The sequence below is a fragment of the Sturnus vulgaris genome, chromosome Z (genome assembly GCF_052056855.1).
Source record: "Sturnus vulgaris isolate bStuVul1 chromosome Z, bStuVul1.hap1, whole genome shotgun sequence".
Taxonomy (NCBI): domain Eukaryota; kingdom Metazoa; phylum Chordata; class Aves; order Passeriformes; family Sturnidae; genus Sturnus; species Sturnus vulgaris.
In genome coordinates, this window is record NC_142283.1 from 3,572,978 (window position 1) to 3,713,480 (window position 140,503).

The 140,503-nt window shown below is 49.5% G+C and overlaps 2 protein-coding genes and 1 long non-coding RNA gene across 3 annotated transcripts; 1 reads left to right on the forward strand and 2 right to left on the reverse strand.

The window, feature by feature from the left end:
• Window positions 1-4,302: 4,302 nt before the first annotated feature.
• LOC148219572 (serine/threonine-protein kinase PAK 3-like) lies at window positions 4,303-92,209 on the forward strand. Its single transcript, XM_088156338.1, has 15 exons — window positions 4,303-4,443; window positions 6,162-6,284; window positions 8,064-8,186; window positions 81,223-81,357; window positions 81,631-81,963; window positions 82,255-82,422; window positions 82,734-82,899; window positions 83,199-83,262; window positions 83,956-84,004; window positions 84,773-84,885; window positions 85,536-85,653; window positions 86,487-86,586; window positions 87,038-87,234; window positions 90,524-90,661; window positions 92,040-92,209. The coding sequence occupies exons 1-15, from the start codon at window positions 4,303-4,305 to the stop codon at window positions 92,130-92,132; spliced, it is 2,061 nt and encodes a 686-aa protein (XP_088012464.1). The 3' UTR covers window positions 92,133-92,209.
• Window positions 92,210-130,375: 38,166 nt separating this feature from the next.
• LOC148219573 (uncharacterized) lies at window positions 130,376-132,471 on the reverse strand. The gene is made up of 3 exons (XR_015799504.1): window positions 132,067-132,471; window positions 131,624-131,717; window positions 130,376-131,245 (listed from the first exon to the last, which is right to left on the reverse strand). It is a non-coding gene; the product is annotated as an uncharacterized LOC148219573 (long non-coding RNA).
• Window positions 132,472-132,476: 5 nt separating this feature from the next.
• LOC148219574 (uncharacterized) lies at window positions 132,477-136,024 on the reverse strand. The gene is made up of 4 exons (XM_088156339.1): window positions 135,187-136,024; window positions 134,747-134,934; window positions 133,115-133,235; window positions 132,477-132,487 (listed from the first exon to the last, which is right to left on the reverse strand). The coding sequence occupies exons 1-4, from the start codon at window positions 136,022-136,024 to the stop codon at window positions 132,477-132,479; spliced, it is 1,158 nt and encodes a 385-aa protein (XP_088012465.1).
• Window positions 136,025-140,503: the final 4,479 nt, after the last annotated feature.

Below are 140,503 nucleotides of genomic sequence, written 5' to 3' on the forward strand. Positions count from 1 at the left end.
CTTCCCACGCGGGCTGTTTTCATGAGAAGAATCCCCTCAGTGCATCCATCCGGATGCTTTAGACACTGGTGTAGATGACTCTTTGATTGTTTGGTTTGTTGAGTTGTTGTTTTGCCAGGAGGAGAAGCACTGCTCATTTTGGTTTCTCCAGCATTCAAAGGTGATTTTGCTCAAGATTTCCTGCCATTTTTCAGCACTGAGTGAGATGCTGATAGTACTTTAATTCTCTCTGCAGCAGCAACAATTCCCTATTTCCTGTTTTTCTATTTCAGACCTTTAAAGAAGGTAATACTAATTTTTCAGAGAGAATGTTGCTTGCTGATAGTATACATTGGGGAGTAATGGATTCAGAGCCATATGCAGTTGTGTTGGATCAGCCCACATTGTTTTAGTAGGACTAACTTGGAATGCCATTGCTCTGATAATTTATGATTACGTAGATTAGTGTAGAGCAGGTTGTAGAGCTGAATAGAAAGAAGATTAGAAAGGACTGGCAATGACCCTTCCCTCATGCTTCTCTCTCTGCACAGATCCCTGAGCCAAGAGAAGACGCTCCTCTGACTCTCTCAGCCACTGGAGACGAGGCCAAAGAGGAGCAAAATGGCCTCAAGCCTGCAAGTGTGGTCACAGCAGAAGCTGAATATTGCGAGCTGGTAAGTGCCAGTTGTGGCTGCTGCTGTCTTTAGTGCAAGACAGAGCTGCAAGTTTCTGTCCAGCCAGCACTTGCTGTTGGTAGCTGAGGATGCTGAGTGCTGGAAGTCTCCCAGGAACTAACAAATCCCTCGCCAGCCAGTGAGAGCTGGAGAATGGGCTTTGCTGTGTCATGCTTAGGCCCCAGCTTGCTGGGATTCTGCTAGGAGCCAGCGTGAAGCATGAAGGCTCCCCAGCCCCAGAGGAGGGAGCATGTCCAAGGTTCTGGGCTCAGCCACGTTGGATACATAGAGGATATTGTGATCTGGGGAGACCTGTGCCACTCCACAGGGTGGCCAAGGAGCTACAGACATAAAAATGGTTGATATGACCACACAGGCTCTTTGGGGTGCTTTCTCCCATGAGCTTCTTGGGTGCGCTTATGTGGCGGTATTTCAGAGACGCATTGTGGAGTGGCAGGTGGCAGTCAGAGATTTGGTGCCTTTATTGCCAGATTGTTCTTTTGCATCTTCAGGCAGACTGGCCAGTAGCAGATTCCAGTGTGAGTGCCCCTATTTTTGATAAGCTGAAAAAAAATAATGATTGTGTTGTCCATGAATACTTGTGGTTCTACGCATGATGCGTGTGGCAAAAGACAAAAAACTGCATAATTTTGGTCACATTTCTGAGGCCAAACCCAGAGGCTACATGTGTCTGTTGATACTTTCTCTTGTGTGGTCCGTCTTGATAATTCCGTTTGAAAATGCCTTTGAAGCCGGGAGAGGGGGCAAAGTTGAAAGACTTGGCCTTGTGTTGCTCAGAACAGGAATGACATCCTGAAATTCTTAATGTCGTATCTTAAGTCAAAATTGAAATTTTGGGCTTGGAGAGTTGCCTGAGACAAAAGGAGCCACGAATGCCTGTCAAGAGCAGCTGAAGATGCGGCAGCGTGTGCCCAGGTGGCCAGGAAGGCCAAGGCCGTGCTGGCCTGTGTCAGCAATCGTGGGGCAGCAGGAGCAGGGCAGTGAGCTGTGGCCTGTGCTGGGCAGGGCTGCAGCGGCAGCTGGAGTGCTGTGTCCACATGTGGGCAGCTGTGAAGCAGAAAGAGCTCGAGGGGCTGGAGCGTGTGCGCAGAAGGGCACGGGAGCTGGGGAGGGGTGGGAGCACAAGGCCAGTGAGGAGGTGCTGAGGGAGCTATAGCCTGGGGAAAGGGAGGCTCGTGAGAGACCTTCTAGGCACACTTCCATGACTGCCTAGGTGACAGCGCTTCCCACGTGGGCTGTTTTCATGAGAAGAATCCCCTCAGTGCATCCATCCGGATGCTTTAGACACTGGAGTAGGTGAGCCTTTGATTGTTTGGTTTGTTGAGTTGTTGTTTTGCCAGGAGGAGAAGGCATGCGGATTTTCTCTTTCTGCAGCAAGCAAAGGTGCTTCTGCTCGAGATTTCCTGCCCTATTGCAGCACTGGATAATATTCTGAGAGTATTCTACTTTTCCATGTATGCACCAGCAACAGGTGGCCTTTTCCTAATTTCCTATTTCAGAGCGTTAAGCACGTGCGAGGTCAGTTTTCAGAGAGAGCGTTGCTTGCTGATAGTAGGCCTTGTGGAATCTTGGATTCAGAGCCATATGCAGTTGTGTTGGATCTGCTCATTTTAATGTAGTCGGAGGGAGTTGGAATGCCATTGCTCTGACAGTTGATGATTTGGCCTTAGTAGAGCAGGTTGTAGAGCTGACTAGAAAGAAGGTTAGAAAGGACTGGCAATGACGCGTCCCTCATGCTTCTCTCTCTGCACAGAGCCCTGAGCCAAGAGAAGACGCTCCTCTGACTCTCTCAGCCACTGGAGACGAGGCCAAAGAGGAGCAAAATGGCCACAATCCTCCAACTGAGGTCACAGCAGAAGCTGAATATTGCGAGCCGGTAAGTGCCAGTTGTGGCTGCTGCTGTCTTTAGTGCAAGACAGAGCTGCAAGTTTCTGTCCAGCCAGCACTTGCTGTTGGTTGTTGAGGATGCTGAGTGCTGGAAGTCTCCCAGGAACTAACAATTTCCTCGCCAGCTAGTGAGAGCTGGAGAATGGGCTTTGCTGTGTCATGCTTAGGCCGCAGCTTGCTGGAATTCTGCTAGGAGCCAACATGAAGCATGAAGGCTCCCCAGCCCCAGAGGAGGGAGCATGTCCAAGGTTCTGGGCTCAGCCACGTTGGATACATAGAGGATATTGTGATCTGGGGTGACCTCTGCCACTCCACAGGGTGGCCAAGGAGCTACAGACATAAAAATGGTTGATATGACCACACAGGCTCTTTGGGGTGCTTTCTCCCATGAGCTTCTTGGGTGCGCTTATGTGGCGGTATTTCAGAGACACATTGTGGAGTGGCAGGTGGCAGTCAGAGATTTGGTGCCTTTATTGCCAGATTGTTCTTTTGCATCTTCAGGCAGACTGGCCAGTAGCAGACTCCAGTGTGAGTGCCCCTATTTTTGATAAGCTGAAAAAAAAAATGATTGTGTTGTCCATGAATACTTGTGGTTCTACGCATGATGCGTGTGGCAAAAGACAAAAAACTGCATAATTTTGGTCACATTTCTGAGGCCTTACCCAGAGGCTACATGTGTCTGTTGATACTTTCTACTGTGTGGTCTGCTCTGATAACTCTGTTTGAAAATGCCATTGACGATGGGAGATGGGGAAAAATGAAAGACTTGGCCTTGTGATGCTCAGAACAGGAATGACATCCTGAAATTCTTAATGTCGTATCTGAAGTCAAAATTGAAATTTTGGGCTTGGAGAGTTGCCTGAGACAAAAGGAGCCACGAATGCCTGTCAAGAGCAGCTGAAGATGCGGCAGCGTGTGCCCAGGTGGCCAGGAAGGCCAAGGCCGTGCTGGCCTGTGTCAGCAATCGTGGGGCAGCAGGAGCAGGGCAGTGAGCTGTGGCCTGTGCTGGGCAGGGCTGCAGCGGCAGCTGGAGTGCTGTGTCCACATGTGGGCAGCTGTGAAGCAGAAAGAGCTTGAGGGGCTGGAGCGTGTGCGCAGAAGGGCACGGGAGCTGGGGAGGGGTGGGAGCACAAGGCCAGTGAGGAGGTGCTGAGGGAGCTACAGCCTGGGGAAAGGGAGACTCATGAGGGACCTTCTAGGCACACTTCCATGACTGCCTAGGTGACAGCGCTTCCCACGCGGGCTGTTTTCATGAGAAGAATCCCCTCAGTGCATCCATCCGGATGCTTTAGACACTGGAGTAGGTGAGCCTTTGATTGTTTGGTTTGTTGAGTTGTTGTTTTGCCAGGAGGAGAAGGCCTGCGGATTTTCTCTTTCTGCAGCAAGCAAAGGTGCTTCTGCTCAAGATTTCCTGACCCTTTGCATCTCTGTGTGAGATTCTGATATTGTTTTAGATTCTTATGTCTGCAGCAGCACCACGTGTCCATTTCCAAATTTTCTATTTCAGAGCTTTAAAGAAGGCAAGGCTCATTTTTCAGAGAGAATGTTGCCTGCTAATAGGAGACATTGGGGAATATTTAATTCAGAGCCATATGCAGTTCTGTTAAATCTGCTCATTTTAATGTAGTCAGAGTGTGTTAGAAAGTAATTACTCTAACATTTTATGATTTTGCTTTGAGATATCAGGTTGCACACCTGAATAGCTGCAGTGTTACAAATAGTAGGTAATGGCCCATCACTCATGCACCTCTTTCTACAGAGCCTGAAAACAGAAGCAGCCTCTCCATTGCCTATATCAGATGCGGGAGACGAGGCTAAAAAGGAGCAAAATTACGTGAAGGCTCTAAAAGTTGTCACAGCACAACTTGAATATTTCCAGCAGGTAAGTGCCAATTCTGCTGCTGCTGTTTTAGTGCAAGACAGAGCTGCAAGTTTCTGTCCAGCCAGGACCTGCTGTTGGTGGCTCAGGTTGCTGAGTGCTGCAGTCCTGTGGGGAGTTAGGAATTGCCCTGCAAAGCCGTGAGAGCTGGAGAATGGGCTTTGCTGTGTCGTCTTTAGGCCCCAGCTTGCTGGGATTCTGCTAGGGGCCAGCGTGAAGCATGAAGGCTCCCCAGCCCCAGAGGAGGGAGCATGTCCAAGGCACTGAGCTCAGCCACGTTGGATACGCCACAGGGTGGCCGAGGAGCAAGAGGCACAGAAATGCTTGATCTGACCTCACAGGCTCTTTGGGGCGCTTTGTCGCCACGAGCTTCTTGGGTGCGCTTATGTGGCGGTATTTGAGAGACACATTGTGGAGTGGCAGGTGGCAGTCAGAGATTTGGTGCCTTTATTGCCAGGTTGCTCTTTTGCCTCTTCAGGCAGAGTGGTCAGTAGCAGAGTGCAGTGTGAGCTGGCTTATTTTAGAGAAGCTGCAAAGAGATGATTGTGTTGTCCATGGATCCTTATGGGCCTGCACATGTCCCGTGTGGCAAAAGACAAAAACTGCAGAGTTGTGGACCCATTGCTGGGGCAAAAACCAGAGGCTACATGCGTCTGTTGATACTTTCTATTTTGCGGTCTATTCTATTCTTGATAACTGCATATGAAAATGCCATTGGTGCCTGCAGAGGGGGAAGAGTTGAAAGACTTGGACTAGTGTCCTGTGTTGCTAAGAAGAGGAGAGGTATCTTGGAATTCCGGATGCTGCATCTGAAGTCAAATGTGGAAGGTGGACAAAAGGAGCCACGAGTGCCTGTCAAGAGCAGCTGAAGATGCGGCAGCGTGTGCCCAGGTGGCCAGGAAGGCCAAGGCCGTACTGGCCTGTGTCAGCAATCGTGGGGCAGCAGGAGCAGGGCAGTGAGCTGTGGCCTGTGCTGGGCAGGGCTGCAGCGGCAGCTGGAGTGCTGTGTCCACATGTGGGCAGCTGTGAAGCAGAAAGAGCTTGAGGGGCTGGAGCGTGTGCGCAGAAGGGCACGGGAGCTGGGGAGGGGTGGGAGCACAAGGCCAGTGAGGAGGTGCTGAGGGAGCTATAGCCTGGGGAAAGGGAGGCTCGTGAGAGACCTTCTAGGCACACTTCCATGACTGCCTAGGTGACAGCGCTTCCCACGCGGGCTGTTTTCATGAGAAGAATCCCCTCAGTGCATCCATCCGGATGCTTTAGACACTGGTGTAGATGACTCTTTGATTGTTTTGTTTGTTGGTGTTGTTATTTTGCCAGGAGGAGAAGCCCTGCTGGTTTTCTGTTTATGCAGCCAGCATGGTGCTTTTCCTCATGGTTTCCTGACCCTTTGCATCTCTGTGTGAGAATCTGATATTGTTTTAGTTTTCTATGTCTGCAGCAGCACCACGTGTCCATTTCCAAATTTTCTATTTCAGAGCTTTAAAGAAGGCAAGGCTCATTTTTCAGAGAGAATGTTGCCTGCTAATAGGAGACATTGGGGAATATTTAATTCAGAGCCATATGCAGTTCTGTTAAATCTGCTCATTTTAATATAGTCGGAGTGAGTTAGAAAGTAATTACTCTAACATTTTATGATTTCGCTTTGAGACATCAGGTTGCACACCTGAATAGCTGTACTAATGATAGGTAATGACCAATTCCTCATGCACCTCTTTCTACAGAGCCTGAAAACAGAAGCAGCCTCTCCATTGCCTATATCAGATGCGGGAGACGAGGCTAAAAAGGAGCAAAATTACGTGAAGGCTCTAAAAGTTGTCACAGCACAACTTGAATATTTCCAGCAGGTAAGTGCCAATTCTGCTGCTGCTGTTTTAGTGCAAGACAGAGCTGCATGTTTCTGTCCAGCCAGGATCTGCCTTTGGTGGCTCAGGTTGCTGAGTGCTGCAGTCCTGTCAGGAGTTTGGAATTGCCCTGCAAAGCCGTGAGAGCTGGAGAATGGGCTTTGCTGTGTCGTCTTTAGGCCCCATCTTGCTGGGATTCTGCTAGGGGCCAGCGTGAAGCACAAAGGCTCCCTAGCCCCAGAGGAGGGAGCATGTCCAAGGCACTGAGCTCAGCCACGTTGGATACGTAGGGGACACGGCGGTCTGGAGAGACCTGTGCCACTCCACAGGGTGGCCGAGGAGCAAGAGGCAAAGTAAAATTGATCTGATCACACAGGCACATTGGAGTGCATTGTCTCCTCGAACTTCTTGGGTGAGCTTATCGGGGAGTATTTCTGAGGCCCATTGTGGTGTTGCAGTCTGAAATCACAGATTTGGTGCCTTTATTGCCAGGTTGTTCTTTTGCATCTTCAGACAGAGTGGTCAGTAGCAGAGCCCACTGTGGATGCACCTGATTCTGATAAGTTGCAAAGAGATGACTGTGTTCTCCATGAATCCTTTTGGGCATATTTATGTCCCGTGTGGCAAAAGACAAAATCTGCAGAGTTGTGGACCCATTGCTGAGGCAAAACCAAGAGGATACATGTGTCTGTTGGCAATTTCCATTTTGTGGTCTGCCTTGATAACTCCTTTTAAAAATGACATTGGAGTCGGGAGAGGGGGAATAGTTTAAACACTTGGACGACTATCTTGTATTGCTCAGAACAGGAATGACATCCTGAAGTTCCAGACGACATATCTTAAGTCAGAATTGAAATTTTTGTGCTTGGAGAGCTGCCTGGCACCAAAGGAGACTGAAGTGCCTGTCAGGAGCAGCTGAAGATGAGGCAGGGTGTGCCCAGGTGGCCAGGAAGGCCAAGGCCGTGCTGGCCTGTGTCAGCAATCGTGGGGCAGCAGGAGCAGGGCAGTGAGGTGTGGCCTGTGCTGGGCAGGGCTGCAGCGGCAGCTGGAGTGCTGTGTCCACATGTGGGCAGCTGTGAAGTAGAAAGAGCTTGAGGGGCTGGAGCGTGTGTGCAGAAGGGCACGGGAGCTGGGGAGGGGTGGGAGCACAAGGCCAGTGAGGAGGTGCTGAGGGAGCTATAGCCTGGGGAAAGGGAGGCTCGTGAGAGACCTTCTAGGCACACTTCCATGACTGCCTAGGTGACAGCGCTTCCCACGCGGGCTGTTTTCATGAGAAGAATCCCCTCAGTGCATCCATCCGGATGCTTTAGACACTGGAGTAGGTGAGCCTTTGATGGTTTGGTTTGTTGGTGTTGTTGTTTTGCCAGGAGGAGAAGGCCTGCTGATTTTCTCTTTCTGCAGCAAGCAAAGGTGCTTCTGCTCAAGGTATCCTGCCATTTTGCACCGCTGGATGAGAGGCTGATCGTGCTTTAGCTTTTCATATCTTCAGCAGCAACAACTCTGTATTTCCTAATTTTCTATTTCTGAGCCTTTAAGAAGGCAAAGTTCGTTTTCTGCTGTGTTCTTTGCTAGCTGATAATAGCCCATGTGGAATATTGAATTCAGCACCACATGCAGTTCTGTTTAATCACGCCACATTAATTTAGTGAGAATGACTTAGAATCCCATTGCTCGGACAGTTTATGATTTCTCCTTTGTGTAGAGTACATTGTAGAGTGGAATAACCATGATGTTAAAAATGACAGGTAATGGTCCATCCCTCATGCGTTTGTCTCTCCACAGAGACAGAAATCAAAAGTCGGCTCTACACGGAGTGTCTCAGCTCAGAGAGAGATGGTCAAAAAGGAGCAAAATTACTTGAAGGCTCGAAAAGTTGTCACAGCAAAACTTGAACATTTCAAAAAGGTAAGTGCCTGTCGTGGCTGCTGCTGTCAAGGTGCAAGACAGAGAAGAAGATTTTAGACCAGACAGAATTTGCTCAAGGCACCTTAGAATGCTGAGGGCTGGAGTCCAGTAACACGTTAGCAATTCCCTCGCCAGAGAGTGAGACCTGTAAAATGTCCTTAGATCAGTCGTGTTTCAGGCCCAAATTATTAGGATTCTGCTAGGGGCCTGCGTGAAGCATGAAGGCTCCCTAGCCCCAGAGGAGGGAGCATGTCCAAGGCACTGAGCTCAGCCACGTTGGATACGTAGGGGACACAGCGGTCTGGAGAGACCTGTGCCACTCCACAGGGTGGCCGAGGAGCAAGAGGCACAGAAATGCTTGATCTGACCTCACAGGCTCTTTGGGGCGCTTTGTCGCCACGAGCTTCTTGGGTGCGCTTATGTGGCGGTATTTGAGAGACACATTGTGGAGTGGCAGGTGGCAGTCAGAGATTTGGTGCCTTTATTGCCAGGTTGCTCTTTTGCCTCTTCAGGCAGAGTGGTCAGTAGCAGAGTGCAGTGTGAGCTGGCTTATTTTAGAGAAGCTGCAAAGAGATGATTGTGTTGTCCATGGATCCTTCTGGGCCTGCACATTTCCCATGTGGCAAAAGACAAAAACTGCATAGTTGTGGACCCATTGCTGAGGCAAAAACCAGAGGCTACATGCGTCTGTTGATACTTTCTATTTTGTGGTCTATTCTATTCTTGATAACTGCATATGAAAATGCCATTGGTGCCTGCAGAGGGGGAAGAGTTGAAAGACTTGGACTAGTGTCCTGTGTTGCTAAGAAGAGGAGAGGTATCTTGGAATTCCGGATGCTGCATCTGAAGTCAAATGTGGAAGGTGGACAAAAGGAGCCACGAGTGCCTGTCAAGAGCAGCTGAAGATGCGGCAGCGTGTGCCCAGGTGGCCAGGAAGGCCAAGGCCGTGCTGGCCTGTGTCAGCAATCGTGGGGCAGCAGGAGCAGGGCAGTGAGCTGTGGCCTGTGCTGGGCAGGGCTGCAGCGGCAGCTGGAGTGCTGTGTCCACATGTGGGCAGCTGTGAAGCAGAAAGAGCTTGAGGGGCTGGAGCGTGTGCGCAGAAGGGCACGGGAGCTGGGGAGGGGTGGGAGCACAAGGCCAGTGAGGAGGTGCTGAGGGAGCTACAGCCTGGGGAAAGGGAGGCTCGTGAGAGACCTTCTAGGCACACTTCCATGACTGCCTAGGTGACAGCGCTTCCCACGCGGGCTGTTTTCATGAGAAGAATCCCCTCAGTGCATCCATCCGGATGCTTTAGACACTGGAGTAGGTGAGCCTTTGATTGTTTGGTTTGTTGAGTTGTTGTTTTGCCAGGAGGAGAAGGCCTGCTGATTTTCTCTTTCTGCAGCAAGCAGGGGTGCTTCTGCTCAAGATTTCCTGACCTTTTGCAGCCCTGGATGAGGCGCTGATAGTGCTTTAGCTTTTCATGTCTTCAGCAGCCACAGTGGGATATTTCCTAATTTAAATGTCAGAGTTTTAAAGAAGGCAAAACTCATTTTTCAGTCTACGTTGCTTGCTGGTAATAGCCATCGTGGAATATTGAACTGAGAGCCATATGCAGTTCCCTTGAATCAGGCAAATTTCACTTAGGCGTAATTCCTTAGAATCCCATTGCTCTAACGGTTGATATTTTCGCCTTAGCGTAGAGCAGATTGCAGACCCTAAGAGATATGATGTTGGAAATGACAGGTAATGGCCCATCCCTCATGCATCTCTCTCTCCACAGAGTCTGAAAACAAACGCAGACTCTCCACTGACTCTCTCAGCTCCCGGACACGAGGACAAAGAGGAGCTCAATGACTACACGACACCCAAAATGTTCCCGACAAAGCCTAAATATTCCGAGCCGGTAAGTGCCCGTTGTGGCTGCTGCTGTCTTTAGTGCAAGACAGAGCTGCAAGTTTCTGACCAGGCAGCACTTGCTGTTGGTGGCTGAGAATGCTGAGTGCTGGAGTCCTGAGTGTTTGAGTTGTGAAGGAATGCAGCAGCAACAGGTGGCTTCTTCCTAATTTCCTCTTTCACAGCTTTAAGCACGTGCAAGGTCAGTTTTCAGAGAGAGCGTTGCTTGCTGATAGTAGGCCTTGTGGAATCTTGGATTCAGAGCCATATGCAGTTGTGTTGGATCTGCTCATTTTAATGTAGTCGGAGGGAGTTGGAATGCCATTGCTCTGACAGTTGATGATTTGGCCTTAGTAGAGCAGGTTGTAGAGCTGACTAGAAAGAAGGTTAGAAAGGACTGGCTATGACGCGTCCCTCATGCTTCTCTCTCTGCACAGAGCCCTGAGCCAAGAGAAGACGCTCCTCTGACTCTCTCAGCCACTGGAGACGAGGCCAAAGAGGAGCAGAACGGCCACAAACCTGCAAGTGTGGTCACAGCGGAAGCTGAATATTGCGAGCCGGTAAGTGCCAGTTGTGGCTGCTGCTGTCTTTAGTGCAAGACAGAGCTGCAAGTTTCTGTCCAGCCAGGATCTGCTGTTGGTGGCTCAGGTTGCTGAGTGCTGCAGTCCTGTGGGGAGTTAGGAATTGCCCTGCAAAGCCGTGAGAGCTGGAGAATGGGCTTTGCTGTGTCGTCTTTAGGCCCCAGCTTGCTGGGATTCTGCTAGGGGCCAGCGTGAAGCATGAAGGCTCCCCAGCCCCAGAGGAGGGATCATGTCCAAGGCACTGAGCTCAGCCACGTTGGATACGCCACAGGGTGGCCGAGGAGCAAGAGGCACAGAAATGCTTGATCTGACCTCACAGGCTCTTTGGGGCGCTTTGTCGCCACGAGCTTCTTGGGTGCGCTTATGTGGCGGTATTTGAGAGACACATTGTGGAGTGGCAGGTGGCAGTCAGAGATTTGGTGCCTTTATTGCCAGGTTGCTCTTTTGCCTCTTCAGGCAGAGTGGTCAGTAGCAGAGTGCAGTGTGAGCTGGCTTATTTTAGAGAAGCTGCAAAGAGATGATTGTGTTGTCCGTGGATCCTTACGGGCCTGCACATGTCCCGTGTGACAAAAGACAAAAACTGCAGAGTTGTGGACCCATTGCTGAGGCAAAAACCAGAGGCTACATGTGTCTGTTGATACTTTCTACTGTGTGGTCTATTCTATTCTTGATAACTGCATATGAAAATGCCATTGGTGCCTGCAGAGGGGGAAGAGTTGAAAGACTTGGACTAGTGTCCTGTGTATTTAAGAAGAGGAGCGGTATCTTGGAATTCCGGATGCTGCATCTGAAGTCAAATGTGGAAGGTGGACAAAAGGAGCCACGAGTGCCTGTCAAGAGCAGCTGAAGATGCGGCAGCGTGTGCCCAGGTGGCCAGGAAGGCCAAGGCCGTGCTGGCCTGTGTCAGCACTAGAGGGGCAGCAGGAGCAGGGCAGTGAGCTGTGGCCTGTGCTGGGCAGGGCTGCAGCGGCAGCTGGAGTGCTGTGTCCACATGTGGGCAGCTGTGAAGCAGAAAGAGCTCGAGGGGCTGGAGCGTGTGCGCAGAAGGGCACGGGAGCTGGGGAGGGGTGGGAGCACAAGGCCAGTGAGGAGGTGCTGAGGGAGCTACAGCCTGGGGAAAGGGAGGCTCGTGAGAGACCTTCTAGGCACACTTCCATGACTGCCTAGGTGACAGCGCTTCCCACGCGGGCTGTTTTCATGAGAAGAATCCCCTCAGTGCATCCATCCGGATGCTTTAGACACTGGAGTAGGTGAGCCTTTGATTGTTTGGTTTGTTGAGTTGTTGTTTTGCCAGGAGGAGAAGGCCTGCTGATTTTCTCTTTCTGCAGCAAGCAGGGGTGCTTCTGCTCAAGATTTCCTGACCTTTTGCAGCCCTGGATGAGGCGCTGATAGTGCTTTAGCTTTTCATGTCTTCAGCAGCCACAGCGGGATATTTCCTAATTTAAATGTCAGAGTTTTAAAGAAGGCAAAACTCATTTTTCAGTCTACGTTGCTTGCTGGTAATAGCCATCGTGGAATATTGAACTGAGAGCCATATGCAGTTCCCTTGAATCAGGCAAATTTCACTTAGGCGTAATTCCTTAGAATCCCATTGCTCTAACGGTTGATATTTTCGCCTTAGCGTAGAGCAGATTGCAGACCCTAAGAGATATGATGTTGGAAATGACAGGTAATGGCCCATCCCTCATGCATCTCTCTCTCCACAGAGTCTGAAAACAAACGCAGACTCTCCACTGACTCTCTCAGCTCCCGGACACGAGGACAAAGAGGAGCTCAATGACTACACGACACCCAAAATGTTCCCGACAAAGCCTAAATATTCCGAGCCGGTAAGTGCCCGTTGTGGCTGCTGCTGTCTTTAGTGCAAGACAGAGCTGCAAGTTTCTGACCAGGCAGCACTTGCTGTTGGTGGCTGAGAATGCTGAGTGCTGGAGTCCTGAGTGTTTGAGTTGTGAAGGAATGCAGCAGCAACAGGTGGCTTCTTCCTAATTTCCTCTTTCACAGCTTTAAGCACGTGCAAGGTCAGTTTTCAGAAAGAGCGTTGCTTGCTGATAGTAGGCCTTGTGGAATCTTGGATTCAGAGCCATATGCAGTTGTGTTGGATCTGCTCATGTTAATGTAGTCGGAGGGAGTTGGAATGCCATTGCTCTGACAGTTGATGATTTGGCCTTAGTAGAGCAGGTTGTAGAGCTGACTAGAAAGAAGGTTAGAAAGGACTGGCTATGACGCGTCCCTCATGCTTCTCTCTCTGCACAGAGCCCTGAGCCAAGAGAAGACGCTCCTCTGACTCTCTCAGCCACTGGAGACGAGGCCAAAGAGGAGCAGAACGGCCACAAACCTGCAAGTGTGGTCACAGCGGAAGCTGAATATTGCGAGCCGGTAAGTGCCAGTTGTGGCTGCTGCTGTCCTTAGTGCAAGACAAAGCTGCAAGTTTCTGTCCAGCCAGGATCTGCTGTTGGTGGCTCAGGTTGCTGAGTGCTGCAGTCCTGTCAGGAGTTAGGAATTGCCCTGCAAAGCCGTGAGAGCTGGAGAATGGGCTTTGCTGTGTCGTCTTTAGGCCCCAGCTTGCTGGGATTCTGCTAGGGGCCAGCGTGAAGCATGAAGGCTCCCCAGCCCCAGAGGAGGGAGCATGTCCAAGGCACTGAGCTCAGCCACGTTGGATACGCCACAGGGTGGCCGAGGAGCAAGAGGCACAGAAATGCTTGATCTGACCTCACAGGCTCTTTGGGGCGCTTTGTCGCCACGAGCTTCTTGGGTGCGCTTATGTGGCGGTATTTGAGAGACACATTGTGGAGTGGCAGGTGGCAGTCAGAGATTTGGTGCCTTTATTGCCAGGTTGCTCTTTTGCCTCTTCAGGCAGAGTGGTCAGTAGCAGAGTGCAGTGTGAGCTGGCTTATTTTAGAGAAGCTGCAAAGAGATGATTGTGTTGTCCGTGGATCCTTATGGGCCTGCACATGTCCCGTGTGGCAAAAGACAAAAACTGCAGAGTTGTGAACCCATTGCTGAGGCAAAAACCAGAGGCTACATGCGTCTGTTGATACTTTCTATTTTGTGGTCTATTCTATTCTTGATAACTGCATATGAAAATGCCATTGGTGCCTGCAGAGGGGGAAGAGTTGAAAGACTTGGACTAGTGTCCTGTGTTGCTAAGAAGAGGAGAGGTATCTTGGAATTCCGGATGCTGCATCTGAAGTCAAATGTGGAAGGTGGACAAAAGGAGCCACGAGTGCCTGTCAAGAGCAGCTGAAGATGCGGCAGCGTGTGCCCAGGTGGCCAGGAAGGCCAAGGCCGTGCTGGCCTGTGTCAGCAATCGTGGGGCAGCAGGAGCAGGGCAGTGAGGTGTGGCCTGTGCTGGGCAGGGCTGCAGCGGCAGCTGGAGTGCTGTGTCCACATGTGGGCAGCTGTGAAGCAGAAAGAGCTTGAGGGGCTGGAGCGTGTGCGCAGAAGGGCACGGGAGCTGGGGAGGGGTGGGAGCACAAGGCCAGTGAGGAGGTGCTGAGGGAGCTACAGCCTGGGGAAAGGGAGGCTCGTGAGAGACCTTCTAGGCACACTTCCATGACTGCCTAGGTGACAGCGCTTCCCACGCGGGCTGTTTTCATGAGAAGAATCCCCTCAGTGCATCCATCCGGATGCTTTAGACACTGGAGTAGGTGAGCCTTTGATTGTTTGGTTTGTTGAGTTGTTGTTTTGCCAGGAGGAGAAGGCCTGCTGATTTTCTCTTTCTGCAGCAAGCAGGGGTGCTTCTGCTCAAGATTTCCTGACCTTTTGCAGCCCTGGATGAGGTGCTGATAGTGCTTTAGCTTTTCATGTCTTCAGCAGCCACAGCGGGATATTTCCTAATTTAAATGTCAGAGTTTTAAAGAAGGCAAAACTCATTTTTCAGTCTACGTTGCTTGCTGGTAATAGCCATCGTGGAATATTGAACTGAGAGCCATATGCAGTTCCCTTGAATCAGGCAAATTTCACTTAGGCGTAATTCCTTAGAATCCCATTGCTCTAACGGTTGATATTTTCGCCTTAGCGTAGAGCAGATTGCAGACCCTAAGAGATATGATGTTGGAAATGACAGGTAATGGCCCATCCCTCATGCATCTCTCTCTCCACAGAGTCTGAAAACAAACGCAGACTCTCCACTGACTCTCTCAGCTCCCGGACACGAGGACAAAGAGGAGCTCAATGACTACACGACACCCAAAATGTTCCCGACAAAGCCTAAATATTGCGAGCCGGTAAGTGCCCGTTGTGGCTGCTGCTGTCTTTAGTGCAAGACAGAGCTGCAAGTTTCTGACCAGGCAGCACTTGCTGTTGGTGGCTGAGAATGCTGAGTGCTGGAGTCCTGAGTGTTTGAGTTGTGAAGGAATGCAGCAGCAACAGGTGGCTTCTTCCTAATTTCCTCTTTCACAGCTTTAAGCACGTGCGAGGTCAGTTTTCAGAGAGAGCGTTGCTTGCTGATAGTAGGCCTTGTGGAATCTTGGATTCAGAGCCATATGCAGTTGTGTTGGATCTGCTCATGTTAATGTAGTCGGAGGGAGTTGGAATGCCATTGCTCTGACAGTTGATGATTTGGCCTTAGTAGAGCAGGTTGTAGAGCTGACTAGAAAGAAGGTTAGAAAGGACTGGCTATGACGCGTCCCTCATGCTTCTCTCTCTGCACAGAGCCCTGAGCCAAGAGAAGACGCTCCTCTGACTCTCTCAGCCACTGGAGACGAGGCCAAAGAGGAGCAGAACGGCCACAAACCTGCAAGTGTGGTCACAGCGGAAGCTGAATATTGCGAGCCGGTAAGTGCCAGTTGTGGCTGCTGCTGTCTTTAGTGCAAGACAGAGCTGCAAGTTTCTGTCCAGCCAGGATCTGCTGTTGGTGGCTCAGGTTGCTGAGTGCTGCAGTCCTGTCAGGAGTTAGGAATTGCCCTGCAAAGCCGTGAGAGCTGGAGAATGGGCTTTGCTGTGTCGTCTTTAGGCCCCAGCTTGCTGGGATTCTGCTAGGGGCCAGCGTGAAGCATGAAGGCTCCCCAGCCCCAGAGGAGGGAGCATGTCCAAGGCACTGAGCTCAGCCACGTTGGATACGTAGGGGACACGGCGGTCTGGAGAGACCTGTGCCACTCCACAGGGTGGCCGAGGAGCAAGAGGCACAGAAATGCTTGATCTGACCTCACAGGCTCTTTGGGGCGCTTTGTCGCCACGAGCTTCTTGGGTGCGCTTATGTGGCGGTATTTGAGAGACACATTGTGGAGTGGCAGGTGGCAGTCAGAGATTTGGTGCCTTTATTGCCAGGTTGCTCTTTTGCCTCTTCAGGCAGAGTGGTCAGTAGCAGAGTGCTGTGTGAGCTGGCTTATTTTAGAGAAGCTGCAAAGAGATGATTGTGTTGTCCATGGATCCTTATGGGCCTGCACATGTCCCGTGTGGCAAAAGACAAAAACTGCAGAGTTGTGAACCCATTGCTGAGGCAAAAACCAGAGGCTACATGCGTCTGTTGATACTTTCTATTTTGTGGTCTATTCTATTCTTGATAACTGCATATGAAAATGCCATTGGTGCCTGCAGAAGGGGAAGAGCTGAAAGACTTGGACTAGTGTCCTGTGTTGCTAAGAAGAGGAGAGGTATCTTGGAATTCCGGATGCTGCATCTGAAGTCAAATGTGGAAGGTGGACAAAAGGAGCCACGAGTGCCTGTCAAGAGCAGCTGAAGATGCGGCAGCGTGTGCCCAGGTGGCCAGGAAGGCCAAGGCCGTGCTGGCCTGTGTCAGCAATCGTGGGGCAGCAGGAGCAGGGCAGTGAGCTGTGGCCTGTGCTGGGCAGGGCTGCAGCGGCAGCTGGAGTGCTGTGTCCACATGTGGGCAGCTGTGAAGCAGAAAGAGCTTGAGGGGCTGGAGCGTGTGCGCAGAAGGGCACGGGAGCTGGGGAGGGGTGGGAGCACAAGGCCAGTGAGGAGGTGCTGAGGGAGCTATAGCCTGGGGAAAGGGAGGCTCGTGAGAGACCTTCTAGGCACACTTCCATGACTGCCTAGGTGACAGCGCTTCCCACGCGGGCTGTTTTCATGAGAAGAATCCCCTCAGTGCATCCATCCGGATGCTTTAGACACTGGAGTAGGTGAGCCTTTGATTGTTTGGTTTGTTGAGTTGTTGTTTTGCCAGGAGGAGAAGGCCTGCTGATTTTCTCTTTCTGCAGCAAGCAGGGATGCTTCTGCTCAAGATTTCCTGACCTTTTGCAGCCCTGGATGAGGTGCTGATAGTGCTTTAGCTTTTCATGTCTTCAGCAGCCACAGCGGGATATTTCCTAATTTAAATGTCAGAGTTTTAAAGAAGGCAAAACTCATTTTTCAGTCTACGTTGCTTGCTGGTAATAGCCATCGTGGAATATTGAACTGAGAGCCATATGCAGTTCCCTTGAATCAGGCAAATTTCACTTAGGCGTAATTCCTTAGAATCCCATTGCTCTAACGGTTGATATTTTCGCCTTAGCGTAGAGCAGATTGCAGACCCTAAGAGATATGATGTTGGAAATGACAGGTAATGGCCCATCCCTCATGCATCTCTCTCTCCACAGAGTCTGAAAACAAACGCAGACTCTCCACTGACTCTCTCAGCTCCCGGACACGAGGACAAAGAGGAGCTCAATGACTACACGACACCCAAAATGTTCCCGACAAAGCCTAAATATTGCGAGCCGGTAAGTGCCCGTTGTGGCTGCTGCTGTCTTTAGTGCAAGACAGAGCTGCAAGTTTCTGACCAGGCAGCACTTGCTGTTGGTGGCTGAGAATGCTGAGTGCTGGAGTCCTGAGTGTTTGAGTTGTGAAGGAATGCAGCAGCAACAGGTGGCTTCTTCCTAATTTCCTCTTTCACAGCTTTAAGCACGTGCGAGGTCAGTTTTCAGAGAGAGCGTTGCTTGCTGATAGTAGGCCTTGTGGAATCTTGGATTCAGAGCCATATGCAGTTGTGTTGGATCTGCTCATGTTAATGTAGTCGGAGGGAGTTGGAATGCCATTGCTCTGACAGTTGATGATTTGGCCTTAGTAGAGCAGGTTGTAGAGCTGACTAGAAAGAAGGTTAGAAAGGACTGGCTATGACGCGTCCCTCATGCTTCTCTCTCTGCACAGAGCCCTGAGCCAAGAGAAGACGCTCCTCTGACTCTCTCAGCCACTGGAGACGAGGCCAAAGAGGAGCAGAACGGCCACAAACCTGCAAGTGTGGTCACAGCGGAAGCTGAATATTGCGAGCCGGTAAGTGCCAGTTGTGGCTGCTGCTGTCTTTAGTGCAAGACAGAGCTGCAAGTTTCTGTCCAGCCAGAACCTGCTGTTGGTGGCTCAGGTTGCTGAGTGCTGCAGTCCTGTGGGGAGTTAGGAATTGCCCTGCAAAGCCGTGAGAGCTGGAGAATGGGCTTTGCTGTGTCGTCTTTAGGCCCCAGCTTGCTGGGATTCTGCTAGGGGCCAGCGTGAAGCATGAAGGCTCCCCAGCCCCAGAGGAGGGAGCATGTCCAAGGCACTGAGCTCAGCCACGTTGGATACGTAGGGGACACGGCGGTCTGGAGAGACCTGTGCCACTCCACAGGGTGGCCGAGGAGCAAGAGGCACAGAAATGCTTGATCTGACCTCACAGGCTCTTTGGGGCGCTTTGTCGCCACGAGCTTCTTGGGTGCGCTTATGTGGCGGTATTTGAGAGACACATTGTGGAGTGGCAGGTGGCAGTCAGAGATTTGGTGCCTTTATTGCCAGGTTGCTCTTTTGCCTCTTCAGGCAGAGTGGTCAGTAGCAGAGTGCAGTGTGAGCTGGCTTATTTTAGAGAAGCTGCAAAGAGATGATTGTGTTGTCCATGGATCCTTATGGGCCTGCACATGTCCCGTGTGGCAAAAGACAAAAACTGCAGAGTTGTGAACCCATTGCTGAGGCAAAAACCAGAGGCTACATGCGTCTGTTGATACTTTCTATTTTGTGGTCTATTCTATTCTTGATAACTGCATATGAAAATGCCATTGGTGCCTGCAGAGGGGGAAGAGTTGAAAGACTTGGACTAGTGTCCTGTGTTGCTAAGAAGAGGAGAGGTATCTTGGAATTCCGGATGCTGCATCTGAAGTCAAATGTGGAAGGTGGACAAAAGGAGCCACGAGTGCCTGTCAAGAGCAGCTGAAGATGCGGCAGCGTGTGCCCAGGTGGCCAGGAAGGCCAAGGCCGTGCTGGCCTGTGTCAGCAATCGTGGGGCAGCAGGAGCAGGGCAGTGAGCTGTGGCCTGTGCTGGGCAGGGCTGCAGCGGCAGCTGGAGTGCTGTGTCCACATGTGGGCAGCTGTGAAGCAGAAAGAGCTTGAGGGGCTGGAGCGTGTGCGCAGAAGGGCACGGGAGCTGGGGAGGGGTGGGAGCACAAGGCCAGTGAGGAGGTGCTGAGGGAGCTACAGCCTGGGGAAAGGGAGGCTCGTGAGAGACCTTCTAGGCACACTTCCATGACTGCCTAGGTGACAGCGCTTCCCACGCGGGCTGTTTTCATGAGAAGAATCCCCTCAGTGCATCCATCCGGATGCTTTAGACACTGGAGTAGGTGAGCCTTTGATTGTTTGGTTTGTTGAGTTGTTGTTTTGCCAGGAGGAGAAGGCCTGCTGATTTTCTCTTTCTGCAGCAAGCAGGGGTGCTTCTGCTCAAGATTTCCTGACCTTTTGCAGCCCTGGATGAGGTGCTGATAGTGCTTTAGCTTTTCATGTCTTCAGCAGCCACAGCGGGATATTTCCTAATTTAAATGTCAGAGTTTTAAAGAAGGCAAAACTCATTTTTCAGTCTACGTTGCTTGCTGGTAATAGCCATCGTGGAATATTGAACTGAGAGCCATATGCAGTTCCCTTGAATCAGGCAAATTTCACTTAGGCGTAATTCCTTAGAATCCCATTGCTCTAACGGTTGATATTTTCGCCTTAGCGTAGAGCAGATTGCAGACCCTAAGAGATATGATGTTGGAAATGACAGGTAATGGCCCATCCCTCATGCATCTCTCTCTCCACAGAGTCTGAAAACAAACGCAGACTCTCCACTGACTCTCTCAGCTCCCGGACACGAGGACAAAGAGGAGCTCAATGACTACACGACACCCAAAATGTTCCCGACAAAGCCTAAATATTGCGAGCCGGTAAGTGCCCGTTGTGGCTGCTGCTGTCTTTAGTGCAAGACAGAGCTGCAAGTTTCTGACCAGGCAGCACTTGCTGTTGGTGGCTGAGAATGCTGAGTGCTGGAGTCCTGAGTGTTTGAGTTGTGAAGGAATGCAGCAGCAACAGGTGGCTTCTTCCTAATTTCCTCTTTCACAGCTTTAAGCACGTGCGAGGTCAGTTTTCAGAGAGAGCGTTGCTTGCTGATAGTAGGCCTTGTGGAATCTTGGATTCAGAGCCATATGCAGTTGTGTTGGATCTGCTCATTTTAATGTAGTCGGAGGGAGCTGGAATGCCATTGCTCTGACAGTTGATGATTTGGCCTTAGTAGAGCAGGTTGTAGAGCTGACTAGAAAGAAGGTTAGAAAGGACTGGCAATGACGCGTCCCTCATGCTTCTCTCTCTGCACAGAGCCCTGAGCCAAGAGAAGACGCTCCTCTGACTCTCTCAGCCACTGGAGACGAGGCCAAAGAGGAGCAGAACGGCCACAAACCTGCAAGTGTGGTCACAGTGGAAGCTGAATATTGCGAGCCGGTAAGTGCCAGTTGTGGCTGCTGCTGTCTTTAGTGCAAGACAGAGCTGCAAGTTTCTGTCCAGCCAGGATCTGCTGTTGGTGGCTCAGGTTGCTGAGTGCTGCAGTCCTGTGGGGAGTTAGGAATTGCCCTGCAAAGCCGTGAGAGCTGGAGAATGGGCTTTGCTGTGTCGTCTTTAGGCCCCAGCTTGCTGGGATTCTGCTAGGGGCCAGCGTGAAGCATGAAGGCTCCCCAGCCCCAGAGGAGGGAGCATGTCCAAGGCACTGAGCTCAGCCACGTTGGATACGTAGGGGACACGGCGGTCTGGAGAGACCTGTGCCACTCCACAGGGTGGCCGAGGAGCAAGAGGCACAGAAATGCTTGATCTGACCTCACAGGCTCTTTGGGGCGCTTTGTCGCCACGAGCTTCTTGGGTGCGCTTATGTGGCGGTATTTGAGAGACACATTGTGGAGTGGCAGGTGGCAGTGAGAGATTTGGTGCCTTTATTGCCAGGTTGCTCTTTTGCCTCTTCAGGCAGAGTGGTCAGTAGCAGAGTGCAGTGTGAGCTGGCTTATTTTAGAGAAGCTGCAAAGAGATGATTGTGTTGTCCATGGATCCTTATGGGCCTGCACATGTCCCGTGTGGCAAAAGACAAAAACTGCAGAGTTGTGGACCCATTGCTGAGGCAAAAACCAGAGGCTACATGCGTCTGTTGATGCTTTCTACTGTGTGGTGTATTCTATTCTTGATAACTGCATATGAAAATGCCATTGGTGCCTGCAGAGGGGGAAGAGTTGAAAGACTTGGACTAGTGTCCTGTGTTGCTAAGAAGAGGAGAGGTATCTTGGAATTCCGGATGCTGCATCTGAAGTCAAATGTGGAAGGTGGACAAAAGGAGCCACGAGTGCCTGTCAAGAGCAGCTGAAGATGCGGCAGCGTGTGCCCAGGTGGCCAGGAAGGCCAAGGCCGTGCTGGCCTGTGTCAGCAATCGTGGGGCAGCAGGAGCAGGGCAGTGAGCTGTGGCCTGTGCTGGGCAGGGCTGCAGCGGCAGCTGGAGTGCTGTGTCCACATGTGGGCAGCTGTGAAGCAGAAAGAGCTTGAGGGGCTGGAGCGTGTGCGCAGAAGGGCACGGGAGCTGGGGAGGGGTGGGAGCACAAGGCCAGTGAGGAGGTGCTGAGGGAGCTACAGCCTGGGGAAAGGGAGGCTCGTGAGAGACCTTCTAGGCACACTTCCATGACTGCCTAGGTGACAGCGCTTCCCACGCGGGCTGTTTTCATGAGAAGAATCCCCTCAGTGCATCCATCCGGATGCTTTAGACACTGGAGTAGGTGAGCCTTTGATTGTTTGGTTTGTTGAGTTGTTGTTTTGCCAGGAGGAGAAGGCCTGCTGATTTTCTCTTTCTGCAGCAAGCAGGGGTGCTTCTGCTCAAGATTTCCTGACCTTTTGCAGCCCTGGATGAGGTGCTGATAGTGCTTTAGCTTTTCATGTCTTCAGCAGCCACAGCGGGATATTTCCTAATTTAAATGTCAGAGTTTTAAAGAAGGCAAAACTCATTTTTCAGTCTACGTTGCTTGCTGGTAATAGCCATCGTGGAATATTGAACTGAGAGCCATATGCAGTTCCCTTGAATCAGGCAAATTTCACTTAGGCGTAATTCCTTAGAATCCCATTGCTCTAACGGTTGATATTTTCGCCTTAGCGTAGAGCAGATTGCAGACCCTAAGAGATATGATGTTGGAAATGACAGGTAATGGCCCATCCCTCATGCATCTCTCTCTCCACAGAGTCTGAAAACAAACGCAGACTCTCCACTGACTCTCTCAGCTCCCGGACACGAGGACAAAGAGGAGCTCAATGACTACACGACACCCAAAATGTTCCCGACAAAGCCTAAATATTGCGAGCCGGTAAGTGCCCGTTGTGGCTGCTGCTGTCTTTAGTGCAAGACAGAGCTGCAAGTTTCTGACCAGGCAGCACTTGCTGTTGGTGGCTGAGAATGCTGAGTGCTGGAGTCCTGAGTGTTTGAGTTGTGAAGGAATGCAGCAGCAACAGGTGGCTTCTTCCTAATTTCCTCTTTCACAGCTTTAAGCACGTGCGAGGTCAGTTTTCAGAGAGAGCGTTGCTTGCTGATAGTAGGCCTTGTGGAATCTTGGATTCAGAGCCATATGCAGTTGTGTTGGATCTGCTCATTTTAATGTAGTCGGAGGGAGCTGGAATGCCATTGCTCTGACAGTTGATGATTTGGCCTTAGTAGAGCAGGTTGTAGAGCTGACTAGAAAGAAGGTTAGAAAGGACTGGCTATGACGCGTCCCTCATGCTTCTCTCTCTGCACAGAGCCCTGAGCCAAGAGAAGACGCTCCTCTGACTCTCTCAGCCACTGGAGACGAGGCCAAAGAGGAGCAGAACGGCCACAAACCTGCAAGTGTGGTCACAGCGGAAGCTGAATATTGCGAGCCGGTAAGTGCCAGTTGTGGCTGCTGCTGTCTTTAGTGCAAGACAGAGCTGCAAGTTTCTGTCCAGCCAGGATCTGCTGTTGGTGGCTCAGGTTGCTGAGTGCTGCAGTCCTGTGGGGAGTTAGGAATTGCCCTGCAAAGCCGTGAGAGCTGGAGAATGGGCTTTGCTGTGTCGTCTTTAGGCCCCAGCTTGCTGGGATTCTGCTAGGGGCCAGCGTGAAGCATGAAGGCTCCCCAGCCCCAGAGGAGGGAGCATGTCCAAGGCACTGAGCTCAGCCACGTTGGATACGTAGGGGACACGGCGGTCTGGAGAGACCTGTGCCACTCCACAGGGTGGCCGAGGAGCAAGAGGCACAGAAATGCTTGATCTGACCTCACAGGCTCTTTGGGGCGCTTTGTCGCCACGAGCTTCTTGGGTGCGCTTATGTGGCGGTATTTGAGAGACACATTGTGGAGTGGCAGGTGGCAGTGAGAGATTTGGTGCCTTTATTGCCAGGTTGCTCTTTTGCCTCTTCAGGCAGAGTGGTCAGTAGCAGAGTGCAGTGTGAGCTGGCTTATTTTAGAGAAGCTGCAAAGAGATGATTGTGTTGTCCATGGATCCTTATGGGCCTGCACATGTCCCGTGTGGCAAAAGACAAAAACTGCAGAGTTGTGGACCCATTGCTGAGGCAAAAACCAGAGGCTACATGCGTCTGTTGATGCTTTCTACTGTGTGGTGTATTCTATTCTTGATAACTGCATATGAAAATGCCATTGGTGCCTGCAGAGGGGGAAGAGTTGAAAGACTTGGACTAGTGTCCTGTGTTGCTAAGAAGAGGAGAGGTATCTTGGAATTCCGGATGCTGCATCTGAAGTCAAATGTGGAAGGTGGACAAAAGGAGCCACGAGTGCCTGTCAAGAGCAGCTGAAGATGCGGCAGCGTGTGCCCAGGTGGCCAGGAAGGCCAAGGCCGTGCTGGCCTGTGTCAGCAATCGTGGGGCAGCAGGAGCAGGGCAGTGAGCTGTGGCCTGTGCTGGGCAGGGCTGCAGCGGCAGCTGGAGTGCTGTGTCCACATGTGGGCAGCTGTGAAGCAGAAAGAGCTTGAGGGGCTGGAGCGTGTGCGCAGAAGGGCACGGGAGCTGGGGAGGGGTGGGAGCACAAGGCCAGTGAGGAGGTGCTGAGGGAGCTACAGCCTGGGGAAAGGGAGGCTCGTGAGAGACCTTCTAGGCACACTTCCATGACTGCCTAGGTGACAGCGCTTCCCACGCGGGCTGTTTTCATGAGAAGAATCCCCTCAGTGCATCCATCCGGATGCTTTAGACACTGGAGTAGGTGAGCCTTTGATTGTTTGGTTTGTTGAGTTGTTGTTTTGCCAGGAGGAGAAGGCCTGCTGATTTTCTCTTTCTGCAGCAAGCAGGGGTGCTTCTGCTCAAGATTTCCTGACCTTTTGCAGCCCTGGATGAGGTGCTGATAGTGCTTTAGCTTTTCATGTCTTCAGCAGCCACAGCGGGATATTTCCTAATTTAAATGTCAGAGTTTTAAAGAAGGCAAAACTCATTTTTCAGTCTACGTTGCTTGCTGGTAATAGCCATCGTGGAATATTGAACTGAGAGCCATATGCAGTTCCCTTGAATCAGGCAAATTTCACTTAGGCGTAATTCCTTAGAATCCCATTGCTCTAACGGTTGATATTTTCGCCTTAGCGTAGAGCAGATTGCAGACCCTAAGAGATATGATGTTGGAAATGACAGGTAATGGCCCATCCCTCATGCATCTCTCTCTCCACAGAGTCTGAAAACAAACGCAGACTCTCCACTGACTCTCTCAGCTCCCGGACACGAGGACAAAGAGGAGCTCAATGACTACACGACACCCAAAATGTTCCCGACAAAGCCTAAATATTGCGAGCCGGTAAGTGCCCGTTGTGGCTGCTGCTGTCTTTAGTGCAAGACAGAGCTGCAAGTTTCTGACCAGGCAGCACTTGCTGTTGGTGGCTGAGAATGCTGAGTGCTGGAGTCCTGAGTGTTTGAGTTGTGAAGGAATGCAGCAGCAACAGGTGGCTTCTTCCTAATTTCCTCTTTCACAGCTTTAAGCACGTGCGAGGTCAGTTTTCAGAGAGAGCGTTGCTTGCTGATAGTAGGCCTTGTGGAATCTTGGATTCAGAGCCATATGCAGTTGTGTTGGGTCTGCTCATGTTAATGTAGTCGGAGGGAGTTGGAATGCCATTGCTCTGACAGTTGATGATTTGGCCTTAGTAGAGCAGGTTGTAGAGCTGACTAGAAAGAAGGTTAGAAAGGACTGGCAATGACCCGTCCTCATGCTTCTCTCTCTGCACAGAGCCCTGAGCCAAGAGAAGACGCTCCTCTGACTCTCTCAGCCACTGGAGACGAGGCCAAAGAGGAGCAGAACGGCCACAAACCTGCAAGTGTGGTCACAGCGGAAGCTGAATATTGCGAGCCGGTAAGTGCCAGTTGTGGCTGCTGCTGTCTTTAGTGCAAGACAGAGCTGCAAGTTTCTGTCCAGCCAGGATCTGCTGTTGGTGGCTCAGGTTGCTGAGTGCTGCAGTCCTGTCAGGAGTTAGGAATGGCCCTGCAAAGCCGTGAGAGCTGGAGAATGGGCTTTGCTGTGTCGTCTTTAGGCCCCAGCTTGCTGGGATTCTGCTAGGGGCCAGCGTGAAGCATGAAGGCTCCCCAGCCCCAGAGGAGGGAGCATGTCCAAGGCACTGAGCTCAGCCACGTTGGATACGTAGGGGACACGGCGGTCTGGAGAGACCTGTGCCACTCCACAGGGTGGCCGAGGAGCAAGAGGCACAGAAATGCTTGATCTGACCTCACAGGCTCTTTGGGGCGCTTTGTCGCCACGAGCTTCTTGGGTGCGCTTATGTGGCGGTATTTGAGAGACACATTGTGGAGTGGCAGGTGGCAGTCAGAGATTTGGTGCCTTTATTGCCAGGTTGCTCTTTTGCCTCTTCAGGCAGAGTGGTCAGTAGCAGAGTGCAGTGTGAGCTGGCTTATTTTAGAGAAGCTGCAAAGAGATGATTGTGTTGTCCATGGATCCTTATGGGCCTGCACATGTCCCGTGTGGCAAAAGACAAAAACTGCAGAGTTGTGAACCCATTGCTGGGGCAAAAACCAGAGGCTACATGCGTCTGTTGATGCTTTCTATTTTGTGGTCTATTCTGTTCTTGATAACTGCATATGAAAATGCCATTGGTGCCTGCAGAGGGGGAAGAGTTGAAAGACTTGGACTAGTGTCCTGTGTTGCTAAGAAGAGGAGAGGTATCTTGGAATTCCGGATGCTGCATCTGAAGTCAAATGTGGAAGGTGGACAAAAGGAGCCACGAGTGCCTGTCAAGAGCATCTGAAGATGCGGCAGCGTGTGCCCAGGTGGCCAGGAAGGCCAAGGCCGTGCTGGCCTGTGTCAGCAATCGTGGGGCAGCAGGAGCAGGGCAGTGAGGTGTGGCCTGTGCTGGGCAGGGCTGCAGCGGCAGCTGGAGTGCTGTGTCCACATGTGGGCAGCTGTGAAGCAGAAAGAGCTTGAGGGGCTGGAGCGTGTGTGCAGAAGGCACGGGAGCTGGGGAGGGGTGGGAGCACAAGGCCAGTGAGGAGGTGCTGAGGGAGCTACAGCCTGGGGAAAGGGAGGCTCGTGAGAGACCTTCTAGGCACACTTCCATGACTGCCTAGGTGACAGCGCCTCCCACGCGGGCTGTTTTCATGAGAAGAATCCCCTCAGTGCATCCATCCGGATGCTTTAGACACTGGAGTAGGTGAGCCTTTGATTGTTTGGTTTGTTGAGTTGTTGTTTTGCCAGGAGGAGAAGGCCTGCTGATTTTCTCTTTCTGCAGCAAGCAGGGGTGCTTCTGCTCAAGATTTCCTGACCTTTTGCAGCCCTGGATGAGGTGCTGATAGTGCTTTAGCTTTTCATGTCTTCAGCAGCCACAGCGGGATATTTCCTAATTTAAATGTCAGAGTTTTAAAGAAGGCAAAACTCATTTTTCAGTCTACGTTGCTTGCTGGTAATAGCCATCGTGGAATATTGAACTGAGAGCCATATGCAGTTCCCTTGAATCAGGCAAATTTCACTTAGGCGTAATTCCTTAGAATCCCATTGCTCTAACGGTTGATATTTTCGCCTTAGCGTAGAGCAGATTGCAGACCCTAAGAGATATGATGTTGGAAATGACAGGTAATGGCCCATCCCTCATGCATCTCTCTCTCCACAGAGTCTGAAAACAAACGCAGACTCTCCACTGACTCTCTCAGCTCCCGGACACGAGGACAAAGAGGAGCTCAATGACTACACGACACCCAAAATGTTCCCGACAAAGCCTAAATATTCCGAGCCGGTAAGTGCCCGTTGTGGCTGCTGCTGTCTTTAGTGCAAGACAGAGCTGCAAGTTTCTGACCAGGCAGCACTTGCTGTTGGTGGCTGAGAATGCTGAGTGCTGGAGTCCTGAGTGTTTGAGTTGTGAAGGAATGCAGCAGCAACAGGTGGCTTCTTCCTAATTTCCTCTTTCACAGCTTTAAGCACGTGCGAGGTCAGTTTTCAGAGAGAGCGTTGCTTGCTGATAGTAGGCCTTGTGGAATCTTGGATTCAGAGCCATATGCAGTTGTGTTGGGTCTGCTCATGTTAATGTAGTCGGAGGGAGTTGGAATGCCATTGCTCTGACAGTTGATGATTTGGCCTTAGTAGAGCAGGTTGTAGAGCTGACTAGAAAGAAGGTTAGAAAGGACTGGCTATGACGCGTCCCTCATGCTTCTCTCTCTGCACAGAGCCCTGAGCCAAGAGAAGACGCTCCTCTGACTCTCTCAGCCACTGGAGACGAGGCCAAAGAGGAGCAGAACGGCCACAAACCTGCAAGTGTGGTCACAGCGGAAGCTGAATATTGCGAGCCGGTAAGTGCCAGTTGTGGCTGCTGCTGTCTTTAGTGCAAGACAGAGCTGCAAGTTTCTGTCCAGCCAGGATCTGCTGTTGGTGGCTCAGGTTGCTGAGTGCTGCAGTCCTGTCAGGAGTTAGGAATGGCCCTGCAAAGCCGTGAGAGCTGGAGAATGGGCTTTGCTGTGTCGTCTTTAGGCCCCAGCTTGCTGGGATTCTGCTAGGGGCCAGCGTGAAGCATGAAGGCTCCCCAGCCCCAGAGGAGGGAGCATGTCCAAGGCACTGAGCTCAGCCACGTTGGATACGTAGGGGACACGGCGGTCTGGAGAGACCTGTGCCACTCCACAGGGTGGCCGAGGAGCAAGAGGCACAGAAATGCTTGATCTGACCTCACAGGCTCTTTGGGGCGCTTTGTCGCCACGAGCTTCTTGGGTGCGCTTATGTGGCGGTATTTGAGAGACACATTGTGGAGTGGCAGGTGGCAGTCAGAGATTTGGTGCCTTTATTGCCAGGTTGCTCTTTTGCCTCTTCAGGCAGAGTGGTCAGTAGCAGAGTGCAGTGTGAGCTGGCTTATTTTAGAGAAGCTGCAAAGAGATGATTGTGTTGTCCATGGATCCTTATGGGCCTGCACATGTCCCGTGTGGCAAAAGACAAAAACTGCAGAGTTGTGGACCCATTGCTGAGGCAAAAACCAGAGGCTACATGCGTCTGTTGATACTTTCTATTTTGTGGTCTATTCTATTCTTGATAACTGCATATGAAAATGCCATTGGTGCCTGCAGAGGGGGAAGAGTTGAAAGACTTGGACTAGTGTCCTGTGTTGCTAAGAAGAGGAGAGGTATCTTGGAATTCCGGATGCTGCATCTGAAGTCAAATGTGGAAGGTGGACAAAAGGAGCCACGAGTGCCTGTCAAGAGCAGCTGAAGATGCGGCAGCGTGTGCCCAGGTGGCCAGGAAGGCCAAGGCCGTGCTGGCCTGTGTCAGCAATCGTGGGGCAGCAGGAGCAGGGCAGTGAGGTGTGGCCTGTGCTGGGCAGGGCTGCAGCGGCAGCTGGAGTGCTGTGTCCACATGTGGGCAGCTGTGAAGCAGAAAGAGCTTGAGGGGCTGGAGCGTGTGCGCAGAAGGGCATGGGAGCTGGGGAGGGGTGGGAGCACAAGGCCAGTGAGGAGGTGCTGAGGGAGCTACAGCCTGGGGAAAGGGAGGCTCGTGAGAGACCTTCTAGGCACACTTCCATGACTGCCTAGGTGACAGCGCTTCCCACGCGGGCTGTTTTCATGAGAAGAATCCCCTCAGTGCATCCATCCGGATGCTTTAGACACTGGAGTAGGTGAGCCTTTGATTGTTTGGTTTGTTGAGTTGTTGTTTTGCCAGGAGGAGAAGGCCTGCTGATTTTCTCTTTCTGCAGCAAGCAGGGGTGCTTCTGCTCAAGATTTCCTGACCTTTTGCAGCCCTGGATGAGGTGCTGATAGTGCTTTAGCTTTTCATGTCTTCAGCAGCCACAGCGGGATATTTCCTAATTTAAATGTCAGAGTTTTAAAGAAGGCAAAACTCATTTTTCAGTCTACGTTGCTTGCTGGTAATAGCCATCGTGGAATATTGAACTGAGAGCCATATGCAGTTCCCTTGAATCAGGCAAATTTCACTTAGGCGTAATTCCTTAGAATCCCATTGCTCTAACGGTTGATATTTTCGCCTTAGCGTAGAGCAGATTGCAGACCCTAAGAGATATGATGTTGGAAATGACAGGTAATGGCCCATCCCTCATGCATCTCTCTCTCCACAGAGTCTGAAAACAAACGCAGACTCTCCACTGACTCTCTCAGCTCCCGGACACGAGGACAAAGAGGAGCTCAATGACTACACGACACCCAAAATGTTCCCGACAAAGCCTAAATATTGCGAGCCGGTAAGTGCCCGTTGTGGCTGCTGCTGTCTTTAGTGCAAGACAGAGCTGCAAGTTTCTGACCAGGCAGCACTTGCTGTTGGTGGCTGAGAATGCTGAGTGCTGGAGTCCTGAGTGTTTGAGTTGTGAAGGAATGCAGCAGCAACAGGTGGCTTCTTCCTAATTTCCTCTTTCACAGCTTTAAGCACGTGCGAGGTCAGTTTTCAGAGAGAGCGTTGCTTGCTGATAGTAGGCCTTGTGGAATCTTGGATTCAGAGCCATATGCAGTTGTGTTGGATCTGCTCATGTTAATGTAGTCGGAGGGAGTTGGAATGCCATTGCTCTGACAGTTGATGATTTGGCCTTAGTAGAGCAGGTTGTAGAGCTGACTAGAAAGAAGGTTAGAAAGGACTGGCTATGACGCGTCCCTCATGCTTCTCTCTCTGCACAGAGCCCTGAGCCAAGAGAAGACGCTCCTCTGACTCTCTCAGCCACTGGAGACGAGGCCAAAGAGGAGCAGAACGGCCACAAACCTGCAAGTGTGGTCACAGCGGAAGCTGAATATTGCGAGCCGGTAAGTGCCAGTTGTGGCTGCTGCTGTCTTTAGTGCAAGACAGAGCTGCAAGTTTCTGTCCAGCCAGGATCTGCTGTTGGTGGCTCAGGTTGCTGAGTGCTGCAGTCCTGTCAGGAGTTAGGAATGGCCCTGCAAAGCCGTGAGAGCTGGAGAATGGGCTTTGCTGTGTCGTCTTTAGGCCCCAGCTTGCTGGGATTCTGCTAGGGGCCAGCGTGAAGCATGAAGGCTCCCCAGCCCCAGAGGAGGGAGCATGTCCAAGGCACTGAGCTCAGCCACGTTGGATACGTAGGGGACACGGCGGTCTGGAGAGACCTGTGCCACTCCACAGGGTGGCCGAGGAGCAAGAGGCACAGAAATGCTTGATCTGACCTCACAGGCTCTTTGGGGCGCTTTGTCGCCACGAGCTTCTTGGGTGCGCTTATGTGGCAGTATTTGAGAGACACATTGTGGAGTGGCAGGTGGCAGTCAGAGATTTGGTGCCTTTATTGCCAGGTTGCTCTTTTGCCTCTTCAGGCAGAGTGGTCAGTAGCAGAGTGCAGTGTGAGCTGGCTTATTTTAGAGAAGCTGCAAAGAGATGATTGTGTTGTCCATGGATCCTTATGGGCCTGCACATGTCCCGTGTGGCAAAAGACAAAAACTGCAGAGTTGTGGACCCATTGCTGAGGCAAAAACCAGAGGCTACATGCGTCTGTTGATGCTTTCTACTGTGTGGTGTATTCTATTCTTGATAACTGCATATGAAAATGCCATTGGTGCCTGCAGAGGGGGAAGAGTTGAAAGACTTGGACTAGTGTCCTGTGTTGCTAAGAAGAGGAGAGGTATCTTGGAATTCCGGATGCTGCATCTGAAGTCAAATGTGGAAGGTGGACAAAAGGAGCCACGAGTGCCTGTCAAGAGCAGCTGAAGATGCGGCAGCGTGTGCCCAGGTGGCCAGGAAGGCCAAGGCCGTGCTGGCCTGTGTCAGCAATCGTGGGGCAGCAGGAGCAGGGCAGTGAGCTGTGGCCTGTGCTGGGCAGGGCTGCAGCGGCAGCTGGAGTGCTGTGTCCACATGTGGGCAGCTGTGAAGCAGAAAGAGCTTGAGGGGCTGGAGCGTGTGCGCAGAAGGGCACGGGAGCTGGGGAGGGGTGGGAGCACAAGGCCAGTGAGGAGGTGCTGAGGGAGCTACAGCCTGGGGAAAGGGAGGCTCGTGAGAGACCTTCTAGGCACACTTCCATGACTGCCTAGGTGACAGCGCTTCCCACGCGGGCTGTTTTCATGAGAAGAATCCCCTCAGTGCATCCATCCGGATGCTTTAGACACTGGAGTAGGTGAGCCTTTGATTGTTTGGTTTGTTGAGTTGTTGTTTTGCCAGGAGGAGAAGGCCTGCTGATTTTCTCTTTCTGCAGCAAGCAGGGGTGCTTCTGCTCAAGATTTCCTGACCTTTTGCAGCCCTGGATGAGGTGCTGATAGTGCTTTAGCTTTTCATGTCTTCAGCAGCCACAGCGGGATATTTCCTAATTTAAATGTCAGAGTTTTAAAGAAGGCAAAACTCATTTTTCAGTCTACGTTGCTTGCTGGTAATAGCCATCGTGGAATATTGAACTGAGAGCCATATGCAGTTCCCTTGAATCAGGCAAATTTCACTTAGGCGTAATTCCTTAGAATCCCATTGCTCTAACGGTTGATATTTTCGCCTTAGCGTAGAGCAGATTGCAGACCCTAAGAGATATGATGTTGGAAATGACAGGTAATGGCCCATCCCTCATGCATCTCTCTCTCCACAGAGTCTGAAAACAAACGCAGACTCTCCACTGACTCTCTCAGCTCCCGGACACGAGGACAAAGAGGAGCTCAATGACTACACGACACCCAAAATGTTCCCGACAAAGCCTAAATATTGCGAGCCGGTAAGTGCCCGTTGTGGCTGCTGCTGTCTTTAGTGCAAGACAGAGCTGCAAGTTTCTGACCAGGCAGCACTTGCTGTTGGTGGCTGAGAATGCTGAGTGCTGGAGTCCTGAGTGTTTGAGTTGTGAAGGAATGCAGCAGCAACAGGTGGCTTCTTCCTAATTTCCTCTTTCACAGCTTTAAGCACGTGCGAGGTCAGTTTTCAGAGAGAGCGTTGCTTGCTGATAGTAGGCCTTGTGGAATCTTGGATTCAGAGCCATATGCAGTTGTGTTGGATCTGCTCATTTTAATGTAGTCGGAGGGAGCTGGAATGCCATTGCTCTGACAGTTGATGATTTGGCCTTAGTAGAGCAGGTTGTAGAGCTGACTAGAAAGAAGGTTAGAAAGGACTGGCTATGACGCGTCCCTCATGCTTCTCTCTCTGCACAGAGCCCTGAGCCAAGAGAAGACGCTCCTCTGACTCTCTCAGCCACTGGAGACGAGGCCAAAGAGGAGCAGAACGGCCACAAACCTGCAAGTGTGGTCACAGTGGAAGCTGAATATTGCGAGCCGGTAAGTGCCAGTTGTGGCTGCTGCTGTCTTTAGTGCAAGACAGAGCTGCAAGTTTCTGTCCAGCCAGGATCTGCTGTTGGTGGCTCAGGTTGCTGAGTGCTGCAGTCCTGTGGGGAGTTAGGAATTGCCCTGCAAAGCCGTGAGAGCTGGAGAATGGGCTTTGCTGTGTCGTCTTTAGGCCCCAGCTTGCTGGGATTCTGCTAGGGGCCAGCGTGAAGCATGAAGGCTCCCCAGCCCCAGAGGAGGGAGCATGTCCAAGGCACTGAGCTCAGCCACGTTGGATACGTAGGGGACACGGCGGTCTGGAGAGACCTGTGCCACTCCACAGGGTGGCCGAGGAGCAAGAGGCACAGAAATGCTTGATCTGACCTCACAGGCTCTTTGGGGCGCTTTGTCGCCACGAGCTTCTTGGGTGCGCTTATGTGGCGGTATTTGAGAGACACATTGTGGAGTGGCAGGTGGCAGTCAGAGATTTGGTGCCTTTATTGCCAGGTTGCTCTTTTGCCTCTTCAGGCAGAGTGGTCAGTAGCAGAGTGCAGTGTGAGCTGGCTTATTTTAGAGAAGCTGCAAAGAGATGATTGTGTTGTCCATGGATCCTTATGGGCCTGCACATGTCCCGTGTGGCAAAAGACAAAAACTGCAGAGTTGTGGACCCATTGCTGAGGCAAAAACCAGAGGCTACATGCGTCTGTTGATGCTTTCTACTGTGTGGTGTATTCTATTCTTGATAACTGCATATGAAAATGCCATTGGTGCCTGCAGAGGGGGAAGAGTTGAAAGACTTGGACTAGTGTCCTGTGTTGCTAAGAAGAGGAGAGGTATCTTGGAATTCCGGATGCTGCATCTGAAGTCAAATGTGGAAGGTGGACAAAAGGAGCCACGAGTGCCTGTCAAGAGCAGCTGAAGATGCGGCAGCGTGTGCCCAGGTGGCCAGGAAGGCCAAGGCCGTGCTGGCCTGTGTCAGCAATCGTGGGGCAGCAGGAGCAGGGCAGTGAGCTGTGGCCTGTGCTGGGCAGGGCTGCAGCGGCAGCTGGAGTGCTGTGTCCACATGTGGGCAGCTGTGAAGCAGAAAGAGCTTGAGGGGCTGGAGCGTGTGCGCAGAAGGGCACGGGAGCTGGGGAGGGGTGGGAGCACAAGGCCAGTGAGGAGGTGCTGAGGGAGCTACAGCCTGGGGAAAGGGAGGCTCGTGAGAGACCTTCTAGGCACACTTCCATGACTGCCTAGGTGACAGCGCCTCCCACGCGGGCTGTTTTCATGAGAAGAATCCCCTCAGTGCATCCATCCGGATGCTTTAGACACTGGAGTAGGTGAGCCTTTGATTGTTTGGTTTGTTGAGTTGTTGTTTTGCCAGGAGGAGAAGGCCTGCTGATTTTCTCTTTCTGCAGCAAGCAGGGATGCTTCTGCTCAAGATTTCCTGACCTTTTGCAGCCCTGGATGAGGTGCTGATAGTGCTTTAGCTTTTCATGTCTTCAGCAGCCACAGCGGGATATTTCCTAATTTAAATGTCAGAGTTTTAAAGAAGGCAAAACTCATTTTTCAGTCTACGTTGCTTGCTGGTAATAGCCATCGTGGAATATTGAACTGAGAGCCATATGCAGTTCCCTTGAATCAGGCAAATTTCACTTAGGCGTAATTCCTTAGAATCCCATTGCTCTAACGGTTGATATTTTCGCCTTAGCGTAGAGCAGATTGCAGACCCTAAGAGATATGATGTTGGAAATGACAGGTAATGGCCCATCCCTCATGCATCTCTCTCTCCACAGAGTCTGAAAACAAACGCAGACTCTCCACTGACTCTCTCAGCTCCCGGACACGAGGACAAAGAGGAGCTCAATGACTACACGACACCCAAAATGTTCCCGACAAAGCCTAAATATTGCGAGCCGGTAAGTGCCCGTTGTGGCTGCTGCTGTCTTTAGTGCAAGACAGAGCTGCAAGTTTCTGACCAGGCAGCACTTGCTGTTGGTGGCTGAGAATGCTGAGTGCTGGAGTCCTGAGTGTTTGAGTTGTGAAGGAATGCAGCAGCAACAGGTGGCTTCTTCCTAATTTCCTCTTTCACAGCTTTAAGCACGTGCGAGGTCAGTTTTCAGAGAGAGCGTTGCTTGCTGATAGTAGGCCTTGTGGAATCTTGGATTCAGAGCCATATGCAGTTGTGTTGGATCTGCTCATTTTAATGTAGTCGGAGGGAGCTGGAATGCCATTGCTCTGACAGTTGATGATTTGGCCTTAGTAGAGCAGGTTGTAGAGCTGACTAGAAAGAAGGTTAGAAAGGACTGGCTATGACGCGTCCCTCATGCTTCTCTCTCTGCACAGAGCCCTGAGCCAAGAGAAGACGCTCCTCTGACTCTCTCAGCCACTGGAGACGAGGCCAAAGAGGAGCAGAATGGCCACAAACCTGCAAGTGTGGTCACAGCGGAAGCTGAATATTGCGAGCCGGTAAGTGCCAGTTGTGGCTGCTGCTGTCTTTAGTGCAAGACAGAGCTGCAAGTTTCTGTCCAGCCAGGACCTGCTGTTGGTGGCTCAGGTTGCTGAGTGCTGCAGTCCTGTCAGGAGTTAGGAATTGCCCTGCAAAGCCGTGAGAGCTGGAGAATGGGCTTTGCTGTGTCGTCTTTAGGCCCCAGCTTGCTGGGATTCTGCTAGGGGCCAGTGTGAAGCATGAAGGCTCCCCAGCCCCAGAGGAGGGAGCATGTCCAAGGCACTGAGCTCAGCCACGTTGGATACGTAGGGGACACGGCGGTCTGGAGAGAGCTGTGCCACTCCACAGGGTGGCCGAGGAGCAAGAGGCACAGAAATGCTTGATCTGACCTCACAGGCTCTTTGGGGCGCTTTGTCGCCACGAGCTTCTTGGGTGCGCTTATGTGGCGGTATTTGAGAGACACATTGTGGAGTGGCAGGTGGCAGTCAGAGATTTGGTGCCTTTATTGCCAGGTTGCTCTTTTGCCTCTTCAGGCAGAGTGGTCAGTAGCAGAGTGCAGTGTGAGCTGGCTTATTTTAGAGAAGCTGCAAAGAGATGATTGTGTTGTCCATGGATCCTTATGGGCCTGCACATGTCCCGTGTGGCAAAAGACAAAAACTGCAGAGTTGTGGACCCATTGCTGAGGCAAAAACCAGAGGCTACATGCGTCTGTTGATGCTTTCTACTGTGTGGTGTATTCTATTCTTGATAACTGCATATGAAAATGCCATTGGTGCCTGCAGAGGGGGAAGAGTTGAAAGACTTGGACTAGTGTCCTGTGTTGCTAAGAAGAGGAGAGGTATCTTGGAATTCCGGATGCTGCATCTGAAGTCAAATGTGGAAGGTGGACAAAAGGAGCCACGAGTGCCTGTCAAGAGCAGCTGAAGATGCGGCAGCGTGTGCCCAGGTGGCCAGGAAGGCCAAGGCCGTGCTGGCCTGTGTCAGCAATCGTGGGGCAGCAGGAGCAGGGCAGTGAGCTGTGGCCTGTGCTGGGCAGGGCTGCAGCGGCAGCTGGAGTGCTGTGTCCACATGTGGGCAGCTGTGAAGCAGAAAGAGCTTGAGGGGCTGGAGCGTGTGCGCAGAAGGGCACGGGAGCTGGGGAGGGGTGGGAGCACAAGGCCAGTGAGGAGGTGCTGAGGGAGCTACAGCCTGGGGAAAGGGAGGCTCGTGAGAGACCTTCTAGGCACACTTCCATGACTGCCTAGGTGACAGCGCTTCCCACGCGGGCTGTTTTCATGAGAAGAATCCCCTCAGTGCATCCATCCGGATGCTTTAGACACTGGAGTAGGTGAGCCTTTGATTGTTTGGTTTGTTGAGTTGTTGTTTTGCCAGGAGGAGAAGGCCTGCTGATTTTCTCTTTCTGCAGCAAGCAGGGGTGCTTCTGCTCAAGATTTCCTGACCTTTTGCAGCCCTGGATGAGGTGCTGATAGTGCTTTAGCTTTTCATGTCTTCAGCAGCCACAGCGGGATATTTCCTAATTTAAATGTCAGAGTTTTAAAGAAGGCAAAACTCATTTTTCAGTCTACGTTGCTTGCTGGTAATAGCCATCGTGGAATATTGAACTGAGAGCCATATGCAGTTCCCTTGAATCAGGCAAATTTCACTTAGGCGTAATTCCTTAGAATCCCATTGCTCTAACGGTTGATATTTTCGCCTTAGCGTAGAGCAGATTGCAGACCCTAAGAGATATGATGTTGGAAATGACAGGTAATGGCCCATCCCTCATGCATCTCTCTCTCCACAGAGTCTGAAAACAAACGCAGACTCTCCACTGACTCTCTCAGCTCCCGGACACGAGGACAAAGAGGAGCTCAATGACTACACGACACCCAAAATGTTCCCGACAAAGCCTAAATATTGCGAGCCGGTAAGTGCCCGTTGTGGCTGCTGCTGTCTTTAGTGCAAGACAGAGCTGCAAGTTTCTGACCAGGCAGCACTTGCTGTTGGTGGCTGAGAATGCTGAGTGCTGGAGTCCTGAGTGTTTGAGTTGTGAAGGAATGCAGCAGCAACAGGTGGCTTCTTCCTAATTTCCTCTTTCACAGCTTTAAGCACGTGCGAGGTCAGTTTTCAGAGAGAGCGTTGCTTGCTGATAGTAGGCCTTGTGGAATCTTGGATTCAGAGCCATATGCAGTTGTGTTGGGTCTGCTCATGTTAATGTAGTCGGAGGGAGTTGGAATGCCATTGCTCTGACAGTTGATGATTTGGCCTTAGTAGAGCAGGTTGTAGAGCTGACTAGAAAGAAGGTTAGAAAGGACTGGCAATGACCCGTCCTCATGCTTCTCTCTCTGCACAGAGCCCTGAGCCAAGAGAAGACGCTCCTCTGACTCTCTCAGCCACTGGAGACGAGGCCAAAGAGGAGCAGAACGGCCACAAACCTGCAAGTGTGGTCACAGCGGAAGCTGAATATTGCGAGCCGGTAAGTGCCAGTTGTGGCTGCTGCTGTCTTTAGTGCAAGACAGAGCTGCAAGTTTCTGTCCAGCCAGGATCTGCTGTTGGTGGCTCAGGTTGCTGAGTGCTGCAGTCCTGTCAGGAGTTAGGAATGGCCCTGCAAAGCCGTGAGAGCTGGAGAATGGGCTTTGCTGTGTCGTCTTTAGGCCCCAGCTTGCTGGGATTCTGCTAGGGGCCAGCGTGAAGCATGAAGGCTCCCCAGCCCCAGAGGAGGGAGCATGTCCAAGGCACTGAGCTCAGCCACGTTGGATACGTAGGGGACACGGCGGTCTGGAGAGACCTGTGCCACTCCACAGGGTGGCCGAGGAGCAAGAGGCACAGAAATGCTTGATCTGACCTCACAGGCTCTTTGGGGCGCTTTGTCGCCACGAGCTTCTTGGGTGCGCTTATGTGGCGGTATTTGAGAGACACATTGTGGAGTGGCAGGTGGCAGTCAGAGATTTGGTGCCTTTATTGCCAGGTTGCTCTTTTGCCTCTTCAGGCAGAGTGGTCAGTAGCAGAGTGCAGTGTGAGCTGGCTTATTTTAGAGAAGCTGCAAAGAGATGATTGTGTTGTCCATGGATCCTTATGGGCCTGCACATGTCCCGTGTGGCAAAAGACAAAAACTGCAGAGTTGTGAACCCATTACTGGGGCAAAAGCCAGAGGCTACATGCGTCTGTTGATGCTTTCTATTTTGTGGTCTATTCTGTTCTTGATAACTGCATATGAAAATGCCATTGGTGCCTGCAGAGGGGGAAGAGTTGAAAGACTTGGACTAGTGTCCTGTGTTGCTAAGAAGAGGAGAGGTATCTTGGAATTCCGGATGCTGCATCTGAAGTCAAATGTGGAAGGTGGACAAAAGGAGCCACGAGTGCCTGTCAAGAGCAGCTGAAGATGCGGCAGCGTGTGCCCAGGTGGCCAGGAAGGCCAAGGCCGTGCTGGCCTGTGTCAGCAATCGTGGGGCAGCAGGAGCAGGGCAGTGAGGTGTGGCCTGTGCTGGGCAGGGCTGCAGCGGCAGCTGGAGTGCTGTGTCCACATGTGGGCAGCTGTGAAGCAGAAAGAGCTTGAGGGGCTGGAGCGTGTGTGCAGAAGGCACGGGAGCTGGGGAGGGGTGGGAGCACAAGGCCAGTGAGGAGGTGCTGAGGGAGCTACAGCCTGGGGAAAGGGAGGCTCGTGAGAGACCTTCTAGGCACACTTCCATGACTGCCTAGGTGACAGCGCCTCCCACGCGGGCTGTTTTCATGAGAAGAATCCCCTCAGTGCATCCATCCGGATGCTTTAGACACTGGAGTAGGTGAGCCTTTGATTGTTTGGTTTGTTGAGTTGTTGTTTTGCCAGGAGGAGAAGGCCTGCTGATTTTCTCTTTCTGCAGCAAGCAGGGGTGCTTCTGCTCAAGATTTCCTGACCTTTTGCAGCCCTGGATGAGGTGCTGATAGTGCTTTAGCTTTTCATGTCTTCAGCAGCCACAGCGGGATATTTCCTAATTTAAATGTCAGAGTTTTAAAGAAGGCAAAACTCATTTTTCAGTCTACGTTGCTTGCTGGTAATAGCCATCGTGGAATATTGAACTGAGAGCCATATGCAGTTCCCTTGAATCAGGCAAATTTCACTTAGGCGTAATTCCTTAGAATCCCATTGCTCTAACGGTTGATATTTTCGCCTTAGCGTAGAGCAGATTGCAGACCCTAAGAGATATGATGTTGGAAATGACAGGTAATGGCCCATCCCTCATGCATCTCTCTCTCCACAGAGTCTGAAAACAAACGCAGACTCTCCACTGACTCTCTCAGCTCCCGGACACGAGGACAAAGAGGAGCTCAATGACTACACGACACCCAAAATGTTCCCGACAAAGCCTAAATATTGCGAGCCGGTAAGTGCCCGTTGTGGCTGCTGCTGTCTTTAGTGCAAGACAGAGCTGCAAGTTTCTGACCAGGCAGCACTTGCTGTTGGTGGCTGAGAATGCTGAGTGCTGGAGTCCTGAGTGTTTGAGTTGTGAAGGAATGCAGCAGCAACAGGTGGCTTCTTCCTAATTTCCTCTTTCACAGCTTTAAGCACGTGCGAGGTCAGTTTTCAGAGAGAGCGTTGCTTGCTGATAGTAGGCCTTGTGGAATCTTGGATTCAGAGCCATATGCAGTTGTGTTGGGTCTGCTCATGTTAATGTAGTCGGAGGGAGTTGGAATGCCATTGCTCTGACAGTTGATGATTTGGCCTTAGTAGAGCAGGTTGTAGAGCTGACTAGAAAGAAGGTTAGAAAGGACTGGCTATGACGCGTCCCTCATGCTTCTCTCTCTGCACAGAGCCCTGAGCCAAGAGAAGACGCTCCTCTGACTCTCTCAGCCACTGGAGACGAGGCCAAAGAGGAGCAGAACGGCCACAAACCTGCAAGTGTGGTCACAGCGGAAGCTGAATATTGCGAGCCGGTAAGTGCCAGTTGTGGCTGCTGCTGTCTTTAGTGCAAGACAGAGCTGCAAGTTTCTGTCCAGCCAGGATCTGCTGTTGGTGGCTCAGGTTGCTGAGTGCTGCAGTCCTGTCAGGAGTTAGGAATGGCCCTGCAAAGCCGTGAGAGCTGGAGAATGGGCTTTGCTGTGTCGTCTTTAGGCCCCAGCTTGCTGGGATTCTGCTAGGGGCCAGCGTGAAGCATGAAGGCTCCCCAGCCCCAGAGGAGGGAGCATGTCCAAGGCACTGAGCTCAGCCACGTTGGATACGTAGGGGACACGGCGGTCTGGAGAGACCTGTGCCACTCCACAGGGTGGCCGAGGAGCAAGAGGCACAGAAATGCTTGATCTGACCTCACAGGCTCTTTGGGGCGCTTTGTCGCCACGAGCTTCTTGGGTGCGCTTATGTGGCGGTATTTGAGAGACACATTGTGGAGTGGCAGGTGGCAGTCAGAGATTTGGTGCCTTTATTGCCAGGTTGCTCTTTTGCCTCTTCAGGCAGAGTGGTCAGTAGCAGAGTGCAGTGTGAGCTGGCTTATTTTAGAGAAGCTGCAAAGAGATGATTGTGTTGTCCATGGATCCTTATGGGCCTGCACATGTCCCGTGTGGCAAAAGACAAAAACTGCAGAGTTGTGGACCCATTGCTGAGGCAAAAACCAGAGGCTACATGCGTCTGTTGATACTTTCTATTTTGTGGTGTATTCTATTCTTGATAACTGCATATGAAAATGCCATTGGTGCCTGCAGAGGGGGAAGAGTTGAAAGACTTGGACTAGTGTCCTGTGTTGCTAAGAAGAGGAGAGGTATCTTGGAATTCCGGATGCTGCATCTGAAGTCAAATGTGGAAGGTGGACAAAAGGAGCCACGAGTGCCTGTCAAGAGCAGCTGAAGATGCGGCAGCGTGTGCCCAGGTGGCCAGGAAGGCCAAGGCCGTGCTGGCCTGTGTCAGCAATCGTGGGGCAGCAGGAGCAGGGCAGTGAGCTGTGGCCTGTGCTGGGCAGGGCTGCAGCGGCAGCTGGAGTGCTGTGTCCACATGTGGGCAGCTGTGAAGCAGAAAGAGCTTGAGGGGCTGGAGCGTGTGCGCAGAAGGGCACGGGAGCTGGGGAGGGGTGGGAGCACAAGGCCAGTGAGGAGGTGCTGAGGGAGCTACAGCCTGGGGAAAGGGAGGCTCGTGAGAGACCTTCTAGGCACACTTCCATGACTGCCTAGGTGACAGCGCTTCCCACGCGGGCTGTTTTCATGAGAAGAATCCCCTCAGTGCATCCATCCGGATGCTTTAGACACTGGAGTAGGTGAGCCTTTGATTGTTTGGTTTGTTGAGTTGTTGTTTTGCCAGGAGGAGAAGGCCTGCTGATTTTCTCTTTCTGCAGCAAGCAGGGGTGCTTCTGCTCAAGATTTCCTGACCTTTTGCAGCCCTGGATGAGGTGCTGATAGTGCTTTAGCTTTTCATGTCTTCAGCAGCCACAGCGGGATATTTCCTAATTTAAATGTCAGAGTTTTAAAGAAGGCAAAACTCATTTTTCAGTCTACGTTGCTTGCTGGTAATAGCCATCGTGGAATATTGAACTGAGAGCCATATGCAGTTCCCTTGAATCAGGCAAATTTCACTTAGGCGTAATTCCTTAGAATCCCATTGCTCTAACGGTTGATATTTTCGCCTTAGCGTAGAGCAGATTGCAGACCCTAAGAGATATGATGTTGGAAATGACAGGTAATGGCCCATCCCTCATGCATCTCTCTCTCCACAGAGTCTGAAAACAAACGCAGACTCTCCACTGACTCTCTCAGCTCCCGGACACGAGGACAAAGAGGAGCTCAATGACTACACGACACCCAAAATGTTCCCGACAAAGCCTAAATATTGCGAGCCGGTAAGTGCCCGTTGTGGCTGCTGCTGTCTTTAGTGCAAGACAGAGCTGCAAGTTTCTGACCAGGCAGCACTTGCTGTTGGTGGCTGAGAATGCTGAGTGCTGGAGTCCTGAGTGTTTGAGTTGTGAAGGAATGCAGCAGCAACAGGTGGCTTCTTCCTAATTTCCTCTTTCACAGCTTTAAGCACGTGCGAGGTCAGTTTTCAGAGAGAGCGTTGCTTGCTGATAGTAGGCCTTGTGGAATCTTGGATTCAGAGCCATATGCAGTTGTGTTGGGTCTGCTCATGTTAATGTAGTCGGAGGGAGTTGGAATGCCATTGCTCTGACAGTTGATGATTTGGCCTTAGTAGAGCAGGTTGTAGAGCTGACTAGAAAGAAGGTTAGAAAGGACTGGCAATGACCCGTCCTCATGCTTCTCTCTCTGCACAGAGCCCTGAGCCAAGAGAAGACGCTCCTCTGACTCTCTCAGCCACTGGAGACGAGGCCAAAGAGGAGCAGAACGGCCACAAACCTGCAAGTGTGGTCACAGCGGAAGCTGAATATTGCGAGCCGGTAAGTGCCAGTTGTGGCTGCTGCTGTCTTTAGTGCAAGACAGAGCTGCAAGTTTCTGTCCAGCCAGGATCTGCTGTTGGTGGCTCAGGTTGCTGAGTGCTGCAGTCCTGTCAGGAGTTAGGAATGGCCCTGCAAAGCCGTGAGAGCTGGAGAATGGGCTTTGCTGTGTCGTCTTTAGGCCCCAGCTTGCTGGGATTCTGCTAGGGGCCAGCGTGAAGCATGAAGGCTCCCCAGCCCCAGAGGAGGGAGCATGTCCAAGGCACTGAGCTCAGCCACGTTGGATACGTAGGGGACACGGCGGTCTGGAGAGACCTGTGCCACTCCACAGGGTGGCCGAGGAGCAAGAGGCACAGAAATGCTTGATCTGACCTCACAGGCTCTTTGGGGCGCTTTGTCGCCACGAGCTTCTTGGGTGCGCTTATGTGGCGGTATTTGAGAGACACATTGTGGAGTGGCAGGTGGCAGTCAGAGATTTGGTGCCTTTATTGCCAGGTTGCTCTTTTGCCTCTTCAGGCAGAGTGGTCAGTAGCAGAGTGCAGTGTGAGCTGGCTTATTTTAGAGAAGCTGCAAAGAGATGATTGTGTTGTCCATGGATCCTTATGGGCCTGCACATGTCCCGTGTGGCAAAAGACAAAAACTGCAGAGTTGTGGACCCATTGCTGAGGCAAAAACCAGAGGCTACATGCGTCTGTTGATACTTTCTATTTTGTGGTCTATTCTATTCTTGATAACTGCATATGAAAATGCCATTGGTGCCTGCAGAGGGGGAAGAGTTGAAAGACTTGGACTAGTGTCCTGTGTTGCTAAGAAGAGGAGAGGTATCTTGGAATTCCGGATGCTGCATCTGAAGTCAAATGTGGAAGGTGGACAAAAGGAGCCACGAGTGCCTGTCAAGAGCAGCTGAAGATGCGGCAGCGTGTGCCCAGGTGGCCAGGAAGGCCAAGGCCGTGCTGGCCTGTGTCAGCACTAGAGGGGCAGCAGGAGCAGGGCAGTGAGCTGTGGCCTGTGCTGGGCAGGGCTGCAGCGGCAGCTGGAGTGCTGTGTCCACATGTGGGCAGCTGTGAAGCAGAAAGAGCTTGAGGGGCTGGAGCGTGTGCGCAGAAGGGCATGGGAGCTGGGGAGGGGTGGGAGCACAAGGCCAGTGAGGAGGTGCTGAGGGAGCTACAGCCTGGGGAAAGGGAGGCTCGTGAGAGACCTTCTAGGCACACTTCCATGACTGCCTAGGTGACAGCGCTTCCCACGCGGGCTGTTTTCATGAGAAGAATCCCCTCAGTGCATCCATCCGGATGCTTTAGACACTTGAGTAGGTGAGCCTTTGATTGTTTGGTTTGTTGAGTTGTTGTTTTGCCAGGAGGAGAAGGCCTGCTGATTTTCTCTTTCTGCAGCAAGCAGGGGTGCTTCTGCTCAAGATTTCCTGACCTTTTGCAGCCCTGGATGAGGTGCTGATAGTGCTTTAGCTTTTCATGTCTTCAGCAGCCACAGCGGGATATTTCCTAATTTAAATGTCAGAGTTTTAAAGAAGGCAAAACTCATTTTTCAGTCTACGTTGCTTGCTGGTAATAGCCATCGTGGAATATTGAACTGAGAGCCATATGCAGTTCCCTTGAATCAGGCAAATTTCACTTAGGCGTAATTCCTTAGAATCCCATTGCTCTAACGGTTGATATTTTCGCCTTAGCGTAGAGCAGATTGCAGACCCTAAGAGATATGATGTTGGAAATGACAGGTAATGGCCCATCCCTCATGCATCTCTCTCTCCACAGAGTCTGAAAACAAACGCAGACTCTCCACTGACTCTCTCAGCTCCCGGACACGAGGACAAAGAGGAGCTCAATGACTACACGACACCCAAAATGTTCCCGACAAAGCCTAAATATTGCGAGCCGGTAAGTGCCCGTTGTGGCTGCTGCTGTCTTTAGTGCAAGACAGAGCTGCAAGTTTCTGACCAGGCAGCACTTGCTGTTGGTGGCTGAGAATGCTGAGTGCTGGAGTCCTGAGTGTTTGAGTTGTGAAGGAATGCAGCAGCAACAGGTGGCTTCTTCCTAATTTCCTCTTTCACAGCTTTAAGCACGTGCGAGGTCAGTTTTCAGAGAGAGCGTTGCTTGCTGATAGTAGGCCTTGTGGAATCTTGGATTCAGAGCCATATGCAGTTGTGTTGGATCTGCTCATGTTAATGTAGTCGGAGGGAGTTGGAATGCCATTGCTCTGACAGTTGATGATTTGGCCTTAGTAGAGCAGGTTGTAGAGCTGACTAGAAAGAAGGTTAGAAAGGACTGGCTATGACGCGTCCCTCATGCTTCTCTCTCTGCACAGAGCCCTGAGCCAAGAGAAGACGCTCCTCTGACTCTCTCAGCCACTGGAGACGAGGCCAAAGAGGAGCAGAACGGCCACAAACCTGCAAGTGTGGTCACAGCGGAAGCTGAATATTGCGAGCCGGTAAGTGCCAGTTGTGGCTGCTGCTGTCTTTAGTGCAAGACAGAGCTGCAAGTTTCTGTCCAGCCAGGATCTGCTGTTGGTGGCTCAGGTTGCTGAGTGCTGCAGTCCTGTCAGGAGTTAGGAATGGCCCTGCAAAGCCGTGAGAGCTGGAGAATGGGCTTTGCTGTGTCGTCTTTAGGCCCCAGCTTGCTGGGATTCTGCTAGGGGCCAGCGTGAAGCATGAAGGCTCCCCAGCCCCAGAGGAGGGAGCATGTCCAAGGCACTGAGCTCAGCCACGTTGGATACGTAGGGGACACGGCGGTCTGGAGAGACCTGTGCCACTCCACAGGGTGGCCGAGGAGCAAGAGGCACAGAAATGCTTGATCTGACCTCACAGGCTCTTTGGGGCGCTTTGTCGCCACGAGCTTCTTGGGTGCGCTTATGTGGCGGTATTTGAGAGACACATTGTGGAGTGGCAGGTGGCAGTCAGAGATTTGGTGCCTTTATTGCCAGGTTGCTCTTTTGCCTCTTCAGGCAGAGTGGTCAGTAGCAGAGTGCAGTGTGAGCTGGCTTATTTTAGAGAAGCTGCAAAGAGATGATTGTGTTGTCCATGGATCCTTATGGGCCTGCACATGTCCCGTGTGGCAAAAGACAAAAACTGCAGAGTTGTGAACCCATTGCTGGGGCAAAAGCCAGAGGCTACATGCGTCTGTTGATGCTTTCTATTTTGTGGTCTATTCTGTTCTTGATAACTGCATATGAAAATGCCATTGGTGCCTGCAGAGGGGGAAGAGTTGAAAGACTTGGACTAGTGTCCTGTGTTGCTAAGAAGAGGAGAGGTATCTTGGAATTCCGGATGCTGCATCTGAAGTCAAATGTGGAAGGTGGACAAAAGGAGCCACGAGTGCCTGTCAAGAGCATCTGAAGATGCGGCAGCGTGTGCCCAGGTGGCCAGGAAGGCCAAGGCCGTGCTGGCCTGTGTCAGCAATCGTGGGGCAGCAGGAGCAGGGCAGTGAGGTGTGGCCTGTGCTGGGCAGGGCTGCAGCGGCAGCTGGAGTGCTGTGTCCACATGTGGGCAGCTGTGAAGCAGAAAGAGCTTGAGGGGCTGGAGCGTGTGTGCAGAAGGCACGGGAGCTGGGGAGGGGTGGGAGCACAAGGCCAGTGAGGAGGTGCTGAGGGAGCTACAGCCTGGGGAAAGGGAGGCTCGTGAGAGACCTTCTAGGCACACTTCCATGACTGCCTAGGTGACAGCGCCTCCCACGCGGGCTGTTTTCATGAGAAGAATCCCCTCAGTGCATCCATCCGGATGCTTTAGACACTGGAGTAGGTGAGCCTTTGATTGTTTGGTTTGTTGAGTTGTTGTTTTGCCAGGAGGAGAAGGCCTGCTGATTTTCTCTTTCTGCAGCAAGCAGGGGTGCTTCTGCTCAAGATTTCCTGACCTTTTGCAGCCCTGGATGAGGTGCTGATAGTGCTTTAGCTTTTCATGTCTTCAGCAGCCACAGCGGGATATTTCCTAATTTAAATGTCAGAGTTTTAAAGAAGGCAAAACTCATTTTTCAGTCTACGTTGCTTGCTGGTAATAGCCATCGTGGAATATTGAACTGAGAGCCATATGCAGTTCCCTTGAATCAGGCAAATTTCACTTAGGCGTAATTCCTTAGAATCCCATTGCTCTAACGGTTGATATTTTCGCCTTAGCGTAGAGCAGATTGCAGACCCTAAGAGATATGATGTTGGAAATGACAGGTAATGGCCCATCCCTCATGCATCTCTCTCTCCACAGAGTCTGAAAACAAACGCAGACTCTCCACTGACTCTCTCAGCTCCCGGACACGAGGACAAAGAGGAGCTCAATGACTACACGACACCCAAAATGTTCCCGACAAAGCCTAAATATTGCGAGCCGGTAAGTGCCCGTTGTGGCTGCTGCTGTCTTTAGTGCAAGACAGAGCTGCAAGTTTCTGACCAGGCAGCACTTGCTGTTGGTGGCTGAGAATGCTGAGTGCTGGAGTCCTGAGTGTTTGAGTTGTGAAGGAATGCAGCAGCAACAGGTGGCTTCTTCCTAATTTCCTCTTTCACAGCTTTAAGCACGTGCGAGGTCAGTTTTCAGAGAGAGCGTTGCTTGCTGATAGTAGGCCTTGTGGAATCTTGGATTCAGAGCCATATGCAGTTGTGTTGGGTCTGCTCATGTTAATGTAGTCGGAGGGAGTTGGAATGCCATTGCTCTGACAGTTGATGATTTGGCCTTAGTAGAGCAGGTTGTAGAGCTGACTAGAAAGAAGGTTAGAAAGGACTGGCTATGACGCGTCCCTCATGCTTCTCTCTCTGCACAGAGCCCTGAGCCAAGAGAAGACGCTCCTCTGACTCTCTCAGCCACTGGAGACGAGGCCAAAGAGGAGCAGAACGGCCACAAACCTGCAAGTGTGGTCACAGCGGAAGCTGAATATTGCGAGCCGGTAAGTGCCAGTTGTGGCTGCTGCTGTCTTTAGTGCAAGACAGAGCTGCAAGTTTCTGTCCAGCCAGGATCTGCTGTTGGTGGCTCAGGTTGCTGAGTGCTGCAGTCCTGTCAGGAGTTAGGAATGGCCCTGCAAAGCCGTGAGAGCTGGAGAATGGGCTTTGCTGTGTCGTCTTTAGGCCCCAGCTTGCTGGGATTCTGCTAGGGGCCAGCGTGAAGCATGAAGGCTCCCCAGCCCCAGAGGAGGGAGCATGTCCAAGGCACTGAGCTCAGCCACGTTGGATACGTAGGGGACACGGCGGTCTGGAGAGACCTGTGCCACTCCACAGGGTGGCCGAGGAGCAAGAGGCACAGAAATGCTTGATCTGACCTCACAGGCTCTTTGGGGCGCTTTGTCGCCACGAGCTTCTTGGGTGCGCTTATGTGGCGGTATTTGAGAGACACATTGTGGAGTGGCAGGTGGCAGTCAGAGATTTGGTGCCTTTATTGCCAGGTTGCTCTTTTGCCTCTTCAGGCAGAGTGGTCAGTAGCAGAGTGCAGTGTGAGCTGGCTTATTTTAGAGAAGCTGCAAAGAGATGATTGTGTTGTCCATGGATCCTTATGGGCCTGCACATGTCCCGTGTGGCAAAAGACAAAAACTGCAGAGTTGTGGACCCATTGCTGAGGCAAAAACCAGAGGCTACATGCGTCTGTTGATACTTTCTATTTTGTGGTCTATTCTATTCTTGATAACTGCATATGAAAATGCCATTGGTGCCTGCAGAGGGGGAAGAGTTGAAAGACTTGGACTAGTGTCCTGTGTTGCTAAGAAGAGGAGAGGTATCTTGGAATTCCGGATGCTGCATCTGAAGTCAAATGTGGAAGGTGGACAAAAGGAGCCACGAGTGCCTGTCAAGAGCAGCTGAAGATGCGGCAGCGTGTGCCCAGGTGGCCAGGAAGGCCAAGGCCGTGCTGGCCTGTGTCAGCAATCGTGGGGCAGCAGGAGCAGGGCAGTGAGGTGTGGCCTGTGCTGGGCAGGGCTGCAGCGGCAGCTGGAGTGCTGTGTCCACATGTGGGCAGCTGTGAAGCAGAAAGAGCTTGAGGGGCTGGAGCGTGTGCGCAGAAGGGCATGGGAGCTGGGGAGGGGTGGGAGCACAAGGCCAGTGAGGAGGTGCTGAGGGAGCTACAGCCTGGGGAAAGGGAGGCTCGTGAGAGACCTTCTAGGCACACTTCCATGACTGCCTAGGTGACAGCGCTTCCCACGCGGGCTGTTTTCATGAGAAGAATCCCCTCAGTGCATCCATCCGGATGCTTTAGACACTTGAGTAGGTGAGCCTTTGATTGTTTGGTTTGTTGAGTTGTTGTTTTGCCAGGAGGAGAAGGCCTGCTGATTTTCTCTTTCTGCAGCAAGCAGGGGTGCTTCTGCTCAAGATTTCCTGACCTTTTGCAGCCCTGGATGAGGTGCTGATAGTGCTTTAGCTTTTCATGTCTTCAGCAGCCACAGCGGGATATTTCCTAATTTAAATGTCAGAGTTTTAAAGAAGGCAAAACTCATTTTTCAGTCTACGTTGCTTGCTGGTAATAGCCATCGTGGAATATTGAACTGAGAGCCATATGCAGTTCCCTTGAATCAGGCAAATTTCACTTAGGCGTAATTCCTTAGAATCCCATTGCTCTAACGGTTGATATTTTCGCCTTAGCGTAGAGCAGATTGCAGACCCTAAGAGATATGATGTTGGAAATGACAGGTAATGGCCCATCCCTCATGCATCTCTCTCTCCACAGAGTCTGAAAACAAACGCAGACTCTCCACTGACTCTCTCAGCTCCCGGACACGAGGACAAAGAGGAGCTCAATGACTACACGACACCCAAAATGTTCCCGACAAAGCCTAAATATTGCGAGCCGGTAAGTGCCCGTTGTGGCTGCTGCTGTCTTTAGTGCAAGACAGAGCTGCAAGTTTCTGACCAGGCAGCACTTGCTGTTGGTGGCTGAGAATGCTGAGTGCTGGAGTCCTGAGTGTTTGAGTTGTGAAGGAATGCAGCAGCAACAGGTGGCTTCTTCCTAATTTCCTCTTTCACAGCTTTAAGCACGTGCGAGGTCAGTTTTCAGAGAGAGCGTTGCTTGCTGATAGTAGGCCTTGTGGAATCTTGGATTCAGAGCCATATGCAGTTGTGTTGGGTCTGCTCATGTTAATGTAGTCGGAGGGAGTTGGAATGCCATTGCTCTGACAGTTGATGATTTGGCCTTAGTAGAGCAGGTTGTAGAGCTGACTAGAAAGAAGGTTAGAAAGGACTGGCAATGACGCGTCCCTCATGCTTCTCTCTCTGCACAGAGCCCTGAGCCAAGAGAAGACGCTCCTCTGACTCTCTCAGCCACTGGAGACGAGGCCAAAGAGGAGCAGAACGGCCACAAACCTGCAAGTGTGGTCACAGCGGAAGCTGAATATTGCGAGCCGGTAAGTGCCAGTTGTGGCTGCTGCTGTCTTTAGTGCAAGACAGAGCTGCAAGTTTCTGTCCAGCCAGGATCTGCTGTTGGTGGCTCAGGTTGCTGAGTGCTGCAGTCCTGTCAGGAGTTAGGAATGGCCCTGCAAAGCCGTGAGAGCTGGAGAATGGGCTTTGCTGTGTCGTCTTTAGGCCCCAGCTTGCTGGGATTCTGCTAGGGGCCAGCGTGAAGCATGAAGGCTCCCCAGCCCCAGAGGAGGGAGCATGTCCAAGGCACTGAGCTCAGCCACGTTGGATACGTAGGGGACACGGCGGTCTGGAGAGACCTGTGCCACTCCACAGGGTGGCCGAGGAGCAAGAGGCACAGAAATGCTTGATCTGACCTCACAGGCTCTTTGGGGCGCTTTGTCGCCACGAGCTTCTTGGGTGCGCTTATGTGGCGGTATTTGAGAGACACATTGTGGAGTGGCAGGTGGCAGTCAGAGATTTGGTGCCTTTATTGCCAGGTTGCTCTTTTGCCTCTTCAGGCAGAGTGGTCAGTAGCAGAGTGCTGTGTGAGCTGGCTTATTTTAGAGAAGCTGCAAAGAGATGATTGTGTTGTCCATGGATCCTTATGGGCCTGCACATGTCCCGTGTGGCAAAAGACAAAAACTGCAGAGTTGTGAACCCATTGCTGAGGCAAAAACCAGAGGCTACATGCGTCTGTTGATACTTTCTATTTTGTGGTCTATTCTATTCTTGATAACTGCATATGAAAATGCCATTGGTGCCTGCAGAGGGGGAAGAGTTGAAAGACTTGGACTAGTGTCCTGTGTTGCTAAGAAGAGGAGAGGTATCTTGGAATTCCGGATGCTGCATCTGAAGTCAAATGTGGAAGGTGGACAAAAGGAGCCACGAGTGCCTGTCAAGAGCAGCTGAAGATGCGGCAGCGTGTGCCCAGGTGGCCAGGAAGGCCAAGGCCGTGCTGGCCTGTGTCAGCAATCGTGGGGCAGCAGGAGCAGGGCAGTGAGCTGTGGCCTGTGCTGGGCAGGGCTGCAGCGGCAGCTGGAGTGCTGTGTCCACATGTGGGCAGCTGTGAAGCAGAAAGAGCTTGAGGGGCTGGAGCGTGTGCGCAGAAGGGCACGGGAGCTGGGGAGGGGTGGGAGCACAAGGCCAGTGAGGAGGTGCTGAGGGAGCTACAGCCTGGGGAAAGGGAGGCTCGTGAGAGACCTTCTAGGCACACTTCCATGACTGCCTAGGTGACAGCGCTTCCCACGCAGGCTGTTTTCATGAGAAGAATCCCCTCAGTGCATCCATCCGGATGCTTTAGACACTGGAGTAGGTGAGCCTTTGATTGTTTGGTTTGTTGAGTTGTTGTTTTGCCAGGAGGAGAAGGCCTGCTGATTTTCTCTTTCTGCAGCAAGCAGGGGTGCTTCTGCTCAAGATTTCCTGACCTTTTGCAGCCCTGGATGAGGTGCTGATAGTGCTTTAGCTTTTCATGTCTTCAGCAGCCACAGCGGGATATTTCCTAATTTAAATGTCAGAGTTTTAAAGAAGGCAAAACTCATTTTTCAGTCTACGTTGCTTGCTGGTAATAGCCATCGTGGAATATTGAACTGAGAGCCATATGCAGTTCCCTTGAATCAGGCAAATTTCACTTAGGCGTAATTCCTTAGAATCCCATTGCTCTAACGGTTGATATTTTCGCCTTAGCGTAGAGCAGATTGCAGACCCTAAGAGATATGATGTTGGAAATGACAGGTAATGGCCCATCCCTCATGCATCTCTCTCTCCACAGAGTCTGAAAACAAACGCAGACTCTCCACTGACTCTCTCAGCTCCCGGACACGAGGACAAAGAGGAGCTCAATGACTACACGACACCCAAAATGTTCCCGACAAAGCCTAAATATTCCGAGCCGGTAAGTGCCCGTTGTGGCTGCTGCTGTCTTTAGTGCAAGACAGAGCTGCAAGTTTCTGACCAGGCAGCACTTGCTGTTGGTGGCTGAGAATGCTGAGTGCTGGAGTCCTGAGTGTTTGAGTTGTGAAGGAATGCAGCAGCAACAGGTGGCTTCTTCCTAATTTCCTCTTTCACAGCTTTAAGCACGTGCGAGGTCAGTTTTCAGAGAGAGCGTTGCTTGCTGATAGTAGGCCTTGTGGAATCTTGGATTCAGAGCCATATGCAGTTGTGTTGGATCTGCTCATGTTAATGTAGTCGGAGGGAGTTGGAATGCCATTGCTCTGACAGTTGATGACTTGGCCTTAGTAGAGCAGGTTAGAAAGAAGGTTAGAAAGGACTGGCTATGACGCGTCCCTCATGCTTCTCTCTCTGCACAGAGCCCTGAGCCAAGAGAAGACGCTCCTCTGACTCTCTCAGCCACTGGAGACGAGGCCAAAGAGGAGCAGAACGGCCACAAACCTGCAAGTGTGGTCACAGCGGAAGCTGAATATTGCGAGCCGGTAAGTGCCAGTTGTGGCTGCTGCTGTCTTTAGTGCAAGACAGAGCTGCAAGTTTCTGTCCAGCCAGGATCTGCTGTTGGTGGCTCAGGTTGCTGAGTGCTGCAGTCCTGTCAGGAGTTAGGAATGGCCCTGCAAAGCCGTGAGAGCTGGAGAATGGGCTTTGCTGTGTCGTCTTTAGGCCCCAGCTTGCTGGGATTCTGCTAGGGGCCAGCGTGAAGCATGAAGGCTCCCCAGCCCCAGAGGAGGGAGCATGTCCAAGGCACTGAGCTCAGCCACGTTGGATACGTAGGGGACACGGCGGTCTGGAGAGACCTGTGCCACTCCACAGGGTGGCCGAGGAGCAAGAGGCACAGAAATGCTTGATCTGACCTCACAGGCTCTTTGGGGCGCTTTGTCGCCACGAGCTTCTTGGGTGCGCTTATGTGGCGGTATTTGAGAGACACATTGTGGAGTGGCAGGTGGCAGTCAGAGATTTGGTGCCTTTATTGCCAGGTTGCTCTTTTGCCTCTTCAGGCAGAGTGGTCAGTAGCAGAGTGCTGTGTGAGCTGGCTTATTTTAGAGAAGCTGCAAAGAGATGATTGTGTTGTCCATGGATCCTTATGGGCCTGCACATGTCCCGTGTGGCAAAAGACAAAAACTGCAGAGTTGTGAACCCATTGCTGAGGCAAAAACCAGAGGCTACATGCGTCTGTTGATACTTTCTATTTTGTGGTCTATTCTATTCTTGATAACTGCATATGAAAATGCCATTGGTGCCTGCAGAGGGGGAAGAGTTGAAAGACTTGGACTAGTGTCCTGTGTTGCTAAGAAGAGGAGAGGTATCTTGGAATTCCGGATGCTGCATCTGAAGTCAAATGTGGAAGGTGGAGAAAAGGAGCCACGAGTGCCTGTCAAGAGCAGCTGAAGATGCGGCAGCATGTGCCCAGGTGGCCAGGAAGGCCAAGGCCGTGCTGGCCTGTGTCAGCAATCGTGGGGCAGCAGGAGCAGGGCAGTGAGGTGTGGCCTGTGCTGGGCAGGGCTGCAGCGGCAGCTGGAGTGCTGTGTCCACATGTGGGCAGCTGTGAAGCAGAAAGAGCTTGAGGGGCTGGAGCGTGTGCGCAGAAGGGCACGGGAGCTGGGGAGGGGTGGGAGCACAAGGCCAGTGAGGAGGTGCTGAGGGAGCTACAGCCTGGGGAAAGGGAGGCTCGTGAGAGACCTTCTAGGCACACTTCCATGACTGCCTAGGTGACAGCGCCTCCCACGCGGGCTGTTTTCATGAGAAGAATCCCCTCAGTGCATCCATCCGGATGCTTTAGACACTGGAGTAGGTGAGCCTTTGATTGTTTGGTTTGTTGAGTTGTTGTTTTGCCAGGAGGAGAAGGCCTGCTGATTTTCTCTTTCTGCAGCAAGCAGGGGTGCTTCTGCTCAAGATTTCCTGACCTTTTGCAGCCCTGGATGAGGTGCTGATAGTGCTTTAGCTTTTCATGTCTTCAGCAGCCACAGCGGGATATTTCCTAATTTAAATGTCAGAGTTTTAAAGAAGGCAAAACTCATTTTTCAGTCTACGTTGCTTGCTGGTAATAGCCATCGTGGAATATTGAACTGAGAGCCATATGCAGTTCCCTTGAATCAGGCAAATTTCACTTAGGCGTAATTCCTTAGAATCCCATTGCTCTAACGGTTGATATTTTCGCCTTAGCGTAGAGCAGATTGCAGACCCTAAGAGATATGATGTTGGAAATGACAGGTAATGGCCCATCCCTCATGCATCTCTCTCTCCACAGAGTCTGAAAACAAACGCAGACTCTCCACTGACTCTCTCAGCTCCCGGACACGAGGACAAAGAGGAGCTCAATGACTACACGACACCCAAAATGTTCCCGACAAAGCCTAAATATTCCGAGCCGGTAAGTGCCCATTGTGGCTGCTGCTGTCTTTAGTGCAAGACAGAGCTGCAAGTTTCTGACCAGGCAGCACTTGCTGTTGGTGGCTGAGAATGCTGAGTGCTGGAGTCCTGAGTGTTTGAGTTGTGAAGGAATGCAGCAGCAACAGGTGGCTTCTTCCTAATTTCCTCTTTCACAGCTTTAAGCACGTGCGAGGTCAGTTTTCAGAGAGAGCGTTGCTTGCTGATAGTAGGCCTTGTGGAATCTTGGATTCAGAGCCATATGCAGTTGTGTTGGGTCTGCTCATGTTAATGTAGTCGGAGGGAGTTGGAATGCCATTGCTCTGACAGTTGATGATTTGGCCTTAGTAGAGCAGGTTGTAGAGCTGACTAGAAAGAAGGTTAGAAAGGACTGGCAATGACGCGTCCCTCATGCTTCTCTCTCTGCACAGAGCCCTGAGCCAAGAGAAGACGCTCCTCTGACTCTCTCAGCCACTGGAGACGAGGCCAAAGAGGAGCAGAACGGCCACAAACCTGCAAGTGTGGTCACAGCGGAAGCTGAATATTGCGAGCCGGTAAGTGCCAGTTGTGGCTGCTGCTGTCTTTAGTGCAAGACAGAGCTGCAAGTTTCTGTCCAGCCAGGATCTGCTGTTGGTGGCTCAGGTTGCTGAGTGCTGCAGTCCTGTCAGGAGTTAGGAATGGCCCTGCAAAGCCGTGAGAGCTGGAGAATGGGCTTTGCTGTGTCGTCTTTAGGCCCCAGCTTGCTGGGATTCTGCTAGGGGCCAGCGTGAAGCATGAAGGCTCCCCAGCCCCAGAGGAGGGAGCATGTCCAAGGCACTGAGCTCAGCCACGTTGGATACGTAGGGGACACGGCGGTCTGGAGAGACCTGTGCCACTCCACAGGGTGGCCGAGGAGCAAGAGGCACAGAAATGCTTGATCTGACCTCACAGGCTCTTTGGGGCGCTTTGTCGCCACGAGCTTCTTGGGTGCGCTTATGTGGCGGTATTTGAGAGACACATTGTGGAGTGGCAGGTGGCAGTCAGAGATTTGGTGCCTTTATTGCCAGGTTGCTCTTTTGCCTCTTCAGGCAGAGTGGTCAGTAGCAGAGTGCTGTGTGAGCTGGCTTATTTTAGAGAAGCTGCAAAGAGATGATTGTGTTGTCCATGGATCCTTATGGGCCTGCACATGTCCCGTGTGGCAAAAGACAAAAACTGCAGAGTTGTGAACCCATTGCTGAGGCAAAAACCAGAGGCTACATGCGTCTGTTGATACTTTCTATTTTGTGGTCTATTCTATTCTTGATAACTGCATATGAAAATGCCATTGGTGCCTGCAGAGGGGGAAGAGTTGAAAGACTTGGACTAGTGTCCTGTGTTGCTAAGAAGAGGAGAGGTATCTTGGAATTCCGGATGCTGCATCTGAAGTCAAATGTGGAAGGTGGACAAAAGGAGCCACGAGTGCCTGTCAAGAGCAGCTGAAGATGCGGCAGCGTGTGCCCAGGTGGCCAGGAAGGCCAAGGCCGTGCTGGCCTGTGTCAGCAATCGTGGGGCAGCAGGAGCAGGGCAGTGAGGTGTGGCCTGTGCTGGGCAGGGCTGCAGCGGCAGCTGGAGTGCTGTGTCCACATGTGGGCAGCTGTGAAGCAGAAAGAGCTTGAGGGGCTGGAGCGTGTGCGCAGAAGGGCACGGGAGCTGGGGAGGGGTGGGAGCACAAGGCCAGTGAGGAGGTGCTGAGGGAGCTACAGCCTGGGGAAAGGGAGGCTCGTGAGAGACCTTCTAGGCACACTTCCATGACTGCCTAGGTGACAGCGCTTCCCACGCAGGCTGTTTTCATGAGAAGAATCCCCTCAGTGCATCCATCCGGATGCTTTAGACACTGGAGTAGGTGAGCCTTTGATTGTTTGGTTTGTTGAGTTGTTGTTTTGCCAGGAGGAGAAGGCCTGCTGATTTTCTCTTTCTGCAGCAAGCAGGGGTGCTTCTGCTCAAGATTTCCTGACCTTTTGCAGCCCTGGATGAGGTGCTGATAGTGCTTTAGCTTTTCATGTCTTCAGCAGCCACAGCGGGATATTTCCTAATTTAAATGTCAGAGTTTTAAAGAAGGCAAAACTCATTTTTCAGTCTACGTTGCTTGCTGGTAATAGCCATCGTGGAATATTGAACTGAGAGCCATATGCAGTTCCCTTGAATCAGGCAAATTTCACTTAGGCGTAATTCCTTAGAATCCCATTGCTCTAACGGTTGATATTTTCGCCTTAGCGTAGAGCAGATTGCAGACCCTAAGAGATATGATGTTGGAAATGACAGGTAATGGCCCATCCCTCATGCATCTCTCTCTCCACAGAGTCTGAAAACAAACGCAGACTCTCCACTGACTCTCTCAGCTCCCGGACACGAGGACAAAGAGGAGCTCAATGACTACACGACACCCAAAATGTTCCCGACAAAGCCTAAATATTCCGAGCCGGTAAGTGCCCGTTGTGGCTGCTGCTGTCTTTAGTGCAAGACAGAGCTGCAAGTTTCTGACCAGGCAGCACTTGCTGTTGGTGGCTGAGAATGCTGAGTGCTGGAGTCCTGAGTGTTTGAGTTGTGAAGGAATGCAGCAGCAACAGGTGGCTTCTTCCTAATTTCCTCTTTCACAGCTTTAAGCACGTGCGAGGTCAGTTTTCAGAGAGAGCGTTGCTTGCTGATAGTAGGCCTTGTGGAATCTTGGATTCAGAGCCATATGCAGTTGTGTTGGATCTGCTCATGTTAATGTAGTCGGAGGGAGTTGGAATGCCATTGCTCTGACAGTTGATGACTTGGCCTTAGTAGAGCAGGTTAGAAAGAAGGTTAGAAAGGACTGGCTATGACGCGTCCCTCATGCTTCTCTCTCTGCACAGAGCCCTGAGCCAAGAGAAGACGCTCCTCTGACTCTCTCAGCCACTGGAGACGAGGCCAAAGAGGAGCAGAACGGCCACAAACCTGCAAGTGTGGTCACAGCGGAAGCTGAATATTGCGAGCCGGTAAGTGCCAGTTGTGGCTGCTGCTGTCTTTAGTGCAAGACAGAGCTGCAAGTTTCTGTCCAGCCAGGATCTGCTGTTGGTGGCTCAGGTTGCTGAGTGCTGCAGTCCTGTCAGGAGTTAGGAATGGCCCTGCAAAGCCGTGAGAGCTGGAGAATGGGCTTTGCTGTGTCGTCTTTAGGCCCCAGCTTGCTGGGATTCTGCTAGGGGCCAGCGTGAAGCATGAAGGCTCCCCAGCCCCAGAGGAGGGAGCATGTCCAAGGCACTGAGCTCAGCCACGTTGGATACGTAGGGGACACGGCGGTCTGGAGAGACCTGTGCCACTCCACAGGGTGGCCGAGGAGCAAGAGGCACAGAAATGCTTGATCTGACCTCACAGGCTCTTTGGGGCGCTTTGTCGCCACGAGCTTCTTGGGTGCGCTTATGTGGCGGTATTTGAGAGACACATTGTGGAGTGGCAGGTGGCAGTCAGAGATTTGGTGCCTTTATTGCCAGGTTGCTCTTTTGCCTCTTCAGGCAGAGTGGTCAGTAGCAGAGTGCTGTGTGAGCTGGCTTATTTTAGAGAAGCTGCAAAGAGATGATTGTGTTGTCCATGGATCCTTATGGGCCTGCACATGTCCCGTGTGGCAAAAGACAAAAACTGCAGAGTTGTGAACCCATTGCTGAGGCAAAAACCAGAGGCTACATGCGTCTGTTGATACTTTCTATTTTGTGGTCTATTCTATTCTTGATAACTGCATATGAAAATGCCATTGGTGCCTGCAGAGGGGGAAGAGTTGAAAGACTTGGACTAGTGTCCTGTGTTGCTAAGAAGAGGAGAGGTATCTTGGAATTCCGGATGCTGCATCTGAAGTCAAATGTGGAAGGTGGACAAAAGGAGCCACGAGTGCCTGTCAAGAGCAGCTGAAGATGCGGCAGCGTGTGCCCAGGTGGCCAGGAAGGCCAAGGCCGTGCTGGCCTGTGTCAGCAATCGTGGGGCAGCAGGAGCAGGGCAGTGAGGTGTGGCCTGTGCTGGGCAGGGCTGCAGCGGCAGCTGGAGTGCTGTGTCCACATGTGGGCAGCTGTGAAGCAGAAAGAGCTTGAGGGGCTGGAGCGTGTGCGCAGAAGGGCACGGGAGCTGGGGAGGGGTGGGAGCACAAGGCCAGTGAGGAGGTGCTGAGGGAGCTACAGCCTGGGGAAAGGGAGGCTCGTGAGAGACCTTCTAGGCACACTTCCATGACTGCCTAGGTGACAGCGCCTCCCACGCGGGCTGTTTTCATGAGAAGAATCCCCTCAGTGCATCCATCCGGATGCTTTAGACACTGGAGTAGGTGAGCCTTTGATTGTTTGGTTTGTTGAGTTGTTGTTTTGCCAGGAGGAGAAGGCCTGCTGATTTTCTCTTTCTGCAGCAAGCAGGGGTGCTTCTGCTCAAGATTTCCTGACCTTTTGCAGCCCTGGATGAGGTGCTGATAGTGCTTTAGCTTTTCATGTCTTCAGCAGCCACAGCGGGATATTTCCTAATTTAAATGTCAGAGTTTTAAAGAAGGCAAAACTCATTTTTCAGTCTACGTTGCTTGCTGGTAATAGCCATCGTGGAATATTGAACTGAGAGCCATATGCAGTTCCCTTGAATCAGGCAAATTTCACTTAGGCGTAATTCCTTAGAATCCCATTGCTCTAACGGTTGATATTTTCGCCTTAGCGTAGAGCAGATTGCAGACCCTAAGAGATATGATGTTGGAAATGACAGGTAATGGCCCATCCCTCATGCATCTCTCTCTCCACAGAGTCTGAAAACAAACGCAGACTCTCCACTGACTCTCTCAGCTCCCGGACACGAGGACAAAGAGGAGCTCAATGACTACACGACACCCAAAATGTTCCCGACAAAGCCTAAATATTCCGAGCCGGTAAGTGCCCATTGTGGCTGCTGCTGTCTTTAGTGCAAGACAGAGCTGCAAGTTTCTGACCAGGCAGCACTTGCTGTTGGTGGCTGAGAATGCTGAGTGCTGGAGTCCTGAGTGTTTGAGTTGTGAAGGAATGCAGCAGCAACAGGTGGCTTCTTCCTAATTTCCTCTTTCACAGCTTTAAGCACGTGCGAGGTCAGTTTTCAGAGAGAGCGTTGCTTGCTGATAGTAGGCCTTGTGGAATCTTGGATTCAGAGCCATATGCAGTTGTGTTGGGTCTGCTCATGTTAATGTAGTCGGAGGGAGTTGGAATGCCATTGCTCTGACAGTTGATGATTTGGCCTTAGTAGAGCAGGTTGTAGAGCTGACTAGAAAGAAGGTTAGAAAGGACTGGCAATGACGCGTCCCTCATGCTTCTCTCTCTGCACAGAGCCCTGAGCCAAGAGAAGACGCTCCTCTGACTCTCTCAGCCACTGGAGACGAGGCCAAAGAGGAGCAGAACGGCCACAAACCTGCAAGTGTGGTCACAGCGGAAGCTGAATATTGCGAGCCGGTAAGTGCCAGTTGTGGCTGCTGCTGTCTTTAGTGCAAGACAGAGCTGCAAGTTTCTGTCCAGCCAGGATCTGCTGTTGGTGGCTCAGGTTGCTGAGTGCTGCAGTCCTGTCAGGAGTTAGGAATGGCCCTGCAAAGCCGTGAGAGCTGGAGAATGGGCTTTGCTGTGTCGTCTTTAGGCCCCAGCTTGCTGGGATTCTGCTAGGGGCCAGCGTGAAGCATGAAGGCTCCCCAGCCCCAGAGGAGGGAGCATGTCCAAGGCACTGAGCTCAGCCACGTTGGATACGTAGGGGACACGGCGGTCTGGAGAGACCTGTGCCACTCCACAGGGTGGCCGAGGAGCAAGAGGCACAGAAATGCTTGATCTGACCTCACAGGCTCTTTGGGGCGCTTTGTCGCCACGAGCTTCTTGGGTGCGCTTATGTGGCGGTATTTGAGAGACACATTGTGGAGTGGCAGGTGGCAGTCAGAGATTTGGTGCCTTTATTGCCAGGTTGCTCTTTTGCCTCTTCAGGCAGAGTGGTCAGTAGCAGAGTGCTGTGTGAGCTGGCTTATTTTAGAGAAGCTGCAAAGAGATGATTGTGTTGTCCATGGATCCTTATGGGCCTGCACATGTCCCGTGTGGCAAAAGACAAAAACTGCAGAGTTGTGAACCCATTGCTGAGGCAAAAACCAGAGGCTACATGCGTCTGTTGATACTTTCTATTTTGTGGTCTATTCTATTCTTGATAACTGCATATGAAAATGCCATTGGTGCCTGCAGAGGGGGAAGAGTTGAAAGACTTGGACTAGTGTCCTGTGTTGCTAAGAAGAGGAGAGGTATCTTGGAATTCCGGATGCTGCATCTGAAGTCAAATGTGGAAGGTGGACAAAAGGAGCCACGAGTGCCTGTCAAGAGCAGCTGAAGATGCGGCAGCGTGTGCCCAGGTGGCCAGGAAGGCCAAGGCCGTGCTGGCCTGTGTCAGCAATCGTGGGGCAGCAGGAGCAGGGCAGTGAGGTGTGGCCTGTGCTGGGCAGGGCTGCAGCGGCAGCTGGAGTGCTGTGTCCACATGTGGGCAGCTGTGAAGCAGAAAGAGCTTGAGGGGCTGGAGCGTGTGCGCAGAAGGGCACGGGAGCTGGGGAGGGGTGGGAGCACAAGGCCAGTGAGGAGGTGCTGAGGGAGCTACAGCCTGGGGAAAGGGAGGCTCGTGAGAGACCTTCTAGGCACACTTCCATGACTGCCTAGGTGACAGCGCCTCCCACGCGGGCTGTTTTCATGAGAAGAATCCCCTCAGTGCATCCATCCGGATGCTTTAGACACTGGAGTAGGTGAGCCTTTGATTGTTTGGTTTGTTGAGTTGTTGTTTTGCCAGGAGGAGAAGGCCTGCTGATTTTCTCTTTCTGCAGCAAGCAGGGGTGCTTCTGCTCAAGATTTCCTGACCTTTTGCAGCCCTGGATGAGGTGCTGATAGTGCTTTAGCTTTTCATGTCTTCAGCAGCCACAGCGGGATATTTCCTAATTTAAATGTCAGAGTTTTAAAGAAGGCAAAACTCATTTTTCAGTCTACGTTGCTTGCTGGTAATAGCCATCGTGGAATATTGAACTGAGAGCCATATGCAGTTCCCTTGAATCAGGCAAATTTCACTTAGGCGTAATTCCTTAGAATCCCATTGCTCTAACGGTTGATATTTTCGCCTTAGCGTAGAGCAGATTGCAGACCCTAAGAGATATGATGTTGGAAATGACAGGTAATGGCCCATCCCTCATGCATCTCTCTCTCCACAGAGTCTGAAAACAAACGCAGACTCTCCACTGACTCTCTCAGCTCCCGGACACGAGGACAAAGAGGAGCTCAATGACTACACGACACCCAAAATGTTCCCGACAAAGCCTAAATATTCCGAGCCGGTAAGTGCCCATTGTGGCTGCTGCTGTCTTTAGTGCAAGACAGAGCTGCAAGTTTCTGACCAGGCAGCACTTGCTGTTGGTGGCTGAGAATGCTGAGTGCTGGAGTCCTGAGTGTTTGAGTTGTGAAGGAATGCAGCAGCAACAGGTGGCTTCTTCCTAATTTCCTCTTTCACAGCTTTAAGCACGTGCGAGGTCAGTTTTCAGAGAGAGCGTTGCTTGCTGATAGTAGGCCTTGTGGAATCTTGGATTCAGAGCCATATGCAGTTGTGTTGGGTCTGCTCATGTTAATGTAGTCGGAGGGAGTTGGAATGCCATTGCTCTGACAGTTGATGATTTGGCCTTAGTAGAGCAGGTTGTAGAGCTGACTAGAAAGAAGGTTAGAAAGGACTGGCAATGACGCGTCCCTCATGCTTCTCTCTCTGCACAGAGCCCTGAGCCAAGAGAAGACGCTCCTCTGACTCTCTCAGCCACTGGAGACGAGGCCAAAGAGGAGCAGAACGGCCACAAACCTGCAAGTGTGGTCACAGCGGAAGCTGAATATTGCGAGCCGGTAAGTGCCAGTTGTGGCTGCTGCTGTCTTTAGTGCAAGACAGAGCTGCAAGTTTCTGTCCAGCCAGGATCTGCTGTTGGTGGCTCAGGTTGCTGAGTGCTGCAGTCCTGTCAGGAGTTAGGAATGGCCCTGCAAAGCCGTGAGAGCTGGAGAATGGGCTTTGCTGTGTCGTCTTTAGGCCCCAGCTTGCTGGGATTCTGCTAGGGGCCAGCGTGAAGCATGAAGGCTCCCCAGCCCCAGAGGAGGGAGCATGTCCAAGGCACTGAGCTCAGCCACGTTGGATACGTAGGGGACACGGCGGTCTGGAGAGACCTGTGCCACTCCACAGGGTGGCCGAGGAGCAAGAGGCACAGAAATGCTTGATCTGACCTCACAGGCTCTTTGGGGCGCTTTGTCGCCACGAGCTTCTTGGCTGCGCTTATGTGGCGGTATTTGAGAGACACATTGTGGAGTGGCAGGTGGCAGTCAGAGATTTGGTGCCTTTATTGCCAGGTTGCTCTTTTGCCTCTTCAGGCAGAGTGGTCAGTAGCAGAGTGCTGTGTGAGCTGGCTTATTTTAGAGAAGCTGCAAAGAGATGATTGTGTTGTCCATGGATCCTTATGGGCCTGCACATGTCCCGTGTGGCAAAAGACAAAAACTGCAGAGTTGTGAACCCATTGCTGAGGCAAAAACCAGAGGCTACATGCGTCTGTTGATACTTTCTATTTTGTGGTCTATTCTATTCTTGATAACTGCATATGAAAATGCCATTGGTGCCTGCAGAGGGGGAAGAGTTGAAAGACTTGGACTAGTGTCCTGTGTTGCTAAGAAGAGGAGAGGTATCTTGGAATTCCGGATGCTGCATCTGAAGTCAAATGTGGAAGGTGGACAAAAGGAGCCACGAGTGCCTGTCAAGAGCAGCTGAAGATGCGGCAGCGTGTGCCCAGGTGGCCAGGAAGGCCAAGGCCGTGCTGGCCTGTGTCAGCAATCGTGGGGCAGCAGGAGCAGGGCAGTGAGGTGTGGCCTGTGCTGGGCAGGGCTGCAGCGGCAGCTGGAGTGCTGTGTCCACATGTGGGCAGCTGTGAAGCAGAAAGAGCTTGAGGGGCTGGAGCGTGTGCGCAGAAGGGCACGGGAGCTGGGGAGGGGTGGGAGCACAAGGCCAGTGAGGAGGTGCTGAGGGAGCTACAGCCTGGGGAAAGGGAGGCTCGTGAGAGACCTTCTAGGCACACTTCCATGACTGCCTAGGTGACAGCGCCTCCCACGCGGGCTGTTTTCATGAGAAGAATCCCCTCAGTGCATCCATCCGGATGCTTTAGACACTGGAGTAGGTGAGCCTTTGATTGTTTGGTTTGTTGAGTTGTTGTTTTGCCAGGAGGAGAAGGCCTGCTGATTTTCTCTTTCTGCAGCAAGCAGGGGTGCTTCTGCTCAAGATTTCCTGACCTTTTGCAGCCCTGGATGAGGTGCTGATAGTGCTTTAGCTTTTCATGTCTTCAGCAGCCACAGCGGGATATTTCCTAATTTAAATGTCAGAGTTTTAAAGAAGGCAAAACTCATTTTTCAGTCTACGTTGCTTGCTGGTAATAGCCATCGTGGAATATTGAACTGAGAGCCATATGCAGTTCCCTTGAATCAGGCAAATTTCACTTAGGCGTAATTCCTTAGAATCCCATTGCTCTAACGGTTGATATTTTCGCCTTAGCGTAGAGCAGATTGCAGACCCTAAGAGATATGATGTTGGAAATGACAGGTAATGGCCCATCCCTCATGCATCTCTCTCTCCACAGAGTCTGAAAACAAACGCAGACTCTCCACTGACTCTCTCAGCTCCCGGACACGAGGACAAAGAGGAGCTCAATGACTACACGACACCCAAAATGTTCCCGACAAAGCCTAAATATTCCGAGCCGGTAAGTGCCCATTGTGGCTGCTGCTGTCTTTAGTGCAAGACAGAGCTGCAAGTTTCTGACCAGGCAGCACTTGCTGTTGGTGGCTGAGAATGCTGAGTGCTGGAGTCCTGAGTGTTTGAGTTGTGAAGGAATGCAGCAGCAACAGGTGGCTTCTTCCTAATTTCCTCTTTCACAGCTTTAAGCACGTGCGAGGTCAGTTTTCAGAGAGAGCGTTGCTTGCTGATAGTAGGCCTTGTGGAATCTTGGATTCAGAGCCATATGCAGTTGTGTTGGGTCTGCTCATGTTAATGTAGTCGGAGGGAGTTGGAATGCCATTGCTCTGACAGTTGATGATTTGGCCTTAGTAGAGCAGGTTGTAGAGCTGACTAGAAAGAAGGTTAGAAAGGACTGGCAATGACGCGTCCCTCATGCTTCTCTCTCTGCACAGAGCCCTGAGCCAAGAGAAGACGCTCCTCTGACTCTCTCAGCCACTGGAGACGAGGCCAAAGAGGAGCAGAACGGCCACAAACCTGCAAGTGTGGTCACAGCGGAAGCTGAATATTGCGAGCCGGTAAGTGCCAGTTGTGGCTGCTGCTGTCTTTAGTGCAAGACAGAGCTGCAAGTTTCTGTCCAGCCAGGATCTGCTGTTGGTGGCTCAGGTTGCTGAGTGCTGCAGTCCTGTCAGGAGTTAGGAATGGCCCTGCAAAGCCGTGAGAGCTGGAGAATGGGCTTTGCTGTGTCGTCTTTAGGCCCCAGCTTGCTGGGATTCTGCTAGGGGCCAGCGTGAAGCATGAAGGCTCCCCAGCCCCAGAGGAGGGAGCATGTCCAAGGCACTGAGCTCAGCCACGTTGGATACGTAGGGGACACGGCGGTCTGGAGAGACCTGTGCCACTCCACAGGGTGGCCGAGGAGCAAGAGGCACAGAAATGCTTGATCTGACCTCACAGGCTCTTTGGGGCGCTTTGTCGCCACGAGCTTCTTGGCTGCGCTTATGTGGCGGTATTTGAGAGACACATTGTGGAGTGGCAGGTGGCAGTCAGAGATTTGGTGCCTTTATTGCCAGGTTGCTCTTTTGCCTCTTCAGGCAGAGTGGTCAGTAGCAGAGTGCTGTGTGAGCTGGCTTATTTTAGAGAAGCTGCAAAGAGATGATTGTGTTGTCCATGGATCCTTATGGGCCTGCACATGTCCCGTGTGGCAAAAGACAAAAACTGCAGAGTTGTGAACCCATTGCTGAGGCAAAAACCAGAGGCTACATGCGTCTGTTGATACTTTCTATTTTGTGGTCTATTCTATTCTTGATAACTGCATATGAAAATGCCATTGGTGCCTGCAGAGGGGGAAGAGTTGAAAGACTTGGACTAGTGTCCTGTGTTGCTAAGAAGAGGAGAGGTATCTTGGAATTCCGGATGCTGCATCTGAAGTCAAATGTGGAAGGTGGACAAAAGGAGCCACGAGTGCCTGTCAAGAGCAGCTGAAGATGCGGCAGCGTGTGCCCAGGTGGCCAGGAAGGCCAAGGCCGTGCTGGCCTGTGTCAGCAATCGTGGGGCAGCAGGAGCAGGGCAGTGAGGTGTGGCCTGTGCTGGGCAGGGCTGCAGCGGCAGCTGGAGTGCTGTGTCCACATGTGGGCAGCTGTGAAGCAGAAAGAGCTTGAGGGGCTGGAGCGTGTGCGCAGAAGGGCACGGGAGCTGGGGAGGGGTGGGAGCACAAGGCCAGTGAGGAGGTGCTGAGGGAGCTACAGCCTGGGGAAAGGGAGGCTCGTGAGAGACCTTCTAGGCACACTTCCATGACTGCCTAGGTGACAGCGCTTCCCACGCAGGCTGTTTTCATGAGAAGAATCCCCTCAGTGCATCCATCCGGATGCTTTAGACACTGGAGTAGGTGAGCCTTTGATTGTTTGGTTTGTTGAGTTGTTGTTTTGCCAGGAGGAGAAGGCCTGCTGATTTTCTCTTTCTGCAGCAAGCAGGGGTGCTTCTGCTCAAGATTTCCTGACCTTTTGCAGCCCTGGATGAGGTGCTGATAGTGCTTTAGCTTTTCATGTCTTCAGCAGCCACAGCGGGATATTTCCTAATTTAAATGTCAGAGTTTTAAAGAAGGCAAAACTCATTTTTCAGTCTACGTTGCTTGCTGGTAATAGCCATCGTGGAATATTGAACTGAGAGCCATATGCAGTTCCCTTGAATCAGGCAAATTTCACTTAGGCGTAATTCCTTAGAATCCCATTGCTCTAACGGTTGATATTTTCGCCTTAGCGTAGAGCAGATTGCAGACCCTAAGAGATATGATGTTGGAAATGACAGGTAATGGCCCATCCCTCATGCATCTCTCTCTCCACAGAGTCTGAAAACAAACGCAGACTCTCCACTGACTCTCTCAGCTCCCGGACACGAGGACAAAGAGGAGCTCAATGACTACACGACACCCAAAATGTTCCCGACAAAGCCTAAATATTCCGAGCCGGTAAGTGCCCATTGTGGCTGCTGCTGTCTTTAGTGCAAGACAGAGCTGCAAGTTTCTGACCAGGCAGCACTTGCTGTTGGTGGCTGAGAATGCTGAGTGCTGGAGTCCTGAGTGTTTGAGTTGTGAAGGAATGCAGCAGCAACAGGTGGCTTCTTCCTAATTTCCTCTTTCACAGCTTTAAGCACGTGCGAGGTCAGTTTTCAGAGAGAGCGTTGCTTGCTGATAGTAGGCCTTGTGGAATCTTGGATTCAGAGCCATATGCAGTTGTGTTGGGTCTGCTCATGTTAATGTAGTCGGAGGGAGTTGGAATGCCATTGCTCTGACAGTTGATGATTTGGCCTTAGTAGAGCAGGTTGTAGAGCTGACTAGAAAGAAGGTTAGAAAGGACTGGCAATGACGCGTCCCTCATGCTTCTCTCTCTGCACAGAGCCCTGAGCCAAGAGAAGACGCTCCTCTGACTCTCTCAGCCACTGGAGACGAGGCCAAAGAGGAGCAGAACGGCCACAAACCTGCAAGTGTGGTCACAGCGGAAGCTGAATATTGCGAGCCGGTAAGTGCCAGTTGTGGCTGCTGCTGTCTTTAGTGCAAGACAGAGCTGCAAGTTTCTGTCCAGCCAGGATCTGCTGTTGGTGGCTCAGGTTGCTGAGTGCTGCAGTCCTGTCAGGAGTTAGGAATGGCCCTGCAAAGCCGTGAGAGCTGGAGAATGGGCTTTGCTGTGTCGTCTTTAGGCCCCAGCTTGCTGGGATTCTGCTAGGGGCCAGCGTGAAGCATGAAGGCTCCCCAGCCCCAGAGGAGGGAGCATGTCCAAGGCACTGAGCTCAGCCACGTTGGATACGTAGGGGACACGGCGGTCTGGAGAGACCTGTGCCACTCCACAGGGTGGCCGAGGAGCAAGAGGCACAGAAATGCTTGATCTGACCTCACAGGCTCTTTGGGGCGCTTTGTCGCCACGAGCTTCTTGGCTGCGCTTATGTGGCGGTATTTGAGAGACACATTGTGGAGTGGCAGGTGGCAGTCAGAGATTTGGTGCCTTTATTGCCAGGTTGCTCTTTTGCCTCTTCAGGCAGAGTGGTCAGTAGCAGAGTGCTGTGTGAGCTGGCTTATTTTAGAGAAGCTGCAAAGAGATGATTGTGTTGTCCATGGATCCTTATGGGCCTGCACATGTCCCGTGTGGCAAAAGACAAAAACTGCAGAGTTGTGAACCCATTGCTGAGGCAAAAACCAGAGGCTACATGCGTCTGTTGATACTTTCTATTTTGTGGTCTATTCTATTCTTGATAACTGCATATGAAAATGCCATTGGTGCCTGCAGAGGGGGAAGAGTTGAAAGACTTGGACTAGTGTCCTGTGTTGCTAAGAAGAGGAGAGGTATCTTGGAATTCCGGATGCTGCATCTGAAGTCAAATGTGGAAGGTGGACAAAAGGAGCCACGAGTGCCTGTCAAGAGCAGCTGAAGATGCGGCAGCGTGTGCCCAGGTGGCCAGGAAGGCCAAGGCCGTGCTGGCCTGTGTCAGCAATCGTGGGGCAGCAGGAGCAGGGCAGTGAGGTGTGGCCTGTGCTGGGCAGGGCTGCAGCGGCAGCTGGAGTGCTGTGTCCACATGTGGGCAGCTGTGAAGCAGAAAGAGCTTGAGGGGCTGGAGCGTGTGCGCAGAAGGGCACGGGAGCTGGGGAGGGGTGGGAGCACAAGGCCAGTGAGGAGGTGCTGAGGGAGCTACAGCCTGGGGAAAGGGAGGCTCGTGAGAGACCTTCTAGGCACACTTCCATGACTGCCTAGGTGACAGCGCTTCCCACGCAGGCTGTTTTCATGAGAAGAATCCCCTCAGTGCATCCATCCGGATGCTTTAGACACTGGAGTAGGTGAGCCTTTGATTGTTTGGTTTGTTGAGTTGTTGTTTTGCCAGGAGGAGAAGGCCTGCTGATTTTCTCTTTCTGCAGCAAGCAGGGGTGCTTCTGCTCAAGATTTCCTGACCTTTTGCAGCCCTGGATGAGGTGCTGATAGTGCTTTAGCTTTTCATGTCTTCAGCAGCCACAGCGGGATATTTCCTAATTTAAATGTCAGAGTTTTAAAGAAGGCAAAACTCATTTTTCAGTCTACGTTGCTTGCTGGTAATAGCCATCGTGGAATATTGAACTGAGAGCCATATGCAGTTCCCTTGAATCAGGCAAATTTCACTTAGGCGTAATTCCTTAGAATCCCATTGCTCTAACGGTTGATATTTTCGCCTTAGCGTAGAGCAGATTGCAGACCCTAAGAGATATGATGTTGGAAATGACAGGTAATGGCCCATCCCTCATGCATCTCTCTCTCCACAGAGTCTGAAAACAAACGCAGACTCTCCACTGACTCTCTCAGCTCCCGGACACGAGGACAAAGAGGAGCTCAATGACTACACGACACCCAAAATGTTCCCGACAAAGCCTAAATATTCCGAGCCGGTAAGTGCCCGTTGTGGCTGCTGCTGTCTTTAGTGCAAGACAGAGCTGCAAGTTTCTGACCAGGCAGCACTTGCTGTTGGTGGCTGAGAATGCTGAGTGCTGGAGTCCTGAGTGTTTGAGTTGTGAAGGAATGCAGCAGCAACAGGTGGCTTCTTCCTAATTTCCTCTTTCACAGCTTTAAGCACGTGCGAGGTCAGTTTTCAGAGAGAGCGTTGCTTGCTGATAGTAGGCCTTGTGGAATCTTGGATTCAGAGCCATATGCAGTTGTGTTGGATCTGCTCATGTTAATGTAGTCGGAGGGAGTTGGAATGCCATTGCTCTGACAGTTGATGATTTGGCCTTAGTAGAGCAGGTTGTAGAGCTGACTAGAAAGAAGGTTAGAAAGGACTGGCTATGACGCGTCCCTCATGCTTCTCTCTCTGCACAGAGCCCTGAGCCAAGAGAAGACGCTCCTCTGACTCTCTCAGCCACTGGAGACGAGGCCAAAGAGGAGCAGAACGGCCACAAACCTGCAAGTGTGGTCACAGCGGAAGCTGAATATTGCGAGCCGGTAAGTGCCAGTTGTGGCTGCTGCTGTCTTTAGTGCAAGACAGAGCTGCAAGTTTCTGTCCAGCCAGGATCTGCTGTTGGTGGCTCAGGTTGCTGAGTGCTGCAGTCCTGTCAGGAGTTAGGAATGGCCCTGCAAAGCCGTGAGAGCTGGAGAATGGGCTTTGCTGTGTCGTCTTTAGGCCCCAGCTTGCTGGGATTCTGCTAGGGGCCAGCGTGAAGCATGAAGGCTCCCCAGCCCCAGAGGAGGGAGCATGTCCAAGGCACTGAGCTCAGCCACGTTGGATACGTAGGGGACACGGCGGTCTGGAGAGACCTGTGCCACTCCACAGGGTGGCCGAGGAGCAAGAGGCACAGAAATGCTTGATCTGACCTCACAGGCTCTTTGGGGCGCTTTGTCGCCACGAGCTTCTTGGCTGCGCTTATGTGGCGGTATTTGAGAGACACATTGTGGAGTGGCAGGTGGCAGTCAGAGATTTGGTGCCTTTATTGCCAGGTTGCTCTTTTGCCTCTTCAGGCAGAGTGGTCAGTAGCAGAGTGCTGTGTGAGCTGGCTTATTTTAGAGAAGCTGCAAAGAGATGATTGTGTTGTCCATGGATCCTTATGGGCCTGCATATGTCCCGTGTGGCAAAAGACAAAAACTGCAGAGTTGTGAACCCATTGCTGAGGCAAAAACCAGAGGCTACATGCATCTGTTGATACTTTCTATTTTGTGGTCTATTCTATTCTTGATAACTGCATATGAAAATGCCATTGGTGCCTGCAGAGGGGGAAGAGTTGAAAGACTTGGACTAGTGTCCTGTGTTGCTAAGAAGAGGAGAGGTATCTTGGAATTCCGGATGCTGCATCTGAAGTCAAATGTGGAAGGTGGACAAAAGGAGCCACGAGTGCCTGTCAAGAGCAGCTGAAGATGCGGCAGCGTGTGCCCAGGTGGCCAGGAAGGCCAAGGCCGTGCTGGCCTGTGTCAGCAATCGTGGGGCAGCAGGAGCAGGGCAGTGAGGTGTGGCCTGTGCTGGGCAGGGCTGCAGCGGCAGCTGGAGTGCTGTGTCCACATGTGGGCAGCTGTGAAGCAGAAAGAGCTTGAGGGGCTGGAGCGTGTGCGCAGAAGGGCACGGGAGCTGGGGAGGGGTGGGAGCACAAGGCCAGTGAGGAGGTGCTGAGGGAGCTACAGCCTGGGGAAAGGGAGGCTCGTGAGAGACCTTCTAGGCACACTTCCATGACTGCCTAGGTGACAGCGCTTCCCACGCAGGCTGTTTTCATGAGAAGAATCCCCTCAGTGCATCCATCCGGATGCTTTAGACACTGGAGTAGGTGAGCCTTTGATTGTTTGGTTTGTTGAGTTGTTGTTTTGCCAGGAGGAGAAGGCCTGCTGATTTTCTCTTTCTGCAGCAAGCAGGGGTGCTTCTGCTCAAGATTTCCTGACCTTTTGCAGCCCTGGATGAGGTGCTGATAGTGCTTTAGCTTTTCATGTCTTCAGCAGCCACAGCGGGATATTTCCTAATTTAAATGTCAGAGTTTTAAAGAAGGCAAAACTCATTTTTCAGTCTACGTTGCTTGCTGGTAATAGCCATCGTGGAATATTGAACTGAGAGCCATATGCAGTTCCCTTGAATCAGGCAAATTTCACTTAGGCGTAATTCCTTAGAATCCCATTGCTCTAACGGTTGATATTTTCGCCTTAGCGTAGAGCAGATTGCAGACCCTAAGAGATATGATGTTGGAAATGACAGGTAATGGCCCATCCCTCATGCATCTCTCTCTCCACAGAGTCTGAAAACAAACGCAGACTCTCCACTGACTCTCTCAGCTCCCGGACACGAGGACAAAGAGGAGCTCAATGACTACACGACACCCAAAATGTTCCCGACAAAGCCTAAATATTCTGAGCCGGTAAGTGCCCGTTGTGGCTGCTGCTGTCTTTAGTGCAAGACAGAGCTGCAAGTTTCTGACCAGGCAGCACTTGCTGTTGGTGGCTGAGAATGCTGAGTGCTGGAGTCCTGAGTGTTTGAGTTGTGAAGGAATGCAGCAGCAACAGGTGGCTTCTTCCTAATTTCCTCTTTCACAGCTTTAAGCACGTGCGAGGTCAGTTTTCAGAGAGAGCGTTGCTTGCTGATAGTAGGCCTTGTGGAATCTTGGATTCAGAGCCATATGCAGTTGTGTTGGATCTGCTCATGTTAATGTAGTCGGAGGGAGTTGGAATGCCATTGCTCTGACAGTTGATGATTTGGCCTTAGTAGAGCAGGTTGTAGAGCTGACTAGAAAGAAGGTTAGAAAGGACTGGCTATGACGCGTCCCTCATGCTTCTCTCTCTGCACAGAGCCCTGAGCCAAGAGAAGACGCTCCTCTGACTCTCTCAGCCACTGGAGACGAGGCCAAAGAGGAGCAGAACGGCCACAAACCTGCAAGTGTGGTCACAGCGGAAGCTGAATATTGCGAGCCGGTAAGTGCCAGTTGTGGCTGCTGCTGTCTTTAGTGCAAGACAGAGCTGCAAGTTTCTGTCCAGCCAGGATCTGCTGTTGGTGGCTCAGGTTGCTGAGTGCTGCAGTCCTGTCAGGAGTTAGGAATGGCCCTGCAAAGCCGTGAGAGCTGGAGAATGGGCTTTGCTGTGTCGTCTTTAGGCCCCAGCTTGCTGGGATTCTGCTAGGGGCCAGCGTGAAGCATGAAGGCTCCCCAGCCCCAGAGGAGGGAGCATGTCCAAGGCACTGAGCTCAGCCACGTTGGATACGTAGGGGACACGGCGGTCTGGAGAGACCTGTGCCACTCCACAGGGTGGCCGAGGAGCAAGAGGCACAGAAATGCTTGATCTGACCTCACAGGCTCTTTGGGGCGCTTTGTCGCCACGAGCTTCTTGGGTGCGCTTATGTGGCGGTATTTGAGAGACACATTGTGGAGTGGCAGGTGGCAGTCAGAGATTTGGTGCCTTTATTGCCAGGTTGCTCTTTTGCCTCTTCAGGCAGAGTGGTCAGTAGCAGAGTGCTGTGTGAGCTGGCTTATTTTAGAGAAGCTGCAAAGAGATGATTGTGTTGTCCATGGATCCTTATGGGCCTGCACATGTCCCGTGTGGCAAAAGACAAAAACTGCAGAGTTGTGAACCCATTGCTGAGGCAAAAACCAGAGGCTACATGCGTCTGTTGATACTTTCTATTTTGTGGTCTATTCTATTCTTGATAACTGCATATGAAAATGCCATTGGTGCCTGCAGAGGGGGAAGAGTTGAAAGACTTGGACTAGTGTCCTGTGTTGCTAAGAAGAGGAGAGGTATCTTGGAATTCCGGATGCTGCATCTGAAGTCAAATGTGGAAGGTGGACAAAAGGAGCCACGAGTGCCTGTCAAGAGCAGCTGAAGATGCGGCAGCGTGTGCCCAGGTGGCCAGGAAGGCCAAGGCCGTGCTGGCCTGTGTCAGCAATCGTGGGGCAGCAGGAGCAGGGCAGTGAGGTGTGGCCTGTGCTGGGCAGGGCTGCAGCGGCAGCTGGAGTGCTGTGTCCACATGTGGGCAGCTGTGAAGCAGAAAGAGCTTGAGGGGCTGGAGCGTGTGTGCAGAAGGGCACGGGAGCTGGGGAGGGGTGGGAGCACAAGGCCAGTGAGGAGGTGCTGAGGGAGCTATAGCCTGGGGAAAGGGAGGCTCGTGAGAGACCTTCTAGGCACACTTCCATGACTGCCTAGGTGACAGCGCTTCCCACGTGGGCTGTTTTCATGAGAAGAATCCCCTCAGTGCATCCATCCGGATGCTTTAGACACTGGAGTAGGTGAGCCTTTGATTGTTTGGTTTGTTGAGTTGTTGTTTTGCCAGGAGGAGAAGGCCTGCTGATTTTCTCTTTCTGCAGCAAGCAGGGATGCTTCTGCTCAAGATTTCCTGACCTTTTGCAGCCCTGGATGAGGCGCTGATAGTGCTTTAGCTTTTCATGTCTTCAGCAGCCACAGCGGGATATTTCCTAATTTAAATGTCAGAGTTTTAAAGAAGGCAAAACTCATTTTTCAGTCTACGTTGCTTGCTGGTAGTAGCCATCGTGGAATATTGAACTGAGAGCCATATGCAGTTCCCTTGAATCAGGCAAATTTCACTTAGGCGTAATTCCTTAGAATCCCATTGCTCTAACGGTTGATATTTTCGCCTTAGCGTAGAGCAGATTGCAGACCCTAAGAGATATGATGTTGGAAATGACAGGTAATGGCCCATCCCTCATGCATCTCTCTCTCCACAGAGTCTGAAAACAAACGCAGACTCTCCACTGACTCTCTCAGCTCCCGGACACGAGGACAAAGAGGAGCTCAATGACTACACGACACCCAAAATGTTCCCGACAAAGCCTAAATATTCCGAGCCGGTAAGTGCCCGTTGTGGCTGCTGCTGTCTTTAGTGCAAGACAGAGCTGCAAGTTTCTGACCAGGCAGCACTTGCTGTTGGTGGCTGAGAATGCTGAGTGCTGGAGTCCTGAGTGTTTGAGTTGTGAAGGAATGCAGCAGCAACAGGTGGCTTCTTCCTAATTTCCTCTTTCACAGCTTTAAGCACGTGCGAGGTCAGTTTTCAGAGAGAGCGTTGCTTGCTGATAGTAGACCTTGTGGAATCTTGGATTCAGAGCCATATGCAGTTGTGTTGGATCTGCTCATGTTAATGTAGTCGGAGGGAGTTGGAATGCCATTGCTCTGACAGTTGATGATTTGGCCTTAGTAGAGCAGGTTGTAGAGCTGACTAGAAAGAAGGTTAGAAAGGACTGGCTATGACGCGTCCCTCATGCTTCTCTCTCTGCACAGAGCCCTGAGCCAAGAGAAGACGCTCCTCTGACTCTCTCAGCCACTGGAGACGAGGCCAAAGAGGAGCAGAACGGCCACAAACCTGCAAGTGTGGTCACAGCGGAAGCTGAATATTGCGAGCCGGTAAGTGCCAGTTGTGGCTGCTGCTGTCCTTAGTGCAAGACAGAGCTGCAAGTTTCTGTCCAGCCAGGATCTGCTGTTGGTGGCTCAGGTTGCTGAGTGCTGCAGTCCTGTCAGGAGTTAGGAATTGCCCTGCAAAGCCGTGAGAGCTGGAGAATGGGCTTTGCTGTGTCGTCTTTAGGCCCCAGCTTGCTGGGATTCTGCTAGGGGCCAGCGTGAAGCATGAAGGCTCCCCAGCCCCAGAGGAGGGAGCATGTCCAAGGCACTGAGCTCAGCCACGTTGGATACGTAGGGGACACGGCGGTCTGGAGAGACCTGTGCCACTCCACAGGGTGGCCGAGGAGCAAGAGGCACAGAAATGCTTGATCTGACCTCACAGGCTCTTTGGGGCGCTTTGTCGCCACGAGCTTCTTGGGTGCGCTTATGTGGCGGTATTTGAGAGACACATTGTGGAGTGGCAGGTGGCAGTCAGAGATTTGGTGCCTTTATTGCCAGGTTGCTCTTTTGCCTCTTCAGGCAGAGTGGTCAGTAGCAGAGTGCTGTGTGAGCTGGCTTATTTTAGAGAAGCTGCAAAGAGATGATTGTGTTGTCCATGGATCCTTATGGGCCTGCACATGTCCCGTGTGGCAAAAGACAAAAACTGCAGAGTTGTGAACCCATTGCTGAGGCAAAAACCAGAGGCTACATGCGTCTGTTGATACTTTCTATTTTGTGGTCTATTCTATTCTTGATAACTGCATATGAAAATGCCATTGGTGCCTGCAGAGGGGGAAGAGTTGAAAGACTTGGACTAGTGTCCTGTGTTGCTAAGAAGAGGAGAGGTATCTTGGAATTCCGGATGCTGCATCTGAAGTCAAATGTGGAAGGTGGACAAAAGGAGCCACGAGTGCCTGTCAAGAGCAGCTGAAGATGCGGCAGCGTGTGCCCAGGTGGCCAGGAAGGCCAAGGCCGTGCTGGCCTGTGTCAGCAATCGTGGGGCAGCAGGAGCAGGGCAGTGAGGTGTGGCCTGTGCTGGGCAGGGCTGCAGCGGCAGCTGGAGTGCTGTGTCCACATGTGGGCAGCTGTGAAGCAGAAAGAGCTTGAGGGGCTGGAGCGTGTGTGCAGAAGGGCACGGGAGCTGGGGAGGGGTGGGAGCACAAGGCCAGTGAGGAGGTGCTGAGGGAGCTACAGCCTGGGGAAAGGGAGGCTCGTGAGAGACCTTCTAGGCACACTTCCATGACTGCCTAGGTGACAGCGCTTCCCACGTGGGCTGTTTTCATGAGAAGAATCCCCTCAGTGCATCCATCCGGATGCTTTAGACACTGGAGTAGGTGAGCCTTTGATTGTTTGGTTTGTTGAGTTGTTGTTTTGCCAGGAGGAGAAGGCCTGCTGATTTTCTCTTTCTGCAGCAAGCAGGGGTGCTTCTGCTCAAGATTTCCTGACCTTTTGCAGCCCTGGATGAGGCGCTGATAGTGCTTTAGCTTTTCATGTCTTCAGCAGCCACAGCGGGATATTTCCTAATTTAAATGTCAGAGTTTTAAAGAAGGCAAAACTCATTTTTCAGTCTACGTTGCTTGCTGGTAATAGCCATCGTGGAATATTGAACTGAGAGCCATATGCAGTTCCCTTGAATCAGGCAAATTTCACTTAGGCGTAATTCCTTAGAATCCCATTGCTCTAACGGTTGATATTTTCGCCTTAGCGTAGAGCAGATTGCAGACCCTAAGAGATATGATGTTGGAAATGACAGGTAATGGCCCATCCCTCATGCATCTCTCTCTCCACAGAGTCTGAAAACAAACGCAGACTCTCCACTGACTCTCTCAGCTCCCGGACACGAGGACAAAGAGGAGCTCAATGACTACACGACACCCAAAATGTTCCCGACAAAGCCTAAATATTCCGAGCCGGTAAGTGCCCGTTGTGGCTGCTGCTGTCTTTAGTGCAAGACAGAGCTGCAAGTTTCTGACCAGGCAGCACTTGCTGTTGGTGGCTCAGGTTGCTGAGTGCTGCAGTCCTGTCAGGAGTTAGGAATTGCCCTGCAAAGCCGTGAGAGCTGGAGAATGGGCTTTGCTGTGTCGTCTTTAGGCCCCAGCTTGCTGGGATTCTGCTAGGGGCCAGCGTGAAGCATGAAGGCTCCCCAGCCCCAGAGGAGGGAGCATGTCCAAGGCACTGAGCTCAGCCACGTTGGATACGTAGGGGACACGGCGGTCTGGAGAGACCTGTGCCACTCCACAGGGTGGCCGAGGAGCAAGAGGCACAGAAATGCTTGATCTGACCTCACAGGCTCTTTGGGGCGCTTTGTCGCCACGAGCTTCTTGGGTGCGCTTATGTGGCGGTATTTGAGAGACACATTGTGGAGTGGCAGGTGGCAGTCAGAGATTTGGTGCCTTTATTGCCAGGTTGCTCTTTTGCCTCTTCAGGCAGAGTGGTCAGTAGCAGAGTGCTGTGTGAGCTGGCTTATTTTAGAGAAGCTGCAAAGAGATGATTGTGTTGTCCATGGATCCTTATGGGCCTGCACATGTCCCGTGTGGCAAAAGACAAAAACTGCAGAGTTGTGAACCCATTGCTGAGGCAAAAACCAGAGGCTACATGCGTCTGTTGATGCTTTCTATTTTGTGGTCTATTCTATTCTTGATAACTGCATATGAAAATGCCATTGGTGCCTGCAGAGGGGGAAGAGTTGAAAGACTTGGACTAGTGTCCTGTGTTGCTAAGAAGAGGAGAGGTATCTTGGAATTCCGGATGCTGCATCTGAAGTCAAATGTGGAAGGTGGACAAAAGGAGCCACGAGTGCCTGTCAAGAGCAGCTGAAGATGCGGCAGCGTGTGCCCAGGTGGCCAGGAAGGCCAAGGCCGTGCTGGCCTGTGTCAGCAATCGTGGGGCAGCAGGAGCAGGGCAGTGAGGTGTGGCCTGTGCTGGGCAGGGCTGCAGCGGCAGCTGGAGTGCTGTGTCCACATGTGGGCAGCTGTGAAGCAGAAAGAGCTTGAGGGGCTGGAGCGTGTGCGCAGAAGGGCACGGGAGCTGGGGAGGGGTGGGAGCACAAGGCCAGTGAGGAGGTGCTGAGGGAGCTACAGCCTGGGGAAAGGGAGGCTCGTGAGAGACCTTCTAGGCACACTTCCATGACTGCCTAGGTGACAGCGCTTCCCACGCGGGCTGTTTTCATGAGAAGAATCCCCTCAGTGCATCCATCCGGATGCTTTAGACACTGGAGTAGGTGAGCCTTTGCTTGTTTGGTTTGTTGAGTTGTTGTTTTGCCAGGAGGAGAAGGCCTGCTGATTTTCTCTTTCTGCAGCAAGCAGGGGTGCTTCTGCTCAAGATTTCCTGACCTTTTGCAGCCCTGGATGAGGTGCTGATAGTGCTTTAGCTTTTCATGTCTTCAGCAGCCACAGCGGGATATTTCCTAATTTAAATGTCAGAGTTTTAAAGAAGGCAAAACTCATTTTTCAGTCTACGTTGCTTGCTGGTAATAGCCATCGTGGAATATTGAACTGAGAGCCATATGCAGTTCCCTTGAATCAGGCAAATTTCACTTAGGCGTAATTCCTTAGAATCCCATTGCTCTAACGGTTGATATTTTCGCCTTAGCGTAGAGCAGATTGCAGACCCTAAGAGATATGATGTTGGAAATGACAGGTAATGGCCCATCCCTCATGCATCTCTCTCTCCACAGAGTCTGAAAACAAACGCAGACTCTCCACTGACTCTCTCAGCTCCCGGACACGAGGACAAAGAGGAGCTCAATGACTACACGACACCCAAAATGTTCCCGACAAAGCCTAAATATTCCGAGCCGGTAAGTGCCCGTTGTGGCTGCTGCTGTCTTTAGTGCAAGACAGAGCTGCAAGTTTCTGACCAGGCAGCACTTGCTGTTGGTGGCTGAGAATGCTGAGTGCTGGAGTCCTGAGTGTTTGAGTTGTGAAGGAATGCAGCAGCAACAGGTGGCTTCTTCCTAATTTCCTCTTTCACAGCTTTAAGCACGTGCAAGGTCAGTTTTCAGAGAGAGCGTTGCTTGCTGATAGTAGGCCTTGTGGAATCTTGGATTCAGAGCCATATGCAGTTGTGTTGGATCTGCTCATGTTAATGTAGTCGGAGGGAGTTGGAATGCCATTGCTCTGACAGTTGATGATTTGGCCTTAGTAGAGCAGGTTGTAGAGCTGACTAGAAAGAAGGTTAGAAAGGACTGGCAATGACCCGTCCCTCATGCTTCTCTCTCTGCACAGAGCCCTGAGCCAAGAGAAGACGCTCCTCTGACTCTCTCAGCCACTGGAGACGAGGCCAAAGAGGAGCAGAACGGCCACAAACCTGCAAGTGTGGTCACAGCGGAAGCTGAATATTGCGAGCCGGTAAGTGCCAGTTGTGGCTGCTGCTGTCCTTAGTGCAAGACAGAGCTGCAAGTTTCTGTCCAGCCAGGATCTGCTGTTGGTGGCTCAGGTTGCTGAGTGCTGCAGTCCTGTCAGGAGTTAGGAATTGCCCTGCAAAGCTGTGAGAGCTGGAGAATGGGCTTTGCTGTGTCGTCTTTAGGCCCCAGCTTGCTGGGATTCTGCTAGGGGCCAGCGTGAAGCATGAAGGCTCCCCAGCCCCAGAGGAGGGAGCATGTCCAAGGCACTGAGCTCAGCCACGTTGGATACGTAGGGGACACGGCGGTCTGGAGAGACCTGTGCCACTCCACAGGGTGGCCGAGGAGCAAGAGGCACAGAAATGCTTGATCTGACCTCACAGGCTCTTTGGGGCGCTTTGTCGCCACGAGCTTCTTGGGTGCGCTTATGTGGCGGTATTTGAGAGACACATTGTGGAGTGGCAGGTGGCAGTCAGAGATTTGGTGCCTTTATTGCCAGGTTGCTCTTTTGCCTCTTCAGGCAGAGTGGTCAGTAGCAGTGTGCAGTGTGAGCTGGCTTATTTTAGAGAAGCTGCAAAGAGATGATTGTGTTGTCCATGGATCCTTATGGGCCTGCACATTTCCCATGTGGCAAAAGACAAAAACTGCAGAGTTGTGAACCCATTGCTGAGGCAAAAACCAGAGGCTACATGCGTCTGTTGATACTTTCTATTTTGTGGTCTATTCTATTCTTGATCACTGCATATGAAAATGCCATTGGTGCCTGCAGAAGGGGAAGAGTTGAAAGACTTGGACTAGTGTCCTGTGTTGCTAAGAAGAGGAGAGGTATCTTGGAATTCCGGATGCTGCATCTGAAGTCAAATGTGGAAGGTGGACAAAAGGAGCCACGAGTGCCTGTCAAGAGCAGCTGAAGATGCGGCAGCGTGTGCCCAGGTGGCCAAGAAGGCCAAGGCCGTGCTGGCCTGTGTCAGCAATCGTGGGGCAGCAGGAGCAGGGCAGTGAGGTGTGGCCTGTGCTGGGCAGGGCTGCAGCGGCAGCTGGAGTGCTGTGTCCACATGTGGGCAGCTGTGAAGCAGAAAGAGCTTGAGGGGCTGGAGCGTGTGCGCAGAAGGGCACGGGAGCTGGGGAGGGGTGGGAGCACAAGGCCAGTGAGGAGGTGCTGAGGGGGCTATAGCCTGGGGAAAGGGAGACTCATGAGGGACCTTCTAGGCACACTTCCATGACTGCCTAGGTGACAGTGCTCTCCATAAGGGCCGTTTCTTCTATAAGAATTCCTCTCCTGCATTTTGATTCTTTAGACTCTCGAGCAGGTGACCCTTTGATTGTTTGGTTTGATGAGTTGTTGGATTTTACGAAGAAAATGGACTTTTATTTTTTTCCTCTACGAATCCATGATGTTTCTGCTCATGGTTTTCCGTCATAAGATGATGTGTTTTGGGGGGTTATGTTGGTGGTGTACGATCTTTTCTAATGCCAGATATGCAAATAGCGTCTTTTACATCACTTCCATTTTAATATGGACCTTTCCATGTTGCAACGTTGGGAATCAGTAATTGTTGAAAAATATATTGAGATTGTATTTAGGAAATCCACACACTTGCCTTCCACGTTGTCCTCAGAGATCAGAGGAGCTGGGAGTGGTTGGGCTTAATTTCCGATTGCAAGCACTTTAGCACTGTCCATGTGCTTGTGAGCAAGAGAAGAACTTGCCTCAGCACAGATGCACAAACAGTGCACTTCCCAGTGCAGTGCTCTGGGACTGATCTCATTCCCTAAGTCCCTACATGTTCAAGATTCTGCAAGGTTGGATTTTATTGATGCAACAGGAGACCAAGTTCAGGATTGCTGCTGACTGGGGCTTTGGCTTCCAATTGTAGATGGGTGCAGTAACAGAAAGTATAGTAAGAGAAATTATAGATATGAGATATTTTATTTCTTTTCTTTCTTTCTTTTCTTTCTCTCTCTTTCTTTCTTTCTTTTTCTATCTATCTATCTATCTATCTATCTATCTATCTATCTATCTATCTGTCTGTCTGTCTGTCTGTCTGTCTATCTATCTATCTATCTATCTATCTATCTAACATTTCCATAATTGATTCTTCCTGGCTCTGGTCAGAGGCAGCTGGAGGTGCAAATCTCACCTAAAGGCATCCCTTCAGGAGAAGAGGACAGACATGTTGTGTCAACTGATTCCGAGCAGGCAGAGATGTTTCCCTTCCAGAAATGGTTGTTTTTTTCTCCTCAGTGATGTTTTCCTTCTCCAGCCTCTTCTGCCCTGCAATCCCCCAGTTTATTCTTTAAATTCTCCCTGTCCTAGTGACATGGAATATTTCCATGTTTTTGGGAGTGTTTGGCGACTCTGGTCATACATGCATTACATGACACATGATTTTCTTCAATGACATCCCTAAGGGTGTCTAAGTTCATTTGTTGATGGGGCCTTATGAGGGTCTCCTTTACTACTGGTCTGAATTCTCAGTTGACAAGAGAGGAAGAATAAACACCTTGATCCTCCTCCATATACTGAGGTGGCTGTGGAAGCTCTCTGACCTCCATCAGAGGATCTGTGCATGCGTTCTTCTCTCCTGATTGAGCAGGATTTCTAACAAGAGAGTAGATGTCAGAAAGGCAGGAATGGTGGTGCAGGCCTGAAGAGAACATGAACTCCAGAAGTGTCTGTCACAAGGAGTGAGCCCACACTGGAAACCACCTGCAGAGCCAGGATGGAACTGTGGGACGGGGCTGGGTGTCAGTCACCATGGAAAGACAAAGGGGACAGAGCAGAAGTGGAGGGAGGCCCTCAGCAGAGCCTTGAGAAATGCCACACCTTCCCTGTCAGCTGCCTGAGAGGCTGTTGGAGCTTCAGTCCCAGATGGACCCTGACTGTACTGCCAGAGTCACTTTGGAATCTGTGCCTCCCCATGGGCAGAGAATGAGCCAGGGGAGCAGCAGCACAGTGCTTTGGGAACGTGTGAGCCCGTCAGTCTCAGAGACTTGGCCCACAAATGTTGTATGGGAAGTTGAAACCCATCTCCTCTTGCTTTCTGTGCAGGCCCTTCTGGAGCAAGAGCATGAGCAGATTGCTTTATCAGAGGTGCCATGGCAGACTCAGGGAGAGCTGTGCCCAGCCCGAGAGCAGGAAGAGCAGCTCAGGGAGCAGGTGGAAGAGCTAGAGGAGAATGTCCAGGTAAGTCTGGCTCAAGCAGGTGACAGAGTGAAGGGCAGGAACAGGGACATAAAACAGAGCTCTTGGGACTGAGGAGGCCAGGAGTGCCACAGGCACTGGAAGCACAGAGCCTTGTAATCTGCAGAGATCAGGGATGGGAGGGTTACAATGGAAGCAGAGGTGGGTATGAAAACAGAAAGAAGTGGCGGAATGAATTTGATTTTGAGGCTGAAAGAGGAAAAAGCTGAGCCTGGTGGCAGCTCCCTGTGATTTGCTCTGCATTTGTGTGTACAGAACATCAAGATAGAGCCACAAGGAGAGCTGCCTGAAGCTCAGATTGCCACCATGGCAGTGAAGAGGAGGAACAAGGAGGACAAGAGAAGCATCCAGGAGGAGATGAATCTCCATCAGCAGAGAGGCGATCAACAAAATCCAGAGAGTGCAAGAGTGGCAGACCCTCCATTCAAGAAATATTTCTCTTGTTTTTTACGGAACCTCAAGGATCAGATGTACGCAGAGCTGCAGAAAACTGAAGCTAGCATGAAGGCAAAGGAGAAGTGGCTGGAGGAAGAAATAAAAGTTATCAAAGAGAAACATAATCCTCTTCGTCAGGCTGTACAAAATCAAGTGAGTGAAACAGCAATAGCCAGTGCAGTCACCAAACAGGTGGTTTCTGCCCTTCTTGCCTTTCCACTGTAGAGTAGCAGGGGATGGGGTGATGCCTCTGGGTGCAATCCTGCTGTAGGGTTACTGTGTTCCTTGTTCTTGAGGTATTTTTACAGTGGGACATGGTGACCCAGATGGAGGATTGAAACAAGCTGTCTGTAGCCCTGTTCTCTCCCTTTCCTCACAGTTGATGACTCTTGGCTGACAGGGACAAGCTGTAGTCTCTGACTGCTTTGTTCTGTTTAACTTGAGGTGGAAGTGTTGACATCTCACCTGCCAGCCTGCAAAGACTTCCAGCAAAGGACTGGAAACAAAAAGCCCCGTGGTCGGTGTGAGGCACAGGAGCTGTCCCAGCCGGAGATGCTGCAGGTTGGGCACGTCCCAAAGATGGTGGAGGAAAAGAGATCTCAGTGGAAGGAGGTAGAACATTTGAAGAAGTGTGTCTGCAGCCCTTGGAGGGGGAAAGGAATCCATAGGGAGGAAGTGGAATGATCATTGTGGCAGTTATCCTTCAGAAAACATGAAAATGGAACATGAATCTGGCCGTGTACTCGAGTAAAACCAGCCTTTGGTTTTGACCCATCCAGTTGGAGAAGTGGACATGCAAATAATCCATTTTAAGAGCCATGCATGTGGCTGAAAACATCTTCCTGAGGGCTTGCGTTTGAAAAGGGATCTCGAAGTAATCTCTGCCAGCCACTGTTCTGACACAAACTCATTACTTGTCTCAGATCTACACAGGCTCTGTGACTGAACCTGCTGCAGCAGCAGCGTTGTCTAAAGGAGCCTTTGTTCCCCAGCCTGAGAAGTGGAGCCTGGGCAGACTGTTCATCTCCAGCACTGACACAGCTGCTGCTCAGCGACAGGAGACTGAGGAGAAGTACCTGCAGCTACTGAGTACGTCCTGTGTATTTGAGGGACAGTGCGTTGTGGGCATGTGTCAGCATAGCTGTACCAAATATTCCTCCTGAGCCTGGTGTCACAGGGACATTTAGGAATCCTTATAGGAACTGATGTGGAAAAATCGCTCTCTGTGCTGGCCATCTGTGCTGCAGAGCTGTCTGTCTGGTTGTTGTTTTTGTTACCCAGCCAAGCACAAAGGGTTCAGAGACCCAGACAGTGGGGCTGCCTTTTTGATCTTCTGGAAGTTGGGATCTCTGCTTTCAAGTGAGCATCTTGCATTTTGTTTCCCTCAGGGAAAACACTGACGATGGAAAATCCTGTGACAAAATACACTGAACTGGAAAATATTGGCAGCGGGTGAGTCCAACCACAGTTACTTTTACATAAACATGGGCCAGGTGATTTGCTGGTAGAATGTCTATCAAGTGTGAAGTCAAGCAAGCTGCAAACATATTCAGACACTGGAGTTAGATTGTCCCATCTCTCATTACTGGTCAGACTTTGTGAACGTGGTCAGAAGGCAATGCCAAAGACATCTCCATGCTGGCAAGGTCTTGCCAGCAACAAGGAACAGGACCTGGAAGATCTCCTTGTCTCTCAAGTGTGGGACAGCTCTGTGCTAATTTCCTTAGTATTTCTGAATACCTCCAAATCCTAGAGCCACACTAATGAAAGGAGAAGGATCTTGCTTGCCTGAAAGAGCAACCTACCCCCTATGAAAGCTGTGAGAAAACAGTTCTCAGGATCATTCCTTTCCAAGAGTTTGCTGAAGGAAATACTCTGTGGTCAGCATAAGAACCGCACCGTTTAGAAACTGAAACTTGACATGAAAGAATAATCTCTCTTTTGAGCTGAGGCAGTAAAACCCAACACTCCAGGAACAGACCCAGTGCTCATGCACTGGAGAGGGAAATGCAAGAGCTGCCTTCTGGCAAACCTCTCCTGCATCCTGCAGGTTTTAGGCACTGACAGGACAGATCTCCTGTCTGGCCTTGCTTTCACTCCAAATTCTAAATGGCTTCTCCTTTCTTTGCTTTGTTTTGTTTCTAGGACTTTTGGAGAGGTTTGTAGGGCACTCAACAAGGCCACAGGAGAAGAGGTAAATGTCAACAGCCCCTGCAGACTCTGCTGCAGCTCTTGAGGGCTTTCCCCTCTGGTGTGAGCTCTGGCTGGAGCTTTGGGTAGAGCTGTGTAGCAAAGGCACAAGAAGCACAGACTGGTGCCAGCCTGGAAATTGCCTTTGGGACAGTCTTTGTCCTTCTCAGCTGCCAGAAGGAAGGCGAGGAGGGCAGCGGTTCCTTTCAGAGAAGGACGCGCTCACTCGCTCTCAATTGCTAAAACAAAGGTGGTGCCTTAGAGCATCTCCCTGCTCTTTGGGGCTACAGCTTCAGAGCTGTATTCTCATTTCTGGCTGCCAGCAAATGCATCTGAATGTTCCTGGTAGCTCCTTAGCCCCCTGCAGTGCTGCACTTGGGAACTGCACATTGAGAGAGATGTGCAAGGAGTCCCTAAAAGCCCCAAGCCCTGCTTAGAGCCCAGGATGTATCCAGAGAGTACCAAGGCACAGATGACTTCTGAATCCCAGACAGAGCAGCAGAGAGTGTGGGCAGAGCTTTGTGGGTGACAGTAAAGACATCTTTGTTATCAAGTGGACAAGGCAAAACAGCAATGGCCATGTGTCCTGTAACTGGCCCCCAAGGGAGCAGAGAAATGGGCTGTTGGAATGTCAGTTCCTAATTACTCCAATGACTAATCACAAGGCACTTTGGCTCAGCTCAGCTGTGTCATTGCAAAATCACTCACTCTATGTGTGCTGTGGTTTCGTGCCACCAGCTTCTGAAGTTACTGATTTTCAATGTCATTTTAGGTGGCCATAAAAAAAATAAATCTCCACGGACTGAGGAAGAAGGAACTAAAGGTCAAGGAACTCATGGTCATGAAGAAGAATAGGAATCCCAACCTGGTCAACTATTTAGACAGGTGAGTTGTTGTGCTTTTGTCCCATGACTGTTTACATACTGCAAACATGCAAGGTAAAAAGCCACTTTGGTCACTGGCAGAAAATTGAGATGTTAATTATTAGTACATTATTATTGTTCTGCTCATTATCAATGGATGGGAAGAGAGGGCATCTTGTCTGCATGAGTCTTCCCTGGCACGTGTAGCTTGAAAATTGTTCAAAACCCTGAATCAACCGCATCTTACTAAATCAATAGCCTCTAAGTTCACTGCCACCCTGTCGTTTTGGGGCTTGATTTTTTCCAAGTGTCTTCTTACATGTGCATAAAATAACTCAGATTTCCCTTGGATTGTGTCCCCTCTTTTCCATTGCTGTGCATGCCAGGGATACTAGGTGATTTTTATCCAGAAACTCAGTGTGACAGGTTTTTTATCTGTTACTAAACTGCACTTTTCACTTGCTGGCCATCTAACACATCTATTTTTTACACCGGTACCTTTCTCCTTGAGTCTGCACAGATTGGAAACACTGCACAGCCTAGAGGGAATGTCTATTCCTTTCATTGTGTCCTCATCACAATGAGACCTGGGAACAACAATGACGCTTGTCTTTTCCAAACAGCAACACAGCCATGCACGTTCATATCCACAGCCTTGTTTCCTTCTTTCAGCTACCTTGTGGATAAGCAATTCTGGCTGGTGATGGAATACATGGATGGAGGCACTCTGAGAGATGTCATCAGCAAGATGTACCTGTTTGAACATGAGATGGCAGCTGTCAGTCGGGAGGTCAGGGATCCCACCTGTGCTTCCAAGGGCTTGGGCAGGATTGTTTGGGAAACTGGGGCTCAGAACTGCAGAGATTTCATGTGCCAAGCTTTGTTTCTGTGTTGCTGGTATGCTATGGGGAAGTAAAAGCATCTTAAGTGAACTGTGTGCCAGTGCCCCAGAAATCACTGTACTCTATTCCTGTACTCTGATCTCCTGCTGTTGTATTCTATGTCTCTTGTATTTGTATTTGCTGTTCTCCACCCTGCCTCTCTAAATGTTTACCTCGAGCCTGTCTGCGCTGCATTCCTTGTCTGTAAAAGTAAGGTGCTGATGGCAGGATTTGAAATGAATAGCAAAGAAAAAAGAGAGACTCATTTCTCACAGGTCTCAAAAAGGATAGTAGTGCACCCAAAATGCTGTTTGCTTCTGAAATGTGACTGATGTGATGCTTCCAAATTTGTGCTGAGGCCAACAATAAACCTTTGTCATGCAGCTTGCCACCCCAAGTAACCCACTTCACACCAAAGGGAGGGAAGTTTCCTTTCCTGGCAAACTCTTGTTTGTCCCCTGCATGGAGAGCACATCCACTGCAGCAGCAGTCATTCTGGCTGGTTTGCAGGGCACAGTCTACAACAGCAGTTGCTGCTGCTCTTCCAAAAGCTGACATGCCTTTCCTTAGAAAGGTCCTGCTCTGCTGGTGTTGGAGCAGCAAGCTCTTCCTCTCACTGGCACTGTGGTCTGCCATTAGTCCCAATTCCCCTGGAAGGGGAATAATTTAGAGTTGTTTCCTTTCTTGTGTGATGAACTCACGTCACTAATGTTTGCCCTCCTGTTTCTGTTTTCCTTCCCAGTGCCTTCAAGGACTGGATTTTCTTCACCTTAACGGCATCATCCATCAAAATGTGAAGAGCTGCAATATCCTTTTCAGAGCTGATGGCTCTGTCAAGCTGGGTCAGTATATTCTTGGTCAGGGGCAGTGTTCTAGGGATGTGGGGTGTGGGGCTGCTTTGAGTGACTGCCAGCTCCCCAAAAATGGTGCTGGTGGGAGTGCAGGGGCCCCTGCTTTGAGCTGAAGGCACAGCTACAACATGCACAGAGGTATGATAGGGAAGCACAAGCAGTCAAGGGTGGCATTGGTCTGTGTGTGTCCCTTCCAGAGGGAGGGAGATACAATGTAAACCTTCAGGGGAATAAAGGCCACTGTTCTGAGCAGCGTTTAAAATCCTGGGTTTTTTTGGAAGTGGCCAATTCCCTACTCCTTGTCTAAAGCCCCCAGGAAACTGAGCATGGCCAGTTCTCCAGGAGATTCATCAACAGCTCATTCTTAGAGTGAGAGTGGGGAATTCTTTGGCTTGGTTTCCTAATTAGAGCTGGCTTTCATGGTGTGTTGTTTTCTCCACAGCTGATTTTGGCCTCTTTGCTCAGCTCACCCCTGAGCAGAGTAGACAGAACTCAGTGGCCAGCGCTTCTGGGTGGATGGCACCTGAAATCAAGACAGGTCAACCATATGGCCCCAAAGTGGATATTTGGTCTTTTGGAATTGTGGGAATTGAAATGGTGGAACGAGAAGTTCCTTGCCAGAGCTCAACTCCTGTCTGGGTAAGGTGCAAATACTTACTGATCCCACTGTCTTTCTCACCTGTCCCCTGTTCTGTGTGCCACTGGACAAAATCCCATTGCCATCTTCTGGCACCACTTCCATCAAGGTCCTTTCTAAAAATATCCCTGCAGCTCATCAGTATCTGCTGTACTTTTGGTTGTCTCAGAAGGGAAGTGGCAGGTAACCATTTCAGCAACGTGCCATTTTTACCTCCAGCCATGCCTGACATTTCTCATTTGCTTTTTGAACACTGTTGGAGCTCCGTTCCTGAAGGAAACCAAGTTTTTCATGAAATGGTTAGATATGTGATAAATACCCATCAAAATGGAGGTCGAATCTTCTGAGGTTCAATTTTATAGAAAAATTAAGAAAAAAGAAAAAGAAAAATAGATAAAAAACAACCACCAAAGCAGTGCCCAAGCAGTTCTGCTTGCTTTTTCCTTTTTTAAACACAGCACATCAATTTCCCTGCATACTGTAGCATATTTTCCAAATCCTGCGTGTCTTTGAAACTTTCAGGCTTTCAAAAAACCTGTACATTGTTCTGTCATGTCTCTGGATGGCCTGGCTAAGTTCAGGATGTGTTTTTCTCTGGCTGCAATTAGAATTGCACACCAAACCCTTGGCTGTTTCTTGGTACTTTAACAAGTTGATGAGCTGCAGTCAGGTGCCTGTGGCTGGGATCCAAGGTGTTTGGTTGTTTGGTTGATGCCGGTGCTGTGTTCCTTTACTGCAGGAGCAGGGCCATCCCTGGGCTGCACAGTTCTAATGACAGTGAGGACATCAGCTCCCCATCATGTCCAGTGGCTGAGCTCAGCTGCAGGGGGACAGGATAAAACCCCTTTTGTCACCTCTGGTGGTGTGGGAAAATGAAAGAAAGCTGCCATCATTATTTTTACTCAAGGAGAGTGCATTTGCTGTTTTAGGTTTGGAAGTTTTCCTCTGGGTTGAAGAGGATAATAACAAAGTCTCTTTGGTCACCATCTATTTCAGTGCCACCAGCACCGAGCTGTTAGTATTGTGCTGGACATTTTTATGGAGACCAGGCCAGGGGCTGGTGTCATGGAGAGCCTGCCAGAACCTCCCATTCTTGCCTGGCACTTTCTGCAATGGCACACCATTGATGCATTGACTAGAGTATCCAAATGAGCAGAGGGTTACCATAGGGATAGCACTTCTCCTTCTTCTGATTTGCCCATTGTCTTAGTTTTGATTTGTTTTGATTTGCCAATTTAAATATTCTCATTTTCCTGTTGTGAGACAGAACCAGGAGCAAAAAAGCAAGGCAGGCCTAAAATTTAAGACAGTATTAAAAAAAAAAAAAAAAAAAGAAATTCATTAACTACACAAACAAAGGGGGGAAAAAAACAAATTCAGAATAAGATTTTTTTTCCCAGACCACTCCTTCCTTCCCTCTCCCAACCTTCATAACAACAAAACAAACAAACAACAACTACTTCAGTCAGTTCCCAATTTAGTCTTTTTCAGTTCACTTCCGGAGAGAGAAGCCTCCTCTTGTTGAAGCTGTAGGGATTTTTCCACAAGAAGGAAGAAAACAGTCCTCTCGTGGTTTCATTTTCACGATTTGCATCCGCCCTGACCTGCAATCGTGACGCTCCTCCCAACTCCACAGCCTTCCCAAAGCTGTAGATGTGGGCCATGTTTATTTCATGGAGGTATTACTTTTAAGAATGAAATGTTCCACAGCAAAGGTTCTCTTCATTTCTTTTTTTTCTGTTCATGCTTCATCCTCAGAAAACCGAGATCCCCTTCTTTCCTCGAGGCAAAAGATTCTTAACACAGGTACTTTTTGGTCAAATCATCTATCAAATGGAACATCTCCATCCCCCCATGTCTTTCTCCATGGTTTATAGGAATATTCAGTACATCAGTTCATCGTTATAATCTTACAAAAGGATTTTCAGCCATCTTGACAGCATCTCCTCATTCTCCTTCTATCTAAAAAACCTTAGCTCTTGCTTCACTGACTTCAGAAATCTTCTTATTCCCTTTCATATTCAAAGGAAGGCCGGAGGTTTTGCAAATCTTATCTGAGCAGTAAAGAGTTAAAGTTTCACACAACTCCAAGAGTTGGGCCAGGCCCAGGCCGTGCTGGGTGAGGGTGGCTGAGGTGTCACTCAGCCTTTCTGGGGCTGGGCTGCAGCCCCACCCTGCCCATGGCCACCCCTGCTCCCAGACAGGCCCGGCTGCCTCCCCCAGGCCGTGCGGGGGCTGGGCAGGCCTGGCCCTTCAGAAACTGCTCCGAGCCAGCAGCAGGAGCCGGGCCCCCCTCAGAGCCGCGGGCCCGTGGAGGAGGAAGCCGTGAAGGTCTCATCAAGGAGCCTCTCCTCCTCCCGGCCATCGGCTCCCCTCGTTTGCAAACGGGGCCCAAGCGGCCTCCCGAGCCTCCCCCCGGCATGGGGGGCGGGGGGAAGCTCGGGTTGGTGTCACCTGCTCAGCTACAGGAAAGACAAAAAAACAAGTTCCGGATTACCTCCTTTGAAATGTGTTTTCAAGGAGCGAACTAACTTTCTCCCATGGGCTGTTGAAGGTGTCCCAACCCCCACAGAGGAAGCTCCCTCAGAGAGAACTTCTGAGTTTGTGCTTCCCAAGTCAACCCATCACACCCATGAAAAGGTTTCCTTTTGCCACATAAAGAAGCTGAAACTTGCAGACTGCTGAGAAACAGAGCTGCAGGCGTTTCCTCTTTGTGTGCCCAAACAGGCATTTTCATCCCAATACTTGGTGCATGCATCTTTATGTGTCTGTGTTGAATATGAAATTCCAAATATTTGTTTTCTTACCTGAGGAATACCTGATGGATTTCCTTTCTTTTCTTCCAATTACCATTCTTTTCAAGAACGGGACAAAAAGCTTGATGAGTTCTGGATTATGGCAGCTTTGCATAAGGGACCAGCAAGCATTCCAGAGATGCCTTTCATGTAATAATTCTTGGAAATAAGAGTTAGTTAATATAGCAAAGTCCCTCTTCCAAATAGCCTGTCAAGCTGGTGCAAATCCTCAAAGAAGCAAACATGTTTTTGCTGATGTAGTTCTCACTACCTAGGTCAGTCAATGAGATCAGCTGCCAAGGTGAGATCCCCTGCATGTTGGAAAAGCTGTGGCTGCTTTGGGGTTTGGGTGATTTGTTGGTACAGCAAAGTCATCTCAGCCTCTCTGCCAGGGCAGAAACTGCCAGTGCAGAGTGCAGGTTAAACAATGGCATCTGGGAGAGCAGTGACAGATGTGAAAGGAGCAGGCTGAGCCTCGTGTTTCCTTTTTCTCCAGCCTCAACTCCCGACAGCCACAGGAGGGAGACCAAAGCTGCGGCAGCCCAACCTCTTCTCGCCTTTGCTGCGGGACTTCCTGAGCTGCTGCCTGCAGACAGACGAGGCTCGGCGCTGGTCTGCCAAGGAGCTCCTGCAGGTAAAATGCAAAGGGGCTGCAGGTGAAAGAGTGTCCGTGGAATGGGCTCCTCCTCCACTGGAGGCCAAGGCATCAGATCAGCCCCCTCCTCCTCACCTCCAATCTTGTGCTTTTCAAATGAAAATGGTGAGGAATCCTAGACTGGGCTGGGCTGGTAGGGAGGTGCAAAGGTCATCTGGCCCAAGTGGCCTGCAATGAGCAGGGACATCTTGAAGGAGATCAGGTTGCTCAGAGCCCTGTCCCACCTGATCTGGGATGGTTCCAGGCACGGGCAACTACCAGCTCTCAAGGCAACTTGTGCCACTGTTGCACCGTGCTCCTAGTAAATAAGTTCTTTCTTAGAGCTACTCTGACTCAATGCTCTGTTTGGTTAAAAATGTTAGCCCACTTGCTACTGCAACTGGACATAATTAAAAAGGTGTCCCATACTCCCTCAGAAGCCCCCACTGAAGTTCTGGCAAGTGTCAATAAAGTCTCCCTGGGAGCTATTTTTCGCCAAGCTAAATCACTCCAGGTCTCCCTGTCTGTCCTCAGAGGAGAAGTGCTCTGTCTGTTCTCTGACGGTTTCTGTCGCCCTGTTTTGTAATTTGGTGGTGTGGACAGTTTTATCTAATGGCACAAGAATTGAAGTAGAGCAATGCTGGATCCAGAGGAGTGAAATGTTGATAGAAGAACCCGAGGAAGCCAGTCCTGGCTGAGCACTCAGAGATTTGGCTGTGGGAAGGAGGGGCTGTGGCAGGCTCACTGTGAGCCTCTGAGGGGCCCTGGTTTGTGCCCCCACCCCACTCTTAGAGGTTTCTGCCACGCAAACAGGGATAGCTGAGAGGGACTTGTCCCAGCCCCATCTGCTGCCTGGCATGGTCAAGCAGACAGGACCTGCCCCAGGGTTACTGCCAGCTTGTGTGGCAGAGAGGGAACTGCAGGACCCAGTGCCACTCGGCTGTCCCTGCTGGCAAGGAAGGAAGGAAGGTGCCATCCAGCACAGGAGGGGCAGGGCGTGGAAAGGTAGACACTGCTGTGTCCCCCTGTGGAAATTAGCGTGATGCCTGTCTTTCAAAGAGAGGCACCCATGTGAGTCTTTGGAGTTTCCTGAAAGGAAAAAACCCCAAGGACAGAAAAGCACCATTTCCAGAGCCCTGGCAGGGCAAAGTCCCCAGCAAGATGAAGACACCAGAATAAAGAGATAAGTGGGATTCTGGGCCAGGTTTGTCTGTGATGGCAAGGTCCTGCACATGAAGGTTGAGGTGCAGATGGCCCTGTTGGTTCTCTTTCTGCATCTTTCTGTGAACCAGAGCAATCCTGACTGAGCCTGTGAAGCATTGAGCCTTGAAAGTCATGATTCATTGTTTGTTTTGGTTTTTTTTTTCCCTGTGGACAGCATCCATTTGTAACATCAGCCAAGCCAGTGTCAACCCTGGCACCACTCATCATTTCAATGAAGAGAAAGAAGAAGAAGGAGACAAGAATTTAAAAATCACATTGAAACAATACCTTGCAACCAACATTGAATAGGATTGCTGAGTAGAATTTTAGATTATGATTACAGAGTCGGATTACAGAATAGGTTAATAAATAAATAAAGTTTCTCAAAGTGCAACTCATTTGGAAGATTCCCCTCCTTCTGAGTCTTTCAGAAAAGACAACATTTCCTTCTGGATTGCCAGCTGTTTTTTAATGCTGCTAAGTCACACTTATGGCTTCTTTGACATGGTTTCTGAGTAGGGAAGGCTCTTCTTCGTTTATCCTCTCCAGATCACACTGCCTTTGGAATATGGCCCACTGGCTTGTTTTTGCCCAGCCACGGTGCTTCTATTTGAGGCAGAAAGGCAATGGCATTTGCAGGCAAAACCAAAGGAGGAGGGGGCAGCCAAGCCATCCTATGCAGATGCAGACCTTCTATGATGGCTAAAATCTGGCCTGGAGGCTTCACAGTCATAGATACCCTAATTAGAATTCCACCAGTCTATGCCATTAGGGAAAAGAGGTCAACATCCCCAGGAGGAAGGCATTTGAAAGCTGGGACATTTAAATTCAAACAATGCCAGCAATCCCTGGCAAGCATGGACACAGGGAGCTACTGGCCAATGAGCTGGGTGGTAACCAAATTCAGCCAATTAGGAGACCAGCCACGGAGGGTTTTTAACATCTTCTAAAGAGGAACTGCACTCGGTAATATTGGCTGTTGCTGTGTGAACTATGGAGTGTCGTATCTTTTAAATCTCAACGGTGACAGCCTTCAGCTGTGACTCAAGAGCATTTGCTTTCCTGCCACTTGGATTTGCATCCCTAAGTGCAATCTCTTTGGCTGGAGGAGAGTTTGGCTCAACTGAGAAAGCAGAAAGATCAGTGAGGCTGCTCTGAAAGGTCTCCAGGATGTGGTGCAGAGCTGTCAGTAACTGTGAGGGGAGAGTGAGCCCAGCCTTGCCCAGGGTGGAGCCCCAGCAGAGCCCTGGCAGAGCCCGGAGCAGCCTGAGCCTGGGCAGAGGCAGGCTGGAAGGAGGCCCTTGGAGCTGCAAGAGGCAGCAGCCCGGCCCTGGGTGCCTCCTCCTGGCACCGGGCGAATCCTCTGCTCTCAGAGCCAAGCTGGCAGCTGGCTGGGCCCCAGGGGAAGCGCAGCCGTGCTGGGCACAGCACAGACTGGTGGCATTGGCCCCCTGGAGCGTGGCCAGCAGGAGAGAAAGGCAAAGAGCAGCCCAGGGCTGGTGCCCTGGCTGAGCATTGCCCCTCTTGGGCCGGCTGCCCTGTAACTCCTGGGCAAGGTCAGCAGTGTGTGCAGCACTCTGGGCACAGGGGCAGGGAGCCGGGCTGCTCCGCAGGCTCCAGCACAGGGCAGCGTCCTTCAGGCACGGCACTTGTGCCAGGGGAACCGAGGCCAGCGGGAGGCAGGGACAGCTTGTCAGGTCACAGCTGCAGGAGACAGTGCCTCACACAGCCCTGCGAGGAAGCGCCTGCAATCCTGGCCTTGTGCACGGAGCCACAGCAAAGGTGTGAAATGCAGAGTGCTTTGCAGAAATATTCAGGGGCACCAGGCCAGCCTGCTTTGTGCTCTCTGCAGCACAGCAAGCACTGTGCAATGCAGCTCTGAGCTGCTGGGACAGAGGGAATATGGGAATGTGCCCGAGGTTTGTGATTGAGGGTGAACTGATTTGGAAGGGAGTAGAAGAGTATGAGTAGGCAATTCTTGGAAGAGATGGAAGCCTCTTCTGACTGAAGGGAGACCATTTGGAATAGTGTAGTGATCTCAAAGTCCATAGAATACTGCACCAGTGATTAATCCCTTCACTCTACCTTCTAACTGTTTCTGCCTAAGGTGGTTCTAGTGAATATCTGCCAGGGCTCACACCTCTGCTGCAGGGCTGTTCTTCCTCTCAGTAATAATGGCTTCACTGTCTCTCACTGACATATTGCTTAACCAAGGCCAGTCTCTTCCAATATCCCTTAGAAAAGGACTTTACCTTAGATCCCCATATTTTGCATGTATGCCTGCATGAAAAAGAATCCACAATACAAACCTTCAGGAGAATCATGGCATAAAAGCAGATTCCATTGATCAAACCCACAGTAACCGCTTTAAAATGTGAGTCTGTGCACCTTGCTTCAGAATTTTCTTCATCGTGGCTCCCGAGTCATTTTGGAGCAATAACTAAGCTGCCCCTATCAAGTCCAGATTACCTGGCAAGTGGTAATTAGTCATCCAGAAAGCTTTCCAGCTGTTGTGTAGCATTTTATGCAGATAACAGGTCATTGCAACCAGCTTCTAATTTATGTCTCTGCACTTCTTTTCCACGTTCCAAGCCAAGAGCAGTAATATTCATGTGAGGACATCCTAACACATTCCACAGTGACTCCTCACTCCGATCCCATGTATTCTCCCGTGGAAGATTCCTTGCTCTGTTTTCCTTGCCACCGATGGGGATCTGCAGTCCCTGCCCGGCACTGCTCCTTGTGGGTTCTCCAGCCAGAGGCGATGCTGTGGCGCACCTGGCGCAGGTGAGCCTTGGGCCCGAGGAGGGACCGACGCTCTGAGCTGCCGCGGATACGGCGGCGAACCCGAGCGGTGCCATCGCCTCGTTGGGAACCCGAGCGGTGCCCAGGGCGCTGCCTCCCCGGGCAGGGCTGTGCTCTCACGGCCGCCGGGGCTGCCGAGCAGTCGCTTTCCACGTGTCTCCGGCTCCGGGGCCGCCCCCGCAGCCGCGCTCTCCCAAAGGCGCTGACCCGCGCCCATTCCCGGCCCGGCTGCACGACTCCCTGCTCCCGGGCTCCCCCGTTCCCGCTCGGCCTGCACCAGCCCCCGCTCCCGGCCTCCCGCCGCTGGCCTCTGCTCTCCCAGGCCTTTCCCGGACTCTCTCCGCTCTACCCGGCTCCCAGCTCTCTCGGCATCTCTCCCCGTTCCCAGGTTCTCCCCCGTCTCCCGGGCTCTCCCCCCTCTCTCGGGTTTCTCCCGTCCCGAGCTACCCCTTGTCCCAGGCTCCCTCCTTTCCCGGCCTGTAGCCAGTGCTTCTCTTCGTCTCCCGGCATCTTCCCCTCTCCCGATCACTCCTCCCTCTTCCAGGATCTCCCCTCTGTCCCAGGCCTCTCTCCCCTCTCCCGGCATGTCCGTCCGTTCCCGGCCCGGCCCAGCCCCGGCCCGGAGCGCAGCTCGGAGCTCGGAGCGCAGCGGGGCCGCAGCGGGGCCGCCTCAGCCCCGCCCGCGGGAGGAGCCGCGACAGCGCAGGGGGAGCGGCCCCGGCTGCGCCAGGAGCTGGGCCTGGGGAGGGCTGCGGGATGGGGGGGCTCCTCCGGGCTCGCTCCGGACAGTACGAGCTCCGACCTGGGCTCCCTTTGGAGCTTCAAGGCTGTCGGGTGCCTTGCAGGGAAGCCGGAGTGCCCGGGCTGTTCCGGTCGCTTCTTGTCCTCAGCTCAGCAGGAAGATGGTTCCAAGTGTGGGTGCGAGGGATGTGTGTGCATCCATCAGTCTGGGTCTGTGTTCCTGTGTCCCCGTGTTCCTGTGTCCCTGTGTGTCGGAGCTTGACGTGTTCAGCCTGGCGGTAAATTCTTGGATACCATGAGTGGGAGCCTGGATTTACACCAGGCTTTTAAGTAATGAAAACTTGGAGACATTTTTCTTTGCAGTTCTTAGAAAGCAGCTACATTTTCCATGGAGGTTCAGTCATATTTTGATTCGTCTCTGATGGACTGGTGGTTTTATTTGCTGCTGGAGTAATTGCTGAACATGAATCATTTTGAGTAATGTTCTAGAAGGAATTATTTCAGAGACGTCGAACATTTTTTTGATGCCAGGTAGTAGTGGCTTTCCAAAATGTTGTTTGGGTTAATAAATTCTATGCACTGGAGTTTGGTTTTGTTTTGTTTTGGGACTTTTCTTTCCCAATAGTTCATGAATAGGAGAATACTCATTGTGGTACTTTAAAATAGAAAAGATTCCATGCAATAATGGACGCTGGAGTTTTTCTAGTAGTGATGATAAAATGTATTTAATGATGTAGTCGGTCACTTCTGTCTATACATTTATAGCTATAGATACAGATGTATTTATATCTATATTTAGTTATTTCAATAACTAAAACATTAAGAATGAAATTTTGTAGGTGTATAGACACCTATTATTAAAAAAACTTTCTGAGTCTTGGAGTTGGTCCATCGAGGATCTCTGTTTATTGCTTGCTTCTGATTATTCCTGTTTCAAATTTGGGGTTGCATTTTTATGATAGCAGTGCTGTTGCTATTGAATCTCAGCATTTGAGTAAAACCCATCTGCAGTGATCATGTCTTTATGTTTTAGGCTGTAGTAGATCTGAGTCACTGCCATCAGGACTGAATTGTTGTTGTGAATGGTGGTGTGAAAATGCTTAAGGGCAGTCCCTGACACAAAGAGCTGCATTGTTTGCTGTTCTAAGTCCCATACTTAAATAGTTGACATGGGTCTGTGAAATTGCCATCTTGTAACAATTGCGGTATAATATAGTGCTGGTTTACAGATGAACCCTGTGAAAAACAAATTCGAGATATCTTTAAAGAGATGCTGGTAAGCAAGAGATTTGTAGTCTGTATTTTGACAAGATCTGTAGAGTTTTTGGCAAGTGGGTAAATGGTGTTCTGCTGTGAATCACAGGCATCCTTTACAGACCATCAGAGTGACATGAGCTTGCTGGATCAACACCTGCCTCAGTTGCAATGGTCATTGAGTTATCGGCATTTTGCCGCAGTTTTCCCCATGTCACATGAAAATATCCCCATGGACAAGGTTCTACATTGAGGCTGGGGCATGGGAGATGGGGATTTGGCCAAAATCTTTGCAGTGTTTCACTTTCTTTTCTAAGTAGAACTTGGTTCTGTGGTACTTGAAAACAACTTTTAAAGAAACAGCCTCTAACCAGTCAGGCTGCAAACAATTCCTTTTCCATGTCACTGCCCCTTATGAAGCAGGATCTGCACTGTCACTGTAAACCCTGAATATTCTGCCTTGATGTCAGTAAAGTCAGCAAGAAGAAGAAAATCACTACAGTTCTCAGTTCATATATATCTGAACACTTTCTTTCTGGCCCTTCTAGGCTACACAGTCATCCATGAGATTACTGGTTAAACACTGCAAGCCAACACATTAATACTGAGTGTGAAATACGTAGGAAGGTTAATGTATGATGTTGTTCTGCCTTTACAGTATGTGCTTCTAAACCAATTACATTTTCCTTTCTGAGTAAAGGTTCGTTGGTGATGGCAGCGTTGATTAGGTTCTTGTCTGGTAACTGAATTCATCTTAAGAAATTACCATTCATACCTGATACACATCCTAATCTAGATGAAGGAAAGTGGACTGCCATTGTGACATGCAGGGTGAAGACTCCACAGCCAGTCAGGTTGTAAAGTAGGTATGTTTTATTCAGCACTAGGCACACGGGGTCTGTCTGCTATAAACATGCACATGCACCGTGGTGATTTACTTTGCTTTTAGACATTAAGATGTTTTGTTTCCAGATAATTGTGACACAGCCTATCCATACTCAGGACCTTTCTCCAAAAAGGTAGGTTTTACTATAATGAGTAGTGGGAAATAATTTCCACAGTCCCCATCTTTGGCTCTTCTTAGGTGTGTCTGTGCAGTGGCTTCTGGTGCTCATGGACCAGGAGGCTTCAGATGAAGTAACATCCTCTTCTTCACACTGAGCTTTTCACCTCTGTTCTTCACTCATATTCCTTGGATCCTTTGCATTTCTCCAGACCACAAAGCCAGTTTGGGCTGGTCCGAGGTACTTCAGGCATCCTTACTTCTATCAGGGGCCAGTGCTGCTCTTATCAGACCCCCTTTATCAATTGCTTTATTGAGATACCCTTTTTGGTGAAATGTCCCTGCCCATTTAACTTGTGGAGCAGATTCAAAGGTAGATACTAATTTCCCCAGTAAGGCTGGCATTTAACACTGAAATCTGTCCTTAGCAAAAAGGTAATCAAATGAAGGATGAAGGCAGGGATTCCATAGAAAAAGTGAAGACACTTAAAAAGTGTGGTTGGGTTTCATAAAAGTTGTCCATGTCAGTGCAAACAGACTTCTGAACTCTCACCTTTCCTATGGCTGTCCAATAATCTGATTTTCATCATTCTTCCAAGTGACATGGGATTGTTTGCCACTTGCTGGAAGGATGTGCTGCCAGGTCTGACACATCTCCAGAAGGTTTTGCTTCAGGCAAAGGAAAATAAAGAGTCTTTATTCTTTGGCACTGCAGCTGCACATGGAACAGCCAGCCCCAGGTGCATTCCTCATCACTGCTTTCATGATACACCTTCTCATGATGCAGCCATGCAAACTGCTGGAATAACTTAAAATAGCAGATGAGCTAAGGAACTTGGGCAAGTGCTGAGGGGCTTCTTTGTGAGCTGCACACTTGAGCAATAGCAGTGCTCCAACTGAGAGTTTTGGGCAGTCTTTTTCTACTTCTGTTTGAGTCACTGTGACTAATTCTGCAGCCCTGGCTGTAAGTGACCTAATTATGGAGAGATCATGTATTTTCTGCAAACTTGCTGAAGGTAAACTGCTCCTCCAGCCTGGCTGTTAATGAAGACATTCAAGATTATCTGCCCCAGTATCAGCACCTGGGGGTCAGAGCACTAAGGACTTGCCTCCAGCTCTACTTTGTGCCCCAGATCATTCATGGAGGCAAGGCTGACTGACCTGTACTTGCCTGTATCATCCCTCTTACTCTCTTTGAAAACATCACATTCTTAGAGCAATTCTGGCTGTTTCTTGCTACTTAATTCCAGCAAAAATAACCAGTAAGAAAAATGAAGCTCTAAATGCAGTCTCTCAAATCTTCTTTCTGCCACCATTCTATGTCACAAGAAAGATCTTGCTTTCTTTCCAGTGTTAGGCAGCTGAATAAAAAAAACAAGACATAAGTTTTATGCTGGTTTGAAAGCAAAACCAGTGAGAGACTCCAAGTCAGAAATACAATTGAATAAGAAAAAAGAGAAAAGATAAAATACATGCAATAGTACAAAAGAAAACTAGTGACAGAGTCAGAATACAACCTGACACCCTGCTAGTTATGATGGTGGTCGCAGTCCAGATGCAGTGGTCTTGTTGAAGTAGTGATCCTGTAAAAAGCTCTGGTAGCTCTTGTCCTCTGGAAACCAGTGGGTTTCAGTGGGAACCAGTGGTGTTTGGGAACACCAAGGGGCTGCCTTGGTGTTCCAAACCTCTGTTTTTATCTTGGTAGGAAAGGCTTGGCTCCTCCCCCTGGTTGGAGCATCCCACAATGGGATGATGTAATTTTGTCAGTCATACAGTGGGACTCAATGGCTCATTAACAGAAGATCCCTCCCTGGAGGAAGGATGGGTTGTGGAAAAGATAAAGGACACTGCTGCACCTGGCCCATTAGCAGAGGATATTTTCCACAGAGATAAGGATTACTGCCCCACCTGGTTTCAACAGATGTTGATAGAATACATACTTTTGGGCACATCTTTACAGTTACCTAGGACATAATCCACCCCTTATTCTGTTACCATCTGCATCATACCCCAACCAATACCCTCTTACAGATATATAGATATAGATATAGGTATATATAAAATATAGAATGAAACCTTACACACAGTCCACACTTCAAATTAGTTCTCCTTTTAGTAAACAATGGGTTTCCCCATCTTACTGCATTACTCACCAAGTGTAACCAGGTCCTTGAGCAAAAACAATCCCACAGATGGGTTTGCCTTTGCCTGCAGTGGGATTAATCCAAGCAGTCTTTCCTAAAATACATTTCATGTCTACCACAGGGACTTTGTCTCCATCCATTGTGTGCAGGGGTTCAGACTGGGCAGGACCAGCTCGATTGATGGACCCTTGGGTGTTGACCATCCATGTGGCTTTTGCTAAATTCATTTTCCAATTTCTGAAGGTTCTCCCACCAAGTGCCTTGAGGGTAGTCTTAAGGAGTCCATTACACCATTCAACTTTCCCAGCAGCTGGCACGTGGTAAGGGATATGATATATCCATTCAATGCCATGTTCTCTGGCCCAGGTATTGATAAGGCCCTTCTTGAAATGGGTTCCGTTGTCCGACTCAGTTCTCTCAGGAGTGCCATGTCTGAACAGGACTTGCTTTTCTAGGCCCAAGATGGTGTTCTGGGCAGTAGCATGAGGCACAGGGTAGGTTTCCAACCATCCTGTGGTTGCTTTCACCGTGGTGGGTACATAGCCCTTGCCTTGGCAGGTTTGGGGAAGGGTGATGCCATCAATTTGCCAGGCTTCCCTGTAGACACGCACATTAGAGAGCTAGGGAATTACAGCTTGGAAATTCTTTTTCAGGCCTGAATTTCTCCTGACTCTCAGGTCCATTCCCAGGCTAATAAGCTGACTATAGCTTCAGTTAGGGAGGAAGTCTCCCAAGGTGATAATACAGTAAAAATCAGAGTGGAATTCATAATAAAGATTAACACCTGATGTCTTTCCCGTGGGATACATCCTGAAGTACTATCCCATCAATGTTTTTCCCAATTGTCCAATGAGCTACTGTCCTGTCCTAGCTCCACGTAACATGCTTTAAATATGTGCTGTCCATACAATAAAGTTGACCTTTTTCCCTAAAGAAGCCCATGTGTGTTACTGTCCTTTCTCTCTCTTTTTAGTGCAGTAACCACACTTCCCCATACCTGTACTTCAACCATCATCCACCGTACCACAGAGGCTTCACCTGCTTGGCCTGTTTGATTGCAGCATGGGTCTCACAGTTGTGGATGACCTGTGAGATGCTGTCCATGGTAAGGTCCACCCCTCGGTCACGGGCCCATGGCTATGTTGCATCTCTCCCCTGATGACCAGAGGCATCATGGGCCCAACGAGCTGGGAATGATTCTCCCTTGTGCTGCCAATCTCGATCTACCTGTGATACTTTCACTTTGGCAGCTCTGTCTACCTGCTAGTTGTTGTGATATTTTTTATTAGCTTGAATTTTGGGTATGTGCACATCCACGTGTTGAACCTTCATGGTCAGTCTCTCTGCTCGGGTGGCAATGTCCTGCCAAATCTCAGCAGCCCAGATGGGTTTCCCTCTGCACTGCCAGTTGGCCTTTTTCCAGTGATCCAGCCATCCCCACAGAGCATTAGCTACCATCCATGAGTCGGTGTAGAGATGAGCCTCGGCCATTTCTCTTGTTCAGCAATATCCAAAGCCAGCTGAACGGCTTTAAGCTCTGCGACTTGACTTGGTCCACCTTCTTCCTCGGTAGCTTTTGCAACTTGTTATGTGGTTAGTGCCTACAGGGCCCCAGTGGAAATTGTTCTTCTTGTGGGTGACCAGGTAGAGAGGGGTCACAATGTGGCTGTACCCAGGGATGTCCATCTTCCAAAAACCTATGGCACCCTAGGAAAGTTTGTGTTTCCTTCTTCCTGGTTGATGGAGACACAGCAGTGATCTTGTTAATTACTTCTGTTGGGATTTGATGACGTCTGTTTTGCCACTTGACTCCTAGAAACTGAATTTCCTGAGCCAGTCCCTTAACCTTACTTTGCTTAATGACAAAACCAGCTTTCAGCAGAATCTGGATAATCTCTCCTTTCTCCAAGACTTCCCCTACTGTCCTCCCCCATGCAATGATGTCATTGATATACTGTAGATGTTCCAGAGCCTCGCCCTTTTCCAGTGCAGCCTGGATCAGTCCATGGCAGATGGTGGGGCTGTGTTTCCACCCCTGGGGCAGTCAGTTCCAGGTGTACTGCCTGCCCCTCCAGGTGAAAGCAAACTGAGGCCTGCACTCTGCTACCAGAGGAATGGAGAAGAATGCATTGGCAAGGTCAGTGGTGGTGTACCACTTTGCTGCCTTGCACTCCAGCTCGTAGTGGAGTTCCAGCATGTCTGGGACAGCAGCGCTCAGTGGTGGAGTCACTTCATTCAATGCACGATAATCCACTGTCAATCTCCATTCTCCATCAGACCTGTGCACAGGCCAGATGGGGCTGTTGAAGGGTGAGTGGGTTTTGCTGACCACCCCTTGGCTCTCCAGTTTACGAATCATCTCATGGATGGGAATTACCGAGTTTCTGTCGGTATGGAATTGCTGACTATGTACTGTTGCTGTGGTGATTGGTACCTGTTGTTCTTCAACTCTCAGTGGTCCCACAGCAGAAGGGTTGTCTGAGAGAGCAGGCAAGGTATTCAGCTTTCTGATGTCTTTTGTCTACAGCAGCTATCCCGAAAGCCCGACAATATCCCCTTGGGTCTTTGAAATATCCATTTCTGAGATAGTCTATGCCGAGGATGCATGGGGTCTCCGGGCCAGTGAGGATGGGGTGTTTCTGCCATCTGTTCCCAGTTAAATTCACTTTGGCCTCCAATATAGTCAACTGCTGGGATCTTCCTGTTACCCCAGAAATAGAAATACATTCAGCTCCTACATATCTTGATGGCATCTGGGTCCACTGGGCGTTGGTGTCAACCAAAGCTGTATATTTTTGTGGGTCAGACGTTCCAGGCCATCGGATCCACACAGTCCAATAGACTCAATTGTCCCAGTCCTCTACCTGGCTAGAGGCAGGACCCCTCTATTCCTGATCTTGGTACACGTTGCTCTCTGCCAGTAGATAGGTTCTTGTGGTCTCTTCAAGAGGATCAGTCATATCATCATTCTGATACTGTCTGGAGTTCTGTGCATGAGAGACTGGAGCAGCTTTGACTCTAGATGAGCTTCTTGTGTAAGTTGTCCCTCTTTTCAGTTCATGTACCCAGGCTGCTAAGGAGGAGAAGGTGGGTTTTCCATCCCACTTCCTCATGTCTTCTCCATGCTCCTGAAGGAAAAACCAGAGGTTACCTCGTGGAGTGTGTCCTCTCTCCCTGGCTGGGCAGAGACTCTTGTTGCTTCTGGCAAGATGTGGTGGTTTTCTTCCTTATGTTCCTTTTTTAGTTTCTGATGGCCTTCTTCAATCAAACTCCAGACTTGTTCAATCAGCCTTGTTTCCATGGACAAGATATGGGTAAGAAATGGGGTGGTGACAGTGTCCTTGTAAATTCTTAGTTTATTGGCCAAGATGCCTACCATGTCCTCACCTTCCCTCCACTGCAGCGTTCCCAGGTAACGGGAATACATCTCTGGTCCGAGCCATGCGAATCTCAACCACATCTGTGACGTGCACCAGACACAGTCTGGGCTCTTAGGAAATCTCTCATCTTCTGAGAAAATTATCTCCAGCACGGCCAGTTCCCTCAGGCATCGGATACCTTGTTCTATTGTGCTCCATTTTCCTTGGTGCACCTGAAGATCTTCTTTACAAAGGTATCTGTCCTTCACACTTGTCAGCAGTCGCCGCCAGAGGCTGAGAGTTTCTTGGGTTCTCCCGATCCCCTGGTCGATGACCACATCCCGGGACAGAGATCCCAGTTTCCTGGCCTCACTTCCATCCAGAATGGTGTCATTGGCTGCAGCATCCCAGATGTGGAGCAACCAGGTCAGGATGGACTCATTCATCTGGCAGATGAATTCCCTCCGCAGGTCACGTAGCTCACCCAGGGATAGAGAGCGAGTGATGATCTCTGGCTCTTTCTCTTCTCTTGGGTGTGAAGGTCCTGCCATGTCCTTGTCAGTCACTATGTGAACTGATTTGCTCTTTGATTTCTTCTTCTGAACGGGGGCAACTGCTACTGGTCTAGGCTGCTCTGGTTCAGCGATGGTTTGTGTGGAGATGCTGATGGCGCTTTTGGTTCCTTTCTCCTCTGTGGCAGACTGCATAGACACGGACACTGTTGCTTTGCGTCTGGTTCTTTTCTCCTTTGTGACATTCTGTGCAGACATGGACGCAGCTGATTTGTTTCTTTTTTCTTCTTCCTCAAGAAGATGCTGCACTACACTATGTAGTGTTTTATTTCTAAGCATGTTGCAGGCTGTGCAGAGGAGACAAAGCAGAACTAACAACAACAATATGCTGTCCTTGGCTTCCAGAGAGAACTCAATATTTCCAAAAACTGCTGTGTCAGGCCTGAAAGGCTGGAAAAAAAATCATTCTTTATCTCTCCCCCCAGGGGCTGGGTGTGATTGTTGAGGCCCCAGATGTAGCAGCCTAGACTAGGACAAGCAAACAAAGTTGAGTATATATTCTGAATGATGTGCATTGCCTTGGAGGTTATCATACAATAGACATAATAGACCAATAAAGCAATTTTTATACCGTACCCTGGTCTATATAGGAGCCTTACAACCGGCAGATAGTTCCCCATGTGTGGAAAAATATAGAGAGCTAGATAGAAGACCCATGTAAGCATGTTGAGAATCATGGTGAATAGGTGGCTTCTACAATACAAAATTGGAATGCTGACTTTTTTCAGTACTTTTTTGCCCCTTGTTGGGCACCAAAAATGTACTGGTTTGAAAGCAAAACCATTGGGAAACTCCAAGTCAGAAATACAAATTATTAGGAAAAAAGATAAAAAATAAATAGAAGCGATAGTACAAAAGAAAATCACTGAGAGAGTCAGAATACAACCTGACACCCCGCTAGTGAGGGTGGTGGTAGCAGTCCCATTAATGGTGGCTGCAGTTGTCCTGGACGACAGATGTGGTTCAGTTGAAGCAGTGCTCCTGTAGAAGGGTGCAGTTTTCCTCTGAAGGTCCAGTGATAATGTGGAACGGCCCGATTTCCTCTAGGATCCAGTGGAAAAAGGCTGCTCTGATGCTCTAAATCTCAGTTTTTATCTAGGTAGGAAAGGCTTGGCTCCTCCTCCTGGCTGGAGCATCCCACAATGGGATGTTGTAATTTTATCAGTCATACAGTGGGACTCAATGGCCCATTAAGAGACAATATCCCCTTGGAGGAAGGATGGGTTGTGGAAGAGATAAAGAACTCTGCCCCACCTGGTTTTTAACAGATGGTGATAGAATACATACTTCTGGGCACATCTTTACATTGTAACCCAGAACAAGATGTTGCATAGCAAATTCATATCACTATGAACATACACCATGGTATCAGTATAAACAAGAATACTGAATCCAAAGTAAAGCATGGACAGGAGACACAGAAAAATCGAATTATTTCATTGTATTTGTTTAAATCACTTTGCTGTAAATTTTTGTTTTTATCTATTTTTTATTATTTTGTCACTATAATTATGAATTGTATCCACTTTTTTGTACAAGATAACGTGGGCTTGTGTGGACATGAACAGACTTGTTACTGTTGTTACCTGCTTGCTAGGAGTGTGACCTGACAACGTGTTCGAGCCTTGTCCAGACCTGGTGGGCACCTACTGCTGCTTCAATGGTAGCCAACGTGTTTGGGCTTGTCTGGGCTTGTACCCCAGCACAGTGAGCACGACACGGCCCCAGAAGCTGCCAATAAAAGGGGCAGTGACCAGGGGTAGCACGGACGTGTTGGTGGAGCGCAGACTCCCCGCAGCCCCAGCGCTGCTTGCCCGTTCCTTATCAATGAATTAATAAATTGCCTTATTGATTGACGTACCCGATTGTAATGAGTAAATTTATAACATTGAGACTAAGAGAGGGATTATCCATCAGTGTCTGAGGAAAGCAGTTCTTCACCATACCGGACCAAACAGAACCGTCTAAAATCACGTTCTCCTGTGTGTTTGGTACATCTGCTTCCCCTAGAAGACACAAAAAGAAAACTTTAAGGGTTAAGTTTTGATAGAATTGAAGAGTTGTTTATATTGTTCAATGCTACTTCTCCCCATCCATTCAGGATGGTAAGAGGAACGACTTGGAGTTCCTGAGAGCATTCAGCTGTTTATTGCAACCTGCAGAATGAGTCACGAGGTAAGAGAGCGACATAGACAGGCACAACAGGCCTTTCCTGCATTTTGTAACTTAAGAACTCTGCTTACAATGATTTCCTGTTATGTATATTTGTAGGCTGTGTTTCATGTAATCTGCAAAGAAAACATGAAATATGGATTGTGTTGTAACATTGCTTGTAAGGTGTTTCTCTATAGAGAAAAGACAGCTGTCCTGATTTGTGAGGAGTTTGTCTCCTCAACAATTCTAATGCAAAAATTCATGTGGGATATATGTAAGATGTCGTAATGTAACTGTTTCTAATTCTTACTCTAATTTATTTTCTTTAAACCTTAAAAATATCGATTGATTGCAGAAACCCTTGAAATGCTTCTCAGACTGGCTGAGAATTCACAAGCACACTTTTCTGCCATGCATGTACAAACACAGTAACTGAGGCTGCTGTGAATGTGCAGGAGCTTTTCACAGATGTTGGACTCTTCCTATTCGGCACGGGCAATAGCACAGAGGAATTAGCAAATGGATGTTTTGACTCCCTGTTTGCAGTAGTCTATGACCTGTGATTAACCCTGGTTCACCCACAGTTCCCTGCCAGGTGTGGATGCCTCCAGGTGGGGAGAAGAGACATCAGGCTCCTTGGCAGCGTTCCCAAAAAGGCCAAATTGGGACAAATGGGAAGATCACTGTCACCCAGCCGGACTTTCCTGCGGGCTCTGAATTTGGGGATCGCAGGGATCAATCCAACAGATCACCCGCACTTCTGCAAAGCCTGCAGCAGAGCTTTGCTGAGAATTCATCACTGTCCACAGTGCCCGGGGCTGGCGCTGAGCGAGCCCTGCATGGGCTGCTGCCCCAACACCACCCGAGGCTGCCTGGCTGACACAGCAGGAGCTGGTCCCCACTGCTGGGGGTTTATCCCATCCCTGGAGGAGCTCTCAGGAGCCCTGAGCAGAGCACACGGCATTGAGCATGGGCTGCTGAACTTCCATGCCCTTGTTCGTGATGCTCTGGGACAGGCTCGGATCAACAGGCCAGAATGGTCTGAGCAGGTCAGATGCCGATTTTACCCATCCCTGGGGCCAACAGGATGGTAGGAAAAGTATCACTGGCAGCTATTCTTTCTTTGGTCATTTTTATGGCGGGAGCACATTTGTGTCTGAGTTCAGCTTTATTTGACTGTGCAATTTCTGGGAGCACAAAAAATATTTTTCCCAAACATAAGAAAATGGTTTGATAGTTATTTTATGTGCACATGATGTCAAAGGTAAACAATCCTTATTTTAGATAGCAGTGGCCTGCCTTAAAGAACCTATGACTTTGCATATATTATTTCCACAATTTTGTATCTTTCAGAGGAAGCAGCACGGTTCATTTGAACTAAGTCCTTCCTTACACTAAAGAGAAAAAACAAGTTGTGTGAGAGCTCTGCTAGCTGTGAATGTAAGAAGCTGAGAATTTTACTGCTATGGAAAGTGCACACTATTTAACTACACTTTAGGGAAAACAGCTAGTATAGATTCTCATTTATGACAGTAAGTACCAAAATTTGAATTTCTCCTGTATTCTATCGAATCCCCAATAGGTTTCGTAATTGTATTTTACTCTGTACTCTTACATGCAGACTTCCCTGGCAGTGACATATTCTGTGCTAAGTGCTGGACTGGAGAGCTTGGTTTGGGGAGATGCCTTTAGTTTATGGCACACACAGGTCTAAAAAGAGGGTGTCCGGGTGTCCCTGTGCTCTGGCACCAGCTGAGGTGTTCCAGGGCTGCCTCCAGATGTGACGAGCTAAAGTTAAAGCAGGGCCTTTTGCTAAGCAGCTGCTACGACCTGACAATGAACAACTTGGCCTAATAGAATAAACAGAGGCCTCTTCATTTCTTACTAAGACCCAGGGTCTGATAAAACGAGTTCTTCATCCTGCTGTGATCACTGAATCACAGGCTTAATTTCTACAAATGTCCCACTTTGTCTACCTGATATCTGCCAGCTACATGAGCCATAATATCCTGCTGCTCAACTTCCTTGAGAAAAGCTGTCATTTCTCTGGAGCAGCGTTCTTCACTAACAGTTTGACTCAAAAGGGGTTCACTGATGTCTCTCTAATTCCCAGGTTATTTCAGATCTACAGCTGCCTTTTATGGATATACCCTGCTGCTCCTTTGATTTCTGTGGGATCTTCTTTGCCTCCCATTTTCAAGACTGAGCTAGAACAAGCAAGTCAAGGTTCAAGGGAAGGACTTGTGTTTCCTACTTCATCCAGGGTCATTTAATTTGAAAAGTTTTGGACTTGGATTTTCAACAGTGGATTGTCTTTGGCCCAGACTTAAAAATCTCTCAGCACACTCCTGTTTTCAACATGAAGGTTTTTACACTCCAAAATAGTATCTTTCACTAAATGTTAGTAAAAATTTAAATGGATGAAGAGCCTTCCACTTAGTGTTTTTGCTTAAAGGAAATTCCATAGTGATCCAGAATAAAGTGCTTGATTTGGATACTCCTGAAAACTCCATGCCTTCCTTCTCCCCTTCTGTCCTTCAATATAAGGAAAGCAACATTTCTTATGTCATGATATTTGTTGCCAATGTGTTTGTTTGAAGATCGTGCATTTAGTAATGTTGTGTTAAAATCATCACCAGAATGATGATAGATGCACTTCCCAATTTCAAAACCCACATACTTAATTTTTGACTCCATCTGCACCACACCTAGTCATGTTTTTCACCTACTTCCACTGTTATAATTGACCAATTCTCTCTTGGATCACTAATATGGTCAAATAAGACTAAAATGCAATGATACCTTGAAAGATGATGATCTAGTCAGTCTATTTCATCTTTTCCCATTTATTAGCTATCAAGACCTAATTCTGACATGTAATAAATACAGTCTTTCAGCTTTAAGAGGCAGAGGACATGAATTCCATTGAAATTGGCTCAATAATTTTTATCTTCAGAGTGACTCATCAACTCTTTCAAGTTTGGTTCAACAATTAATGCGTCAGTAACTCTACTGAGGAAAAGATGGGCTGAGCAAGCAAATAACGGCTTGCTTAGGCAAGTCTGCAGCAGTTGGCAGTTTAAAAAGAGAATTCCATTACATTTTTTTAAGTTTTGAAGAAGCAAATGGAGAAAAAAGTCCTTAAATGTTTGGAGGTATCATAGATAATTATGCAAGCGTTAATGTGAGAATCTACAGAGTATCCTACTTAATGATACATACAGTTGTGCAGGGTTTTTTATTCATTCATGGGTGCATTTGTGGAAATAACCATAGGTAAAGGATTTTTTCTAACACTTTGCAGGGATATTTAAATCTAATGTATATTCATGCTCTAAACTCTGAGTCCTGTGGAAAGAACACTAATGCCTAGATAGCATGATTTCCTCCTACAAAACTCTTTTTTCCTAGTAATCTGCAGCTTGTTCCCTGTTCTGCTTGGGTCAGCAGAGCAGGGCCATTCTGTCTTCAGCTGGAAGTTGTTTTTCCTTTCTTCTTCATGTTGCAAAATCACCTTTAATTTCTGCCTCCCACAGCTCTGCCCACTGACAGATAAGCACAGCACCAGTTCATCATCTCCATACCTGTGCATTATTTGATGCCATTCTGCAGAACCCAGTGGAGATGTGTGGGCTCTGCAAGTATTCATGGATTTCTGTATTTTCACACCTACATATTGTCACAGATTTAATGCTGCTTCTGCTCCTGAAGTCTGTGTATGTCTATTTATCTACTGCTATTGCTCAGGATATAGCATATCCTGTGATTTTAGCTGCAGCAGAATTTTTTAGCAAGCATCATGTGAGTTCTTGAGCAGACATAGTGTAACAGAATTGAAGAGAGCTGCGTCATACAAAACAAGAACAGTGTGCATTATGAGGAGAATCTGAAGCAGAGGGTGTGTAGTTCTTACACACTGGATAACAGCTAAAAGTGCCTCTTGTTACAGAGCACCTTGCAGACTCATCCTGTGCTTCCTTTCTGCTCAGCCGGAGTTGCCACATCTCTGAGCTTGTGTCTAGCCAAGCAAATCCCCATGGAGGGCACTGTACAGCCTCCCGAATGCACAAGAAATTTAGGACACATTTCAGCCTCGCATACATGCAAAAAACCCCAAACCAAAATAAAACACTACAACTAACTGAAAAAAAAAGGCTAATAAAAACCCATGGAAATTTGTTTACAGGTTATAATAAATTGTCTCATGTCCTCTCCATTCTGTTATCCAAACTGCTGTCGATGTTAAGACAGAAGGACAGAGAGAGATTTCAGCAAGACTGACAAAGTTTAGGTGTGGATGGAGCCTCCTATCCCCTGCAGAAGAGCCTGCTTCCACTGCCTTTCTGTATGGATTGGTGGCACGGCCCTGATCTATGGCAGAGCAGCCTCCTGTGTCACCTACAGTGGGATTCAACAGCAGCTGAAGCCACTCTCACCCTGGATTGCCCAAGTGCTGCTCTGGCAGTGTCCTCAGGCCTCTCTTGCACCCCCTTCCCTCTGTGCATGCTGCCCTGGCAGCTGAAAGCCCAGCTGCTCGAGGGAGTGTCTGTGCTCTTAGCCAGGGTTGGGTTTGCTCTTTCAATACTTGTGCTGCCACACGCTGGGGAACCCGCAGGTGAGAGCTTCACTGCAACAAACAGCACCTGAGAGGAGGGGAAAGGGCTCTGAGGTCAGGCAAGAGATGAGGGAAAAGGGGAAAGGAAAAGGACAGAAAAGAAAATTCACAGGGCTTGATAGTTCAATCTTCCCTGCAAATTTGGCATACAAGTATTGTTCTGGATTCCTGAAAGATCAGTGGAGTCTGAGTTTATTATTAAATACAAGAGATGAAAAAGAATATTGATTAATTGTTCATTGGCAGTTCTGAACACTAATTATTTTGGGATCAAATATGTGTCCATGATACAAAAAAAAAAAAAAATATATATATATAAATGTGGGAATCAGAAACACTACATTAAAAAAAAAAAGTTCAAATTAATTCTGGCATTTCGTTATTTTGAAAGTGAGGAATCTGTGCTACAGGTTTGCTACAATGCGTGTAGGTACTTTTGTATGTAATAGAAGCCTACAAAACTTCAGAATGGGATTTTCAAAAGCACTACATCTTTATTGTGTTCTAGCAGTTTCCCAAACAGTTGGAAACAGGAAAAATATCAAATTCTGGAAGCTCTCAAGTCCTTTCATCTCTAATCCTGAAAGAAAATCTAAGTTGCATGTCTGCTGAAAAACAGGCATAGCTACATTCTATTAAAAGAGATTTTGTATTTTTTTTTTATCAGTTGTCTAGTAGTGGAAATAAAGCAAGATCTTTCTTGTGACATACAATGGTGGCAGAAAGAAGATTTGAGTGATTGTATTTAGAGCTTCATTTTTCTTACTGGTTATTAATTATTAAGCTGGAATTAAGTAGCAAGAAACAGCCAGAATTGCTCTAAGAGAGTGATGTTTTCAAAGAGAGTAAGAGGGATGATACAGGCAAGTACAGGTCAGTCAGCCTTGCCTCCATGAATGATCTGGGGCACAAAGTAGAGCTGGAGGCAAGTCCTTAGTGCTCTGACCCCCAGGTGCTGATACTGGGGCAGATACTCTTGAATGTCTTCATTAACAGCCAGGCTGGAGGAGCAGTTTACCTTCAGCAAGTTTGCAGAAAATACATGATCTCTCCATAATTAGGTCACTTACAGCCAGGGCTGCAGAATTAGTCACAGTGACTCAAACGGAAGTAGAAAAAGACTGCCCAAAACTCTCAGTTGGAGCACTGCTATTGCTCAAGTGTGCAGCTCACAAAGAAGCCCCTCAGCACTTGCCCAAGTTCCTTAGCTCATCTGCTATTTTAAGTTATTCCAGCAGTTTGCATGGCTGCATCATGAGAAGGTGTATCATGAAAGCAGTGATGGGGAATGCACCTGGGGCTGGCTGTTCCATGTGCAGCTGCAGTGCCAAAGAATAAAGACTCTTTATTTTCCTTTGCCTGAAGCAAAACCTTCTGGAGATGTGTCAGACCTGGCAACACATCCTTCCAGCAAGTGGCAAACAATCCCATGTCACTTGGAAGAATGATGAAAATCAGATTATTGGACAGCCACAGGAAAGGTGAGAGTTCAGAAGTCTGTTTGCACTGATGTGTAGAACTTTTATGACCCCTGTCAGGAAAATTAATCTCCAAGCACCGGAGGTTTATGTCCAGAAAGGAGACAGAGGAGTCCTTTTTACATTATTCGGATAAAGGGAGAGGCCATGGGGCATTCCCCTGGGATCTCTCGAGCTTTTGGAATACACAGCCTCCTATTATCCTCTTTTTCGACCCGCATTTCCCTCTCTCTTTCCCCATTGGCTGAGGTACTTGACAGGTACAGACTTCCCAGAACACTTGATCCCTGAGATTCCCCTCTAATGTATAACCCTCCCTTTTAATTTTTAATTTTTATAGAATTCATAGTTTTTCCCCATTGCTTCTTTCATCTTTCAACATCCAATTTCATTTCTCAGCAAACCTACAGGTTGTTTGCAAAGGCAAATATCTTTTTCCATTCATCAATCGGTGGAATCCATCCCATTGTTTCTTTTATCTCTCAGTGCTAGTCTTATCTACCAGCAGATCCACAGCTTGCTTGTAAAGACAAATCTGACATTCCTCTCAGGACCTAGGAAACACAGCACAATAATACCTTCATCAGCATCCAAAGGACCCTACTGCTTCAGCCTCTGCAGTCCTTTTTATTTCCTCTTGGACTTTTGGGTCCTCTACTGCACCATGGCAAGTGCTGGGATTACAGAACTCCAAAATTTGTCTTTTTGTGGCACCTCACGGGTGCAGGATGAAATGGAGACAGGGATGGAAGTGAAACGGCATCTGGAAGGCAGAAGCAAGGAAGCAGCTGCTGGATTGACTTGACAGGGCTGCTGGTCAATCCTCTGCTTCTTGCTGTCCTGGTTTAGGGCAAATTTGGAGGAAACCTCTGAATGGGGTCCCTCTAGGAAACAGACTCCAGGGGTCCCTCTCCCAACTGCTTTGGGAAAAGATTTCCTTAGAGAGAAGCGGGAAAAAAGATTTCTATTTAACAGGCAAAGCACTCCCCAGCACAAAAATGAACAATACAAAACATCAGAACCTCTCACCGCTCTGACGAGATGACAAATTCAGAAGAGTCCCTTCCGTGGGTTGCAGCTCGGCTCACTCAGGCTGTTCTCAGTCCTTCCATCCCTGGGAAATGCCACGGCCCAGGCCAGGCCTGGTGTGACACAGGTGCCAGCTCCCACTGCTCCTCGGGGTTTTTCAGTCCAGAGCAGGTTCCAAGAATTCCAAAAAAAGGAAAAAAACATAGTCCATGGAACTACTGTCCCTCAGCTAGTCAAAAGCTAAATAAAAGCAAAGGAGAGCTCTCTCCTGCTGTCCACTGCAGACAGCACAGTCTGTATGAAGGAATGTGGGGAAGCAAGTGCAGTCTCTGATAACAAACTCTGCACCTCTTCTCTCTGCCTTTAGTCTTGGAACCAGTCTTAAAGCTGCAGAACTCAATATCCAACCCAAACAGAACAAACAATTGGGGATACAAGCATCATAAAGTCAGCCCAGGACACTTGCTCATCACTGGGCTCATCAAGTCTGAATCCAGAGGCCCAAAGTTTGGAGGAGTTTCTGCACTCTGGTCAGAAGGAAAGCCAATTCCATTCTATAGGGGTTACTGGCACCAAGGCTCCAATAACCAGCTCACAAAGCCGAGTGCCCCTCATTAACCTGACAAGATTGTGTTGGAAAGAGCTCTGCGCTTGTGAATTGTATTTTGGCTCTTTTCAAAGGCATTTGGGAAGCTCTGCACACATCAACTCAAAGCCATCTTTTCAAAGAAATGCTGAGGAATTATGATAAGAAGAAGAGCTGGCATAAGGAAAAGTCAGCTTAAACAGGAAGGAACACTGAGGATCTTGGGAATCTCTCTCTGCTTTCATTCTGGGATTGCCACAGGATCCTTTCATGTTCTTGTTGGCTTACATTGCCACTGCATACACACAGCTCAGAATGTCATCAGGTGGAGATTGTCATTTCATAGCTGAAATTGGACAAGATTGATGTTACATGGGACTGACTTAGCCCATGGAGGTCTTACCCCAGCAGCAAGCTGAGAGAACAAAGCAGAAAATCTAAAAAGACAAATGAGTAAAATTATCCATGAAACTGCTAGGATGTGGCCACAAGGGCTTGCCCTTGCACTACTGAGATTCAGAATTCAAGTGGCTCCTAAAGAAAAATGATCCCATATAAAATGCTCTGAGGAAGACTTTCCCAAGTTACAATCCTTTCTGGAGATAATCATGTGATAGGAAATGATAATTTAAGTCTGTGTGTATCATCTTGGGGAAAAGCACTCCCATCTTTGCACAGTTTTCTGGTGCGAGCATCCCTGATGACTTTAGATGCTCAGGTACATCCTCATCAACCTGGGGACTGTGTTTATGTCAGAAAGAAGAGCAACAAGGCATTAAAACAAAAGTGGAAATGACGATTTCAAGTACTCCCAAGCACACCTGCAGTAATAAAAGTGGATGGGATCAGTGCATTGATATACATTTCCCCAAGGTAAGCCAGCCCCAACAAATGAGAAACTAGATGGGAATATAGACTCAACTGAGAATCTGATGCATGAAAATATGACTTCTTCATGCTGTGTAGAATTAGTTAGAAGAATTTCCATGAAAGGAAAGATAAGTCATGAAGGGGTAACCATGGAAAATCCTCAGTCTCAGCCCACTCTCAACAGCAACACTCTTGCACACTCTGCCAAGCAGCAGCAGTCACCAGGCCAAGGGCAGGCAGCCCAGCAGAATTCACCCCATGGTCCCCACAGCAGAGTTCCTTGTGCTGCTGCACTGCAGAGCTGTAGGAGCATCCCCTGTGCCAGGCTACAAAGGAGCCAAGTCTTAGGGTTTAAGAGGTGACATTTTCTTCACCTTCACTTGAAGGAGGGCAGAAGGGCAGCAACAGCTCAGGTGTTCAATCACAAAACACTCCAGGATGTCTCAGGTATAGGGGCTTAAAAACGTTGGCATGGAGACAATTGAGGAAGTTCTAAAATACTCTCCAAAGAAGAAAGGGGCATTCACAGCCCCACTTAAGTCTAAATATTGTCCTCCCTCAGCCATTTTTCTATCCTTCCCCAGAAGAAGGTTATGGCATTGCTGGCCACACCTCTACCCTGTCAGCTGAATATATTAACAACAGGAAACTTAGGAAAAAAACTGGACTGCAACGTCCCCATAGGTCTGTGCAGGAATCAACATCCATGTCTCTCTAGAAGGTTGTGACAGAGTATTTTTAAGAGAACTACAAAACAAGGTTTCCATATGGATACATTCACCCAAATTCTCTTTCAAACCCACTGAAGCACCTTGTCTCCAACACTTGTAAATGTGTTTTACAAAACACTTGCCAAGATCTGGATTCTCCTTGGCTCACTGACAAGGTGAAACCAAGGTCTACCAGCAGTCCTGGGAGATGCTGAAGATGATTTCTTGGAGCAGACCCTGTGCATTCCTCTGTAACCCTGTAACTTCTGTAACAAGTGGATTTGGGGATGGGGTTGTCAAAACTTCTACGCCTTTGACAGCATAAGGCAGAGGATTGTTAATTTAAACAAGAAAGTTCGAAAAACACCCCTATACTTATCATGAAGACTTTCCATTTGCCACAATACGTTCTTAAATTGTGTACAACTTCATAGTAGAGGTACTGGGCTTCCACCATCTACAGATCAAGTTTATTTCTATGGACAAACCTAAGGCTTGAAGAAAAGAATTGACCAGAAGAACGCCACTCCAAATGCTATATAAACAACGAGAGATAGAGTTATTAATAGTAAAATATCTTTATTGTTAAAGTTCAAAACTTACTTCTTTCAACTTCTAAAACTCATGAAGGTCTTTGAACTAATCCTATATTTTTAAGAAATAATCATCTCCTCAGTGCTATGTGCAAACATAACCTAACTGTTCAATACTAACTTAAGTAATCCTAAAAGCCTAATCTTCTATTTGAAATAAAAATCCAGAGTTCACTGATTTATAAGGCTGAAGCAGATGTGCGGTGCCAGGACTCCACTTATTGCTTGTCAAATTCAGATATTCGCCTCTGAATATGTGACAGCTTTTTGTGGAGGTACTGGCACCTGCTCTTCATTTCAGAGTAGCTGGGACTACCCTGTGAGGGACAAAACAAAAGAAAATTCGGGCATGCAAACATTTCTACAGAGTTTAGAATCTGATCTCCTTTGCTTTAAAAAAGCCCTGAGCCAGACTTAGCAGTAATCATGGCCCTGCAGGTCTGGTGTCACAAATACCTGTTGTAATTGCTGATAATCTGCTAGGATTCGATGAAGCAGCATCTTCAAAAAAAAAAAAAAAAAACTATGAAGAATGCTTCACTATCACTAGAAAATGCAAACCTAGGTAAAATACTGAAAATACCCCTGTTTGACTCTTGAGATTTTCTTCTCTCTGAGCCAACACTCTTCTGGGAGGTTTGCAAAAAAGAAATCCCCAACTCCCAGCATCACCCAAGATCTGCAATTAAGCCTCTCATAGGGAACAGAAGGAGCACATGCTCTAAGACTCTGCTTGGGACACATCTCACCTTACTCTTTCTTCACAGACAGCTCAAACAAGGGCTTTTGGGCAGGGTCTTGCAAAAATCAGACCCAGCCCAAGCAGTGTCTGAGCATATATGCCAATTCTGCAGTTTCCCTTTGTCTCACTGAGCTCCTCCAGGGAATTCAAAACACTGCTGGGATGAAGCACAGCCTTCATGGTTTTAACCTTCTTTACCTGATAGGCTTCAGAGCCTGGAATCAGAGACTTCCACTGCTCAAGAAACTGTCTGAAATTCTTGTTGATCTTGTCAATCTGAGAATGTAAATTCCTGTATTCCTCATACTCTGCATTGAAGTCATCCTTGTAGTGCTGGCGTTGCTCCAAGGAGACTATGGCTATGTATTTGCTAATGGAAAGAATTCAATCATTTTTCTATGAATGAACTCTAAGAGAACATTCCGATGTGTTCATGTGCTTTAAGAGAATGTAGTCAGGTTACTCCAGAAGCCTCCCACCTTTCTATGACACTTAATTACTAATACTTTACATTGTAGAGGTTTTCTTCATTAGAAAGTGGAGCACGTTTAGAAAATATTGGCACTCATTTCAAATATCAAAGGACTGACAGAGACCACAGCCTCAGGAAGAGAAGAAACATTGCTAAATTCTATTCTCCATCTAGATAGGAAAATCTTCAAAATTTACATTTACTTTTGAAAATCCATCTGCAATACATATTTGCCAGGGACTGCATTTATGGAGTTGGTTACACAAAGTTGGACTTTCGAGCTACATTGATGTCTTGCTGTCTAACAGCAATACACAGCTAATGATAATATTTGATTCTTCTAGTGAGCAGCAGTTACAAAACGAAGCTTTGAACTGAGGCATTTGTAATACAACCACAAAAAATCTCAGTACAAATCTGAAATTCTAACTACAATAACCCAAACCACATCAGCTCCTAAGGAGGGCAAAACTCATCAATGCCTAAAGCCACTGATGGGACAAAAATTTTCTTCATTCCCTTCTCCCTCAAATCAACATGAGTGAGGTCTATAAAGCTCTTGATGTAAATCCAAGATGAAGTGTCAATGAGAATAATAGACACCACTTCCCAACACTGACACACCAATGCTTCTGCTCCTCCAGGCCTGAACACCTGGTTCTTTTGAATGACAAAAACTCCCTCCACATGGCAATGAATCCTTCAAAGCATCCTGAGATTGTTACAAGCAGTAAATGTTCAACATGTTGAAATTCAGTACCAAGACAGACAACAGCTTGTGCCAGGGATGCATCCCAGGCCAGATGTACCTGACTGGTGTGCTGGTGTGTTCTGAAAAGAAAACTACAGATGTCTTTCAACATTCTGGGAGGTGCCAGAGAAGAAATAGCCTGGACTAGTGGCTTGTGCCCAGTGGCATTTCCTAGCAAGAGCCCCAGCACAGGCCTCACTCAGCTGCTGCCCTGCAGGGCCAGACTTGCCCTCAGCCTTGCCACGGAGCATCCCTGGCTGTATCCAATGTGAGCCAGGGCCCTGCCGCGCCTGCTCCAAAGGCCACAGCTGCCCCAGAGCCCAAGGGCTGCAGGAGGCCTGACTGCCCTTGCCAACATCACTGCTCTGACAGGAGCTGGCACCAATTCCCAGCCTTTGATACCACACACACACACACACACACACACACACACACACACACACACACTTCTCTGTCCCCTCCTGCCCTGCAAAGACGAGGGGGGGATGCAACAGCAGTGCTGCAGCTGCCCCTGTGCAACTGCACTGCAGGAAGGGAGGGCCCGTCTGGGCCCAACCCACCTCGGGGCTCAGCTCAGCTCTTATTAGCCTTGAGCTCCTGCAAAACTTCTCAGAGTCATCCTTTCAGAACTGGGAAGAGTTTCTCATGGCACCCCACTGTGAATGGCAAGGCTTAATTGCTATTCTACTCACCTCAAGTAGTCTGCTTGGTTGGTTGTTGCAGAGCATGTGGAGACAATGGAAATATCTTTTCTTTCTCCTGCAGAAAAGCAGAGTTTTGACACCTTTCATCAGGAGATCTTTCAAAAGCGAGAAAATACTCACTGGATGGCCTTGAAAATGACCTTCAGAGCTTCCTTCTCACAGTAAATTACTTGGAAAAAGCTACAAAAATTAATAATGGGGTACACACAACATTCTCTACAGTAGCTTGTTCTGGGCCTCAGAAACAAGGCATGGCCACTTTATTCTACAGGTTCTGCACTGCCACATTATAAAGCCCAGTTCAGCTTTTCTTTTTTGAAGGCATGAGGTGGCATCTGCACAGCCGTTCAAGTCTTGCAGCAACAGATGCAGCTTCACAAAACACAACAGCTTGAGACAGACAGAGGGCGAGAGAGAGACACTGACATTGAGATTCTAACAAGAACTAGAGAAAAAAGCTGGACTTCTTCTCATGCCATGTTTTTATCACCACTTCCTTGCCCATTCCAAAGGCCCAAAGTTTAGATGAAACAAAGTTTGCCTGCAAAGTTTCTGCACTCTTGTCAGCAGGAAAAGTCATATGTATGTTCAATACAACTTGTAAGAAGAGTTTTGCTGCAAACATTTCACTCCCAAAAATGCATTTGCTCTCATGGCTCAGTCCACTCAAAAGCTTCAGCCTAAGCTCCAACTTAAAACACAGTCCAGATTTTTCCTTCACCAGCTGCTCAGAATTCTGTAACTGGCTCCTGAAGAATGATGCTCACATATTTATAGATTCAAGCAGGAATCCTTCCAACGTCATCCCAAGGTTTGCTGGTACTGTGTGTATGTCCAGAAGAAATGTGGAAAGACCATCTGAAAGCACCTGTGTCTACAAGCACACCACCACTTGCAAGAGGCATCTGCACACTCTAAACACGCCTCCAGGCTAAACCCAGCTAGTAATTTGCAACTTCAACCTCCAAAAGAGACAACACACAAAGAAAGCAACTGAACTCTGCCCTGCTGGCTATGTCCCTGTGATCAGAAATCTTGGTGCCTTTCTGTTTAGCTTTTCAATATTGTTTTCAGAGGGAGCTACTTGTAAAGCTTTTGAAGAAAGAAATTCTGCAGCTAAGATGCAGAGGAGCTCATGGCACAGTTCAAACTAGAACTCCAGGAAACCCCAGCCCAGGTTTTGTAGCTTTTGGAGTTCCCATGAAAAAGCTGAGTTCAATGAAAAATGATGAAATTCTTGAGATTTGATCTACATATTTCAGGAAACAAGCCTGAAATGAAGATGTGTTGGGTTTCTATCTTCAACATGCAGATATGAAAACCTGCTGATGGAAAAAGTGTTGCCTCACTCAACTGTCAGTTTACTGGAAATTAAAGGGAAAGAAAGCATCCATTCTCTTATTCCTTTCTATCTCCCTAGTTTGCATTTACTATTAATGACATCTGTACAATTAAAAAGAATCTCACTTGCAGCTTAATTTGGGCAGAAGCTTCTCTTAATAATTAAATCTTTACATCATAGTTTTCCAGAGAGGAGTTAGGAAAAGCAGCATATTAATACCTTCATCGAAATCCAAAGGATGTGACTGCTTCAGCCTTCCCAATTCATTTTTCTTCCCGTTTGAATCGGGGATCTCCTTCTGCACCATGGCAGGCTCTGGGACAGTAGAACTCTGGAACTTTTCTTTCTGATGCACCTCGGGGGTGCAGGGGGAAATGGAGCTGACACTTGGAGACATGTTCAAAGTCCAAAGGGATGTGGAAGGGAGCACCCAGGAATCAGAGAGGCCTCCAGCTGCTGGCTGGACATGGCTGGTGAATTGCTGGTGACCAATTCGCCTCTTCTTGCTCATCACAGGACTGGTAAAGTCAGAAGCCAGAGGCCGTTTCTGCAACAACAACAAAATCATTCATTCATTAATCTATGATCAGGATCAGGATTTGCTCCTATTCTAAAAACCCAGCATTTCTAAAGTGACAGTGCTTGAAAACACATCTTTCTCAACTAAAAAGATCATTCAAACAAGGATGTAGTGCAGGTAAATACATGCTTTATCTGATTCCTATTTTCTCATCCTAAGACTTTGTAGCTAAAAGGCTTTGAGAGAAAGACATTTCTTTCAGCAGCTCTATCAAAGGCTTCCCCAAAATGAGGAGGTCCAGTTGGTTTTTTCTAGCTCCCAATTCCTGCTTGAACACACCAGGGAAAGTCTCAGCTCTTGCTGTCACACACCTACATGATTCACTAAAGAGGCACTTGGCTGGTTGAGGCTTTTACCCATTAAAGACACAATCAGTGCTTCACTGACACAACCCAGGAGTACAGGGTGTGATGGTTGGTTGTGAATTCACCTCAGGATGAACAAAGACATCAGTCACATGTCAGCAAAGTCTTGTGCTTTTAGGCACAGTTGCCTTCACTCCAGCAGCCACTCCACTCTTCAGACTCAAAAGCTGCTGGCTAACAAGTTCTTACATTTGTACAACAGAGTTTCACAAGTGGTGACTTATGAGCCCTTCCTTTTTCCTCAGTGCCCTTCAATCATTGCTCAGCTCTTCCCAAGGACCTTCTCAAAGGTGCTGGCTCACAAGCCACAGCACACAGCCACAAGCTCCCCACGCCCACAGCAAACTTCAGGACTGAGGATGGAGTAGAACAGGACAGCCATGCTGTTCCCAGGCAGAGCAAAGCAGAAGACAAATCAAGGCAGAGAAGAGAGTGAGGGAATATCACAATTCTGTAGATCCTGTGCTGGTCCTGCCACATGGACAGTGTGGATTTGGAGTAAACAATGAGAATGAAAGCAGGAGAGAGGGAAAAGAGAGAGAGAGGGCCCCATCTGCCCCACCCTGGTGCAGCCTCTTATGTCCAGGAGTCTTTTGACACAGTTTTGTCATGCATGCAGAGCCAGCCCTTTGAGCCCTTCTGCAGGGAATGAGTTGAGAGTGGGGACTGAGCTCAAGTGTCCAGGCAGAGCAGAAAGTTGGCTCAGGACAGTGCTGCTCCAGCCCTGCAGGAGCCTCTCTTCTGATCACAACCTTCCTGTCAAAGCAGTCACAGTGCCTGAGGCAGAGCCTGCTTTGGCCTGGTCCTGCACATTCACATCACAGCTTTTACACCATCAGCAGAGGGCTAAACCTTAATACACAATAGAGAATGTTCAAAATGCACCAAATACCTGAGCAGGTCTTGCTGGAGCATCTCTCTCAGAAGGCCCTGGAGATGTCACCTGGCTGGTGCTGATGGAGTTCTGAGATGGAGCTGATTTTCTGTGAGGATGGTCAAACATTTCAGTTTACAAGGCCTAAATATCAACTGTCATAGCTCTTTCCTTGCAGACAATACAGAACTTTAGTGTCAAGTCTCAAGGAAACTGCATGAAGCTGAGTTCAGAGAGCTATAGACTGGATATCAGGAAAATGTTCTTGCTCCAGAGGGTGCTGGAGCACAGGTACAGCTCTCCTGGCCAGTGGGCACTGCAGCAGGGCTTCAAGAAGCGTTTGGACAATGCTCTTGGGCACAGAGTGTGATTCTTGTGGTGTCCTGTGCAGGGCCAGGAGTTGGACTCCATTACTCAGCATATTCTAACAATCTAGGCTTCATTTCCCAGGGTGTTTTTCCTGAAAAGTCTCTTTTCTTTCCTCTAAAGACTGAACTTACCTAGCAAGTATTAACTTCAAATTCTCCCTATCGATTTCACTGTAGCCAGGCCAATCAGTCTGAAGGGTTTGAAAGAGATGTTCCTTCAGACTGAAGGAATTATCCTTTAGATTCAGGTTGGCTACCTACAGGCAGACATTGAAGAAAATAGACCTTCATTATGGTTGCTATATGCAAACTACAGAAATCCAGTTGTTGCTAAAGAGCTCTTTGTGAGCACCCAACTCAAACTAAACAATGTCCTTTGGTACAGAGATTAATTATTCCTCTATCACATGAGGTATAAGACATATCAAAGTTTCACCAATTGGAAACAACTGAGTATCTCTATTCATATCTCCCAAGTGTTTCTTTGAAAACAACATTTAGAACTACAATGTGTAAGGAGAGGTGGTCAGGGCCAGCGTCCCTCCCTCTTCATGTGGCAGAGCCAGGGTTCATTCCAGCAAAGTCCTGTCCTGAGAAGGCAGTGCACATGGCTTGCTCTATTCCTTTGACAATAAATGAGGTTTGTATCTTCCTCCAGTCAAATACAAAATCTACTCAAAAAGCTAAAAGGAGGCAGGAAAACCTCAAGACAACTAATATTAGAAGTGGTGGTTTAGAATTTCATCACCTGACACCTGCTCAGAGTTCCATAGAAGAGCCCACAGGAAAAATCTCCATCAATCTGACCCTTACAACACATTAAATAACTCATCAACACACCATCACCATCTCTTAAAATTTGGCCTTTTTCTTTCTTTGAAAGCATGGTAAACACTAATGTTTATCTGATGGTCTTTGCTGATGTCTGTCTCCCCCCAGCTTAAAAAAAACCATGGTAGAAATAACAAAGTAACCCAGAATTAGGAATTCACGCCTTAAAAGCAGAACTAAGGTTGTGTTGGAAGGGAAGCAAGTCTGTGAATCCATTTGATAAAAAAATCTGAGCATCCAAAACTGTACCCATTTGAATTATCTTCCCTGGACATTGTTCATAGCTAAAGAGGAAATATTCTGAAGTGATATATTAATGTTTGCATCATTCAGCAACAGCCATGAGAAACAGGGAATATTTAAAAAGGGAAAAATTGCTGGAACAAACGGAAAAATCTGACCTGCTGGAGGATCTTTCCAAGGGTCCCCTTGTCCTTTTGCCTGACTCCATCTCTCTGCAAGCGGGCAAGTAACTCTGGCTTCTTGTACGTCCTCAGAGCAAGTAAATGAATCACCCTGTCCCTGTAGGGTCGGCCATAAACAGCAGTGCAAGGATTCCCTTCACTGTCTGCAGGCTTCATGGGCGTTCTTTTCTTCTTCCCAGGTGCAGGATGTGAAGAGTTTGGTTGGGCCTTTTTGATGTCTGCTTGTTTTCCCAAAGGAAAGGAAAACAGAAAAAGAAATATCATAGGGGAGGTTGGGAGAAGGCAAGCAAATTGATTGAAAATGATGATGGAATTCTTGGGGAGAGAGCTGAACTTGCATATGCTTGTGAATCCCTTCCAACTCAGCATATTCTCGGATTCTATGGCAAAGCCCAATCCCCAGCTGGTACTGCATGGAGCATGTTGCAAGGGCACCCTGTACCCTGCCAGCAACCAGACCTGTCTCACCTGGGATTCTCAGTGCCAGCCCAAAGCCAAAATGGTCCCAAGTTCCAACATTAGTAGTCTCACTATGGCCAGACTTTCATCACAGATACTGAATGTTAAATATTTCCTTAGGATCTATGTAAACTATCACCAAGAATAACACAAATCATCATTCACATGTGAAACAGATAATCCCCAATGAGAAATTTGTGAGTTTAGTTTTATCTCTCCAAAAAGCCTCGATGCTGCTGCCTCAACATGCTCTGCACTAAGCTAAGGCAGAGCAAGAGCTGCACTTTCAGTGGCAGGGATGTCCCTGCAGGCAGGTGACTGCAGCCCCAGCCAGGTGAGAGCCCGTTTTTCTCAGGGCAGCTGGCTGTGCCTAGTTCAGCTCACTGCTGCAGGCAGCAGCACTGAGTGCCTGTAAGGGGAATCTCCACCTCATGTGTGCCTGGAGCCAGGCTCCTTGGGGAAACAGTTAATAACAAATGGCATCACCTAAGAACATTGTGCTTTGTGGACAATCATGGAATCCATGGGGAAGATCATTACTTTCCTTTCAGTTTCTTTGAAAAGAGCCCAAACTGTAATTGTGTCAACAGTTACTTATTAACGACGAAGACAAAAAATATACTCAAGCGAAGTTTTCCATATTGACCTTATGAAATTCTGTGTGGGACTTCCTCACAGTCATTTTTGGTCACTTTCCAATTAAGTTTAAAAGATGAGCACAGTGCCTAGGTTCTCCAAATCCAGTTGCAAAACCAACACATTAGCTACCAAGGCAGCAAACTTTGGTGCAGTGGGTGCTCCAAACCAGGACCTCAATGCTCAAAATTCCAACCTGCCAAGCAGTATGGGAACAAGGAAGGACAGGCAGGCTTCCTCAGAGGAAAACAGGCCAATGGCTGAGTGCTGTGACAAGAGATTGCAAGGCTGACCTGAGGGCAAACCACCTACAGCTGAGATCTCTGAATACAACCCCTGTCCCAAGAACGTGCTGCAAAAATGAATTACCAAGTTGAAAATCTTACAGACATTGAGCAAAATATGAAAAGCAACCATACCTCCAAGTGGGTTATACAATTTGGCAACCTGCACACCTCCAACGTGTGACGCCTCACTGGCATTTGGCTAAAAGGAAAAAAGAACTGTTTTGTAAAACCTTCAGCCAACACTCCATTGCTGGTGATTCACCAGGCCCTTAATTTTAAACCAGACCTCAATTTGAAAAGTTTTGCTGTCCCATCACTAAAAACAGCTACTCTGACACAATTGTCCCTCTGACAGCAGCCAGATACAAAACTGCCCTGAGACAGCGACCGTCACTTAGCCTCCAATGCAGCCAAGTGTTCAAGGAGCAAGTCATCCTTTCCCAATTGCTGGAATTTATAGGCACGGGCTGCCCTTGAAATCAAGTGCCTGAGTACAATTGAAGTGGCCAGAGCTCAGCTGACAAACCAGGAGAGAGTGGTTCCCAAACGGATCACAAATTCGGGTCAGCATCGAACCCTGGGATTTATTTGGTACTAAGGAAGCACATGCTGGAGTGAGCTCCAATAATTTCAACAGCAAATGATGAATTTTGACTTTAACAGGCACCAAAACCCTTTCTCTTTTCCTCATCTCTACATGCAATTATTTACATAGGTGTGAAATGGAAACAGTTTATCCCAGGTTACTCAGATGTAACAAAATATCCATTGGAGCTCAAAAAATTACTACAATGTCTATCAGCATAAGCATGTTTTTTAACAAAAACAACCTACTGCCATCCAACTGCTTCATTTTGAAGGCAAAATTGTCTGACATTGAAGCTAAAAGCCGTTCATCTGAAATTTGCCTGAACTTTTCTTGAAAGAGGAGACTCACTTGCAAAGATTTGCGAAAGCAGTTTTCCAGAGCTTTTTAGAAATCCCACAATATTTTGCTTGTGAGACTGTTCATCCTTCATCCATGTCACTGTCATTTGTACAAAGTGTTGCCTCAACACAATTCCACTAATATTTCTCTTTCAATCATCAGTCCTGGTAGAGCTTAGGACAGGGACTGTACATGAAGGGGAACAGGGAGTCACCTGAACTTCACATCCTTTTATGTCAGCTTAATGAATGATTTGGCTCTAAGAGCATCCATGCATTTGATAGAAGAATGGGGACAAATCACGGAAGGTGCCAAATCCATCAGCTTGGATTACTTAGGCAGCTTTTCATTGCTTGATTAGCCTACATTTTCTCCTAGTTCATGAATTCAATTAATTTTGTCATTAATTGTTTAATCAATCAAAAGCAGTATATTATTAATCATAAGCAGTTTATTCTTATTAAGCATTGGAATTTTCCACCTTAGAAAGTAGGTAGCTAGTTGTCTTTTGGCAATGTTTGTCAGTCAGATTGCTAGATCACCAAAACTTTTTTTTCTGAACTAACACTGATAACCTTCAATGAACAAAGCCTGGGGGTGTAAAAGGCTGGACACCAGGAGTCTAGACTTGGTAGCCCTCCAAGAACATGTTGGAGTAACCAGAAGACTAAGAAGAAACTAATAAACTGTCCATTTCAGCCTCAGAGCTCAAAACAATTTCTCTGGGAAAAAGATAATAAACAGATTGAAAAATGTGGACAAATTAGCATGAGAAGGGAGACATCACTATCCAATACAAGAGAGAATACGAGTGAATTAACGTGGAAAATGATGTCATTTTAAAAACAATGCACAGGAATTTCTATGTTTATTAAAAATGTATCAGTAAGTGGAAAAGCTTTGAAATAGGCATGTATGTGGCTGCAGTTGTCCACTATGCACATGAGCCAAGAATAAAGTAATGCCTTCTCTCAAGACTAAAAATCTACTGTTCCAGGGTTTCATTTAGCCTTACATTTTTGATAACCCTGGTATAAACATGGAACAATGAGAAATCCATGTATTTTGACCAAGAGCCATTTCCAGAGCATGAATTGACTGAATGTCACAGACTGGGGAACCTCTGCCTTCCCCTGGCAGCTCCTCAGTGTCATCCCTGGGAGTCGCTTCCCCCGGGGCGGCTGCCTCAAAGGGGCCCCTGGAGCACCAGTGGGGCCCCAGCCCTGCCCAACTGGTCCCGCAGGGTCAGCAGCACCTGACACCAACACCATGGCCAAGCCCCCAGCCAGTGTCAACCCACAGAGCCCGACACCCGCCCCTCACCTCTTGGTCCTGGCGCCTCTGGGTCACCCTGACGGGCATCGCAGCGGCCTTGGGGGCCCTGCGGGATGCAGTGCGGTTTGGGGCCCTGCGGAACACAGTGCATCGTGCCCAGCCCCGCAGCTCCGCCATCCCGCTCTGCCTCGGGTGTTCCTGCTCCACACAGACACTGATCCTGGAGCAAAATCTGGAAAACGTACAATAGTTGTTAGGAAAATGGCTTCCTTGTGGTTTGGCCTTTCTGGCTTTCAAGGCTCTTTAACAAAAACAGAGATTCTTCCATGAAACAAGCAGTAGCCAACAAGCTCTAAGTGATGGCCAGGCCTTGCAAAGGCGGGTTACTTGTTGGCTGAATTGCTTTATTAATGTGTAGGGCTTGGAAGGTTTCAGTGACCTCAGACCTAGGCAAGGTTAGCAAGGCTTGGGAAGATGAAGGCACCTGGGATGATGGACACAAACAATGCAGAATTGATGGGCACGTGGACATTTGGCAGAACCCTAAAGGCAAGGCACAAACTAATAAAGCCAACGCAGCCACTGTGCTGAACCAGCTCTGGCTGGGTAAAAAGTCATTCCAGCAGAGGCAGGCCATGGCCACCTACTCATGTAAGAAGACGAGAAAGACTAAGAGTCAAGCTACTTAAGATGAAAAGTGAGATCATTACCCAACAGCAGACAGAATACTAATTATGAAGAGAATAGGGTAACTGGCAGTCAATGAACACAAATAACTTTGCTGGCTAAAATGTATAAAGACTAAAACGTTCTGGGGCTTGTGGTGCAGGCTTTGTGAACTGACCACTGAGCCTCCCCTTTTCAGCACAGAACTGTAAATATTTACCTCCACTCAGTGCGTGGATCAGCCTCTGGAGCAACGAGTGCAAGATCCAACCGATGTGGAGCAGCACTCGCTAAATGCTCTGACACCTCCGCTCTCTCTGCAGCCACGGAAGGGTCTGACTGCTCCTGCCCTGTGCTGGTGACAATGGCCACGGGTCCTTGGAAACGGGGAGTTCCATGTTCCAGGCTGGGTGGGATGTCACTGAGGAGCTGGACGGGACACACCCAGGGCAGAGGGAATTCCCAATGGGCACATGTGGGAGAGCCCTGCCCTGTCCCACTACTGACTCAGCTCATTTCCAAGTGCAGAAAGGGGCACTCCAGCCACCCCTGTGTATGCAGCTGGGCAAACCAGGGTTAATTAAGTGTTTCTGCACAAAAGTGCTGTACTTGGCTGTCTCTGAGGTGAAGGTGCAGCTTAACACCTCTCACTAGGGCAGCAAGGTGCAGCCCTCCCAGCACTGCTCCTTCCTGCCATGGGCTGCTGAGTCTGTGAGGCTTCCAGCACGTACATGCTCACTGAAATATCATCTCTTTGACAAAAGCCACCCGGACCTTTCCTCATCCCAGTCTCCTAAAAGGAAGCAAGCCAGCAGAATGCCCAGGCCCCCATGGGCTCTGCGGGAGGAGCTGACATGGAAGAGCCAGAGCTGACCCTGAACACAATTACAGGCTGATAGTTGTGCTGGCTGCAGGTGGCCACTGAAGTTATTGATACATCTGGAAAAATATTTTATAGTCAACTTCTGATGGTTTTACTTCCATTTTCTCCATTCCCAAGAATACTCCTGATTGCAGTCAGTTGACACCAATAATACTCTTGTTCAGTCATTACGGGGAGAGAGAATAAAAGCATGTCATTGAAAATATGTTGAATATGTCCATCCAAAGCTCATTTATCCATGTCACAAAATCTTGTCTTTGTCTTCAAGACTATGTCCATATCTACTCATGTCTAGTCTCCTGGCTGCCACGCTCTCAAGGGCAGTGTAGTTTTTTGGAATAGAAAGGAAGGAAACAATTTGTCCAATATTAGAGCCCTGATCTATAAGAGAACTATGACGTTGTTTGGGAATGACTGGATGGTGTTGATTATGGATCCCCAATTATGGACTATTGGAAAAGCCTTTGAATGAACCATCAAAGGAATCCAAAGAGGCATTACACTGCACTACAGAATGTCCAACAGGCTGTTGGGGGGTGAATTTTTCCCTTTTCTTTCTGTGGAATTTTCCCCACTGTTATGCTAAGTATTTTGGGCTATACCCAAGCTCAGATAGCTAGTAAGTTTCTCTTGCAGGAGGTGGGGAGAGGGGGAACCTCGGAAAAGGAGAGGTGGGGTAGGGGCCTGCTCTCTGGGGCTCTGGCTCTCTCGCTCGTTTGGCTCGGAGAAGGACGGTTGCTACAAACTCCGCTCTGCCATCCTGACGCCGGCAGCTGCCTCCCTTGGCTGTGGGATCCTGCAACCTCCCTGCTCGGACGCTCTCTCTCTCCTGCATCTCCTGCCTACTTCAGCACATCCTCTTGGAGCATTGGGATCCGTGAGCATCGTCTCCCTTCCGCCCTTCCCATCTGGGACACAGACGCCATTCACCGCAGGGCCCCTCCAGACACGTGGGATCATCGCATCTCCTCCCTGCTCACCGAGAGCTGGCAGGCAGCGCCAGAACGGAGACTGCACCGCAGAGGAAAGGTGTCCACAACCGAGAGAACTGTTCACTGCGTTTGCTGCTCTGTTGCTCTTGATCTCGCACTTATTGTTGTCTCTCTTGTTACCTATATATATATATATATCAGTAAAGAACTGTTATTCTTTCCCCCATATGTTCGCCTGAGAGCCCTTTAATTTATATGAATCATAGTAGAGTGAAGGGACGGGGGAGGTTATACTCTCCTTTTAAAAAGGAAAAAAAAAGAGGCCCCTGTCTCTTTTGGCAGATACCTGTATTTCCAACCAAGACAAGTTCAAAGATGGCTACAGAACGGTACAACTCTGCTGACTCCATAGATAAAGATAGAAATATCCATTTCAGTTCCCACAATCAAGTATGTTCCAGGTCACTAAGTCAGTAAGTACTGCCTACATATTTATTTATTTATTTATTTATTTATTTATTTATTTATTTATATCTCTCTCTATATATTTTTTTTGTACATGTATGTATATGTATGCATGTATATAAAGAACCAAAGATCAATTGAGTGATCTGAAAATCCACAGAGCAGGAGTTCTACGCTCAGTGGAGTCCCAGAGTTTTTTCAGCAGGCTTTGCAGAGAATTCTTAGCAAACGTGTGGCTCTGCTGCCATCCCAAATCTGAGCTTTCCTCGCCCAACCTGAGTGCATGTGGGGCCTGTGCTGGGCATGGCTGGAGATTTCCATGGCCAAAATCCTCCAGCATCATCACCTGTACATCTGCTCATTGCTTTGGACAGCACAAATCACACAACACCCATCTCAGCTGACAAATGTAATTTCCTGCAGATTGCTACAGCCACACTGCTGATCGACAAATACACGAGACTCGATTTCAGTTGAAAAATGTCATTTATTACAAATTGCTACACCCGCCCTGACAATACAGAACTGTACAAATCTCAGTTAAGGTTCAAAAAAGGAATTTATTACATTAATAAAACAGTGATATGTATATATATACAAATACCACCTTCTGTTAACAAAAACTTGATTTATTGCCAACCTCTACAACAACTCGGTTTACATAAAGATCATTTAGGTGTTTAACAAATTAATTTATTACATATTACTACAAGCGTACAGCCCATATACAAATACAAAAATACGTATTCTCTCTCCAAATAGACAGAAGTATACAGCTACACAACTCCATACACGTTTAAATAGAAGTAAAAAAATACATATATACACATATATAAATACATAAAAAACTATAACGAGATACAGATGTAAATATAGATTAAATATTACATATTATATACAATATAAACAGATCTATAAAACAAACCTATCTATAAATATAAAACTATCACTGTGCCAAGCTAAATATCCATATAACTTCATCAATACAAATACACAGCTATACAATTGGATACATATGTCAATAGAATGACATATAGAAATAGATTAATATATAAGAGAACATATATACCTATGTAAATATGAATATACCTATTTAAAGAGCCATTTATCTATAATTGCATCAATAGAAGAAATAGATAGCAACACAACTGTATACATAGGAACTAGAACTAAAAACAGAACAACATACATGTATACTTAGATACATATATAGATATATATAATTACAAACATATATGTTTGTAATCCATAATTATAACACCTCCATAAATATAACAACAGACATATAAAAATATTGATATACAAAACAAAGCCCACATATGTAGATATCCATAGAATTATCCCTCTCCATGTGCAAGTCCATTTATCTTGAAAGGGAACGCTGAGCAGAGGGATTCCAGCAGCCCCATCTTCAAAGCCTCTCCCTCGGTCTCTTCCTCCCACGCAGAGCAGCTCTCCTGGACAGCGACAGCAGACGGGACATCTGGGAAGCAAAGGGAACACGGAGTCAGGATCAGGGCCTTTCCCTCGGCAGCACCTGCACTTCCATCAGGGAAGAGAAAATCTCAGCGCCTCCCCAGGAGGGCTGCAAAGGAAAAGCGGCCGAGCGGGCCAGGGTGTGGTGAGCGCAGCCGCGGCGGGACCGTCCCGCAGCCCCCGGCAGCCCGGCACAGCCGGCACAGCTCCCGGGCCCTGCCGGCACAGCTGCCTTGCCCAAGGACAGCCCCTGTGCCGGCCGGGGCAGCTGCGCTGAGCAGCCCCAGCACGGGCAGGGCCCGCTCCTGCCCCGCCGGGCAGTGCCCACGGCCACAGCCCACGGCACCCTCACCCCCAGCCGGCCTCACCGGCCCTGTGGCCTCACCCAGGCTCCCTGCTCTCTGCTCTTGCTCTGGCCTTCAGCTCCTCCCTGCTGGCTCCTGTCAGTCCTCCTGCTGTCTTCAAGGTCTTCTCTGCAGCTGTGCCAAAAATGGACGCTCAGGAATTGGTTCCAAGGCCTGGCAGAGCTGCTTTCCCGCACCCCTCTGTGCTCCCTGCTGGCTCCCTCCATCCCCTCAGCCCCGCCATGCTCTCGGCAAACCCCGAGTCCCCTTCAGTTTCTTCAGAGTCCCGCAGTCCTCTCACCCCCCTCAGTCCCTTCTGACCCATCCCATCCCCTTAGACCCCGCCACCCCCCTCAGCCTGTGCCACTTCCCTGTCCCCTCAGTGCCACCATCGCCCTGTGCTGCCCCACACCCCCAGCCCCACCAGCACCTCAAGGTCACCGTCCCTTCAGTGTCACCACCTCCTCAGCCCCCTCAGTCTCACCGTCCCTCAGCAGCTCCTCAGGGGACAGTGCCTGGGGCCACCGGCAGCTCCCAGCGCTCCAGGGACACCCGGGGCTGGAACTGCTGCTCTGCTCCGGCCGCCAGCTCGGACACAGCACAGGGAGAGGGGACAGAGGGGGCACAGGGGGAAAACAAGCAGTGAAAAAGGCATCCGAGGGAGAAAAGAGGTTAAAAAAACGCCTGTATGTAGACAGGTATCAATCTATGTAACTAAACTCCCAGATAGAAATACAACTATGCCTATTTATAAACGTAACTATATAGATATATAAATCTAACTGTACATATCTATAAATACGACTTTAGCAGAGGGATTTTACCTGCCTGATGGTCACAGGCCCTCCCTCTGTCTCTCCCTGCCACACAGGGTAGCCCTCCTGGAGAGGTCCATCAGAATGGATCTGGGAAGCAAAGGGAACACTGAGTCAATATTGGCCCTTGTGCGTGTTTCCCTTGGGCACCAATTGCCCTTCTATCAGGGACTGTTCAAGATGGTCTGAAAGGCAGACTCTCACTTGGAATTTGAAGCCTGCTCTTTTGAGAAAAGGGATCCTTCCACATTTTCAAAACTGTGTAAAGCACTGCAGTACCTCGATAAAGTCTCAGCACTCACAGTGCAAATAGCACCCATGAGAGCTTGAAACAGACAGTCCCAGCTCCCACAAAGAAGCCCAGCCTTGTTCTTTCTCTGTGCTGACAGAGAGACCTCAGTCCCCACTGAAATGGCTGAAGCTGAAGGGTGCTGTGAGCTGAGTTATGAAACCAAATTGGGACACCCGACTTGGTAACACAACTCCCACGAGGTCAGTTTATTCCCTGCTCTCTTGCCACAGCAGAGGACTCCATGTGAGAGCCTCTGGAGGGCAGGGCTCAGGGAGGTTGTGTCTGTGCAGGATTTGAACTAAAGGCACTGGGAAGCACCAACCCTGCAGACAAGAACTCAACTCTACTCATCTCCCTTCCTGTGAGAGGCAGGCTCAGAGCAGCCATCTCACACCTCTCTAAACCAATGTGGGCTCTCTCCTTACCAGGCTCCTCAGGCTCTGGGGAACTCTTCCTGCAGCTCTCGGTGCCAGATGAAGCTTCCTCTGCTGCAGCCCTGTTCAGAGCTTCCTTCCCTGACGACTCAGGGGCAACATTAACATTCCCCTTGAAAGAGAAACAGAAAGAAAGAAACCCAAAGATCACTCACTGTTTTCTTGGAATCACATCAGGGATACAGGAACTCTCCTTCTCCACTCCCAGAGGACATGGAGCAAAAGGGGCAACACTGCCCACACGGTTCCCATGACAAGCATTTTAAACTCAGGATTTGGGTGGCCAAGGTGAAACTGAAGCTCTTACAAAATGATCTTTGAGGCAAAACATGAACACAGAAAATGAGAAGACAACAAGCGAGGAGACGCGCCCTCACATCCTGACCCTGGCTCATCCCACGAGCTGTAAGAAATCAGCCAGCAGAAAGCCAGGGGCCCTCCTTGTTGACAACACGGCTGGCAGCAAGGGCAGAGCTCGCTCCCAGCACTGCCCAGGGCTGTGTGCTGCAAACACACACCAAAAGCACACATCTCATTTCTGGCTCCGAGTGTCACCGCCCCAACCCAACCACTCAGACAATCCATCACCAGGTGGTGCTTTTTGGAGCCCTTTGCTGCTGCCCCATATGGATGACATTTATGGACCAGGGTATTTCCAGGATCAAATTTTCCAGTGGCTAAAATCTGTAAATGTGGAGGGTAAAAAAACAAACCAACCCATCTCTTTTGAAATAGCTCATCCATCAAAATCCTAAAGATTCTAAAGAGGATTGAGAGCCTGTAATGTTTCCTGTTAGTATGGAATAAAATGCTTTTGAAAACTGCTATGTGTGAGTTTACAGAAGACAAAAGACATCCCACTTGACAATAAAATATTAGTAAATCCAAAATATCCCACTCCCCCCTCTGAGTCTGCCCTTCCTCAATCATACATGTACTGCAGCCAGTGGGGTCAGAACATCAATAGAAAGAGAGGCATTCTTTGGCCAACACATATAATAAGTGCAGAAAGGCCTTGGCAACACTCCAGGCAAGTCTGGGAAGAGTTAAGAGAAATGGGATTCCTAATCCAAAGACTGAATCTGTCAAACAAAAGGACAGAAAGCTGCAGCTCCAGCCCATCCCCAAACACAGCTCTAGGAGCACCTACATGCATGGCAGGGCTCACACAGCAGCAGCAGCTGCAGCCCAGCCCTTGCTTTGCCTTGGCCTTCCAACACAAAGAGGCAGAGCCCACATCTGCTGCTGGAACTGAGGCACCTCTCACATGCCCCTCCCTGTCAGGACACTTTGCCTTCAGTGGCATTTTCCAAACACTCTTCTTTCTCAAACATAGCCTGATAGAACCTACAAAGCATCACCACAAATGTCCCTGCACGAGGCATTCTTCCCAGGAAAAGGAGCAACCAAGCGTGGCCAACACAGGCTCACACCTCTCATCGTCACTAAGGTGGGGAGACTTTTTCATCCTCCTTCTTTTAGAAATCCTACTTTACCAAGAATAATTAGATAACTATAGAATAATGAAACAAATTAACTTCAAGAAGCCTTTGCTTCTCAGCCACGTAACAAGGTTCCAAAGCTCTCAGTTCAGCCTCTTTTATTCCCATCCAATGGGGTTACCTGAGCAGAGGGTGACCTTTGAGGCAGGGATCTCCTGATCTCCCGAATCATTTTTTCTATTTCAAGGCCTAGATCTGCTGCTGGGGATTCATCTTCCGCAGGTGCATTCCATGCTGAGCTGGAGGCCGTCGATGCTGCACAACCAGCACTACCAGGTGGAGCACTGGGGGCTGAAGTGCCTGGTGTGGCTGCAGGAATCCAAACACATTAGTCAGGCTCCACAATGTGGCTTTGCAAAACAGACCTCTATTGCTGCCTGGGATCAAACATCCCAGGAAGCACAAGGGAAAACCAGGCAAAGGATCTTTTGGCCTTCTAGGTCCCCCTTCCTAATGGCTTGACAATTTCTGTCTCACAATGACAGAGCAGTGCGGAAAAATACTTTAAGAGGTCACTTCTCACGACCTTTTGGAAAAGCAAGGTTGGAATTCTTTTCCTACCTGGCAGGTGGGAGGCTGGGGGCTGCTGCTCCCTGTGGAGCTGCTGGAAGCTGCAGGGCTCTATCCCGAGCACCTCCCGGTCGGCCGGAGGCAGCTGCTCCCCGCAGAGCTCCTGGAAGCGGCTGGGGGGCCCCTCCCGCCCGAGCTGCAGCGGCCGCTCCCCGTGGAGCCCGAGGAAGTGGCAGGGCGGCACCCGGAGCAGCTCCCGCTCGGCGGGCAGCGGCCGCTCCCCGTGGAGCTCCTGGAAGCGGCTCGGCCCCTCCCGCCGGGCCGGCAGCGGCCGCTCCCTGTGCAGCAGGTGGAAGCCGCTGGGCGGCCGCGCCCTGGGCAGCGGCTTGAAGCGACTGCGCCCGTCCGGCCCGTCCGGCCCGTCCGGCAGTGGCCGTGCCCTGGGGAGCTGCTGGGAGCCGCGGGGTGGGAGCCTGCGCCCCTCCCGCCCCGCCGCCAGCCGCTGCCTGTTGGCCGCGCTCCGGCGGCGCTGGATGCGGAGCAGGAGGTCGGGGCGGTCGCGGCGAAAACTGGAATTCGTGTAGTGGAGCCAGGCCCCGGCATCGCCCGGCACAGCTGAACCAAGCCAGCCCGGCACCTTGCGGAAGCCGTAGCGGTAGAGTTGGCGCACGAAGCTGCGGAACTGCGTGGCCCTGAAGGTGTGCGGGGCCGGAGCGTGGGCACTGCCCGGGCTGAGCAGCTCCCGCTCGAAGAGGGAGCGGTCGATGAGCAGCCCCTGGCCCCGGCTGTCCCAGCGCACGGAGCGGACGCGGGGGCTGTCCACCAGGCGCCAGAGCTTGGCGGGGAAGGTGCTGGCGTTGAGGCCGGCGGGCAGCGGCCGCTCCGCCATGGCGCCGATCGCCGAGTGTCGCCACAACGGCCGCGGCTGCGCCGGCGGCGCGCGGCCTGAGGGGGGCGCTGCGCTCGGCCCCGCTCGCGGCCCCGCGCGGGCCGGACTTGGCGGGGCCGAGCGCGGCAGAGCCGGGGCTGCGGGCCCAGCGCGGGCCGGGCGGCTCCCGGGGCCGGCCGGGCACCGCAGGGCACCGCGGCGCCAGCTGCAAACCCTTTCTCTCTTTCTTTCCCTGCCTGCAGCCATCCTTCTGCCTTCGCAAACCGTCAAGACAAGCGCAGGATCTTTCAGAAACGGGTCCGAATTGAGGAATCCCGTGGGAAACTCTTCCTCTTTGTCCAGTGAAAGCAAAATCACTCTGTGTTCAGCATAGCTGAAGGGAGGAAAAAGATGTTAGATTGAGTGGCTTCACTATTTTGGTTGGGGTTGCAAAGAATTCCCAACTTGAAAGCAGACAAGGTCAAATGGGAGAAGGGGGAATTGTTGGGGGTTGAATTGTTCCCTTTTCTTTCTGTGGAATTTTTCCCATTGTTACGGTAAGCATTTGTGGCTACACCTTAGTAGCAATAGTTTTCTCTTGCAGAGGGGTGGGGGATAGGGGGACACCGGCAAAGGAAAGGTGGGACAGGGGTCTGGGGCGGGCTCTGGCTCTCTCGCTTGGCTCGTGGAGTGAGAGGAGGACGCCCTGTGCTCCGATCTGGCATCTTCCCCTCCATCCCAGCGCCGAGAGCCACGTTCCCTGCCCTCGAACACCGCTCTACTCCTCTCCCACCTCACCCTACTACCTCCAGGCACTCTGCCGAGCACCACGACCGACACCGTGAGGGGGGAGTCTCTCCCCCACCCCTCTCACCCCTGGGCCGCCGCCATCACTGCAGCCCCTCTTCAACTGCGCGGGACCTGCCCTGCCCCCAGCACCGGGAACTGAGCGCAGGGAGACGGCCTGCGGCCAGAAGGGACTGGAGCTGAGCTCGACTGCTCTGTTCTGTTGTCAATTTTTATAGCTGTTGTTGTTTTTTCTGCCTTGTTAGATACCAGTAAAGAACTGTTATTCCTATCCCCATATCTCCTGCCTGAAGGCCTCTGATTTGAAACTATAATAATTAGAAGGGAGGGGGTTGCACTCTGCATCTCAGGAAAGGGGTTGTCGCCTTTCCTTAGCTAAAATACCTGTCTTTCAAACTGAGACAAAGAATTGGTGTGTAAGTGAGGAAACAAGGTCAAATGTTCACTGAAATAGAAATATAGTTTAAGTCATTACAAATAAATTACATGTCACTACCATTCATTCAGGCATTTGTGGATTAATAGTCAATTGGATTAGAAGCATTTCAGCATGAAAATTAAAATAATTTGCTTGGTCAAAGTGTTAGGATAATCTTCTTAGACCTTCATGTTACTACAACAGCTTTTTTAAATGAACTCTTATTCTCTTTGGACACTCTACAGCCAGCTGAGGAGGGGGAGTTAAATTTTGGGGATTCAGGTTTAAAGAGCAGTGACAGTGCAGGGTGACATGTGAGGCTGTGTTGGCCATGGGGAGCATGGGGAGGCACAAACCCTTCCTGAAAATGAGGGACGTGCAGGGCTCCTGGTGCTGTGTCACAGCTGAGCCACTCTGCTCTTGAGGCCTTGAGCAAGTGCCAGCTTTATTCCAAACCTCAGCTCTGGCTCTCCGAGTGGGCAGAGCCTGGCTGAGCACACCCAGCCTGGGTGGCTGCAGCTGGAGGGGACAGCAGGACCCCTGAGGTGCAGTTTGTCCACCAGCTGACCTCATGTGAAACTGCTCCATTTGGGTTCTTCTTCCAAAATGGGCAGGGTGTTGCTGCTGCTGGGCAAGCAGTGTGTGTTCCCTGAAGTGCCTCTTTCTTTAGGCTGACTCCAGATGGGTCAACATTATTAGCTACTTTATATTCTGTATGGTATTATTAAAGTATTAATTTTCTTTTTCTCACAGTCATCTCTTTGGAAAGATGATTCTTCATTTCAACTCCTTTTCTGGCTTCCCTGTTATACTCCTGTACCACTGGATGGGGTCAGCTGTGTCCTTGAATCTGTGTAGCCACTGGGAAAGGTAATACTTCCCTTTTGGAAGAATAAGTGACATAAATTCCAGTGTAATAATTTTGCTTCACTTTACTTGGCATGCTTCAAATTATTGAAGGCTTTTAGCTGAGTTTAAAAACAAGGGAAAAAAATCACTTTACTGCATGGGCAGGTGAGTTAATGGATAAGTAAAGAGATCATTTAACAGTGGGCTGTGTGATGGGTTGACTTAGGAAGAAGAAACTCAGAGAGAAGTTCTATCTAAGGCAATTTCCTCTGTGAGGCTTGGGACACCTGCAACAGCCAATGAGAGAAAGTTAGTTCTCTCTGTGAACACACATTTTGAAGGAGGTAATCCAGAACTGAGTCTCTTTGTCTTTCCTGTAGCTGAGCAGGTGACACCAACCCGAGCTTCCCTCCCCCATGCGGGGGGGAGGCTCAGGGGGCCACTTGGGCCTCGTTTGCCAATGAGGGGGACCCGATGGCCAGGAGGAGAAAAAGTTGTGTGATGAGACCTTCACAGCTTCCTCCTCCACGGGCCTGTGGCTCTGGCATGGGGGGGAGGCGACTCTTGCTGCTGCCGGCCGGGCCGGGCCTGCCCGGGTGGCCATGGGCAGGGTGGGGCTGCAGCCCAGCCCCAGAAAGGCTGAGTGACACCTCAGCCACCCTCACCCAGCACGGCCTGGGCCTGGCACAACTCTTGGAGTTGTGTTAAACTTCAACTCTTTACTGCTCAGATAAGATTTGTGAAACCTCCGGCCTTCCTTTGAATATGAAAGGGAATAAGAAGATTTCTGAAGTCAGTAACATAAGAGCTAAGGTTTTTTAGATGGAAGAAGAATGAGAAGATGCTGAAATGGCTGAAAATCTTTTTGTAAATTGTAGGGATGAAGTGATGTACTGAATATTCCTTTAAACCATGGAGAAAGACATGGGGGGATGGAGATGTTCCATTTGATAGATGATTTGACCAAAAAGTACCTGTGTTAAGAATCTTTTGCCTCGAGGAAAGAAGGGGATCTCGGTTTTCTGAGGATGAAGCATGAACAGAAAGAAAAGAAAAGAAGAGAACCTTTGCTGTGGAACATTTCATTCTTACAAGTAATACCCCATGAAATAAACATGGCCCACATCTACAGCTTTGGGAAGGCTGTGGAGTTGGGAGGAGCGTCACGATTGCAGGTCAGGGTGGATGCAAATCGTGAAAATGAAACCACGAGAGGACTGTTTTCTTCCTTCTTGTGAAAAATCCCTACAGCTTTCATCAAAAAGAGGCTTCTCTCTCCGGAAGTGAATTGAAAAAGACTAAATTAGGGACTGACCAAAATATTTGCTATATGTTTGTTTTGTTGTTATGAACGTTGGGAAAGGGAAGGAAGCAGTAGTCTGAAGAAAATCTTATTCTGAATTTGGGGGTTTTTTTCCTTCTCTTTGTTTGTGTAGTTAATAAATTTCTTTTTTATACTCTCTTAAGTTTTAGGCCTGCCTTGCTCTTTTGCTCCTGGTTCCATCTCACAACAGAAAAATGAGTTTATTTAGATTAGCAAATCAAAACAAAGACACTGCTTTTTCAGATGAGCAAGACTCTCATCCAGGCAAACAGGTTGCACTTAGTAATCATTTGGCAGGAACTCTGTTGATTTCTAGTAACAGCTGGAGGCCTTCATCACCACAGGATGTTTTGGCTTTCCCATACTTTATTGGGTTTTGGCAGCAAATACCATTGCCCTTGCCATCTTATCTAGAAGTACCATGGCTGGGCAAAAACTGTCTAGTGGCCCATATTCCAAAGGCAATTTGGACTGGAGTTTGTGAATGAAGGAGACCCTTACCCAGTTCCAAACCACATTAAAAAAATAATGAAAGAGAACTTCCATATTTAACAAACAACTGACAATATGGAAGTGAATGTAGAGCTTATTCACACAGTGAAAAGGAAGGGAATCTTCCAATGGAGTTGTGGTTAATAGAGTTTTTATTCTGGCTCCCACTCATAGCTGGCACTGGAGAAAGCCATGTCCTGGTAGTGTCAGTATCTTCTGTCTGCCATAAATTATTTTGCTGCAACAATCAGAGGCATCAGGCTAGATAAGAGGCTCAACTGATGCTAAGAACAGGAGCTGCTCCAAGGAGAAAAGAAGAAATGCACTTTTACTTCCCAAACCCATCTTCCCACAGACTCAAGCAGGATTCCTCTGAAATATGCAGAAATAGGGCTGAGAAGACCATCTGAACCTATGTGTTCATGGCCAGGACCATGCTGATGCCATTTAGGTTTTTCCTTTTTTTCTTTTATATGCCCTCTGTATTCTTCACACATGTATTTGTAGCTCTGGGGCCTATTGTATTAGTGACTAGTTTTCCCAGTACTTTCCCAAGGCATTTCCCTAAGCAGGAAGATAAAAAATTACAGAGCTCCAAACCCCAGGGGGT

Bases quoted from the DNA above. Each gene is read 5' to 3' on its own strand.
- LOC148219572 (XM_088156338.1), top strand. From the start codon at position 4,303: ATGCACCTCTTTCTACAGAGCCTGAAAACAGAAGCAGCCTCTCCATTG. The intron at 81,964-82,254 runs GTGAGTGAAACA...GTTTAACTTGAG, and splicing joins GTCAGGCTGTACAAAATCAA to GTGGAAGTGTTGACATCTCA. The intron at 90,662-92,039 runs GTAAAATGCAAA...CCCTGTGGACAG, and splicing joins CTGCCAAGGAGCTCCTGCAG to CATCCATTTGTAACATCAGC.
- LOC148219574 (XM_088156339.1), bottom strand. From the start codon at position 136,024: ATGGCGGAGCGGCCGCTGCCCGCCGGCCTCAACGCCAGCACCTTCCCC. The intron at 134,935-135,186 runs GTAGGAAAAGAA...GGATTCCTGCAG, and splicing joins CCCAGCCTCCCACCTGCCAG to CCACACCAGGCACTTCAGCC. The intron at 133,236-134,746 runs GTAACCCCATTG...TTCTCTTTCAAG, and splicing joins AAAGGTCACCCTCTGCTCAG to GGGAATGTTAATGTTGCCCC.